General features: G+C 36.8%; 1 protein-coding gene and 1 non-coding gene across 4 annotated transcripts; both read left to right on the forward strand.

Moving 5' to 3' along the window:
• Positions 1–6,242: 6,242 nt before the first annotated feature.
• On the forward strand, positions 6,243–104,574 carry ATAD2 (ATPase family AAA domain containing 2). Of its 3 annotated transcripts, XM_036925522.2 has the most exons (29): positions 7,115–7,185; positions 13,206–13,285; positions 24,871–25,019; positions 34,085–34,134; positions 35,425–35,590; positions 35,908–36,010; positions 36,280–36,367; positions 43,475–43,615; positions 44,199–44,316; positions 49,116–49,220; positions 51,113–51,227; positions 51,480–51,595; positions 57,653–57,827; positions 58,661–58,749; positions 71,887–72,046; positions 72,777–72,867; positions 73,555–73,869; positions 74,215–74,347; positions 74,698–74,884; positions 75,555–75,740; positions 84,849–84,984; positions 86,005–86,201; positions 86,763–86,922; positions 88,942–89,064; positions 89,186–89,329; positions 90,855–91,241; positions 92,685–92,818; positions 93,657–93,785; positions 103,307–104,574. In XM_036925522.2, the coding sequence occupies exons 2-29, from the start codon at positions 13,241–13,243 to the stop codon at positions 103,349–103,351; spliced, it is 3,987 nt and encodes a 1,328-aa protein (XP_036781417.2). In that variant the 5' UTR covers positions 7,115–7,185; positions 13,206–13,240; the 3' UTR covers positions 103,352–104,574. The 3 variants fall into 3 exon arrangements, with proteins under 3 accessions (XP_036781419.2, XP_036781415.2, XP_036781417.2); XM_036925520.2 differs by lacking the exon at positions 13,206–13,285 and having other exon boundaries at positions 6,244–7,185; XM_036925524.2 differs by lacking the exons at positions 13,206–13,285; positions 73,555–73,869 and having other exon boundaries at positions 6,243–7,185.
• Positions 47,179–47,310, forward strand: LOC118932242 (small nucleolar RNA SNORA72). The gene has a single exon (XR_005032669.1). It is a non-coding gene; the product is annotated as a small nucleolar RNA SNORA72 (small nucleolar RNA).
• Positions 104,575–113,341: the final 8,767 nt, after the last annotated feature.

The following is a 113,341-nucleotide window of genomic DNA, read 5'->3' on the forward strand; positions in this document are numbered from 1 at the left end:
GTTCTGTGATTCTGCTGCTGTTTTGTTCCTTCAGTTTTTCCTTTGTTCTTATATTCCACAGATAAGTGAAATCATTTGGTATTTCTCTTTCTCCGCTTGGCTTGTTTCACTGAGCATAATACCCTCCAGCTCCATCCATGTTGCTGCAAATGATTGGATTTGCCCTTTTCTCATGGCTGAGTAGTATTCCATTGTGTATATGTACCACATCTTCTTTATCCATTCATCTATTGATGGACATTTAGGTTGCTTCCAATTCTTGGCTATTGTAAATAGTGCTGCAATAAACATAGGGGTGCATCTGTCTTTCTCAAACTTGATTGCTGCGTTCTTAGGGTAAATTCCTAGGAGTGCAATTCCTGGGTCAAATGGTAAGTCTGTTTTGAGCATTTTGATGTACCTCCATACTGCTTTCCACAATGGTTGAACTAGTTTACATTCCCACCAGCAGTGTAGGAGGGTTCCCCTTTCTCCACAGCCTCGCCAACATTTGTTGTTGTTTGTCTTTTGGATGGCAGCCATCCTTACTGGTGTGAGGTGATAACTCATTGTAGTTTTAATTTGCATTTCTCTGATAATTAGCGATGTGGAGCATCTTTTCATGTGTCTGTTGGCCATCTGTATTTCTTTTTTGGAGAACTGTCTGTTCAGTTCCTCTGCCCATTTTTTAATTGGGTTATTTGTTTTTTGTTTGTTGAGGCGTGTGAGCTCCTTATATATTCTGGACGTCAAGCCTTTATCGGATGTGTCATTTTCAAATATATTCTCCCATACTGTAGGGATCCTTCTTGTTCTATTGATGGTGTCTTTTGCTGTACAGAAGCTTTTCAGCTTAATATAGTCCCACTTACTCATTTTTGCTGTTGTTTTCCTTGCCTGGGGAGATATGTTCAAGAAGAGGTCACTCATGTTTATGTCCAAGAGGTTTTCGCCTATGTTTTCTTCCAAGAGTTTAATGGTTTCATGGCTTACATTCAGGTTTTTGATCCATTTTGAGTTTACTTTTGTATATGGGGTTAGACAGTGGTCCAGTTTCATTCTCCTACATGTAGCTGTCCAGTTTTGCCAGCACCACCTGTTGAAGAGACTGTCATTTCGCCATTGTATGTCCATGGCTCCTTTATCAAATATTAATTGACCATATATGTCTGGGTTAATGTCTGGATTCTCTAGTCTGTTCCATTGGTCTGTGGCTCTGCTCTTGTGCCAGTACCAAATTGTCTTGATTACTATGGCTTTATAGTAGAGCTTGAAGTTGGGGAGTGAGATCCCCCCTACTTTATTCTTCTTTCTCAGGATTGCTTTGGCTATTCGGGGTCTTTGGTGTTTCCATATGAATTTTTGAATTATTTGTTCCAGTTCATTGAAGAATGTTGCTGGTAGTTTCATAGGGATTGCATCAAATCTGTATATTGCTTTGGGCAGTATGGCCATTTTGACGATATTAATTCTTCCTAGCCACGAGCATGGGATGAGTTTCCATCTGTTAGTGTCCCCTTTAATTTCTCTTAAGAGTGACTTGTAGTTTTCAGAGTATAAGTCTTTCACTTCCTTGGTTAGGTTTATTCCTAGGTATTTTATTTTTTTTGATGCAATTGTGAATGGAGTTGTTTTCCTGATTTCTCTTTCTGTTGGTTCATTGTTAGTATATAGGAAAGCCACAGATTTCTGTGTGTTGATTTTGTATCCTGCAACTTTGCTGTATTCCGATATCAGTTCTAGTAGTTTTGGGGTGGAGTCTTTAGGGTTTTTTATGTACAGTGTCATGTCATCTGCAAATAGTGACAGTTTAACTTCTTCTTTACCAATCTGGATTCCTTGTATTTCTTTATTTTGTCTGATTGCCGTGGCTAGGACCTCCAGTACTATGTTAAATAACAGTGGTGAGAGTGGGCATCCCTGTCTAGTTCCCGATCTCAGCGGAAATGCTTTCAGCTTCTCGCTGTTCAATATAATGTTGGCTGTGGGTTTATCATAGATGGCCTTTATTATGTTGAGGTACTTGCCCTCTATTCCCATTTTGCTGAGAGTTTTTAACATGAATGGATGTTGAACTTTGTCAAATGCTTTTTCAGCATCTATGGAGATGATCATGTGGTTTTTGTCTTTCTTTTTGTTGATGTGGTGGATGATGTTGATGGACTTTCGAATGTTGTACCATCCTTGCATCCCTGGGATGAATCCCACTTGGTCATGGTGTATGATCCTTTTGATGTATTTTTGAATTCGGTTTGCTAATATTTTGTTGAGTATTTTTGCATCTACGTTCATCAGGGATATTGGTCTGTAGTTTTCTTTTTTGGTGGTGTCTTTGCCTGGTTTTGGTATTAGGGTGATGTTAGCTTCATAGAATGAGTTTGGGAGTATCCCCTCCTCCTCTATTTTTTGGAAAACTTTAAGGAGAATGGGTATTATGTCTTCCCTGTATGTCTGATAAAATTCCGAGGTAAATCCATCTGGCCCGGGGGTTTTGTTCTTTGGTAGTTTTTTTATTACCGCTTCAATTTCGTTGCTGGTAATTGGTCTGTTTAGATTTTCTGTTTCTTCCTGGGTCAATCTTGGAAGGTTATATTTTTCTAGGAAGTTGTCCATTTCTCCTAGGTTTCCCAGCTTGTTAGCATATAGGTTTTCATAGTATTCTCCAATAATTCTTTGCATTTCCGTGGGGTCCGTCGTGATTTTTCCTTTCTCGTTTCTGATACTGTTGATTTGTGTTGACTCTCTTTTCTTCTTAATAAGTCTGGCTAGAGGCTTATCTATTTTGTTTATTTTCTCGAAGAACCAGCTCTTGGTTTCATTGATTTTTGCTATTGTTTTATTCTTCTCAATTTTATTTATTTCTTCTCTGATCTTTATTATGTCCCTCCTTCTGCTGACCTTAGGCCTCATCTGTTCTTCTTTTTCCAATTTCGATAATTGTGACATTTGACCATTCATTTGGGATTGCTCTTCCTTTTTTAAATATGCTTGGATTGCTATATACTTTCCTCTTAAGACTGCTTTTGCTGTGTCCCACAGAAGTTGGGGCTTAGTGTTGTTGTTGTCATTTGTTTCCATATATTGCTGGATCTCCATTTTGATTTGGTCATTGATCCATTGATTATTTAGGAGCGTGTTGTTAAGCCTCCATGTGTTTGTGAGCCTCTTTGCTTTCTTTGTACAGTTTATTTCTAGTTTTATGCCTTTGTGGTCTGAAAAGTTGGTTGGTAGGATTTCAATCTTTTGGAATTTTCTGAGGCTCTTTTTGTGGCCTAGTATGTGGTCTATTCTGGAGAATGTTCCATGTGCACTTGAGAAGAATGTATATCCCGCTGCTTTTGGATGTATAGAGTTCTATAGATGTCTATTAGGTCCGTCTGCTCTACTGTGTTGTTCAGTGCTTCCGTGTCCTTACTTATTTTCTGCCCAGTGGATCTATCCTTTGGGGTGAGTGGTGTGTTGAAGTCTCCTAGAATGAATGCATTGCAGTCTATATCCCTCTTTAGTTCTGTTAGTATTTGTTTCACATATGCTGGTGCTCCTGTGTTGGGTGCATATATATTTAGAATGGTTATATCCTCTTGTTTGACTGAGCCCTTTATCATTATGTAGTGTCCTTCTTTATCTCTTGTTACTTTCTTTGTTTTGAAGTCTATTTTGTCTGATATTAGTACTGCAACCCCTGCTTTCTTCTCACTGTTGTTTGCTTGAAATATGTTTTTCCATCCCTTGACTTTTAGTCTGTACATGTCTTTGGGTTTGAGGTGAGTTTCTTGTAAGCAGCATATAGATGGGTCTTGCTTTTTTATCCATTCTGTTACTCTGTGTCTTTTGATTGGTGCATTCAACCCATTAACATTTAGGGTGACTATTGAAAGATATGTACTGATTGCCATTGCAGGCTTTAAATTCGTGGTTACCAAAGGTTCAAGGTTAGCCTCTTTAGTATCTTACTGCCTAACTTAGCTCGCTTATTGAGCTGTTATATACACTGTCTGGAGATTCTTTTCTTCTCTCCCTTCTTGTTCCTCCTCCTCGATTCTTCATATGTTGGGTGTTTTGTGCTGTGCTCTTTCTAGGAGTGCTCCCATCTAGAGCAGTCCCTGTAAGATGTTCTGTAGAGGTGGTTTGTGGAAAGCAAATTCCCTCAGCTTTTGTTTGTCCGGGAATTGTTTAATCCCACCGTCATATTTGAATGATAGTCGTGCTGGATACAGTATCCTTGGTTCAAGGCCCTTCTGTTTCATTGTATTAAATATATCATGCCATTCTCTTCTGGCCTGTAGGGTTTCTGTTGAGAAATCTGACGTTAGCCTGATGGGTTTCCCTTTAGAGGTGACCTTTTTCTCTCTAGCTGCCTTTAACACTCTTTCCTTGTCCTTGATCTTTGCCATTTTAATTATTATGTGTCTTGGTGTTGCCCTTCTTGGATCCTTTCTGTTGGGGGTTCTGTGTATTTCCGTGGTCTGTTCGATTACTTCCTCCCCCAGTGTGGGGAAGTTTTCAGCAATTATTTCTTCTAAGATACTTTCCATCTCTTTTCCTCTCTCTTCTTCTTCTGGGACCCCTATAATACGGATATTGTTCCTTTTGGATTGGTCACACAGTTCTCTTAATATTGTTTCATTCCTGGAGATCCTTTTGTCTCTCTCTATGTCAGCTTCTATGCGTTCCTGTTCTCTGATTTCAATTCCATCAATGGCCTCTTGCATTCTATCCATTCTGCTTATAAACCCTTCCAGAGTTTGTTTCATTTCTGCGATCTCCTTTCTGGCATCTGTGATCTCCTTCCGGACTTCATCCCATTTTTCTTGCGTGTTTCTCTGCATCTCTGTCAGCATGTTTATGATTCTTATTTTGAATTCTTTGTCAGGAAGACTGGTTAGGTCTGTCTCCTTCTCTGGTGTTGTCTCTGTGATCTTTGTCTGCCTGTAGCTTTGCCTTTTCATGGTGATAGGAATAGTCTGCAGAACTGGGACGAGTGACGGCTGGAAGGACTTCCTTTCTTGTTGGTTTGTGGCCCTCCTCTCCTGGGAGAACAGCGGCCTCTAGTGGCTTGTGCTGCGCAGCTGCGCGCATATAGGGTTTCTGCTTCCTGCCCGGCTGCTATGGAGTTAATCTCCGCTGTTGCTGTGGGCGTGGCCTGGCTCGGGCAGCTACTCCAAAATGGTGGAGTCGCGTTGGAGCAGGAGCTGCTGGGAGGCTATTTATCTCCGTAAGGGGCCTCCCTGCTCCCTGCAGCCCAGGGGTTAGGGTGCCCAGAGATCCCGGATTCCCTACCTCTGGATTAAGTGGCCCGCCCTGCCCCTTTAAGACTTCCAAAAAGCACCCGCCAAAACAAAACAACGACCACAAAAAAAAAGAAGAAAAAAAAATTTTTTTAATAAAAAAAAAAAAAATTTTTAATTAAAAAAAAAAAAGGTGGTCGTTCGTTTTTCTTTATTCTCCGGTGCCAGCCTCAGGCCTCTGCTCACCGGTCTTTCTGCCCTGTTTCTCTAATATTGGGGTCCCTGTCCCTTTAAGACTTCCAAAAAGCGCTCGCCAAAACAAAGCAGCAAAAAAGCAAAAAAAAAAATGGTCGCGCGCTTTTCTTATGTCCTCTGTCGCCCAGCCTCCAGTGCCTGCTCACTGTTCTTGCTGCCCTGTTTTCCCAGTATCGAGGGCCCTGCACTCTGGCCCGGATGGCGGGGGCTGGGTGTTCGGCAGCCCTGGGCTCCGTCTCCCTCCCGCTCTGCCTGCTCTTCTCCCGCCGGGAGCTGGGGGGAGGGGCGCTCGGCTCCCGCGGGGCCGGGGCTTGTATCTTACCCCCTTCGCGAGGCGCTGGGTTCTCTCAGGTCCGGATGTGGTCTGGATATTGTCCTGTGTCCTCTGGTCTTTATTCTAGGAAGGGTTGTCTTTGTTATATTTTCATAGATATATGTTGTTTTGGGAGGAGATTTCCGCTGCTCTACTCACGCCGCCATCTTCCGCCCCTTCCCAGAATTTAAGTTCTATGAGGGCATTTCTCGTTCTTTTCATTCACTGCTGTATCTCCAGTGCTTAAACAATTAATAGATGCTTGATAAATACTTACTAAATGTCGAATTAAGGAAATATAGTTAATAAATCAGTAATTGTTTCACTAGGACTCCTCATAATCTTATCATTCAGCATGTTATTTCAAAGTCATCAAATAATTGCTGTAATCTTAGAGAAGCCATTTTCTGTAATTCTGTAATAGCACCTTTTTTTTTTTGCATGAGTGTATATAGGTATTAATACTATAGTTAATTTACAGATGAGGATTTTAAGACAGGGAAAAGGTGAATAATTTGCTCATGATCGGACATGTGGGTTATGGCAGCGCTGGGGACAGAATCTGCGTGCATGATTATACTACTGTGACTGCCCGCTTTTAGATCCTTTTCTATTTTTGCTGTTGTTGTTGCTGTTAACTTGTTTTGGTTAAGCTATCAGTAAAAAGCTTTTAAAGATCCAAGTCAAAACCCATCAGAAGCCAAATGCTTTTGCCCCTCCGGTGAAGGACTGGGCATTTTGTATTTGAATCCTGCGTGGCGGGAAGCTGAAGGCAGGTGTCGCAAGGGGCGGGGAGGAGCGGCCAGGCCCCGCCAGCCAATCAGGGTGGGCGGGGGCCTCCCTTCCCCCCTCCGAAGACCACGCGCCAAAATTCCAAACAGACCTCTCTCCGCTACCCGCCGTCTCCCTCCGCCGAGTTTAGTGAGCCGGAACTATAAGAGAAAAAGAAGCCAGCGTTCTCCCACCACTGTCCGCTCGGGTCCTGAACATTGTGGGAGCGGGTTCTCCTCAACTGTGGCCCGACGTTCCTGCTTATAGACGGCAGGAAAGTTTCGAGCCCACAGTTGGAGGGTGCCGGCGTGCGCGGGACAGGTGCGGAGGGATTCTGGGCGCGCGCGCTGCGGTCGCTGGCTCTGAGATTGTGGCGCCAGAATTCGGAGCGCGGAAGAGCCGGGCGGTTGTTGCTGCGTGGACCTCGCTCTGGTCTCCCGCAGCGGACGCCCGGGGCAGGAGGCAGAGGAGATGGTAGTTCTCCGCAGCAGCCTGGAGCTGCACAGCCATTCCGCCGCCTTGACCACGGACTCCCTGGACCTGCCCAGCAAGTTCTTCAACCTGGCGCAGATCGGCCGGAGGAAGCTCCGCTCGGCCGGCCCAGCTGAGCGGTCTGCGGCTTCCGCGGGCGCCGCGGGCGTGAGTACCGTTCCAGGGCGGGCTCCTCGGGCCGGGCCTGTGGGGCTGCCCGCGGCGCCTGGGTGGGCGGCGCGGTCGGAGTGACAGTTGGTGGGGGTGGGGGAGGAGTGTTGCAGAGGACAAGTAAAATGGAAGGCTTCTCAAAACCGGAGCCCAAGGGGTGTGGGTCTGGTGAAGTGTTCGGGCTGCTGGGAGAGGACTAAGTTCGTTACCACCAGCCTTCATGCAAAAGAAAACCAAAGCCCTCCAGAACTGAATTGCAGTTGGAGGCCAAGCCTTGGGTTTGTTGGCTGCCCCACCCCCCATCTCCCTAACCAGTCGCCCAGACTCATGCGTTAGGTTCGCGTAAATAGAGTGCAGCCCAGTACTGATACGTTTACTGCATGCATAATAAATGTTTTAGGGGCTAGGAAGATTGTAACTCAGGTTCCCTGACCGTCATTTACGATCCAGAGAGGTTCGGTAATAAGCGCAGTGAATAATACCAGGTTGCATAATGTAATGTGGAAGGATGGAGATGAACATTTTATGTACATCTTTTTCACTTGAGCCTTGTAACACCTCCACGAGAATGGATACTTGTATGAGATGAAAAACGGACTCAAAAGGTAACCAACCAGTAAGTGGTAAATCTAAAATTGGCACTTTGATCCTCTGTCTCCAAAACGTTTTTCTAGTGTATGGTGCTGCAGTTATAAACGGTGTCCGTAGGGGAAGTTCCCAAAGCGGGTGGGGCAGTAAAGACACCTTGAAAGAAGTGGTTCTTCTAGGTCTGAAGTACAGATAGGATTTTTGCTTGGCCGATTTAAGACTGAGGGAGAGAGACCCTCCATCTCCCAGCTGCTGAAAAAGGGACAGGTGGGTTGGGGGTGGCATTAACAAAAGGTTGAAGAAGTTGGGGAAGCAACACTAGTAAAATTAAAGCCTCAGGAAGTAGCCTAGTTCTGTTGGAGGGAGGGTAGGCGTGGGGGTGGGAAAAACAGGACGAGGGGGGGCGGTTAGGAACTGAGGAAGTCAGAATAAGAGGCCAAGAGGAGGTATGTGTAGTGGGAAAAAGTGACAAAGCATAGTCAAGGGAATGATCACTATATGGACTAGTTGTCAGTATCTTTTGTAGATGGTCCATGCTAGTTGCTCCTTTACTGAGGAGAGTGAGTCTATTTCAGTTGTTTAAATTGTGATTCTGAATTGAAAAGAATTTCCTGACTTTAAGCATCCATTTCTCACTCTATGCAGAAGTTGGCAGAGGTCTGGGGAGGCCAGACACTTCTACCTGAACTAGATAGAGTCACTTGACTTAGTAGCCTATGTTCAGAAAAGCTAATTATTTCACTAAATAGTTATTTATTATCTTCAGGACAATTCTAGGTCCTGTGACTGTAATAATGTATTGAATACTGGTTAAGTAACAACTTAGTTTTGAATTTCAGCTTACCAATAATCAGGAGGTTCCTACACTTGTTATAGTGTAATTCCACACATGCGTAGAGAGGATTAAATTTGACTGTGCATGTAAGGAAATGACCTGAACACTTGGCATATCGTTAGGACTCAGTCATTGTCAGCTATTAAGACCACAGTCAATTTTAATGGCCACTCCATCTTTCCAGTTCTTCAGGCCAGAAATGTTAAGAGTCATTCTTGACGCCTTTCTCATTTCACATTAGCAAATTATGTTGGCTTTATTTTTAAAAATATTCAGAATCTAACCACTTCTCAGCTTCTCCATTGCTACCATGCTGGTTCAAGCTATAATCTTTTTCCTGGATTATTAAAATAGATTCTTGACTGACCTCCATGTTTTCTACCCTTATATATAATGCTCCTCTCCCCCAACAATCAGTTCTCACTATAGCTTACAGATCTTTCTAAAAATCAAAACAGCTGATCCCTCCTCCGCTCAAAAATCTGTATCTCAGGTGTAAAAGTTTAAAAGTTTAGGAGCATGCCTATACCCTCTTCCTTTACCGTGACATCTCATCCATTCTCCCTTTTGCAAAACCAATCTACTCCAGCCATATTGGCCTACCTGTTCCTTTAAAAGCAGGGCCATTGCACTTGCTCTACTCTCTATTGGGAACACTCTTCCCCCAGATACCTACATGACCCATTCCTTTACCTTTGGCTTTTTTAGAAATTAAAACAACCACACAAAAAAATCTCAGAACTCAGTGCTTAATATGTTCCAAGAATTTTACAAATGTTAACTCAGTCTTCATAACCTTATCAGGTAGGTATGATTACCTTTGTTTTGCAGGTGGGAGAACTGAGGCAGAGACACAAATAACTTGCTCAAATTCACCTTTACAATAAGACATAGAACTACAAGTACTACTTAGGAGAACCTAGGAATCTGTTCTGCTAAAATTTCACCTTGTCAATGATGCTTACCCTAACCACTGTATTTAAAACTACAAATCACTCTGCTCTACCTGCCTCTTTACTCTGCTTTATGTTCTCCTAGCACTTGTTACCTTTTAACATATTCTACTATAATTGACTATGTTTTTATATTTGTATGTCTTCCAAATCAGGATGTAATTCTATAAGGATTTGAGTTTTGACCTCTTGTTCAGTGGTGTATCCCTAGCACCTAGAACAGAACCTAGAGTGTAGTAGGTGCATAATATTTATTATTGATTGTCCTTGCTCTAAAGGAATTTAATCAAGCAGAGGAGATCTAATACAGCCATATACAGGAACTGTTTGCCATAAATGCCATCTCAGTGGTATGTTGTGGTTGAACAGTTAGGGCCCCCAGCTTGATGTTGTAGGGTGAGAAGGTTTTTTCCCTAAATCAGGGTTTTCAGTAGGGATTATATTTTTTTTGAAAGATGGTAACTCCTCTCTTCTATAAATCCTCCCAAGACTAAATTATAACCAGAGGAATATTTGTGAGCATGGGATTGGATCAAAAGAAATGGATAGTCCCAAGGGGTAATGTATTCATGTTGATGAAGCCCCCCAGGATTAAAAATGAAACATACCTTTGTGATTGATTATCTTCTAATTCAGGGACTTTCCATTCAGTACACTTGATTTGATTATAGCTTGCTTTTTTTTTACATCAATCATGCATTTCAGAAACTTCTTGGTCACTCTCATGGTAGTTGGGTATTTCTTAGTCTTGGCTCAGCCACGTGTTTTTTTGACAGAGCATTTCTTAGTCTAGGTTACTTTTAAAGATGGTTAAATTATTCATATTAATTCGTTAACTTGGATTTTTGTTTATTTAATCTCAGAAGCTGACGTTCAAGTTCTTTAGGTTCCTATAGTCATCTATTTATTCAACACATTCTACTTTTACATTTTAAATATGATCTCACATGGGGGCTTACAGATTTATTTTTTTTCTCTGACTTGTATGGGATACCTGAGTTTTTTTTTTGTTGCTTTAAATTATTGGTTTGTTTTTTAAACTTCTATTTTCATCCAATGGTTATGAGTTTGGATGCCCCTTTATGGTTTCTTTTTCCCCCAGAGTCAGACTAACCGTTGTCTATTTCTGTACTTTCAGAGGTCTGAGGTTCTTTGATTCATTAAATTCAGGGTTCTTATTCTGAAAAGGCACTTAAGGGGGGTAATAGCAGGGGTTTTTGGTGATGATTGTGTGTTACTTTTGGGTTGCATTTACATAGATTTTTCTGTATGTTGTTAAGTAAAATATCCTATAGTATGTAAAAAGCACTATTTTTGTTTTTTAAAATAGTTGTGTATTTATTATAAGTCTGGAAGGATACTCCAAACTTCACACTGATATGTGCAATATGTGGGAGAACTTTTAAAACCTGAAGCATAACACAACGTAGAAATATGAAAAAATATACAGCTCAATGAAGTATCACTAAGGATGGATAGGGAGGTTTTGATATGTAGCAGTAAATGTTGCTCTCTAGAGTTTGTAGACATGGCTGCTCTGCAGTTGAGAGTGTGGTTGTTTGCGGGCAGTAATAGGTAGTCCATTTTTGTCAGTTTGTGTTTAGACTGGTCCTTGATTTTAGGTTTAGGAGTTGCAAGTTTTAGAACAAGGATCTGATGAGAAAAACCCCTGCTTAAGATGTTTAGGATGGATTATAGTCAGATCTGGAATTTGGAAGACTAAAAGATTACAATATTAATAGCTACCATTTATGTAGCCCTTGCCCTATAAAGTAACCATTGTTATCCTCATTACAGATAAGAAAACTAAGGCATAGAGATCTTACATAACTTGTACAAGATTGTACAGCTCTAAGTGACATGCCAAGAATCGATCTTAGGCAGTCTATCTTTAAGGGTTTGGGCTCTTAAGTAGTTTGCTCTTACCACAATAGACCAGAGCAGAGAAAACTAGAGCATAAATTAAATTAAGGTAATAGTAGGTGAAATGCAGAGAACAATGCCAAATAATAATGCAAGGGGTCTGCAAGTTGTTCACATACAAGGAGGGGAAGGCAGTGTTGTTTTCACTGAAGAGGTGAGCAGTGATCATTGGGAATATGATGCCAGAGTTTGGTGAGACGTTAGGACTATGTATATTTGGGAGTCATCTTTATAGAAGTGACAGTTGAATCCTTAAAGGTGAACAGAAAACAAAGAAAAGCACAAAAATATTTTTAAAAACTGAATCAATGGCTGTATTTTAAGAGTAAGAGGATGAATTGGTTAACAAAAGAGTTATGTCAATAAAGGGATCAAAGCGTTTAAAGAAGGGAGTGATCAACTCCATAGAAGTCAGTTAGGTAGAGCAGAGGCCTTTTGACTTAGCTATTGAGAGATAGTTTTAGATCTCCTGAAAGAGCCATGCACGAAGAAAGCAAATTGGTAGAATAGTTTGGTGGTGAGGAATTGGCCCCACCTGTGTTTAAACATGAAGCTAAGGAGGGGCATCACAAATACACTGGGTATAATGTATACCATTGTTCTTGAAAATAAGCTGCTGCTCAAGATTTCACGGAGTCTTTAAGTCTGGATGAACATTTTATATTAGTACTATGACTTTTTAAAAATTCTGTTTAAACCTCATTTGTTGAATTGATACTTGAATTGACTCAACTGACCTCTGTATTGTTGGTTATGAATTTAAAGCTTTAAATCAGCTTGATCTTTTGTGGGAAAATAACATTAGAATGTTTCTATTAAGCAATTATGTTGCTAAGGGGAAGAACTTTGCTTATTCTATTGTTGCACACTCCCTATGTTAACTTGTAGATTCTGCAAAGTTAGAACAAACTTAAAATCTTAACAAATCTTTTTACTGCTTTTAAAACTTGACTTTTAAAGAATTGTCATTGCTCTCAATATTTAAGTAGATTTTAGCCAAAGAATAAATGAGGATACTACACATCTCCAGGTTTAGTTTTCAGATTAAGTGTGTTTTCTCTTTGCTTTTGCTTCATAGGAAAATTTTTTCTAGTAATATATGTGTTATAAAAATGTAAAAAATAGAAAGTGAAAGTCCTTATTTCTGTCATCCAGTGTTATTGTTAATAGTTGTCATTTAACTTATCTCTTGAATTATTTTGATTAGCTGTATTAAAGTGTGACTTTGATTTCATACATGTACTATTTTCATTAGGAAATAAGATGTACATATATTAATTCATGTGGAGGTATATTTATAAACAAAAAATTTCAGAAAGTCTAAATATAGTACATTAAGCAATTTGTTAAGTAGATTCATGTAGTGGCTGCAATATACTAATTCATTTTAAAATATTTTTTGGAATATTTCATGATATGGGAAAACGTTTGTACTACTAGAAAGAACTTATAAAATGTAAATAATATTATCCCAAATTAAAAATCATTTCAGTGTTTGCATAGGAAAAAATTGGTTTGTGCCAAAAGGTTATTAACAGTGGTTATCTGTGGATAGCTGAAATTAAGGATGATAGTTTTATCTTTGTGCATCAGTTTTCCAATTATAATAGGCATATACTGTTTTTATTTTTATATATATATATATATTTTTTTTTTTTAAGAAACATTTTTGAAAGTTGTTGATATTTTAAAATTCCTTGGTATGTACTTCTATATAGGTGATTCTCCCCAGTGTAAAGGAGAGCCTTTTTTGATGTCTACTGCTTATTTAGGGAGAATGAACAAAGCCACTCATTATGTGAGTTAATATAAGCCAAAATTCACTTATAACACTTATAAGATGTCAGGGAATTATTTTTTTCTATTATTTAGCATCCCCCTCCTTTTTTTCTTCCTATGGAAACAAATGGGACTTTGGTTTTCTTATTATCCCCAGGAATATTAACATTTACTGTATTTTATTATGATAAAATATAGATAACAAAATTTACCATTTTAGCCATTTTTAGGTGTACAGTTCTGCAGCAAAAAGTACATTCACATTGCTCTGCAACCATCACTGTCTCCAGAATTTTTTCGTCTTCTAAAACTGAAACTCTATATCCATTAAACACTAACTCCACATTCTTCCTTTCTCCTATCCCCTAGCAACCACCATTTTTTCTATGAATTTGACTATTCTGAGAGCTTCAAAAGGAGGAAATATACAATAAGAGGATATATGCAGTATTTGCCCTTTTAATCTGCCTTATTTTACTTTGCATAGTGTCTTCAGGTTCATCCATGTTGTATCAGTGTGTTAAAATTTCCTTCCTTTTTAAGGCTGACTAATACTGCATCGTATGTACCATATTTTTTAATCCATTCATCTGTCAGTGAACACTTGGACTGCTTCCAACTTTTGGCTATAGTGAATAATGCTGCTATGAGTAGGTATTTGTTCAGGTCCCTGCATTCACTTCTTCTGAGTTTATACTCAGAAATAGGATTGCTGGATTATATGGTAATTCTATGTTTAATTTTTTGAGAAATTGCCATATCACTTTCCACAGTGGCTGTACCATTTTACATTCCCACCAGCCGTGCACAAGGATTCCAATTTCTCAACATCCTTCCAACACCTATTTTTTCTTTCATATAACACCCATCTAATGAGGTGAAGTGGCATCTCGTTGGCTTGATTTGTATTTCCATGTAACTAGATACGTTGAACATCTTTTCATGTGTTTATCACCATTTGTATATATTCTTTGGAGAAACGTCTATCCATGTCTTTTGCCCATTTTAACTGTTTGCTTTTTGTTGCTAAAACATAGGAATTCTTTATATATTACGGATATCAATCCTTTGTAAGATACTTGATTTAGAAATAAGTTTTCCTATTCTATGGCTTTTCATTCCACTCTGTTGATCATGTCCTTTGCATGAAAGTTTCTAATTTGTACAGAGTCCAGCTTACCTATTTTTTTCCTGTTGTCTTGTGCTTTTGGTATTATTTCTAAGAAATCTTTGCCAAATCCAGTGTCATGAAAGTTTTCGCCTAAGAATTCCTAAACTTTTCAGCTCCATGTTCTCTTGTACATTTTTAGGCTGCCGTCTAAGGTTCCTTCACTCCCATTGGTTTACAAAGGAGATAATTTCTATCATGTTTTAATGATAATGATAAAAAATAAAACTATTACATCAGACTTTTATATCCACTGGAACCTAAAAGCCATAGTTATTTTATACCTGATTGGAACATTAAAAAATAGTATGCAAACAAGCTCTTTTAGCAGTCAAATTTTTCCTTGATTTTTTTTTTTCCCTGTAAGTGAGCTTCGAATCCACTTAACCCACAGCATTTTATCTTGATCTGTTTTTATGCTTGGAAGTCATTTACTAGTTATCCTTTCATACTTACAAATTTTTCCATTTTTCTGTGAACACAGGGCCCTAGGAAATGAAATATTTGTGTATTGAATTTCTGTAATTATTACTATTAATTGATCAAAACAACAAAAACATCTATCTTGATTAAAAGTGATTAAACAAGGAAAGTAAGGTTTCATCAGGATTTCATGTGGTTGAAGTCCATTTACCCACCCAGTTAGTTCATATTATCTGTGGATGAATCTTACTGCTGAAGACAATGTTCGACATAGTTCTATTGTTTTATAGCAGACACTGAGAAACATTCATGTAAGTAGATAGTAACAAGTTTTGTTTGACTGACACTTAGCTTTTCTGTCTTATATGCTGAAAAATCACTTGCCAAAAATTATTTTTCATGGTCTTTTAGATTGATTAAATCTCCTTTCAATTTTATTGAATGCAAAGAATTGGAAACCACCTAATAAAGATTTGTTGCCTAGCTTTGTCTTTCAATTTCTTTTTTTTTTTTTTTTTTTGTCCTGAAACCTCATTTATTTTCTTTTTAATACTTTTTTTTTTTTTTTAAATAATTGTTTTTTATTGAAGGGTAGTTGACGCACAGTATTACATTACATTAGTTTCAAGCGTACAACACAGTGGTAGAACATTTATATACATAATTCTAGGTTCCAGCTATCACCCTACCAAGCTGTTACAATATCTTGACTATATTCCTTATGCTATACATTACATCCCGGTTACTTATTTATTTTACCATTGGAAGTCTGTCCTTTTTTTTTTTTTTTTTTTTGTGAGGGCATCTCTCATATTTATTGATCAAATGGTTGTTAACGACAATAAAATTCTGTATAGGGGAGTCAATGATCAATGCACAATCAATCCACCTCAAGCCTAATTTTCGTCAGTCTCCAATCTTCTGAGGCATAACAAACAAGTTCTTACATGTAGAACAAATTCTTACATAATGAATAAGTTACATAGTGAACAGTACAAAGGCAGTCATCACAGAAACTTTCGGTTTTGCTCATGCATTATGAACTCTAAACAGTCAGTTCAAATATGAATACTCATTTGGTTTTTATACTTGATTTATATGTGGATACCACATTTCTCTCTTTATTATTATTATTTTTAATAAAATGCTGAACTGGTAGGTAGATACAAGATACATGTAGAAAACATAGTTTAGTGTTGTAAGAGAGCAAATGTAGATGATCAGGTGTGTGCCTGTAGACTATGTGTTAATCCAAGCTAGACCAGGGCAATAAAACATCCACGTATGCAGAAGATTTCTCTCAGAACAGGGGGGGTGAGGTTCTAAGCCTCACCTCTGTTGATCCCCAATTTCTCACCTGATGGCCCCCCTGCGACTGTGCCTGTCTTAGGTTGTTCCTCCCTTGAGGAATCTTACCCGTCTCTGGCTAACCAGTCATCTTCCGGGGCCATACAGGGAAATGTGAAGTTGGTAAGTGAGAGGGAAGCCTTATTGTTTGAAAAGGTTAGCTTTTTACTTCTTTGCATATTTATGCCCTGTGGCTTCTATGCCCAGCATTTGTCTTGAGGTATCTTTACCACTTGGAGGAGTTATGATACTCGGTAAATTTGATACGAGGCACGAATTCTATTTAAGGGTTGTAATTAGGAAGGAAGAAGAAAAGCTATAGAAGTAGCAGACGGAAGAAAACATGGGAAGATTGATTATTTCTTTGACATATCTTCTTGTAGAGTCACTTCAGCATATATAGGTTTTAAGCTACTACTTAAATTGCGCACACACATTAACATAATAGGAGTATAGTTACATAACCAAAGCATATCTGTAATTACCAGCCATCTCCAGTGAAACCAAGAAAACCATTAAGGCACCTTAGGCATTTGTGAAAACTTATCTATGATATGGTGGATATTGTCCAACTGAACTTGAACAGTCTGAGAGAAATCAGACAAATTAAAACAACCCATTCCTGGGGACTGTTCACATGCCATATGTTCTTTTAACAGTAAATAGTCTGTAGTTGTAAGAGTTTGGAGCGCTACAATTTGCACTTCTCCAAATTCTTGGTTGAGTTCCAACAGTATAGATCCAGTCCAATTTTTTGTTTTACTGTATGCACAGGCCAGCTTAGATATATCCTTCCTCATTCCCATGGCAAGTCCAGGAACTGGTGGGATGAGTGCATCTACAGCTGTAGCAGTGCGTGGATCTTTGTTGGGGTTTTTTGATGATCATCTTCTGGCATGAGTCTTCCAGAGAGTGCAGATGTTGGAAGTTCTTTTTCATATCGTATCTTAGTTCATTTTCGGGGTAGCCCAATTAGGCTTTGATCCTCTGTATAAACACAAACAGACCCTTTGCCTACACTTTTATATGCCCTTTATACCCTTGTGTAGAACTCGTTGGAGGTTACCACACAGGAACTGCCCTTTTTTTTTTTTTTTTGCTTTGTTTTTGGTATCACTAATCTACACTTACATGACGAATATTATGTTTACTAGGCTCTCCCCTATATCAGGTCTCCCCTATAAACCCCTTTACAGTCACTGTCCATCAGCATAGCAAAATGTTGTAGAATCACTACTTGCCTTCTCTGTGTTGTACAGCCCTCCCTTTTCTCCTACCCCCCCATGTATGTTAATCTTAATACCCCCCTACTTCTCCCCCCCTTATCCCTCCCTACCCACCCATCCTCCCCAGTCCCTTTCCCTTTGGTACCTGTTAGTCCATTCTTGAGTTCTGTGATTCTGCTGCTGTTTTGTTCCTTCAGTTTTTCCTTTGTTCTTATATTCCACAGATAAGTGAAATCATTTGGTATTTCTCTTTCTCCGCTTGGCTTGTTTCACTGAGCATAATACCCTCCAGCTCCATCCATGTTGCTGCAAATGATTGGATTTGCCCTTTTCTCATGGCTGAGTAGTATTCCATTGTGTATATGTACCACATCTTCTTTATCCATTCATCTATTGATGGACATTTAGGTTGCTTCCAATTCTTGGCTATTGTAAATAGTGCTGCAATAAACATAGGGGTGCATCTGTCTTTCTCAAACTTGATTGCTGCGTTCTTAGGGTAAATTCCTAGGAGTGCAATTCCTGGGTCAAATGGTAAGTCTGTTTTGAGCATTTTGATGTACCTCCATACTGCTTTCCACAATGGTTGAACTAGTTTACATTCCCACCAGCAGTGTAGGAGGGTTCCCCTTTCTCCACAGCCTCGCCAACATTTGTTGTTGTTTGTCTTTTGGATGGCAGCCATCCTTACTGGTGTGAGGTGATAACTCATTGTAGTTTTAATTTGCATTTCTCTGATAATTAGCGATGTGGAGCATCTTTTCATGTGTCTGTTGGCCATCTGTATTTCTTTTTTGGAGAACTGTCTGTTCAGTTCCTCTGCCCATTTTTTAATTGGGTTATTTGTTTTTTGTTTGTTGAGGCGTGTGAGCTCCTTATATATTCTGGACGTCAAGCCTTTATCGGATGTGTCATTTTCAAATATATTCTCCCATACTGTAGGGATCCTTCTTGTTCTATTGATGGTGTCTTTTGCTGTACAGAAGCTTTTCAGCTTAATATAGTCCCACTTACTCATTTTTGCTGTTGTTTTCCTTGCCTGGGGAGATATGTTCAAGAAGAGGTCACTCATGTTTATGTCCAAGAGGTTTTCGCCTATGTTTTCTTCCAAGAGTTTAATGGTTTCATGGCTTACATTCAGGTTTTTGATCCATTTTGAGTTTACTTTTGTATATGGGGTTAGACAGTGGTCCAGTTTCATTCTCCTACATGTAGCTGTCCAGTTTTGCCAGCACCACCTGTTGAAGAGACTGTCATTTCGCCATTGTATGTCCATGGCTCCTTTATCAAATATTAATTGACCATATATGTCTGGGTTAATGTCTGGATTCTCTAGTCTGTTCCATTGGTCTGTGGCTCTGCTCTTGTGCCAGTACCAAATTGTCTTGATTACTATGGCTTTATAGTAGAGCTTGAAGTTGGGGAGTGAGATCCCCCCTACTTTATTCTTCTTTCTCAGGATTGCTTTGGCTATTCGGGGTCTTTGGTGTTTCCATATGAATTTTTGAATTATTTGTTCCAGTTCATTGAAGAATGTTGCTGGTAGTTTCATAGGGATTGCATCAAATCTGTATATTGCTTTGGGCAGTATGGCCATTTTGACGATATTAATTCTTCCTAGCCACGAGCATGGGATGAGTTTCCATCTGTTAGTGTCCCATTTAATTTCTCTTAAGAGTGACTTGTAGTTTTCAGAGTATAAGTCTTTCACTTCCTTGGTTAGGTTTATTCCTAGGTATTTTATTTTTTTTGATGCAATTGTGAATGGAGTTGTTTTCCTGATTTCTCTTTCTGTTGGTTCATTGTTAGTATATAGGAAAGCCACAGATTTCTGTGTGTTGATTTTGTATCCTGCAACTTTGCTGTATTCCGATATCAGTTCTAGTAGTTTTGGGGTGGAGTCTTTAGGGTTTTTTATGTACAGTGTCATGTCATCTGCAAATAGTGACAGTTTAACTTCTTCTTTACCAATCTGGATTCCTTGTATTTCTTTATTTTGTCTGATTGCCGTGGCTAGGACCTCCAGTACTATGTTAAATAACAGTGGTGAGAGTGGGCATCCCTGTCTAGTTCCCGATCTCAGCGGAAATGCTTTCAGCTTCTCGCTGTTCAATATAATGTTGGCTGTGGGTTTATCATAGATGGCCTTTATTATGTTGAGGTACTTGCCCTCTATTCCCATTTTGCTGAGAGTTTTTAACATGAATGGATGTTGAACTTTGTCAAATGCTTTTTCAGCATCTATGGAGATGATCATGTGGTTTTTGTCTTTCTTTTTGTTGATGTGGTGGATGATGTTGATGGACTTTCGAATGTTGTACCATCCTTGCATCCCTGGGATGAATCCCACTTGGTCATGGTGTATGATCCTTTTGATGTATTTTTGAATTCGGTTTGCTAATATTTTGTTGAGTATTTTTGCATCTACGTTCATCAGGGATATTGGTCTGTAGTTTTCTTTTTTGGTGGTGTCTTTGCCTGGTTTTGGTATTAGGGTGATGTTAGCTTCATAGAATGAGTTTGGGAGTATCCCCTCCTCCTCTATTTTTTGGAAAACTTTAAGGAGAATGGGTATTATGTCTTCCCTGTATGTCTGATAAAATTCCGAGGTAAATCCATCTGGCCCGGGGGTTTTGTTCTTTGGTAGTTTTTTTATTACCGCTTCAATTTCGTTGCTGGTAATTGGTCTGTTTAGATTTTCTGTTTCTTCCTGGGTCAATCTTGGAAGGTTATATTTTTCTAGGAAGTTGTCCATTTCTCCTAGGTTTCCCAGCTTGTTAGCATATAGGTTTTCATAGTATTCTCCAATAATTCTTTGCATTTCTGTGGGGTCCGTCGTGATTTTTCCTTTCTCGTTTCTGATACTGTTGATTTGTGTTGACTCTCTTTTCTTCTTAATAAGTCTGGCTAGAGGCTTATCTATTTTGTTTATTTTCTCGAAGAACCAGCTCTTGGTTTCATTGATTTTTGCTATTGTTTTATTCTTCTCAATTTTATTTATTTCTTCTCTGATCTTTATTATGTCCCTCCTTCTGCTGACCTTAGGCCTCATCTGTTCTTCTTTTTCCAATTTCGATAATTGTGACATTTGACCATTCATTTGGGATTGCTCTTCCTTTTTTAAATATGCTTGGATTGCTATATACTTTCCTCTTAAGACTGCTTTTGCTGTGTCCCACAGAAGTTGGGGCTTAGTGTTGTTGTTGTCATTTGTTTCCATATATTGCTGGATCTCCATTTTGATTTGGTCATTGATCCATTGATTATTTAGGAGCGTGTTGTTAAGCCTCCATGTGTTTGTGAGCCTCTTTGCTTTCTTTGTACAGTTTATTTCTAGTTTTATGCCTTTGTGGTCTGAAAAGTTGGTTGGTAGGATTTCAATCTTTTGGAATTTTCTGAGGCTCTTTTTGTGGCCTAGTATGTGGTCTATTCTGGAGAATGTTCCATGTGCACTTGAGAAGAATGTATATCCCGCTGCTTTTGGATGTATAGAGTTCTATAGATGTCTATTAGGTCCGTCTGCTCTACTGTGTTGTTCAGTGCTTCCGTGTCCTTACTTATTTTCTGCCCAGTGGATCTATCCTTTGGGGTGAGTGGTGTGTTGAAGTCTCCTAGAATGAATGCATTGCAGTCTATATCCCTCTTTAGTTCTGTTAGTATTTGTTTCACATATGCTGGTGCTCCTGTGTTGGGTGCATATATATTTAGAATGGTTATATCCTCTTGTTTGACTGAGCCCTTTATCATTATGTAGTGTCCTTCTTTATCTCTTGTTACTTTCTTTGTTTTGAAGTCTATTTTGTCTGATATTAGTACTGCAACCCCTGCTTTCTTCTCACTGTTGTTTGCTTGAAATATGTTTTTCCATCCCTTGACTTTTAGTCTGTACATGTCTTTGGGTTTGAGGTGAGTTTCTTGTAAGCAGCATATAGATGGGTCTTGCTTTTTTATCCATTCTGTTACTCTGTGTCTTTTGATTGGTGCATTCAACCCATTAACATTTAGGGTGACTATTGAAAGATATGTACTGATTGCCATTGCAGGCTTTAAATTCGTGGTTACCAAAGGTTCAAGGTTAGCCTCTTTAGTATCTTACTGCCTAACTTAGCTCGCTTATTGAGCTGTTATATACACTGTCTGGAGATTCTTTTCTTCTCTCCCTTCTTGTTCCTCCTCCTCGATTCTTCATATGTTGGGTGTTTTGTGCTGTGCTCTTTCTAGGAGTGCTCCCATCTAGAGCAGTCCCTGTAAGATGTTCTGTAGAGGTGGTTTGTGGAAAGCAAATTCCCTCAGCTTTTGTTTGTCCGGGAATTGTTTAATCCCACCGTCATATTTGAATGATAGTCGTGCTGGATACAGTATCCTTGGTTCAAGGCCCTTCTGTTTCATTGTATTAAATATATCATGCCATTCTCTTCTGGCCTGTAGGGTTTCTGTTGAGAAATCTGACGTTAGCCTGATGGGTTTCCCTTTAGAGGTGACCTTTTTCTCTCTAGCTGCCTTTAACACTCTTTCCTTGTCCTTGATCTTTGCCATTTTAATTATTATGTGTCTTGGTGTTGCCCTTCTTGGATCCTTTCTGTTGGGGGTTCTGTGTATTTCCGTGGTCTGTTCGATTACTTCCTCCCCCAGTGTGGGGAAGTTTTCAGCAATTATTTCTTCTAAGATACTTTCCATCTCTTTTCCTCTCTCTTCTTCTTCTGGGACCCCTATAATACGGATATTGTTCCTTTTGGATTGGTCACACAGTTCTCTTAATATTGTTTCATTCCTGGAGATCCTTTTGTCTCTCTCTATGTCAGCTTCTATGCGTTCCTGTTCTCTGATTTCAATTCCATCAATGGCCTCTTGCATTCTATCCATTCTGCTTATAAACCCTTCCAGAGTTTGTTTCATTTCTGCGATCTCCTTTCTGGCATCTGTGATCTCCTTCCGGACTTCATCCCATTTCTCTTGCGTATTTCTCTGCATCTCTGTCAGCATGTTTATGATTCTTATTTTGAATTCTTTTTCAGGGAGACTGGTTAGGTCTGTCTCCTTCTCTGGTGTTGTCTCTGTGATCTTTGTCTGCCTGTAGCTTTGCCTTTTCATGGTGATAGGAATAGTCTGCAGAACTGGGACGAGTGACGGCTGGAAGGACTTCCTTTCTTGTTGGTTTGTGGCCCTCCTCTCCTGGGAGAACAGCGACCTCTAGTGGCTTGTGCTGCGCAGCTGCGCGCAGACAGGGTTTCTGCTTCCTGCCCGGCTGCTATGGAGTTAATCTCCACTGTTGCTGTGGGTGTGGCCTGGCTCGGGCAGCTGCTCCAAAGTGGTGGAGTCGCATTGGAGCAGGAGCTGCTGGGAGGCTATTTATCTCCGTAAGGGGCCTCCCTGCTCCCTGCAGCCCAGGGGTTAGGGTGCCCAGAGATCCCGGATTCCCTACCTCTGGATTAAGTGACCCCCCCTGCCCCTTTAAGACTTCCAAAAAGCACCCGCCAAAACAAAACAACGCCCACCAAAAAAAAAAAGAAAAAAAAATTTTTTAATTAAAAAAAGAAAAAAAAAAAAAGGTGGTCGTTCGTTTTTCTTTATTCTGCGGTGCCAGCCTCAGGCCTCTGCTCACCGGTTTTTCTGCCCTGTTTCCCTAGTATTGGGGTCCCTATCCCTTTAAGACTTCCAAAAAGCGCTCGCCAAAACAAAACAGCAGAAAAGCAAAAAAAATGGTCGCGCGCTTTTCTTATGCCCTCTGTCGCCCAGCCTCCAGTGCCTGCTCACTGTTCTTGCTGCCCTGTTTCCTAGTATCGAGCGCCCTGCACTCTGGCCCGGATGGCCGGGGCTGGGTGTTCGGCAGCCCTGGGCTCCGTCTCCCTCCCGCTCTGCCTGCTCTTCTCCCGCCGGGAGCTGGGGGGAGGGGCGCTCGGCTCCCGCGGGGCCGGGGCTTGTATCTTACCCCCTTCGCGAGGCGCTGGGTTCTCTCAGGTGCGGATGTGGTCTGGATATTGTCCTGTGTCCTCTGGTCTTTATTCTAGGAAGGGTTGTCTTTGTTATATTTTCATAGATATATGTTGTTTTGGGAGGAGATTTCCGCTGCTCTACTCACGCCGCCATCTTCTGCCCCTCCTTTTGTCTTTCAATTTCTTAACACCTACACTAATGTTTTTCTTTCTTTGACTTTAGGAAGGTTTTTAATGCCATGAGGCGGTCCATTCAAAAATAAGAATCAGAGAGAGAGAGATAACTTTTCCTTTATAAAATGGGAAAAGAGGATGCCTTGTAAGATGTCTCCTCAGATTAGTTTTAAGAAAAAGTACATATGAAAAATTGAGAATATGGAAATAGATACCCTTAAAATTCTCCTTGCAAAGTTTTATGTCATACTGCACCCATCTAAGATGTAGGTGTTCATTTAAAAAATAATATACCTACCTAAAGTGGAGGTATTCTTTTTCAAACATTCTTAAATATAGGTACACTTATAAAAGTAGTAACAAATCATACATACCACTTAATATTTTATGAAGTACTTGTCTAATTTTTACACAAATCCTTGGTATAAATATCCTTATTTTACTTGTGAACTAGTCAAATAGTCTGCCTAGAACAAAATTAAATGATAAAATGTCCTAATAAAATGAAGTGACCCAGTAATACCAGTCTGCAAGGCAGAGGGAAACTCTTGCTTGGTGTTTTTAAAACACTGCCTATTTTTCTATAATTATCAACTTTCAGAGTAGTAAGGAATAGAATTACAGAGTTGCTAGGTACTTTTGCCTTCTCTTCTAATGTATAAGTAGCCTTTATCCAATTTCAGGGAGGTGTGTATGAACTTTTGAATACTTTATGAGGGAAACTCTGTAGCTCACGAAGCAGCGCACTAACTGAGAGAACCTCTAGCTGTTGAACAAAAATTAAATTACAGAGAATTGTGGTTTTTATAACCGATTAACATACCTAAACAGTTTTAATTCAATTGTGGGATTTTCTGGGTGAAACTATGTGAAATAGATGGTAGTGATTCCTTTTTGTCATCCAAGCCAAAATTACAATTTTGATATAGTTGAGTTATTTTAAGGTTACTGCTAGTAGTTACATGGCAGACAATGATGTATGTATCTTTCTAATTTCTGTAGCTTTAAAATAAAGGGGTATTTAATACGAGGAACTATTACAGCTTTTTATCAGTGTGGAAAACTTTACTATGTAGTTTACTTGTTATGGATTAGAACTACAAACCATCAATGAATCTTATATTAGCCATTTCATAGACATTGCTGATATTTGTTTATCAAAATTATTATTATTCTAGATATTAACACTTGTTGTTTCTTAGGGAGATGCAAAATGATTCTGCCCAAAAAAGCAGTTTTTAACAAACATGTAGTGAGAGAAAACTCTTAAGAGTTTAACTTCAGGATTTTGACTAGAGAAAAACTTAGATGGCTCTCTTAATTTTTCTTAAAGGCTGGGTCTTCAGTTAAGGAATCCAAAACCTACCACCAGACACGTGCTTCAAGATCTTTGAGAAAAAATGCACAGAATTCTTCAGATTCTAGTTTTGATAAAAATATGGAAATAACGGAGAAACATGCTAATGGCAGGCATTTTACAAGGTAATGCAAGAAGGTTGAATGCTAATTCAAAATAGTTTTTAAAGTAATAATTTAGGGTTTGGATTTAACCTTTAAGTGTATTCTCAACTGGTCTTCAAGATTCCAGGGTTATAAAATGTAATTTATTTGAAATGAAATTGCCACAAATGAATATTGAATTAAAATTTTAATATGAACACGGTCAGGTTTGTTTTTATTTTCTTGTTCAAAGATGGAATTTGTGGTACGTGTGAGTGCATCTGAAATCAATTCTCTGAAGTACTTGAGTAAAGAGATTTTTGTGACTCACTTGCTTATGATATGTGGTTCTGCTTTATAGTCGATACAAATCCATTACTCAAAATAGTAGTTATATTTCTTATTGCTTGCTATCAAGTTTTTCATCAGTTCTGAGTCATATGTGAGTTTCTTTGTGTTGGTGTGCTTCTAAAGCAGTCTTTACATAGGCAGAACATGATTTCTTAAAATGTTTTTTGACTTGTTCAATGTACATATTTAAATTTCGTTTCTCAAGAACTCTGAGATAAGTGGCATGAATCTCATTATAATACTCAAGGAATTAGTTTCAGTGAATTAGGTAATTGGGTAGTTTCTGAAACTTGGATTTGTTTGTTCTGGGCAGATTTAAATCCATCTTTAACTCAAAACCTTCATGTTCCCTCCACTTTGGTGGGCCTAACATAAATGGGGAAAAGTGCCAATTCAAGTAAAATTTGATGAAATAATTATTTTATAAATTAATTCCTCTCATAAAGAAATTACTCATAATTATGACTTAGAAGACTAGAACTATTCTAAAATAGAATTCTGATTCTTATTTGTGTAGTAGATTTTCCAGGTAAGTGAAGTTGCACCCTTTTTAAGTTTGTCTTTTGCTACTGTTACTTTTTTTGTTATTTAATAAGTCTGTTTTATATATTTTTTAATTTTCATCTTATTTAATCCATTCTTTATGGAGTATTTAATACTGTATTCCGTGTAATCCAAGATAGCAGCAATTGAAACATACATATTTTATGAGAGTAAAAAAGAAAAACAAGCTTAAAGTTAAACTATGACATGCCATCAATTTTAAGAACATCCTTATTTCAGAGCTATTAAAATGGGGGGAAATGTACGACTTTTAGAATCAATGAATACAATTCTAGCTACCACAGTATTTCTGAAACTTTAATTTTCTTTGGGGCTTGTGAAGTGACCCATGAGTTCTCTATGAGAATTGTAATATTTATTTAATGACCTGAAACAAAAATAAACATTTTGAGTCATCCAAATTGCCTCCTTATATAGAATAGTCACAAAATTTCAGTCCCTAGATTTATGTTTACGTTTAAATTGCTTTAGCTATTTGGATTCATAAGAACTGAGTCTGCCCTTAATACATAAACTATGGTCTGCTTCCAAGAGAAAGCCATGTGATGTGATGTCCTGACGTGCTGCTCACATGCAGGTTTGGAGCACTTCAAATAAAGAGAAGTGGATAAATTGAGTCATCATGATACACAACAAACATGATACATAACATGCCAAACTCAGGAGAGACCCATAGTAGTCTATACTACATTCAAACAGCAGATGACTATTTTTTTATCAGCAAACCTCCTATTATGTTGATGTTTTTGTTGGTGGGTGGTTCTGTAGTTTTATTTGTATAAAATGTAAATGAATTTACACCTAGTTTGGCTTGTACATAATTTATAAAAAAAAATGTTGGAAGTCCTTCAAGTCTTTACCTTTAAAAGAATCTGTATATTCATGTGTTTGAAACATGTGCTGGGCCTTAAGCTCAAGAAGTATTAAAGGTGTATATTAAATAAGTGTTGTTTTTTTTTAACATGGATTTAAAGATGTGTGACTTGGTATTTTTAAACTTGAATCCTTCTAAAATATATTGAATTCCTATCTTTTTTGTTAAAAGTATTTTAAATAACTTCATTGAGATATAATTGACATACTGTAAATAATATATTTAAAGTATATAATTCATTGGTTTTAGAAAATCCACAACATTGTGCAACCATCGCTACTATCTAATTTCAGAACATTTCCATTACCCCAAAAAGAAACCCTGTGCCCATTATCTCTGCCCCCTATTCTAGCCCCTTGGGAACTATTAATCTTTCTGTAAGTGAAATCATATCATATATGACCTTTTGTATCTGACTTCTTTCACCTGGTATAATGTTTTGAAGGTTCATCTGTACTGTAATTTTCTGTCAGCACTTCATTCTTTGCCAAGTAAGAATCCAGCTTATAGATATATCACATTTTGCTTCTCCGGTCATCAGTTGATGGACATTTGATTGGTTCTACTTTTTGGCTATTATGAATAATGCTGTGAATATTGGTGCACAGCTCTTTGTGTGAACAGTAGAGTTTTTCTTTTGGGTATGTATCTAGGAGTGAATTGCTGGGTCAGTTGGTAACTCGGTTTTAATGTTGAAGAACTGCCAAACTATTGCCCAAAGCAGCTGTATGGCTTTGCATTCCCACCAGCAGTGTATCACAATTGAATTTGTTCTACATCCTGTCAACACTTGTCATAGTCTGTCTTTTTTATTTTAGCAATTTAGTGGGTGTGAAGTATACATTATAGTTCTCATTTGCGTTTCCTTGATGGTTAGTAGCGTTGGATATCTTTTCTTGGGTTTATTAGCCCTTAGTCTGTCTTCTTTGAAGAACAATTCCTGTCTTAAAAAGAAAAATCTGTATTCAGATCATTATTACAAAGACTATTATACACAGCCATGACATCAGGATCTGTTTGTGTAAGACTACATAAAGGTCTACAGTATTTTTAAATTCTGCTGTATGTAATTTTCCTGGTCCTTATCAGGGTGACCCTTTTGGTGTTGCCCGTTTACCTGACTGTACTAATCTCTTTATTTCCTTTCTGTGTTTCCTCCCCTTTGTTTTCAATCTGTTTAGGACTCAAAGACCAGGGGACCAAGATTGTTAGAATAATACAGAAAGATTTGAGTAACTGTGCCTTCAGGTCAGGATCTATATTTCTTAGGTCCTTTGGTTTTCAGGGGCACATGAAACCTCTGAAATAATGCTTAAACTTGTATGTGTGTATGCAGTTTTCTAGGGAGAAAAGGGGTAGAAAGTGTCCTTGAAGAAATAGTTGCTGAAAACTTCCCCAGTCTGGGGAAGGAAATAGTCTCCCAGGCCATGGAAGCACACAGATCTCCCAATACAAGGGACCGAAGGAGGACAACACGAAGACATATAATAATTAAAATGGCAAAGATCAAGGACAAGAAGAGAGTATTAAAGGCAGCCAGAGAGAGATAAAAGATCACCTACAATGGAAAACACACCAGGCTGTCATCAGACTTCTCAGCAAAAACATTACAGGCAAGAAGGGAGTGGAATGATATATTCAATGCAATGAAACAGAAGGGACTCGAACTAAGAATACTCTACCCACCAAGATTATCATTTAAATTTGAAGGAGGATTAAACAATTCCCAGATAAGCAAACATGAGGGAATTTACCTCCTACAAACCATCTCTACAGTGTATTTTAAAGGGACTGCTCTAGATGGAAGTGTGCCTAAGACAAAAAAGGTGTCACTAGAGAAAATAAAACCTCAGCAAAGGAAGTAGACCAACTAAATACTAACCAAATGCAAAATTAAATCAGCTACCCACAAAGTCAAGGGATACACAAAGAGTACAGAATATGAAACCTAACATATAAAGAGTTGAGGAGGAAGAAAAAGGAGATAAAAAGAATAATCAGACTGTCTTTATAATAGCATAATAAGTGAGTTAAGGTAGACTGCTAGATAATAAAGAAGCTGCCCTTGAACCTTTGGTAACCACGAATCCAAAGCCTGCAATGTCAATAAGTACATATCTATCAATAATCACCCCAAATGTGAATGGACTGAATGCACCAATCAAAAGACACAAGAGTTACAGACTAGATAAAAAAGCAAGACCCATCTATATGCTGCCGACAAGAGATTCACTTCAAACCCAAAGACATATAGACTAAAAGTGAAGGGGTGGAAAAAAATACGTCATGCAAACAATAGGGAGAAAAAAAGAAGGTGTTGCAGTACCTGTATCAGACAAAATAGACTTCAAAACAAAGTACAAGAGACAAAGAAGGACATTATGTAATGATAAAGGGGTCAGTCCAACAAGAGGATATAACTATTATAAATATCTATGCACCCAACACAGGAGCACCTACATATGTGAAACAAATACTAACAGAATTAAAGGGGGAAATAGAATGAAACGCATTCATTTTAGGAGACTTCAACACACCACTCCAAGGGACAGATCCACCAGACAGAAAATAAGTAAGGAGACAGAGGTACTGAACAACATATTAGAACAGATGGCCCTAACAGACATCTACAGAACACTGCACCCCAAAGCAGCAGGATACACATTCTTTCCAAGTGCACATGAAAACATTTTCCAGAATAGACCACATACTAGGTCACAAAAAGAGCCTCAGCAAATTTAAAAAGATTGCAATTGTACCAATGAACTTCTCAGATCACAAAGGTATAAAACTAGAAATAAATTGTACAAAGAAAACAAAAAGGCTCCGAAACACATGGAGGCTTAACAACATGCTCCTAAATAATCAATGGATCAATGACCAAATTAAAACAGATCAAGCAGTATATGGAGACAAATGAAAACAGCGCAACGCACCAACTTCTGTGGGATGCAGCAAAGGCAGTTCTAAGAGGAAAGTATATAGCAATCAAGACCTATTTAAAGAAGGAAGAACAATCCCAAATGAACAGTCTAAATTCGGTTGTTGAATCTGGAAAGAGAAGAAACAAATGAGTCCCAAAGTCAGTAGAAGTAGGGACATAATAAAGATCAGAGAAGAAATAAATAAAATTGAGAAGTATAAAACAATAGAAAACAATGAAACCAGGAACTGGTTCTTTGAGAAAATAAACTAGATAAACCACTAGCCAGACTTACCAAGAAAAAAAGAGAATCTACACACACAAACAGAATCAGAAATAAGAAAGGAAAAATCACTACAGACACCACAGAAATACAATGATTTGTTAGAGAAATCTGTGAAAAATTATATGCTAACAATCTGGATAACCTAGAAGAAATGGACAACTTTCTAAGAAAATACAACCTTCCAAGGCTGACGCAGGAAGAAACAGAAAATCTAAACAGACGAATTACCAGCAATGAAATTGAATCGGTAATCAAATAACTACCCAAGAACAAAACGCCCAGACCAAATGGCTTTACTGCTGAATTTTATCAGATATTTAGAGAAGACATAATACCCATTCTCCTTAAAGTTTTCCAAAAATAGAAGAGGAGGGAATACTTCCAAACTCGTTCTATGAAGCCAGCATCACTCTAATAGCAAAACCAGGCAAAGACACCACAAAAAAACACTACAGACCTATATCCCTGATGAACATAGATGCAGAAATACTCAACAGAATATTAGCAAACCAAATTCAAAAATACAAGAGGATCATACACCATGATCAAGTGGGATTCATCCCAGGAATGGAAGAATGGTACTACATTAGAAAATCCATGAACATCATCCACAATATCAATAAAAAGGACAAAAATCACATAATCATCTCTATAGATGCTGGAAAAGCATTTGACAAAATTCAGCACCCATTCATGACAAAAACTCTTAACATAATAAAGGCCATATATGACAAACCCACAGCCAACATCATACTTAATAATGAAAAGCTGAAAGCTTTTCCTTTAAGATCAGGAACAAGACAAGTATGCCCTTTCTCCCTGCTTTTATTCATCGTAGTACTGGAGGTCCTAGCCATGGCAATCAGACAACACAAAGAAATAAAACACAGCCAGATTGGTAAGGAAGAAGTTAAACTGTCTCTGTTTGCATATGGCATGATATTGTACATAAAAAACCCTAAAGAATCCGCTCTAAAACTACTAGATCTAATACGTGAATTAAGCAGCGTTGCCGGATACAAAATAAATACACAGAAGTCTGTTGCATTCCTATACACGAATGATGAACTAGCAGAAAGAGAAATCAGGAAAATAATTCCATTCACAATTCTATAAAAAAAAAATACTTAGGAATAAACCTAACCAAGGAAGTGAAAGATCCATATTCTGAAAACTTCAAGACACTCTTGAGAGAAATTAAAGAGGACACTAATAAATGGAAATTCATTCCATGCTCTTGGGTAGGAAGAATTAATATTATCAAAATGACCATCCTGCCTAAAGCAATCTACAGATTCAGTGCAATCCCTATCAAAATACTGACAGCATTCTTCCACAAACTGGAACAAATAGTTCTAAAATTCATATGGAACCACAAAAGACCCTGAATAGCCAAAGTAATCCTGAGAAGGAAGAATTAGGTAGGGGGGATTATTCTCCCCAACCTTAAGCTCTACTACAAAGCCACAGTAATCAAGACAGTTTTGGTCCTGGCACAAGAACAGACCCAAAGACCAATGGAACAGAATAGAGTCCAGATATTAACCCAAGCTTATATAGTCAATTAATATACGATAAAGGAGCCTTGGATATACAATGGGGAAATGACAGCATCTTCAACAGCTGATATTGGCAAAACTGGACAGCTACATGTAAGAGAATGAAACTGGATTACTGTCTAACTCCATACACAAAAGTAAACTCAAAACAGATCAAAGACCTGAATGTAAATGATGAAACCATAAAACTCTTTGAAGAAAATACAGGCAAAATTCCCTTGAATGTAATCATGAGCAACTTTTTCATGAACATACCTGCATGGGCAAGGGAAACAAAAGAAAAGTGAACAAGTGGGACTATATAAAACTAAAACGCTATACAGCAAAGGGCACCATCAGTAGAACAAAAAGGCACCCTACACTATGGGAGAATATATTCATAAATGACATATCTGATAAGGAGTTGACATCCAAAATATATGAAGAGCTCTCACATGCCTCAACAACCAAAAAGCAAATAACCTGATTAAAAAATAGGCAGAGGATCTGAACAGACATTTCACCAAAAAAGAAATTCAAATGTCCAACAGGCACATGAAAAGATGCTACACATCACTAATCATCAGAGAATTGCAAATTAAAATCACAATGAGATATCACCTCACACCAGTTAGGACGACCAGCATCCAAAAGACAAACAACAAATGCTGGCGAGTATACCGAGAAAGGGAAACCCTCCTACACTGCTGGTGGGAATGTAAATTAGTTCAATCATTGTGGAAAGCAGTATGGAGGTTCCTCAAAAAACTAAAAATAAAAATACCATTGGACCCATGAGTTCCACTCCTAGGAATTTACTCTAAGAATGCAGGATCCTAATTCAAAAAGACATATGCTCCCCTATGTTTATTGCAGCACTATTTACAATAGTCAAGAAATGGAAGCAAGCTAAGTGTCCATCAGTAGATGAATGGATAAAGAAGATGTGGTACATATACACAAGGGAATATTATTCAGCCATAAGAAGAAAACAAATCCTACCATTTGCAACACCATGGATGGAGCTAGAGGGTATTACGCTTAGTGAAATAAGCCAGGGAGAAAAAGACAAGTACCAAATGATTTCACTCATCTGGAGTACAAGAACAAAAACTGAAGGAACAAAAAACAGCAACAGACTTACAGAACCCAAGAATGGACTAACAGTTACGAAACGGAAAGAGACTGAAGACAGTGGCAGTCGGGGGGGGGCAGGGGGTGAGGAAGGGATAAGGGGATTAAGGGGCATTATAATTAGCACACATCATGTAGAGGGGGCAGTGTAGCACAGAGAAGACAAGTAGTGACTATAGCGTCTTACTTTGCTGATGGATAGTGACTGTAATGGGGTTATGTGGTGGGGACTTGATAATGGGGGGGATCTAGTAACCACAGTGTTGCTCATGTAATTGTGTATCAATAATACCTTAATACAAAACAAAACAAAAAAAACATTGCTTTAATCTTTGTGTCCCTAGCATCTAATAGGGGCATAGTTTATAAAAGCGTAGATCTACATGGTTTGGAGAGATGGTTTCCTGTATGTGAAAAGTCTGTGAGCCTGTGAACAAACTAGGCATTTACCTGCAGGTGGATTGCTCAAGGTTTTTATTTTCTTGGTTCTCACCTGTGTTCCAGAAGAAGTAAGAGATTAATGATGACTCACATTGTTATAAGGCTACATAAGTTAACTCTTAGGGTTCTGGGAAAGATGGTTTCATTTGATTTTAAAGTGTCACATTTGAAATTCCATGTGTATAACCAGCCCACTTTCAAATAGGTTTGATACATAGGTTGGGTCCCTTAAAATAAGTTAATGAGACATACTGTTTTGTTTGTTCAGCAGATTCTGGAAAAAAGATGAGGGGAGAGTACTCAGTCCCTTCCTTCCTCCCTTCCTCCCTTCACCTTCTTTGCTTCCTTCACCTTCTTCCCTTCCTTCACCTTCTTCCCTTCCTTTCTTGCTTTCTTGCTCTCTCTCTCTCTTTTTTCTTTTTTTTTAAAGCCTTGCAAAGTGTTCTTTCCAATTCAGTAGTTTCTGTGTGCCAGTTTACAGGTGATGGGGTACCTGTTTCACAAGTAAAGCTGTCTCTACATGTGAATGATAATGCAAGTTTTGTAAAGATTGTAGCCATCAAATGTTCTTAGAAGAAAATTTAACATGTCAAGTAGGGGATATTAGTTCTGTCTTTAGTTATAAATTCTTCATGGGTGTGGTACTACTATATCCATGGGTATAAAACATTGTCTTGTTATTGCTCAGAGCTTAGTTCAGTTATACCTAAGTATTTAAGGCTAAGGATTTCATTTCTTGTTTTAAGTAAAATATTTTAATTTGATTAATTCTGTTTAGCTCAGAGTTAATGAATATAACATTGAATTTCACAGCAGTATTCTCAGAGTTTGGTAGACATTCTCAAGCTATTTTATTCCATGATTTTTACATACCTTTGAGTATTTGCTCTCCAAGCTGATTTAACTTTTTTGTTTTAGTTTGTAGTATAATGAAATAATATGATTTAAAACTATGTGTATTATTTTGAATTATTCAGTATTTTTTTTTCCATATAGGCAGTTGGCTAGACAGCAGGCTAATACAAAAAAAGAAGAGTGCAAAGATGGTAAGTAATATTAAAGGCATTTCAAATTTTTAAAACATGTAATTCATATTTTATGTAGAAGTATATTGAAGTACATACAATAAACTGTCCAAATTTAAAGTGTACAATTTTATTTGGTTTTGACATAAGTATATGCTCTGAAACCATCACCAAAGATAGTGAAGATAATCATACCCTGCAAAATTTCTTCAGGCCCCTTTATGATCCCCCCTGGCTCCTTCAGCTTCTTTCCATGTCCTCCACTCTCTCCAAGATTCTTGAGTAACCACTGATCTGCTTTCTGTCACTATAGATGAATGCATATTCTAGTTTTAACATAAATGGAATTACACATATACACTCTTTTTTGTGTGGCTTCTCTTAGCATGATTACTTTGAATATCATCTATATTGTTGCCTTTTGTTGCCAAGTAGTATTCTGTTGTATGGATATACTATAATTTTCCCTCCCAAGCTTTACTGTGATGTAACTGTCATATAACATTGTGTGAGAATGTTGATTTGGTACACTTTAATATTGCAGGATGATTACTACCATAGCATTAGCTAACACCTGCATCATGTTACATAAAAACCATTTATTTTGGTGACAGCATTTAAGATCTACTCTTGGCAACTTTCAAGTATATAATACAGTATTATTAATTATAATTGCTGTGCTGTACATTAAATCCCCATAACCTACTTATCTTATAGTTAGAAATTTGTGTCCTTTGACCAACATCTCCACCTTTCTGTCACCCCCCAGTCCTTGGTAACTACTATTCTAACCTCTGTTTCTATGATTTCAGCTTTTTTAGAATCCACATATAAGTGACATCAACAGTTTTTGTCTTTCTCTGTCTGATTTATTTCACTTAGCATAATGCCCTCAAGATCCATCTGTGTTATTGCAAAGAGCAGGATTCCTTTCTCATGGCTGAAAAGTATCCTGTTCTGTGTATCTTCCACATTTTCTTTATCCATTCATCTATTGATGGATGCTTAGGTTGGTTCCCACAGTTTATATTTTTTGATGGACATCTGGGTGTACAGTTTAAAGTATCAAAAAACGGCTTTGAACGTGTGTACAAGTGTATTGTATATCTTTCCTTGAGAGTAAAATGGCTGGATCATATGGCAGGTGTATTTTGTATATGTTTTTGTTTTCTAACATTTTTAAAAAAGGTAAGTTCAAGTTACTAAAATTTTGTTATATAAAAGTATAGCTATTGTTCATTTTAGAGTTGTTTTATAAATGCTATTATTTCAAATCTTCCCATTTACTTTTGAATGTATACATCTATGAAGACAAAGTGATTCCAGTTACTCGATCACTGAGGACTAGAGACATTGTTCAAACTACAGAACACTTGCACGAAGAGAATGGTGATGTTGAAGTTCGCCGAAGTTGTAGGATTAGAAGTCGTTATGGCAGTGTGAACCAGTCTGTGCTATTTGACAAACTTATAACAAAGTAAGTACGAATTATTTTATATGTCGATGATTTAACTACCAAAAATTTTTGTAGGGGAGGAATCATTTTGACTAGTCTAAATATTTAATGCATTCAGTTTGTGTAAAGTGAAGGAGAATGATTATTAGAGGACTTTGTAATATTACATGTATTTAAATTCTTGGAATGAAATGTTCAAATGCTTTTATACATGTAAATCAATGCCTCTTATTTAAAATATTTGAAATCCCAGCACTCAGCAACCACATTGGAAGAAAAGTTTTTAAACATGTACTACTCTTACGACTTCAGCTTATATTTATATCATTTCTTTTAAGCACTGCTGAAGCTGTACTTCAAAAAATGGATGACATGAAGAAGATGCGTAGACAGCGAATGAGAAAACTTGAAGACTTGGGAGTGTTTAATGAAACAGAGGAAGTAAACATATTCTTTTGTTAATAAGCTGATTTAATAATTTCCAGTTTAACCTTTTATCTATAATACCTATCCATTTTTTGGTTAAATTAGTTATCATTTTCAAAATTTTTGAATTGCTTGGCATTTGTTTGATCAGTCACTAGTTATTCCTGGAGTTGTAAGAGTTTATAGCTGTAAAAATCTTCATTTTAAGCAAGATTGGAAGGTTCTACTGCGTTTAAAAAAATTAATATACTGAAAGTTAATGGCTTTTATTTAAACATTTTTAGGGGAATCTTAATATGTACACAAAGGGAAAACAAAAAGGTATTCAAAGACCTGATGAAGAAACAACTGATAACCAAGAAGGCAGTGCAGGTTAGTCTTTTCTCTTGTTCTGTCCTCTGGGCTTAAATTTTAGAACTTTTAATCTAGTAGGACGTAGACTTTTTATTTAGAAGCTGTGACATTTATGGTAGGTTGTGAGAGATCACAGGATCGGTCATATTTAAAAGAAAGTGAAGGGAGGGGGGAGAGCTTCAACCGATTGTATGTTTTGTCTGAGGAAGTGTTTGAAATCAAGAGTTCTAAAGCAAGTGGAACTGATGTGCTTGTGTAGTGCATCTACAGACAACACATACTCCACCTATTTTAGTTAAGAGGTGATTGAACTTAAGTTATGCCATTCTGTTTAGGACTTATTGCTGTAATTTATTGGAAATTTTCTTGAGTGAAAACAAGATTTCTGAAATGTATTTTAAATATTTAGTTAGGTATTTCATATCATTATTTAAAATTATTTTACAAATAATTTTACATTATTATTAATCTACGAAGCAGATTATTTGTACTGCTTCTAACTCAATGACAACCAGGTCTGGATGGAATGTCAAACTTAAGTTTTTTAAAAAGGCAGAAGTTCAATGAGGAGATACTCAGGTATGATGATGTTACATTAACTTGGAAATCTAAGTAGTCATTTAATAGTAATGAACTTTGCAGCAATTCCATAAACACTAATTTGGTACTTACTGACAATAGCCTTTAAACTTATTTCTTTACCTTCTTTTTTCCTTTCTCTAGTTTTCATTTATCTATCTATCTATCTATCTATTTTGGTATCATTAATGTACAATTACTTGAACACCATTAGGGTTACTAGACGCCCCCTCTTATCAAGTCCCCACCATATACCCCATTATAGTCACTGTCCATCAGCATAGTTAGATGCTATAGAATCATTACTTGTCTTCTCTATGTTATACTGCCTTTCCCGTGTCCCCACCACCACTACTTTATGTGTCCTAATCATAATGCCCCTTTTTCCCCCTTATCTGTCTCTTCCCACCCATCCTCCCCAGTCCTTTTCCCTTTGGTAACTGTTAGTCCATTCTTGGGTTCTGTGAGTCTGCTGCTGTTTTGTTCCTTCAGTTTTTGCTTTGTTCTTATACTCCACAGATGAGTGAAATCATTTGATACTTGTCTTTCTCCACCTGGCTTATTTCACTGAGTGTAATACCCTCTAGCTCCATCCATGTTGTTGCAAATGGTAGGATTTGTTTTCTTCTTATGGCTGAATAATATTCCATGTGTATATGTACCACATCTTCTTTATCCATTCATCTACTGATGGACACTTAGGTGGCTTCCATATTTTGGCTATTGTAAATAGTGTTGTGATAAACATAGGGGTGCATATGTCTTTTTGGATCTGGGTTCCTGCATTCTTTGGGTAAATTACTAGGAGTGGAATTCCTGGGTCAAATGGTATTTCTATTTTTAGTTTTTTGAGGAACCTCCATACTGCTTTCCACAATGGTTGAACTAATTTACATTCCCACCAGCAGTGTAGGAGGGTTCCCCTTTCTCCGCAACCTTGCCAACATTTGTTCTTGTTTGTCTTTTGGATGGTGGCGATCCTTACTGGTGTGAGGTGATATCTCATTGTGGTTTTAATTTGCATTTCTCTGATGAACAGCGATGTGGAGCATCTTTTCATGTGCCTGTTGGCCATCTGAATTTCTTCTTTGGAGAAGTGTCTGTTCAGCTCCTCTGCGCATTTTTTAGTTGGCTTATTTGCTCTTTGTTTGTTGAGGTGCGTGAGCTCTTTACATGTTTTGGATGTCAACCCCTTATCGGATATGTCATTTATGAATATATTCTCCCATAGTGTAGGATGCCTTTTTGTTCTACTGATGGTGTCCTTTGCTGTGCAGAAGCTTTTCAGCTTAATATAGTCCCACTTGTTCATTTTTGCTTTTGTTTCCCTTGCCCAGGAGATATGTTCATGAAGAAGTTGCTCATATTTATGGCCAAGAGATTTTTGCCTATGTTTTTTTCCAAGAGTTTTATGGTTTCATGACTTACGTACAGGTCTTTGATCCATTTTGAGTTTACAGTCGTGTATGGGGTTTGACAATAATCCAGTTTCATTCTCTTATATGTAGCTGTCCAGTTTTGCCAACACCAGTTGTTGAAGAGGCTGTCATTTCCTCATTGTATATCCATGGCTCCTTTATTATATATTAATTTACCATATGTGCTTGGGTTGATATCTGGGCTCTCTAGTCTGTTCCATTGGTCTATGGGTCTGTTCTTGTGCCAGTACCAAATTGTCTTGATTACTGTGGCTTTGTAGTAGAGCTTGAAGTCAGGGAGTGTAATTCCCTCCACTTTATTCTCCCCTCTCAGGATTGTTTTGGCTATTCAGGGTCTTTTGTGATTCCACATGAATTTTAGAACTATTTGCTCTAGTTCATTGAAGAATGCTGTTGGTATTTTGATAGGGGTTGCACTGAATCTCTAGATTGTTTTAGTCAGGATGACCATTTTGACAATATTAATTCTTCCTATCAATGAGCATGGGATGTGTTTCCATTTATTGGTTTCTAATTTCATTTCTCTCATAAGTGTCTTGTAGTTTTCAGGGTATATGTGTTTCACTTCCTTGGTTAGGTTTATTCCTAGGTATTTTATTCTTTTTGATGCAATTGTGAATGGAATTGTTTTCCTTATTTCTCTTTCTGCTAGTTCATCATTAGTGTTTAGGCATGTAACAGATTTCTGTGTATTAATTTTGTATCCTGCAACTTTGCTGAATTCAGATATTAGATCTAGTAGTTTTGGAGTAGATTATTCAGATTTTTTTATGCACAATATCATGTCATCTGCAAACAGGGACAGTTGGACTTCTTCCTTGCCAATCTTGATGCCTTTTATTTCTTTGTGCTATCTGATTGCCATGGCTAAGACCTCCAGAACTACGTTGAATAAAAGTGGGGAGAGTGGGCATCCTTGTGTTGTTCCCAATCTTAAAGGAAAAGCTTTCAGCTTCTCACTGTTAAGTATAATGTTGGCTGTGGGCTTGTCATATATGGCCTTTATTATGTTGAGGTACTTGCCCTCTATACCCATTTTGTTGAGAGTTTTTATCATGAATGGATGTTGAATTTTGTCAAATGCTTTTTCAGCATCTATGGAGATGATCGTGTGGCTTTTGTTCTTCTTTTTGTTGATGCAGTGGATGATGTTGATGGATTTTCGAATGTTGTACCATCCTTGCATCTCTGGGATAAATCCCTTTTGATCATGATGGATGATCTTTTTGATGTATTTTTGAATTCAGTTTGCTAATATTTTGTTGAGTATTATTGCATCTATGTTCATCAGGGGTATTGTTCTATAATTTTCTTTTTTTGTGGTGTCTTTGCCTGGTTTTGGTATTAGAGTGGTGATGTTGGCCTCGTAGAATGAGTTTGGGAGTGTTCCCTCCTCTTCTTCTTTTTGGAAAACTTTAAGGAGGATGGGTATTAGGTCTTCACTAAATGTTTGATAAAATTCAGCAGTGAAACCATCTGGTCCAGGAGTTTTGTTCTTAGGTGGTTTTTTGATTACCGATTAAATTTCTTTGCTGGTAATTGGTCTATTCAGATTTTCTGTTTCTTCTTGGGTTGGCCTTGGAAGGTTGTATTTTTCTAGAAAGTTGTCCATTTCTTCTAGGTCATCTAGTTTGTTAGCATATAATTTTTCATAGTATTGTCTCATGATTCTTTGTATTTCTGTGGTGTCTGTAGTGATTTTTCCTTTCTCATTTCTGATTCTGTTTGTGTGGACTCTCTTTTTTTCTTGATAAGTCTGGTTAAGGGTTTATCTGTTTTGTTTATTTTCTCAAAGAACCAGCTCCTGCTTTCACTGATTCTTTCTATTGTTTTATTCTTCTCAATGTTATTTATTTCTGCTTTAATCTTTATTATGTCCCTCCTACTACTGACTTTGGTCCTCATTTGTTCTTCCTTTTCTAGTTTAATTAATTGTGAATTTACACTGTTCATTTGGGATTGTTCTTCTTTCCTGAGGTAGGACTGTATTGCATTATATTTCCCTCTTAGCCCGGCCTTTGCTGCGTCCCACAGATTTTGCGGTGTTGCATTATTGTTGTCATTTGTCTCCATTTATTCCTTGATCTCTGTTTTTGTTTGGTCATTGATCCATTGATTATTTAGGAGCATGTTATTAAACCTCCATGTGTTTGTGGGCTTTTTCGTTTTCTTTGTGTAATTTATTTCTAGTTTCATACGTTTGTGATCTGAGAAGGTGGCTGGTACAATTTCAGTCTTTTTGAATTTACTGAGGTTCTTTTTGTGGCCTAGTATATGATCTGTTCTTGAAAATGTTCCATGTGCACTTGAGAAGAATGTGTATCATGTTGCTTTTGGATGGAGTGTTCTGTAGATGTCTGTTAGGTCCATCTGTTCTAATATGTTGTTCAGTGCCTCTGTCTCTTTATTTTCTGTCTGGTTGATCTCCTTTGGAGTGAGTGGTGTGTTGAAGTCTCGTAAAATGAGTGCATTGCATTCTGTTTCCCACTTTAATTCTATTAATATTTGTTTCCCATATGTAGGTGATCTTGTGTTGGGTGTACATATATTTATAATAGTTATATCCTCTTGTTGGTCTGACTCCTTTATCATTATGTAATGTCCTTTGTCTTTTGTTACTTTCTTTGTTTTGAAGTCTATTTTGTCTGATACAAGTAATGCAACTCTTGTTTTTTTCTCCCTATTACTTGCATGAAATATCTTTTTCCATCCCTTCACCTTCTGTCTGTCTTTTGGTTTGAAGTGAGTCTCTTGTGGGCAGCATATAGATTGGTCTTGTTTTTTTATGCATTCAGTGATTCTGTGTCTTTTGATTGGTGCCTTCAGACCATTTACATTAAGGGTGATTATCAATAGGTATGTAGTTATTGCCATTGCAGGCTTTAGATTTGTGGTTACCAAAAGTTCAAGGGTACTTCCCTTACTATCTAACAGTCTAATTTAACTCACTTTATGTGGTATTACAAACACAACCTTAAGGTTCTTTTTTTTGTTTTTTGTTTTTATCCTCCTTTTTCTTCCTCCACCATTCTTTGTGTGTTATAAATCATGTTCTTTACTCTTTGTTTATCGCTTGGGTGACATCTATTTAGCCTTAAGAATACTTCATCTGTAGGATTCCTACCAAAATGCACTGTGGTGGTGGTTTGTGGGAGGTAAATTCTCTCAGCTTTTGCTTACCTTAAAATTGTTTAATTCCTCCTTCAAATTTAAATGATAACCTTGCCAGGTAGGGTATTCTTGGTTCGAGGCCCTTCTGCTTCATTGCATTAAATATATCATGCCACTCCCTTCTGGCCTATAAGGTTTCTGTTAAGAAATCTGATGATAGCTTGATGGGTTTTCCTTTGCATGTTATCTTTTTTCTCTCTCTAGCTGCTTTTAAAAGTTTCTCTTTATCCTTGATCTTTCCCACTTTAATTATTATGTCTTGGTGTTGTCTTCCTTGGGTCCCTTGTGTTGGGAGATCTGTGCACCTCCATGGTCTGAGAGACTATCTCCTTCCCAAATTGGGGAAGTTTTCAGCAATTACCTCCTCAAAGACACTTTGTATCCCCTTTTCTCTCTTCTTCTTCTGGTACCCCTATAATGCGAATATTATTCTGTTTGGATTGGTCACACGGTTCTCTCAATATTCTTTCATTCTTAGAAATTCTTTTTTCTCTCTGTGCCTCAGCATCTTTGTATTCCTCTTCTCTAATTTCTATTCTATTTACTGTCTCTTCTGCTACATCTAATCTGCTTTTAAATCCCTCCATTGTATGTTTCATTTCATATATGGAATTTCTTAATGATTGAATCTCCATCTTAAATACGTTCCTGATTTCTTGAATATTTTTCTGTACCTCTATAAGCTTGTTTATGATTTTTATTTTGAACTCTCTTTCAGGAAGATTAGTGAGTTTGATTTCATTTGGCCCTTTTTCTGGGGTTTGTGAAATTTTGGTCTGATGCGAGTTCTGTGTGGTGCCCTCTAGTACCTAGAAACTCCAGTCTCTGCAGCTGCTCAGCCTTTAGAGTGAGGTTGGGTGTCATAGGGGAGTGGAGTTGGTGCCAGGGGGGAAGAAAAATCTGTTTCCTGATTCTTGTCTGCGGTGCCTGTCTCCAGTATCAGAGCCAGTGGGCTGAACATACTAGTGTAAGTCTCTGTGCTTTGTGTCTCTAGCTGTTGTAGGCGGGGCGTCTCTCTGGCTGGCCTGGTGCCAGTGTAGTGATTGCTGATTTGCAAGCTGGTGCTGTCAGGCCAGGAAGAAGGCTTAGCTGGCTCCATGCCACAGTGGAGGGCCTCGGAGCTGAGGAGCCATCCAGGAGGATGGAGCGCCTGAAGCTCCTCAAAGTTCCCAACCTGCTGGGCTGAGCACGCCCTGATAATCTTGTCCAGCTCTCCCTTCTCCTGTGCAGCAAGCTCTGTGCAAACCCCGCTCTTTCAGCAGCCCTCTCACTGCTAGGAAGCCTCTCAGACCACCTGCCTTTCCTTTGTCCCAGAGAGGCCAGATGTGGATCCCATCTTCCACAAACGGCCAGAATCTCAGTCTCTCAAGCACTCTGGCCCGTTCCAGCTCCCCAACCTCCAGAGCACCACACAATATAGGTTTCTGCTCGCCAAGCAGATCTCCAGGGCCAGGTGTTCAGCCATCTCAGGCTTCCACCCCTCCCCACTCTGTTTCTCTTCCTCCCACTGGTGAGCTGGGGGTGGGGGAAGGGCCTGGGTCCCGCCGGAATAAGGCTTTGGTACGTTATACATTACCCTGTTTTGTGAGGCCTGCTCTGTTCGTGCGGTCTGTATGCAGTCTGGTGCAGCCTTCTTTCCTGCTGCTGTTTTAGGGTTAGTTGTATTAAGTATATTTTCATACTATTTGTGGTTTTGGGGGGAGTTCTCTGTCTCACCTCTCAGGCTGCCATCTTGAATCCTATTCTTTAGTTATTTTTAAGTCTACAATTTTTTACTTCATTTTTTTGATATTTTCATTCAGTGTTGGAAGAGAAGTACAAATTATATGAGCAACCTAGACATTTTTAAAGGAGGCCTCTTCTCTCTCAATTACTCTGTATTAAAAATCCTAACATTTTGCTGAGGATCCTGAAAGTAAATGTCTCTTAACTGTAGAGTCATCTGAAGAGGGTGAAGACCAAGAAGATGAAGAAGATGACGATGATGACGATGAAGAAGATGGAGAAGAAGATAATCAGAAACGATATTATCTTAGACAAAGAAAAGCTACTGTTTACTACCAGGCTCCATTGGAAAGTAAGCACTATATATTTCTTTCCCAAGAAAAGATGTAATTATATTACCTTCCTTTACTGTCCTCCCTCTGTTATTCTATTTTTCATGTTTTCATTTTGTGGAAATGGCTATTGACATTCATATCCTAAATGTTCAAGAAGTCATTTCTTCCTAAGAAAGTTAAATGTTAGACTTGACCAAAGCAAATAATTGGGCTATTTTGAAATTCCATGTGTGTCTTTGTTTTAGATTTCACAGTTTTCTACTTAATTTATTTTGTCAGGTTGTATAAATAGGACAACTTTTGGCTCATGCTTAATTGTGCCTCACTACTTATGAGCGTATACATGAGAGCTGATAATCAACTGTTATACATCAATATAATCATAATGGTTCATGGCCAGTGTATGTTAGTGTCTATGCTGTACATATTTTCAATAGCAACTCTGGACATAAATGATTCAATATTAAATAGTAAGATAATCTATAGTAGATATGTACTAGTATTTTCATGGAAGACAGCACCTTTGTAAGTATTCAGATAGAGAGCAAATTATCTTCATGTATATTTATAAATCATAAATATATAATTTTTTTCTTAAAGAACCTCGTCACCAGAGAAAACCCAATATATTTTATAGCAGCCCAGCTTCTCCAACAAGACCAAGATATCGATTATCTTCTGCGGGACCAAGAAGTCCTTACTGTAAACGAATGAACAGGTTTGGTTCTTAAATAGTGATTGATTGATGACAACATAGTTGTAGCTATATTAGGGTAGGATTCTAGAATCTTAGGATTGAGTATATCAAAAATAAAATTCTAGAAGTGAAAATTTGGGAGAGTTATCTCTATGTGTTTAGTGCTCTAATCCCCACTACCACTGAATAGTTTTTACTTTTGCTTTCATTAGTAAAATAAATAACTACCATGGTAAGATAGTTTATTTCACTGTTCCCCACTTTAATACTAGAGAGCTTTTGCTTCAGTGTTTACTGTATTTCTTGCTTGGTGTTAAGCATTTTACATAGACTGTTTCATTTAATCTTCACACCAAGTATAGATTTAGTTTTGTCTTCACATACTATTACAGACATGTTCTACCATTATGTGCATAAGTTACATAGTTCCTAGAATTGTTATGATTCTGACCATTCTTTATTTATTTATTTATTTTTTATTTCTCTTACATAGTATGAAACAGTTTTCTGTGTTCAAATTATTTGTGGGTTTCTTGTCTTTCTACATTCTAACACTTGTTGCTTGTCTGTTATACTTAAGTCAAAACAGGTAAATTTTTGTTTTATCTCCTTATTCTCCCAACTAATAAAGGTTTTCTGATCCATTGGAACTTTCCAGGTACTGGTAGCATTGTAGTAGTTCGAAATGAGAGAGCTTATTCATAAAGCCTAAAAAAGGCAGGAGAAAATATAACATGGTGTGGGAAATCGTTAATTTCTCAGAGTAAGAATGAAGTCCTGTGTGACTTCAACTATTTGAACAGTTTTTGGAAGAATTCTGAGAAGACTATCTGACTGTTTTGATTATGGAAAGTAACACCTTTGTAGGTGTTGAAAAATTCCTCTCCTAAGAAAAATAGGAAATTCTACTTGTGTCCCTGGGTCTTAAATTTATTTTCAGAGTGTCAGAATCACAAGTGTTCATTCTAGATTTCTTGTTTCATCATCTCTTTTCACACAACCAGAGCCCAGAAGGATAGAGGATCAGGAAAGTAACTTGTCAGGGCTGCCCAAGATAAATTGCATTTGAAAGGAGGCCACAGTATCATCAATTTTCATAGGCCCCTTAGAATATTGTTGAAGACTAATATTTTGGTAGTGAAATTTAATGATCTGCAGAATAGGAGAGTAAGGTATAATGCTCCCAGGAAACCACACCAAACATAGGTAGGGCATAAGGCCAGCCATCTGGGTAATCTGGTAAATTAAGGGACAGACCATTACTTTGAGAGTTAATTTCTTCTCCCATCTTTAATGGGTTTCTGTTTCTGGAAGTAGAATTTTTGTTGAATGACTACCTTTCAATTACTATCTACATTGTGTCTTGTAGCAGGTAGAAATTTTTTTTGCCACTTTGGTGCTCAAGTTGCCATATTTGTTTCACAGAGTCTCCTCTTTCCCTGTGAAAAGTGTCTCACATTGTTGCATAGTTCCTTGGGTACAGGACATTTTTCCCCTCCAATTATGCCACAAATGTTTGAATACTACCTTGTCCCAAGCACTATGGATATAAAACCAAGCCAGGATTCCTGCCCTTGGGACTAGTGAAGAATTCTGACACATTTAAAGTATGAACTAAGAGATTTAAACTGTATTCAGTGTCACATTTATTTTTAATTGAAGTATCATTGATACACGATCTTATTTTGGTTTCAAATATATACAACACACTGGTTCAACAATTACCCATACTATTAAATCCTCACCCCCTCTACTGTGGTCCATCCTTCCTTTTTATTGCCAAAAAAGATTCTGTTGTATAATTATACCTTATTTTGTTTATCCATTTATCAGTTGATGAACACTTGGGTTTTTTACACTTTTTTGGCTATTATGAAAAAATGCTACTATGACTATTAGTGTATAACCTTTTGTGTGGACATGTGTTTTCATTTCTCTTGGATATATACCTCAAAGTAGAATTGCTAAGTCAAATGCTGATTGTATTAAACATTTCAAGGAATTGCCAGATTATTTTCAAAGTGGCTGCTCCATTTTACATTACCACAAGCAATGTGTATGAGAGTTCCAATTTCTCTACATCTTTGCTAACACTTGCTGTTATCTAATCTTTTCCATGTATGTAGCCCTTTATATTTTTGTTTGTTTGTTTTATATTTTTACCAAGGTGGTGTGAATATCTCATCCCTACTCACAACCTTAATGATAATCATTTTGCTTAGCCTTTTTACTTTTTCTTGAGAAGACCAGCGCCTGTTAATAGTTCAGGTCCCACTTCAGCTAGGCATGGAAAGAAAGCACACATCCAGAGAAATCATTTTAACTTTGCTCTTAGTATCCATGGCAAGTGGTCAAGAAACCTTGCAACCAGAGTACAGGATCTTCCAAGGATCTTTTGGCATACTTAACCATAGTGAAGTTTCAGGAATACTGCCTTTAAGCAGGATTTTCTTTAGTCCTTATGATTGCCTTCCTCTACTCATCTAAGGTTTATTCTTTAGCTTCAGTCTGTCATTTCTGGAATAAGCCTAGCCCTTTTGAACAAGAAAGTAACATAATAGCATAATTGCTTTACCAGTATTCCAAAGTATTCCTTACCTGTTGTTAGGAAACTGGAACTGGCAACTCTAGACACTATTTAGGTTCAAAGAGCTTGTCCATGCTAATTTTTTCAAAGTTTTTAGTAAAATGGGTGGGGGGGGAGAGTGAATGTGGGTATGTGTGTGTTTTTTTGATCTGTAGTATGGGGATAATAGCACCTGTCTCAGTATTGTGAGAACTAGATGAGTTATTGCATATAAAGCATTTAAAATAGTATCTGGTACATACTAAATGTTATATGTGTTTATTATTGTAACTATAATGTTTAAAAATAATTCCTACTTTCTAATACTCTCACTGTTCTGATTTTGTAATAATAAGGGCAGACTAAACATTCATTATATTAGGAACATGCATGTGTCCCCAGACTTAGTTCTTTACCTAGGTCTTGTTTTATGAATGCTGGTGATAAACTAAGTCTGATTTATATAATGCATCTTACATGGGAAGTATCTGTGACTAGGTATCTGATCAAAGTAGAGAAATGAATAGTATAGCTAGTAATCACTTTTGAAGATAACCATTGCTTATTTGATAATAACCAGTTGTCATTAAATGAATTGTAAAACTTGTGTTTTATTTTATAGAGGAAAAAATATCCCTACCTTGTAAATCCAGAGTTGGGAAACTTACCAGTCTACAATGTTTTGCTATCTGCTTATAATTTCATTTTTTTGTGAAATAACTGGAAATCATTAGTGTAGTAGTGTGTTTAGAACGTAGATTTTTGGAATAGACAAAGGGTTGAATTTCTGACACCATCATTAACTATTTCCAACATTTTGAGCAAGTTAAACTATGGGCCCCAAATAGGGTGAAATGAGCCTACTAATAGGTACTTGTCCAAAGTTTTAAATAAGATCAAATGAAATAACATATCAACCAGCTGCTATAAGAAGCACTTAGTAAATGTCAGTCCTTCCCTTTTATTAATTATGAAGTTAGTCTTAATTATTTGAATACTTACTGAATTAACATACAGTTATATGAATTATGTGACTATAAGTTAGAATTTCCTTGCAATATTAGTGGTAATATAAAATAAGTTAGCTTTTCATATAATTGCAGACATCTAGGTAGTTTTAGTTTCAGGCTGATCACAAAAACAGTCTTGGGCATGTTTGTGTAGGTTGATGGTTGAAGATTATTTTGTCACTTAAGTCTGTGTTTCCACAACCCTTAACCAAAACGCTTGGGGCCATTTGTGTTTCCAGATTCAGGTGGTTTTGTGGGGGGATTTGCAAAGGTTACCTGGAACAAGTAAATAATGGAAAAGCTTATTTTCAGGTTTTTTAGGTATAAGATTCTGTACCTACATTTTACAGATAATCTAGATTGTGAAATCTTTTATATTTTTTGAAATAACTACCTAGCATAATTTCACTGATTCAGGAAAAGCTCTAGACCCTGTGCCAATAGAATGATTAAAGGTGTTCCCAAGTTGAATCTGCTTTTTGTGTAGTTCTTTTGCAACTGTCCAAAGGTAGAAGTGATTAAAGTTTTTTTTGAATATTTGTAGCACTTGGAATCTTGTTTAATACTAACAACCAGCCTAAGAATTTAATTATATTTTTATATTGTTTTGTGAGAAAATTGAGGCTATTATGGGTTGGGTAACTCATCCACATTTACATAGCTGTTAAGTGACAGTAAATTACAGATGATGATACTGTGGATAAAAGCCCATCTTACTCCTTGCTATTCCCTAGCATTTTTTTTTTTTTAGCCATTCGTGTTCCCCTTTGGTTTACATACAAATTCTCATGTTTTCCTTTTAGGGTTTTTGACATTTCAAAATCAGGGACTCCCTTCCAAATGTGATATTATATATAGTTGTCATTATATATCTATATATATATATAGATATATAATTTTGAAAATAATTTCTCTAATTATAGTCCCAAAGAGTATATCCTCTGTATCCCACCTTTCTCTTTGAGGATAACTGATTTATATAAAGATTAAGAAGTCATTCTGTCTGGACCGTATGTTAATGAACATTTTATGGTCAGTCTGCCTCAGCCTTCTATCTTTTTTTCCCTTCCCATTTGTTATTTGAGTCTTTTATACCCTTCAAAAGATTCAGTCAGTAAAGTTTACTTCATTCAGCAAATGTATTCTATGATAAAACTTTTTGGATCATTAGGTATTTGTGGTGTTTACATTTTATGCCTCTTTTTCCTTCCCTCTTTCATCATAATTTCATTTTTCCTCTTTAGGCGAAGGCATGCAATCCATAGTAGTGACTCTACTTCATCTTCGTCTTCTGAAGATGAACACTTTGAGAGACGACGAAAAAGGAGCCGTAATAGAGCTATCAGCAGGTAAATGCCATATTGATACCTTTTAAAACTTCCAACCTTTTTTTTTTTTATTGGTGAGAAAGCTGAATAATTTGGGATTTTGTGCAGGTTCACTGAATTAAAAAATTATACAACAGGTTAATGTATAAATCAGAATGCTGTCTTGTTTGAAGTATCTACAGTACTAACAGGTTAGAATATATGTTTTCTTGTTATTTTTCCTCATTATATTTCCTCGTCAGTGTTTACCAACTTGTTTCATTTCAAATATTTTTTTTTCTGTTTATAATAATAATACATTCTTATTATAGAACTCTTCAGGAAAATTTAAGGGTTTACCCATTTCATAACTCATTGTAGTACAGGTCTACCCATGCTAATCAACTCACTTGATTTTCACAATAGTTATAGGAAGTAGAAAGAGCAAAGATTATTACCATTTTACAGATGTAGGTGGGTGAATGAAAAAATGCAGTGCTTATATTCTAATATAATAATATTAGAACAGAAAACAATGTTCAGTGAAGCAATTGGAACATAATAATTAAAAGAGGTATCCAAACCAATCTTTGTATCCTAAATTCTAATCTCTTACATCAGATTTGCCTTGTCCAATCAATATAGTAGCCACTAGCTACATGTGGCTCTTGAGCACTTAAAATGTAGCTAGTCTGATTTGAGGTAAACTCTAAAGTTTTTTGTAAAAAAATGCACTCTTAGCTTTCAAAGGCAATACAAAGAAAGAGAATGTAAAATATCTTGATTTTTAAAATAATGATTTTGCATGTTGAATTGATAATATTTTGGATATTTGGGGTAAATAAAATTATTCATAAATTTTACTTTCATTCTTTGTTTAGCATGGGTAATAGAAAAATTTGAAATTACATTTTTGACTTGCATTTTATTTATTTTGGACAGCAATGAGTTAGATCATCCAAAAGCTACATGCTTAGACTACTTGGATATTTCTTCATGTTCATTCATAGAAATGTGCATCTAAATCCCATGGGTTTTATTATACAGTTATATTTCTATTAAGAATTATTTAAGAAATAGCTTTTATAAGGCCACAGATGAAAACTTGTTCATCTTAGATTTCACAGTGTAAATTCCTCATAGAGTTTGGAGCCAGCAAGAATTGTTGCTTGGAGTGAGCATGATGGGCTTGTTGTGTTCAGTTGCCACAGTTATTTGCTTAGGCATTCTGGTACAAGTGTCTTAATATCTAATAAGCAGTTTTCATTCTTCCATCTGTAAAACAAGCAGGTTCTTCTAGGTATATTTTTTGTAACCTACCATAACTGTTTTTGAAAGTAGTTAGGAAAGTAGTGATTCATTCTTGCTTGAGACGATTGATGTGGGTACAAGTACTGGTGGACTATGAGTATTTTGCTGAGAGGTATTGTAACAGAGCTGTTGCAGGTCTTGGGTACACACTGGGTATGAACACTTGGGTTTGATTCTTGGATCTGTCTCTTACTAGTTGTGTGACCTTGGACATTTTAGTTAGCCTTTCTGTACCTGCCTTCTTTTAAAATAGGGGAAATAATACCTACTGCATAAGACTTCAGAGTATTTAATGAAGTAACACGTGTAAAACACCTTAAACAAAACCACTGTCTGGCAAATGGTGAACACTCCGGATATGTTGGATATAATCATTATAATATATATTAATAACTGCCTGAATTCTCAACCATGAAGTACTTTGATTGTATACCTCTACTAATAAAGCTTCAGATATAAATATTTCTAACACTTAAAGTCTCGACCTATAAAGAAAGTGAGGAATTTGCTACACATAAACTCAAGTGTTTTTTTTTAGTTCTTAAGAAAAATGTCCATATTCTAACATGCAACTTGGGGGAGGAAGGTGAGCTGATGGGTGTTTTATTTTTTTAATCTTTTAGAAACAGATGCCTCCCACTAAATTTTCGGAAAGATGAATTAAAAGGAATTTATAAAGACAGAATGAAAATTGGAGTGAGCCTTGCTGATGTTGATCCAATGCAGCTAGATTCTTCAGTGAGTACTGTCTTGAAATGTATACTTGGACTATAATATTGTTCGTTGTTTTAGCTAAGTTTTAAAGTTAAAGAGAGACTCCAATTTTTCTAATTAGGAACTTTAATCTTTATAGACTTTTTTTCTTTAAAATCTTCAGGCAACAACTAAGATACTGTTGACTTGTGTTGGTTGGGTGTAATGTGGGGCTTGAGTAACATTTTAATTTTGACTCCAAATCTAAGCATGTCCATGTTGCCCTTCCATTATCAGGTACGATTTGATAGTATTGGTGGCCTGTCTAATCATATTGCAGCTCTAAAAGAGATGGTGGTGTTTCCATTACTTTATCCAGAAGTCTTTGAAAAATTCAAAATTCAACCTCCAAGGTAACTTAACTATACATTTTATTTTAGCCATAATCTGTGCTATGCTACTGCTGTCCAGAAAAATAATGTTTCTCTGTTGAAATTTTTCAGGTCTATAGTAGCTTGTTACACTTTCCTTGCAAGGTCCTGGATGTTATGAATATTTTTTACTCTCTTAATGTTTAACATGAAAAGGGTTTCAAAATGGAATCTCCATGAAAAAAAAAATCATTCCCTATGGCTTTCATACATTAGTAAAATTGTTTCCATACATACTCTATTTTATTTTTATGATGTATCAAAATATATTTATATAATTTTAAAAGTCAAACAGTGCTATAAGTCGTACAAAGAAAAAAATGGCGGTAGTCCCTCCTCTACTCCTCCCTATCTCAATTCTCACGTCCCAGAGCCAACTATTTTCAATTCCGTTAGCTGTTAGATATTTACCTGTACATATCTAAACAATATGCTTATAGTATAATTTTTGACTATTTAGACACAATCTATATAGACTTCTAACTATGAACAGTAATAACTCTTTGACTATTTTACTTTAACCACCCTACACATAGACACATTTTTTTCCCATCATCATATGCTACCAGTGATTTATTTATACATATATAAAGTTACCAAATCAATTTTCAGTGTTTGCTTTATGGTTGTGCAAATAGTTCTTATAGCTGAGCAATGTATAGTATGTTATGACTACATTTCCTCTTTTTTTTTTACCACCCTTCTCTTCCCCTCAGCTTTAATGTATGCCTGAGGGGAGTGTTGTACTTAGTTTTATATATTTATCAATTCATCTATTAAAGTGTTCACTAGAGCTATAAAACTCTGTATGATACAGTAAAGCATATCAGGTAATCTGTTGGCTCCTCATTTTTAGACACATATTCCTGGAGCTTTTGTTCTCCTGTTTCCATCTGTACTAGTTGCTTTTACTCTTATAACACAACTAAGCCTTGGGACTTAACATCACCATCATTATGAGATTTCCTTTATGTGTCTTTCAGTACTGGGTTCATTGCTTTATTTTAATGGAGCACATTCCAGGAATGTCCTGAGAAAAAAGAGAGCATGGGGATATTTTTATTTATTTTCTTTTTGAGAATGGTCATTGTAACCACACTCAAATGATCTTTTTCCCTTCCCCCTTCCTTGTGCTGAATATCTTTACAATTTGGAAACATGTCCGTGATTTCTGGGGTTTTTTTTTATATCACTTCTTTGGTAATTTTTCCACTCCATTTTTTTCTCTTCCCTCAATTCATTCAGTCTTTTGACTACTGAGCCTTCTGGATTAATCTTTTTATACCTTTTCTCTCTTGTTTTCATCTCTTGATATTAGAGGCTTTCCTTAAGTGTCTAGTGATCCTTGCCCTCTGTTAATATTTAAGAATGAAGCATGTTTTTAGGATCTTGCTAATAGGGCTTGTTAACTTTTAATCCTCACCTTACAGTGATTGATGGGGTTGATTCTTTCACCAGAAGCCTTCAAAGTCTAGGAGTATTTTTTCCCAGAGACTAATCTTCCAGTCTTCTGAGCCTGGCTGCCAGTGTTAGTGGTAGGCCTGAGCCAGGGGTTGGTAGCATCCACCATTAAGTATGGAATTTTTAACTGAATCCCTGCAACATCTCATCTTGTCTTCTGCTACAAACTAAACATCCAAGCAAGCTGCCTACACAGGGTAGGGAAAGGGGATTAGGGTGGTGTCACTGTCTTTAACAATATCTTATTCTGTCCTCCTACTTTCAACTCCACCCTTCACTCCTGCCTTGAGATCTGTTGCTTCTAAATTCTGAGAGGGGCTTTACAAGTTAGCTTTCTTACTGGGGGCTTCTCTGTTTTAGCTTTCCAAGGTCTGCTAAGGTCATCTGCATTCTAACTTGGCAAAATTTTATTGGGCTTTTTTCAAATTGAGTGCTATCATCTTTTTTTCTTGTCTGCTTTGTTTTATGCGTTTGGTGGAATTAAGGGGAGAGCACAGATAAAACCGTGTATTCAGTCTGTTGTGTCTAATTCCCGAACTTTCTATACCACCATGCTTTTTTATCCTCTTATTTTTTTCTCTAGTTTGTGTATATTACTTACTGACTTTTTTTTTTCTTTTTTTCTGCTGTTTTGTTCCTTCAGTTTTTCCCTTGTTCTTATACTCCACAGATGAGTGAAATCATTTGGTATTTGTTTTTCTCCACTTGGCTTATTTCACTGAGCATAATACCCTCTAGCTCCAGCCATGTTGTTGCAAATGGTAGGATTTGTTTTCTTCTTATGGCTGAATAATATTCCATTGTGCATATGTACCACATCTTCTTTATTGAGTCATCTACTGATGGACACTTAGGTTGCTTCCAATTTTTGGCTATTGTAAATAGTGCTGCAATAAACATAGGGGTGCATCTGTCTTTTTCAAACTGGAGTGCTGCATTCTTAGGGTAAATTCCTAGGAGTGGAATTCCTGGGTCAAATGGTAAGTCTATTTTGAGCATTTTGAGGAACCTCCATACTGCTTTCCACAATGGTTGAACTAATTTACATTCCCACCAGCAGTGTAGGAGAGTTCCCCTTTCTCCACAACCTCGCCAACATTTGTTGTTTGTCTTTTGGATGGTAGCCATCCTTACTGGTGTGAGATGATACCTCATTGAGGTTTTAATTTGCATTTCTCTGATAACTAGCGATGTGAAGCATCTTTTCATGTGTCTATTGGCCATCTGAATTTCTTTTTTGGAGAACTGTCTGTTCAGTTCTTCTGCCCGTTTTTTAATTGGATTATTTGTTTTTTGTTTGTTAAGGTGTGTGAGCTCTTTATATATTTTGGATGTCAAGCCTTTATCAGATCTGTCATTTACAAATATATTCTCCCATACTGTAGGGTACCTTTTTGTTCTATTGATGGTGTCTTTTGCTGTACAGAAGCTTTTCAGCTTAATATAGTCCCACTTGTTCATTTTTGCTTTTGTTTTTTTGCCTGGGGAGATGTGTTCAAGAAAAGGTCACTCGTGTTTATGTCCAAGAGAATTTTGCCTATATTTTTTTCTAAGAGTTTTATGGTTTCATGACTTAACATTCAGGACTTTGATCCATTTCGAATTTACTTTTGTGTATGGGGTTAGACAATCGTCAAGTTTCATTGTCTTACATGTAGCTGTCCAGTTCTGCCAGCACCATCTGTTGAAGAGACTGTCATTTCCCCATTGTATGTCCATGGCTCCTTTATCAAATATTAATTGACCATATATGTTTGGGTTAATGTCTGGAGTCTCTAATCTGTTCCACTGGTCTGTGGCTCTGTTCTTGTTCCAGTACCAAATTGTCTTGATTACTATGGCTTTGTAGTAGAGCTTGAAGTTGGGGAGTGAGATCCCCCCCACTTTATTCTTCTTTCTCAGGATTGCTTTGGCTATTCTGGGTCTTTGGTGTTTCCATATGAATTTTTGAACTATTTGTTCCAGTTCATTGAAGAATGCTGTTTGTAATTTGATAGGGATTGCATCAAATCTGTATATTGCTTTGGGAAGGATGGCCATTTTTATGATATTAATTCTTCCTAGCCAAGAGCATGGGATGAGTTTCCATTTGTTAGTGTCCCCTTTAATTTCTCTTGAGTGTCTTGTAGTTTTCAGGGTATAGGTCTTTCATTACTGACTTTTTATTCCACTTTTCCTTATACAACTTTCTCCCTCAGTTACCTTCTATAAAAGTAAACTTTTTAAAACGAATAAGCTTTTATTCCTTTTCCATTATAGAAGTTATGTACCAAAAATCACTTAGTCGAATGTTGGTGAATTAAAACATTTTTTAAAACCATAAAGGTATTAATATTAAATAGCATTTACTGCTTACAGGAAATGGTGAAATTAACTAGTTAAAATAATTTACTGAATTTAAAAAGAAACAATAAACTCATTTTTTCCTCATTTTTCCTTCATTATAGCATGCATTTCCCCTCATAAAAAAATCAAATATATAGTTGTGTTAAGCTGCTGAGTTTTCATATGGTATGTTCTTTTTCCATTTTAATGATGGAATAATAGTCCATTGTGTAAGTGTGTAACATTTTATTTGATTCTTCTGTTGCTGACTAGTTTTCTCCTAACTTCATTATCACAGTTGTCAGTATCATGAAATATCATTGCATCCTCTTTCTGTGAATCCTTAGTTCCTTCTTTCAGATGCAGTCTCACAAATAAGTTTCTTGGCTCAATAGATTTTTTTTTTTTTGGTTGAGGCACATACAATAAAATACATCAATCTTAGTGTACAGCTTGATGGATTTTGGCATATGTATACACTCTTGTAACCATCATCCAACTCGAGGTAGCAAGCATCCTCACTAATTTATCCGTCTTCCCTTTTTTCATCCATTCCCCCATACTCCCTTAATGGCAACCACTAGTCTGTTCTCTCTGTTTAGGAATTTATTTCTGTTTTGTTTGTTCATTTTTGTTTTGTAGAGTCTATAAGTGAAATCACATGTTAGTCTTTCTCTGTTTGACTTAGCATTATACTCTCTAAGTCCATCCATGTTGTTGCCAATGGCAAGATTTCATTCTTTTTATTGCTGGGCAGTATTCCATTGTATATTTGTACAACATCTTTATCCATTCATCTATCAATGGACACTTAGATTCATTCTGTATTTTAGCTGTTGTCATAGGGTTGTATTTATCTTTTCAGATAAGTAATTTTGTTTTCTCCAGGTCAATTCCCAGTAGAGTTTTACTGTGTCCTTTAGTATTTCTATTTTTAGTTTCTTGAGAATCCGCTATACTGCTTTCCACAGTGGCTGCACCATTTTACATTCCCACTAACCCTGTACAAGGGTTCCCTTTTCTCCACATCCTCACCAGCACTTGTTACTTCTTGTCTTTTGGGTAGTAGCCATTCTGACTGGCATGAGATAATATCGTACTGTGGTTTTTTATTTACGCTTCCCTGATGACTAGTGATTTTGAGCATCTTTCATGTGCCTGTTGGCCATCTGTATGTCTTCTTTGGGAAAACATTCAAGTCCTCAGCCCATTTTTTAATCAGGTTTTTTTGATATTGAGTTGTATGAGTCCTTTATATATTTTTATATTAGCCCCTTATCAGATATGTCATTTGCAAAAATAGATATATTTTAAAAATCTGTAACTGCCTTGGCTTTTGTACATTGAAATCACTGTGGTTTATTTAATTTGATTGTTTTCTTAACAGTTGCTTTTTTTCTCATCTGCATTTGATTATGTCCATTTCTTAACTATTTTTCTTTAATACTTTATTCTTATTTTTTAATAGATTTAATCCATCACTTAGGATTTTTTTCCCCACTATTCTTATTTTGTTAATTGTCTTTCTGAGATCTTCCTTAAGTTTCTTTTCAAGAACAGTTATTTGGTGGTCTGAAATTGATTATTTCTTGTTACTTTGGTAGAACTTAATCCCTGACATGTTCTATTTCTAAATTCTTTGGCATTTCAAATGAGAATTATGAGGATAACCCATTTTCTCAGAGTTCTATCCTAAGAGCTATGAATAACTTTGGAAATACATGAAAAAGTTGTTGGCTACATGATGTTATCAAAAATTATTTTAAATTATTTTGTGTTATTCTAGTCCCTCCTACCCAGCCACCATTATTTCTTAAAGTTCTCTCTCTCTTTTTGTTTTTTTTCTTACTTTCTCGCCTATTCACTCCCAGCACTGTTTTCTCACAAAACTTTTGGTATTATGTTCCTGACACTGAGACCAAAAATTATAGCTGAAATTTTTTGTTCTTCCCTCTGTTACATTACAAAAGTAAACTGTCGAGTCACATTAAGCATGAGACTTCTCTGCAAAGTAGGTAATATGATGAGCATGATGAATGAATAAAGGGAAACATGTTTCAAATAAAAGGGTTTTATATAGTTTCAATATTTATTTAGTGGTAGCAATATTAATTCCCAGGTTTTGTATTTTGTGGACTGAAATGATATTTCAGTTGTTTGATTTACTAATAAGTTACATGCATGAAATTGGTTTCTAATTTTAAGTAGTCTACTTTTAAATTTAGTACTAAAATAATACTTGTTATTTTATAGAGGTTGTTTGTTTTATGGTCCACCTGGAACTGGAAAAACTCTGGTTGCTAGAGCACTTGCCAATGAGTGCAGTCAAGGGGATAAGAGAGTAGCATTTTTCATGAGGAAAGGTGCCGATTGTCTGAGTAAATGGGTAGGAGAGTCTGAAAGACAGCTACGATTGCTATTTGATCAGGTATGATATTAAAGTTTACCTATATAGATCTATAATCAATGTAGATATTAAATATGTAAGGATTAGATAAGTCTTGCATTTTAATCACTTTTCAGAATTAGACCAAATATATAATCTTTCTAGATTATTTTCCTTTGTATGTCAAGATAACACTGATTTATGATGACAATTTTATACTAAGAAGAGGAACTAATAATTGAGTTTAGTCTATGGAGTCTTAGGTCTCATACTTAGAGAGTAGCAGTTTCCTAACAGTAGTGCGTTGTGTCAATATGCAAGTTGAAGATTAGTTTGTCCTAGAGTGGCTTTCAGTTTCATATACTAGATTATTTTAATAGCATGTTGTAAGATTAATACATTCTGATCTACTGAGGCATATTATTGCAAATGCTTTTAATTATCTTTATAGAACTTACTGAGGTTCTTTGAAATAGATTTTTTCTTAAACTCTGGTATCTTGTTAACTGTCTTCCCATCCTGACAGGGAGGAATGCTATGTCACCATCTTTAATACTTTGTCTTATTTTGACAGTTGATCTTTAATAGATATCTGTTGTTTCCCAATAACTAGTTATATAAACTCTAAGGTATATAACCTGTGGAGTATGTATTTTGAATATTTCCAGTGGAAAAATCAAATAAAATTAAATTGTGTTATTCTAATTTAGTCTGAATCCTTAAAACATAGCTTTTAAGTCTACATTTAGGCTTGTAAGTTTTAAGTAAATTCTTATAAGCGAGTTGGAGTGTAAGTGAATTAAAATTGTTTAAGTTAAGACTGCATATTTATAGTTTTTCCATGATAACATGCAACCACTGGACCTGCCTTCTAGGCTTATCAGATGCGCCCATCAATTATTTTCTTTGATGAAATCGATGGTTTGGCTCCAGTACGATCAAGCAGGCAAGACCAAATTCACAGGTAAAACTTGATTGATGGCATCTTTCTTCCTACATTCTGAGCTGTACTGATTTGCATGAGAGATAGAATGTTAAGTGGTGAAAGACACTTTACAAACCAGTAGTTTCCTCTTTTTGGTACTAGAACAGAAGAAAAAGTAAACCAGTGGTTCTGGATGGCAGGATGTTCTCCAGCATGATATTAAAATATTGGTTACAATTTAACGCATGATATAAACATAAATGCCCACTGGCCAGTGAGGTAAATGGAGTGAGGCAAGCCAATTGAAGGGGGTTATGGTGGGGGATGTGGCTAAGTTTCCAATTAGAAGAGCACAGCCAGTTGTTTTTTAGCTCTACCTTATTAGTGAGGTGCAGAAGCTGATTCAAACTTGAAAAATAAATTTGCTCTTTCTTAAATTTTATATTCAAATTTTTGTGTTAAATATCTTTTAAATGTTGAAAACAAATTCTGATGCTTTTATGATACTACCTGGGACAAACAAAATATGTCTTAGCGTGTACACATGACTGTTGGTTTGATATTCTAGTACTAGCCCAACTTCCTCGTTTTCAGGATAGGAAAATTGCATCTCCTTATGATAAACTGATTACCCAAGGGAACGCTTTACCTTAGTGTGAGTGACTGCCTCAGCTTGAGTCTAAATTTCTTTTAGTCTCAGTTTATCTTCAGTTTTTCAGAGCTTCTTTGTGTATCGTCCCATGAATTACCTTTAATTGCATAATTTGGGATACCCTAAAGCAAATGTTTGCATGCCTCCATATACGCCAGTATTATTTTTTCCTTTCAATAATAAAAAAGAGGAACAAGACATGATAATGTGAGTGATAAGTAGGCTTTTGACTTCTCTAAACCTGACAGTATGTACTGTAGTCCAGTGGCCTTCTTTGACTTGATGCTGTACAATTTCATTTGTTTCTGAGTAAATTAAAATGCTAAGTGCTATGATTAAAATAGTTGTGTCTGTACATACCGTACAAGTACTCATACAGACTTTTTATATGTGACGCATTTCATCATCAGCTGTACTGTATTCATTGTGTAAATAGGGAGAAACATATTTAAGAATGCTACCATTACTTTGCAATCAAGTAATTGAGTATTTACTATTCTAATAGTTCTAACTTTTGAGACATTTCAGTAATAAAAATTACAGAATAATTTTAGCAAGTCCATGTCATCTCATTCATACATATTTTTTTTACTTATTTTTTTAGAAATTTAGTATGTAAGTTTTGTGATTTCTTTTATAACCAAAAACATTAAAAATCTGAGTAAACATTTTTGTTAAATTTTTTAGAAGTTACACATTGAACATGATTGAACTGTATTCTTCAGCTTATTGTTAGTAATAATTTTATAGGACAATGTGTAAGTAATTATATGAATGCAATAGAAAATAAGATTTTTAGCCTAGGAAAAATACACAAATTAAATTTTTAAAAATGGAAGATAAATTAAAACCCTAAAATATTTACTTTGAATTCGAAAGACAAGTATGAACTCATGTTGATTTTTTTTTTTTCTTTTCTTTTAAGAAAATATAATTCCTAGCCCTGGACACTAAAAAGGCTAGAAGCAATCACAATGCAGTAACAGTTTGTACCCCCTAGCAGCCAGACTGTGGTCTCTAAATACTGGACTCTTAGGAGAGATGGCAGATAAGAGAACTGAGGCAAGAAATAAGACAAGCATGAAATATCTTGTAATGCCTGGAAGCAAATGAAGCAATCACAGACTACTGGGGTCATATCAGAATGACATAGTCAATTCTAAACGAGTTTCCATTGGCTAAAGATGGGACAATTTGCATACCGAAAATGACTGCAGTAAATTTAAGTGCATCAAATACATGAAAACTGTCAACTTTTACTGATGATTTTTTTTTTTAACCTAATTGGTCATTCTAAAAGTTGCTAAGACAGTGACTTATTACTCTGAAAATTGATAGACTGAAACAAGCATTTCTTTTTCCTGTCTTACAACCATGATTCAGAGTAATTTAATAGTTGATGAAGTAACATTGTTCTTTATAGGGAAATCACACTTAATAAGTGTAAAAGAAATTATTGAGTTAAAAAACTCAACATTTTGCAACCTCTTATGAAATAATGGATCTAGACCAACTGAGAGTGATTTTGCTCCCCAGGGGATGAACATCTGGAGATATTTTTGATTCTCACAACTTGGGGGTGGGAGGTACACGCTGGCATCTAGTGTGAAGACAAGGGATGCTGTTAAATGTCCTGCAGTGCACAGGACTGTTCCCAGAGCAAAGATTATCTGGCCCCAACTGTCCATTTTGCCAAGACTGAGAAACCCTGATCTGAGCAGTAATTATCAATGGCTGATAAAATAGTAAGGGAAATGATGATTGTGAAGTTTTGATGGAGTAAGCTAATAACACCGCACCTAAACCCATCCCAATGATCTTAAGTGAGAAACTGGTATACTCCTGAAGTATACAATAAGAAGCACAAGGTATCTTCTATAAAATAATGCTATCCCAAATAGTTTAACCTGCACCTATTAAGCTTCTAGATTTAACTTCCAGTTTATAGGAAATATGAAAGATAGAGGACAAGTTAAATGACCCAATCAGATGCAATCAGCCCGATCCAGATGTGGGAAGGAACCCTCCTATACACTATGGAAAGCAGTATGGAAACTCCTCAAAAAACTAAAAATAGAAGTACCATACGACCCAGTAACTCCACTTCTAGGAATTTACCCAAGGAAAAAAATCTCTGATTCAAAAAGATATATGCACCCCTATGTTTATTGCCTCACTATTTGCAATTACCAAGATATGGAAGTAACCTAAGTGTCCATCAATAGATGAATGGATGAAGAGGATGTGGTACATAGACACAATGGAATATTATTCAGCCATAAAGAAGAAAATCCTGCTATTTGTGGGTATGGACCTACAGGGTATTATGCTCAGTGAAATAAGCCAGGTGAAGAAAGACAAATATCATATGATTTCACTTATTTGTGGAATATAAAAACAAAGCAAAATAAGCAAAACAGCAGTAGACTCAGACACTGAGAAGTGGCTGGTGGTTATCATGGGGGAAGGGCTGGAGTGGGTAGTGAAATAGCTGAAGGATAAAGAGGCACAAAATTTCATTCATAGTATTAATTAGTCATGGGATGAAAGTACAGCATAGAGAATATAGTCAATAATTCTTTAACTATTTTGTAACTGTTCTGTAACATCTTCCTATGTTGACAGATAGTAACTAAAGTAGCTGGGATGAGCATTTAATAATGTATGTAACTAAAAATAATAATAATGTATGTAAGTGTCAAATCACTATGTTGAAACTAATATAATATTGTATATCAGCTATAAAAAAAAAGTGGGAAGCAAGTTCTACAAGACAAATGATCCAGTTTCTTCAACACATAAATGGCATGGAAAAAGAAAAAAGCTGGTGTAGTGGGAAATATCATGGATTTGAGGGACATTTAACCAAGTACAGTATGGATCTTGGCTTGAACAAATCAAATGTATGGTTATTTTGAGATAATAAGGGAAAATTGAACATTAGGTGATACTAAGGAATTATTGTCATGTATATTGGTTTAATAGTATTGTAGGAGTTTTTTAAGATTCTTATGTCAGAAATACATACATGAAGTAATTAACATGAAATGTTTACAGATTATATGATCTCTTGGGTTTTTTGTTTAAAGCTGTTGGATAAAGACATAAAGGAGTACTGGTCATTAACAAAACTGGTGATGAAGATGTAGAGATCATTTTATTATTCTTTCTCCATAATAAAAACTTTAAACTGTAATTAAAACCCTATGTTTTTATGCTTTTTTTTTTTTTTAATAATTATTTTTTATTGAAGGGCAGTTGACACACAGTATTACATTACATTAGTTTCAAGCGTACAACACAGTGGTAGAACATTTATATACATAATTCTAGGTTCCAGCTATCACCCTACCAAGCTGTTACAATATCTTGACTATATTCCTTATGCTATACATTACATCCTGGTTACTTATTTATTTTACCATTGGAAGTCTATCCTTTTTTTTTTTTTTTTTGTGAGGGCATCTCTCATATTTATTGATCGAATGGTTGTTAACAACAATAAAATTCTGTATAGGGGAGTCAATGCTCAATGCACAATCATTAATCCACCCCAAGCCTAATTTTCGTCAGTCTCCATTCTTCTGAGGCATAATAACCAAGTTCTTACATGGAGAACAAATTCTTACATAGTGAATAAGTTACATAGTGAACAGTACAAGGGCAGTCATCGCAGAAACTTTCGGTTTTGCTCATGCATTATGAACTCTAAACAGTCAGTTCAAATATGAATACTCATTTGGTTTTTATACTTGATTTATATGTGGATACCACATTTCTCTCTTTATTATTATTATTTTTAATAAAATGCTGAAGTGGTAGGTAGATACAAGATAAAGGTAGAAAACATAGTTTAGTGTTGTAAGAGAGCAAATGTAGATGATCAGGTGTGTGCCTGTAGACTATGTGTTAATCCAAGCTAGACCAGGGCAATAAAACATCCACGTATGCAGAAGATTTCTCTCAGAACAGGGGGGGTGAGGTTCTAAGCCTCACCTCTGTTGATCCCCAATTTCTCACCTGATGGCCCCCCTGCGACTGTGCCTGTCTTAGGTTGTTCCTCCCTTGAGAAATCTTACCCGTCTCTGGCTAACCAGTCATCTTCCGGGGCCATACAGGGAAATGTGAAGTTGGTAAGTGAGAGGGAAGCCTTATTGTTTGAAAAGGTTAGCTTTTTACTTCTTTGCATATTTATGCCCTGTGGCTTCTATGCCCAGCATTTGTCTTGAGGTATCTTTACCACTTGGAAGAATTATGATACTCGGTAAATTTGATATGAGGCACGAATTCTATTTAAGGGTTGTAATTAGGAAGGAAGAAGAAAAGCTATAGAAGTAGCAGACGGAAGAAAACATGGGAAGATTGATTATTTCTTTGACAAATCTTCTTGTAGAGTAACTTCAGCATATATAGGTTTTAAGCTACTACTTAAATTGCGCACACACATTAACATAATAGGAGTATAGTTACATAACCAAAGCATATCTGTAATTACCAGCCATCTCCAGTGAAACCAAGAAAACCATTAAGGCACCTTAGGCATTTGTGAAAACTTATCTATGATATGGTGGATATTGTCCAACTGAACTTGAACAGTCTGAGAGAAATCAGACAAATTAAAACAACCCATTCCTGGGGACTGTTCACATGCCATATGTTCTTTTAACAGTAAATAGTCTGTAGTTGTAAGACTTTGGAGCGCTACAATTTGCACTTCTCCAAATTCTTGGTTGAGTTCCAACAGTATAGATCCAGTCAAATTAGTTGTTTTACTGTATGCACAGGCCAGCTTAGATATCTCCTTCCTCATTCCCATGGCAAGTCCAGGAACCGGTGGGATGAGTGCATCTACAGCTGTAGCAGTGCGTGGATCTTTGTTGGGGTTTTTTGATGATCATCTTCTGGCATGAGTCTTCCAGAGAGTGCAGATGTTGGAAGTTCTTTTTCATATCGTATCTTAGTTCATTTTCGGGGTAGCCCAATTAGGCTTTGATCCTCTGTATAAACACAAACAGACCCTTTGCCTACACTTTTATATGCCCTTTATACCCTTGTGTAGAACTCGTTGGAGGTTACCACACAGGAACTGCCCTTTTTTTTTTTTTTTTTTTGCTTTGTTTTTGGTATCACTAATCTACACTTACATGACGAATATTATGTTTACCAGGCTCTCCCCTATACCAGGTCCCCCTATAAACCCCTCTACAGTCACTGTCCATCAGCACAGCAAAATGTTGTAGAATCACTATTTGCCTTCTCTGTGTTGTGCAGCCCTCCCCTTTCTCCCACCCCCCCATGTATGTTAATCTTAATACCCCCCTACTTCTCCCCCCCTTATCCCTCCCTACCCACCCATCCTCCCCAGTCCCTTTCCCTTTGGTACCTGTTAGTCCATTCTTGAGTTCTGTGATTCTGCTGCTGTTTTGTTCCTTCAGTTTTTCCTTTGTTCTTATATTCCACAGATAAGTGAAATCATTTGGTATTTCTCTTTCTCCGCTTGGCTTGTTTCACTGAGCATAATACCCTCCAGCTCCATCCATGTTGCTGCAAATGATTGGATTTGCCCTTTTCTCATGGCTGAGTAGTATTCCATTGTGTATATGTACCACATCTTCTTTATCCATTCATCTATTGATGGACATTTAGGTTGCTTCCAATTCTTGGCTATTGTAAATAGTGCTGCAATAAACATAGGGGTGCATCTGTCTTTCTCAAACTTGATTGCTGCGTTCTTAGGGTAAATTCCCAGGAGTGCAATTCCTGGGTCAAATGGTAAGTGTTTTGAGCATTTTGATGTACCTCCATACTGCTTTCCACAATGGTTGAACAAGTTTACATTCCCACCAGCAGTGTAGGAGGGTTCCCCTTTCTCCACAGCCTCGCCAACATTTGTTGTTGTTTGTCTTTTGGATGGCAGCCATCCTTACTGGTGTGAGGTGATACCTCATTGTAGTTTTAATTTGCATTTCTCTGATAATTAGCGATGTGGAGCATCTTTTCATGTGTCTGTTGGCCATCTGTATTTCTTTTTTGGAGAACTGTCTGTTCAGTTCCTCTGCCCATTTTTTAATTGAGTTATTTGTTTTTTGTTTGTTGAGGCGTGTGAGCTCCTTATATATTCTGGACGTCAAGCCTTTATCGGATGTGTCATTTTCAAATATATTTTCCCATACTGTAGGGATCCTTCTTGTTCTATTGATGGTGTCTTTTGCTGTACAGAAGCTTTTCAGCTTAATATAGTCCCACTTGTTCATTTTTGCTGTTGTTTTCCTTGCCCGGGGAGATATGTTCAAGAAGAGGTCACTCATGTTTATGTCTAAGAGGTTTTCGCCTATGTTTTCTTCCAAGAGTTTAATGGTTTCATGGCTTACATTCAGGTCTTTGATCCATTTTGAGTTTACTTTTGTATATGGGGTTAGACAGTGGTCCAGTTTCATTCTCCTACATGTAGCTGTCCAGTTTTGCCAGCACCACCTGTTGAAGAGACTGTCATTTCGCCATTGTATGTCCATGGCTCCTTTATCAAATATTAATTGACCATATATGTCTGGGTTAATGTCTGGATTCTCTAGTCTGTTCCATTGGTCTGTGGCTCTGCTCTTGTGCCAGTACCAAATTGTCTTGATTACTATGGCTTTATAGTAGAGCTTGAAGTTGGGGAGTGAGATCCCCCCTACTTTATTCTTCTTTCTCAGGATTGCTTTGGCTATTCGGGGTCTTTGGTGTTTCCATATGAATTTTTGAATTATTTGTTCCAGTTCATTGAAGAATGTTGCTGGTAGTTTCATAGGGATTGCATCAAATCTGTATATTGCTTTGGGCAGTATGGCCATTTTGACGATATTAATTCTTCCTAGCCACGAGCATGGGATGAGTTTCCATCTGTTAGTGTCCCCTTTAATTTCTCTTAAGAGTGACTTGTAGTTTTCAGAGTATAAGTCTTTCACTTCCTTGGTTAGGTTTATTCCTAGGTATTTTATTTTTTTTGATGCAATTGTGAATGGAGTTGTTTTCCTGATTTCTCTTTCTGTTGGTTCATTGTTAGTATATAGGAAAGCCACAGATTTCTGTGTGTTGATTTTGTATCCTGCAACTTTGCTGTATTCCGATATCAGTTCTAGTAGTTTTGGGGTGGAGTCTTTAGGGTTTTTTATGTACAGTGTCATGTCATCTGCAAATAGTGACAGTTTAACTTCTTCTTTACCAATCTGGATTCCTTGTATTTCTTTATTTTGTCTGATTGCCGTGGCTAGGACCTCCAGTACTATGTTAAATAACAGTGGTGAGAGTGGGCATCCCTGTCTAGTTCCCGATCTCAGCGGAAATGCTTTCAGCTTCTCGCTGTTCAATATAATGTTGGCTGTGGGTTTATCATAGATGGCCTTTATTATGTTGAGGTACTTGCCCTCTATTCCCATTTTGCTGAGAGTTTTTAACATGAATGGATGTTGAACTTTGTCAAATGCTTTTTCAGCATCTATGGAGATGATCATGTGGTTTTTGTCTTTCTTTTTGTTGATGTGGTGGATGATGTTGATGGACTTTCGAATGTTGTACCATCCTTGCATCCCTGGGATGAATCCCACTTGGTCATGGTGTATGATCCTTTTGATGTATTTTTGAATTCGGTTTGCTAATATTTTGTTGAGTATTTTTGCATCTACGTTCATCAGGGATATTGGTCTGTAGTTTTCTTTTTTGGTGGTGTCTTTGCCTGGTTTTGGTATTAGGGTGATGTTAGCTTCATAGAATGAGTTTGGGAGTATCCCCTCCTCCTCTATTTTTTGGAAAACTTTAAGGAGAATGGGTATTATGTCTTCCCTGTATGTCTGATAAAATTCCGAGGTAAATCCATCTGGCCCGGGGGTTTTGTTCTTTGGTAGTTTTTTTATTACCGCTTCAATTTCGTTGCTGGTAATTGGTCTGTTTAGATTTTCTGTTTCTTCCTGGGTCAATCTTGGAAGGTTATATTTTTCTAGGAAGTTGTCCATTTCTCCTAGGTTTCCCAGCTTGTTAGCATATAGGTTTTCATAGTATTCTCCAATAATTCTTTGCATTTCTGTGGGGTCCGTCGTGATTTTTCCTTTCTCGTTTCTGATACTGTTGATTTGTGTTGACTCTCTTTTCTTCTTAATAAGTCTGGCTAGAGGCTTATCTATTTTGTTTATTTTCTCGAAGAACCAGCTCTTGGTTTCATTGATTTTTGCTATTGTTTTATTCTTCTCAATTTTATTTATTTCTTCTCTGATCTTTATTATGTCCCTCCTTCTGCTGACCTTAGGCCTCATCTGTTCTTCTTTTTCCAATTTCGATAATTGTGACATTTGACCATTCATTTGGGATTGCTCTTCCTTTTTTAAATATGCTTGGATTGCTATATACTTTCCTCTTAAGACTGCTTTTGCTGTGTCCCACAGAAGTTGGGGCTTAGTGTTGTTGTTGTCATTTGTTTCCATATATTGCTGGATCTCCATTTTGATTTGGTCATTGATCCATTGATTATTTAGGAGCGTGTTGTTAAGCCTCCATGTGTTTGTGAGCCTCTTTGCTTTCTTTGTACAGTTTATTTCTAGTTTTATGCCTTTGTGGTCTGAAAAGTTGGTTGGTAGGATTTCAATCTTTTGGAATTTTCTGAGGCTCTTTTTGTGGCCTAGTATGTGGTCTATTCTGGAGAATGTTCCATGTGCACTTGAGAAGAATGTATATCCCGCTGCTTTTGGATGTATAGAGTTCTATAGATGTCTATTAGGTCCGTCTGCTCTACTGTGTTGTTCAGTGCTTCCGTGTCCTTACTTATTTTCTGCCCAGTGGATCTATCCTTTGGGGTGAGTGGTGTGTTGAAGTCTCCTAGAATGAATGCATTGCAGTCTATATCCCTCTTTAGTTCTGTTAGTATTTGTTTCACATATGCTGGTGCTCCTGTGTTGGGTGCATATATATTTAGAATGGTTATATCCTCTTGTTTGACTGAGCCCTTTATCATTATGTAGTGTCCTTCTTTATCTCTTGTTACTTTCTTTGTTTTGAAGTCTATTTTGTCTGATATTAGTACTGCAACCCCTGCTTTCTTCTCACTGTTGTTTGCTTGAAATATGTTTTTCCATCCCTTGACTTTTAGTCTGTACATGTCTTTGGGTTTGAGGTGAGTTTCTTGTAAGCAGCATATAGATGGGTCTTGCTTTTTTATCCATTCTGTTACTCTGTGTCTTTTGATTGGTGCATTCAACCCATTAACATTTAGGGTGACTATTGAAAGATATGTACTGATTGCCATTGCAGGCTTTAAATTCGTGGTTACCAAAGGTTCAAGGTTAGCCTCTTTAGTATCTTACTGCCTAACTTAGCTCGCTTATTGAGCTGTTATATACACTGTCTGGAGATTCTTTTCTTCTCTCCCTTCTTGTTCCTCCTCCTCGATTCTTCATATGTTGGGTGTTTTGTGCTGTGCTCTTTCTAGGAGTGCTCCCATCTAGAGCAGTCCCTGTAAGATGTTCTGTAGAGGTGGTTTGTGGAAAGCAAATTCCCTCAGCTTTTGTTTGTCCGGGAATTGTTTAATCCCACCGTCATATTTGAATGATAGTCGTGCTGGATACAGTATCCTTGGTTCAAGGCCCTTCTGTTTCATTGTATTAAATATATCATGCCATTCTCTTCTGGCCTGTAGGGTTTCTGTTGAGAAATCTGACGTTAGCCTGATGGGTTTCCCTTTAGAGGTGACCTTTTTCTCTCTAGCTGCCTTTAACACTCTTTCCTTGTCCTTGATCTTTGCCATTTTAATTATTATGTGTCTTGGTGTTGCCCTTCTTGGATCCTTTCTGTTGGGGGTTCTGTGTATTTCTGTGGTCTGTTTGATTACTTCCTCCCCCAGTGTGGGGAAGTTTTCAGCAATTATTTCTTCTAAGATACTTTCCATCTCTTTGCCTCTCTCTTCTTCTTCTGGGACCCCTATAATACGGATATTGCTCCTTTTAGATTGGTCACACAGTTCTCTTAATATTGTTTCATTCCTGGAGATCCTTTTGTCTCTCTCTATGTCAGCTTCTATGCGTTCCTGTTCTCTGATTTCAATTCCATCAATGGCCTCTTGCATTCTATCCATTCTGCTTATAAACCCTTCCAGAGTTTGTTTCATTTCTGCGATCTCCTTTCTGGCATCTGTGATCTCTTTCCGGACTTCATCCCATTTTTCTTGCGTATTTCTCTGCATCTCTGTCAGCATGTTTATGATTCTTATTTTGAATTCTTTGTCGGGAAGACTGGTTAGGTCTGTCTCCTTCTCTGGTGTTGTCTCTGTGATCTTTGTCTGCCTGTAGCTTTGCCTTTTCATGGTGATAGGAATAGTCTGCAGAACTGGGACGAGTGACGGCTGGAAGGACTTCCTTTCTTGTTGGTTTGTGGCCCTCCTCTCCTGGGAGAACAGCGACCTCTAGTGGCTTGTGCTGCGCAGCTGCGCGCAGACAGGGTTTCTGCTTCCTGCCCGGCTGCTATGGAGTTAATCTCCGCTGTTGCTGTGGGCGTGGCCTGGCTCGGGCAGCTACTCCAAAATGGTGGAGTCGCGTTGGAGCAGGAGCTGCTGGGAGGCTATTTATCTCCGTAAGGGGCCTCCCTGCTCCCTGCAGCCCAGGGGTTAGGGTGCCCAGAGATCCCGGATTCCCTACCTCTGGATTAAGTGACCCCCCCTGCCCCTTTAAGACTTCCAAAAAGCACCCGCCAAAACAAAACAACGCCCACCAAAAAAAAAAAGAAAAAAAATTTTTTTTAATTAAAAAAAGAAAAAAAAAAAAAAGGTGGTCGTTCGTTTTTCTTTATTCTGCGGTGCCAGCCTCAGGCCTCTGCTCACCGGTTTTTCTGCCCTGTTTCCCTAGTATTGGGGTCCCTATCCCTTTAAGACTTCCAAAAAGCGCTCGCCAAAACAAAACAGCAGAAAAGCAAAAAAAATGGTCGCGCGCTTTTCTTATGCCCTCTGTCGCCCAGCCTCCAGTGCCTGCTCACTGTTCTTGCTGCCCTGTTTTCCTAGTATCGAGCGCCCTGCACTCTGGCCCGGATGGCTGGGGCTGGGTGCTCGGCAGTCCTGGGCTCCGTCTCCCTCCCGCTCTGCCTGCTCTTCTCCCGCCGGGAGCTGGGGGGAGGGGCGCTCGGCTCCCGCGGGGCCGGGGCTTGTATCTTACCCCCTTCGCGAGGCGCTGGGTTCTCTCAGGTGCGGATGTGGTCTGGATATTTTCCTGTGTCCTCTGGTCTTTATTCTAGGAAGGGTTGTCTTTGTTATATTTTCATAGATATATGTTGTTTTGGGAGGAGATTTCCGCTGCTCTACTCACGCCGCCATCTTCTGCCCCTCCTCCTGTTTTTATGCTTTATATTCTATTTTGGGGTCCTTTGTTAAGATAAACACAATGGGATAGCAAGTGCTGGTGACGATGCCGAGAAAGGGGAACCCTCCTACACTGTTGGTGGGAATGTAAACTAGTTCAATCATTGTGGAAAACAATATGGAGGTTCCTCAAAAAGCTCAAAATAGAAATGCCATTTGACCCGGGAATTCCACTTCTAGGAATTTACCCCAAGAATACAACTTCTCAGATTCAAAAAGACATATGCACCCCTATGTTTATCGCAGTACTATTTACAATAGCCAAGATATGGAAGCAACCTAAGTGTCCATCAGTAGATGAATGGATAAAGAAGAGGTGGTACATATACACAATGGAATATTATTCAGCCATAAGAAAGAAACAAATCCTACCATTTGCAGCAACAGGGATGGAGCTAGAGGGTATTATGCTCAGTGAAATAAGTGAGGCAGAGAAAGACAAATACCAAATGGTTTCCCTCATTTGTGAAGTATTAACAACGAAGCAGAACTGAAGGAACAAAATAGCAACAAACTCACAGACTCCAAGAAGGGACTAGTGGTTACCAAAGGGGAGGGCAGGTGGGGAGGGAGGGAGAAGGTGACTGTGGGGTATCATGATTGGTGCACATGGTGTGTGGGAGATCATGGGGAAGACAGTGTAGCTCAGAGAAGACAAATAGGGACTCTGTGGCATCTTACTACACTGATGGATGGTGACTGCAGTGACTCAATAATAGTGAATGTAATAACCACATTGGTTTTTTTTTGTGAAACCTTCATAAGAGTGTTTATCAATGATAGCTTAATAAAAAGAAAAAGATATACACAGTGAAACACTGTGTATCTTGCAGATACTATTTACCTGGTACTTCTATTTTTTTGATGTTGTATCCTTCGTTGGGAACTCTGAAGTTCCTATGTGAAATTATATTTTATGAAATGGCTCCCAGTATTCTCTTGTGGTATTGTTAAGACCATCTCTGTTCTTCATTGGTTTTATTCTCTTCATGCCATGTAGTTTATTTTTCCGATTTTTTTTTTTAATCCATTGGAAGTAGTGGGGTGCTCTGAGGTAATTTGTTCACATGTTCAATGTATTAAATTTTACTAAAAGAAGAAATGATAACAACATCCATATGATTAATCTGTTCTCTCTTATTTTTAAATTTAGTTCTATTGTTTCCACCCTGCTAGCTATTATGGATGGATTGGACAGCAGAGGAGAAATCGTGGTCATTGGTGCTACCAACAGACTGGATTCTATTGATCCTGCTTTACGAAGGCCTGGTCGCTTTGACAGAGAATTCCTTTTCAGCCTACCTGATAAAGATGTAAGAATTTAACAACACTCAGACTATGACAAAATACTTGCCTTTATCATGAATAAGTTTTGTTTCAGTGAAAATTTGAAGATTGATGTTTGTATGTTCTGAAGCAGTCATATGATTAACATCCAAACATGTATGTATGTATGCATTTTTAGGGAGGCATTATTTTATTTAAAAAAAAAAACTAACGTAATTTTTTAGTCTTTTCCTTAAATAAAATAATGCCTCCCTAAAAATACTCTTAAAATTCTTTTGAGTACAGCCTTTCAATATTAATCATACAACTTTGCTTCCAAAAATGTGGCCTAATGAATAATCAGTCTTTAGCCAATTAGCTAGCCTTGGGTTTTTCATGGATACCACCATATACTCCTACCCAGTGGCTTTATCTTTTTTGAGAACCAAGCAAGAAAATATAGGTAGAGCTGTCAGTACTCTCAAAAACAGTTCTTAAATATGTACCAGAGTGAACAATAGTCAGTAGGTACTTCATTTCTCTCATTCACATTTATGATGAATAGAATTTGAGCACTATAAATGAAAATCTGTTTAACAAATTCCTTAAACTCTTAAAATACATCTTTTCATTTTTACTGTTTCATATTTCTGCTTTTAATTAGATACTGATCTCTTTAAAATTTTAGATAATCAAAAGTATTTTAAATGGAAAGTGTTCTAATCTGGATAATACTTTTATTATAGATGTAAAAAATGAAATTGTTTTTATTTGTAGGCTAGAAAAGAAATTCTAAAGATTCACACAAGGGATTGGAATCCTAAACCACTGGACATATTTCTAGAAGAACTAGCAGAAAACTCTGTTGGTAAACATTGCTTTAAGTGTTAAAAGAAATAATACATGCATTTCAAAGACGGAACAAGTTATAGTCTTGCAAGGTTATGTTTAAAGAAATACAGGGTTATATTGGTTTCTCATCTCATATATGGCATGTTTTCTTTTCACAAAGTCTGGATATTAGAGATATTTGATAAATTAACTGTCGGAATTGATAGCAAAGTAAGGTAGTAAAAATAATAAAGTTACCATTTGCTGACTGTTACATTATCCAGTCATCCTGTTAAGCATTCTACGTATATTTGGATAATTTTCACATCAACCCTGTGAAGTAGGTAGCGTTTTCCCATTTTACAGATGTAGAAATGGCTGACAGAACATAAATAATTCTCCAGAGATTACACATCTAGTTAATAACAAACTGGAATTTGTTTTGTCTGATTTTAAAACTCTTTTGTCTGATTTTAAAACTCTTGCTCTTGATCCCTGTGCTATACTTAGTGCTTGCATATTTCACTTACGAAAGTTGATTGATTTGTTGATAGTTACTACTATCATGTAAGTTTACTGGTTGGATGAGAGACTTTAGCTTAGCCTTATTACTCCTAAATATTCTGCTACTATATTGTTAGACTGATTTTTGATATTCTTTTAATCATGGCCATGCTAATAGGTGGTGGTTTACTTTTTTTATTTTTTTGGTTGCCTTGGATAGGATACTGTGGTGCAGATATTAAGTCAATATGCTCTGAGGCTGTTTTATGTGCTCTACGTCGACGCTACCCACAAATCTATACCACTAGTGAGAAACTACAGTTGGATCTCTCTTCAATTAATATCTCAGCTAAGGATTTTGAGATAGCTATGCAAAAGATGATACCAGCATCCCAAAGAGCTGTGACATCTCCTGGGCAGGCGCTGTCCACTGTTGTGAAACCACTCCTGCAAAGCACTGTTCAGAAGATCTTAGAAGCCCTGCAGAGAGTATTTCCACATGCAGAAATTAGAACAAATAAAGCATTTGACTCAGGTATGAAGCTTGATTGGCCAATTAAAGTTAGTTTTCATTATATGGAAAATTAAATACTTCATACATTTTAGAAGTGTTTCTTTATAAAAGAGTACCTTGAAAGGAATTTGGCCATTCTTTGCCTGGATATTTGAGGGGAAAAAAACTTCACAGATTGCCCTAAACTTAATCTATTTTAAGTTTGGAATGCATTTTTATACTAATTAATTTATATCTACACAAATATTTTTCATTCTTAAAAAATTTTCATTGAGGTACATTGATTTTCTAGTAACTGAAGTGTTACATGAAGATTTGCTTTGCCATGCAGAAAAGTTACTAATGTTGTTTTTTTTTTTTTTGTAGATATTTCATGTCCCCTACTAGAAAGTGATTTGGCATACAGTGATGATGATATTCCATCAGTATATGAAAATGGGCTTTCTCAGAAATCCTTTAATAAGGCAAAAGAAAATTTTAATTTTCTTCATTTGAATAGGTACATTGCCCTTACAAATGATTTTTTGTTGTTGTGTAAATTCCCTAAAACTAAATGAGATGTTGGTTTAAAAGACAAAAGATGCCAACTAATATGCTTTTTTATTTTAAAGTTAAAATACCAAAAATTTTGTTTTATAGTTGTCCACTGTAGTAGAAATCACACTATACAAAATATTCCTGAAAATCTGGAGGTTTACTGTTTCCAAAAACCATGTGAACCGTACTGTTAGGATTAACTGGCCATGTAGTCAAAACTTTGATTTATGAAAATTTATAATCGTTAATTTGAGAGAAAAATTTAAACTTTCATTTTTTTCTAAAATATACCTTACTACTTGCGTCTTTCAGAAATGCTTGTTATCAACCTATGTCTTTTCGACCAAGAATACTGATAGTGGGAGAACCAGGATTTGGGCAAGGTTCTCATTTGGCACCAGCTGTCATCCATGCTTTGGAAAAATTTGCAGTGTATACATTAGACATTCCTGTTCTTTTTGGAGTCAGTGCTACATCTCCTGAAGAAACATGTGCCCAGGTAATTCATTGTTACCCAGACAAATAAACTAAGATCAAACAGTCTTGCAGAGGCAAAATCTACACAAAATTGCCTAATTCTTTCTGTAATGTGTTTTGTTTTGTCTTTCTGATTTCTTAATTTATGAAATAGAACTGTGCGTAATTGCTTTGTCATTGAATTTGAAATCCCATTATTACTGCTTAATTATCTGTGTGACCTTAGGATAGTTAAATATCTGCCTCATTTCACCATTTGCAATATATGCACCATTGCATAATAGTACATACCTCATAATTGTTGTGAGAATTAAATGAGTAAAGTACTTAAAACTGTTACCTAGTAAGTACAGTACTCAGATACACAGCTGCTTCTGGTTTTGTTGTTTTTTTAAAACAAACTTGGAATGTGAAAGTGTTTTATATTTAACCTTGGTTACATACCAGAAAGTCCTTCTAAATTTCTTGAGCTGTTTTCTAATTGCTTGAAGTAATTATACTTTCCCAAAAATGAGACTTAGAAAGCATTTAGAAACAACATTGTGGGGTTGGGAAAGCATTTTAAAAATGTAGGGGTTTTATAAGATAATTCCCCTTATTTATTTATTAGTAAGCTATTTATTAGTAAGCTAATAAAGCTAGCTTACTAATGTGCTGACTTTCTAATTGATTGTAATTTTTTTTTCTATTAGATGATTCGTGAAGCTAAGAGAACAGCACCAAGTATACTGTATGTTCCTCATATCCACTTGTGGTGGGAAATAGTTGGACCAACACTCAAAGCAACATTTACCACATTGTTACAGAATATTCCTTCATTTGCTCCAGTTTTACTACTTGCAACTTCTGACAAACCCCATCCTGCTCTACCAGAAGAGGTAATTTGTGGGTAAAAGATAATTATACTTTTAAAAGAGAGTTATTCGTACCAAAGTAATACAAATTTATTGTAAAAATTGCAGATGCTACAGAAATGAATAAAATGATAAAGGATTCTTATCAAAGATACCATGTTAACATGTATATGTGATTGTTGGACAATGTGGTATATATATGTGTTTAGATGTGCAATAAGGCTATAGTATAAATTTTTTCTCTTATAAAAATGCGATTATATGATGCACACTATTCAGCAATTTGCTTTATGTATCTTCTGTATTTTTCAATAATAAGTCTCGTTCTTTAGTATGACGTTTTCCTTTTTTTTATTTTTGGAGTATAGTTGATGTACAATATTATATTGGTTTCAAGTATATCCAACACAGTGGTTTAACAGTTACACCCATTATTAAATCCTCTCATCCCCTATAGTGCAGCTACTATCTGTCAGCATTGAAGGATGTTACAGAACCATTGGCTATATTCTCCATGCTGTACTACTGTCCCTGTGACCAACTTGTATTAAAATTGAGACTTTTGTGCCCTGTTATCCCCCCCTCACCCTCCTACCCACCAACCCCAACCCCTCCCCCAGAGTAACCACCAGTCACTTCTCAGTGTCAGTCAGTCTGCTGCTGTTTTGTTCACTGTGTTTTGCTTTGCTTTTATATTTCACAAATAAGTGAAATCATGTAGTATTTGTCTTTTCTTCTTGGCTTAATTCACTGAGCATAATACCCTAATGGCAGGAATTCTTTTATGGCTGAACAGTATTCCACTGCATATGTACCACATCTTCTTTACCCATTCATCTATGGGTGGACACTTAGGTTGCTTCCATATCTTGGCTACTGCAAACAATGCGGTGATAAATATAGGGGTGCATATATCTTTTTTTCTTTTTACATGAAGAACATTATGTTTACTAGACTCCCCCCTACACCAAGTCCGCCCCACAAACCCCATTACAGTCACTGTCCATTGGCATAGTAAGATGCCATAGAATCAGTATTTGTCTTCTCTGTGTTGCACATCCCTCCCTGTGCCCCCACCACCACATTATACATGCTAATCATAAGGCCCTGTTTCTTTTTCTCCGCACTTATCCCTCCCTTGCCACCAATCCTCCCCAGTACCTTTCCCTTTGGTAACTGTTAGTACATTCTTGGATTCTGTGATTCTGCTGCTGTTTTGTTCCTTCAGTTTTTCTTTGTTCTTATACTCCACATATGAGTGAAATCATTGGGTATTTGACTTTCTCCACCTGGCTTATTTCACTGAGCATAATACCCTCTAGCTCCATCCATGTTGTTGCAAATGGTAGGATTTGTTTTCTTCTTATGGCTGAATAATATTCCATTGTGTATATGTACCACATCTTCTTTATCCATTCATCTGCTGATGGATACTTAGGTTGCTTCCATTTCTTGGCTATTGTAAATAGTGCTGCAATTAACATAGGGGTGCATCTGTCTTTTCCAAATTGGGCTGCTGCATTCTTAGGGTAAATTCCTACAAGTGGAATTCCTGCGTCAACTGGTATTTCTATTTTGAGCTTTTTGAGGAACCTCCACACTGCTTTCCACAATGGTTGAACTAATTTACATTCCCACCAACAGTGTAGGAGGGTTCCCCTTTCTCCACAACCTCGTCAACATGTGTTGTTGTTTCTCTTTTGGATGATGGCGATCCTTATTGGGGTTAGGTGATATCTCGTTGTGGTTTTAATTTGTGTTTCTCTGATAACTAGTGATGTGGAGTGCCTGTTGGCCATCTGGATTTCTTCTTTGGAGAACTGTCTGTTTAGCTCCTCTGCCCATCTTTTAATTGGATTATTTGCTTTTTGTTTATTGAGGTGCGTGAGCTCTTTATATATTTTGGATGTCAGCCCTTTATCAGATCTGTCATTTATGAATATATTCTCCCATACTGTAGGATGCCTTTTTGTTCTATTGATTGTGTCCTTTGCCCTACAGAAGCTTTTCAGTTTAATATAGTCCCACTTGTTCATTTTTGCTTTTCTTTCCCTTGCCCGGGGAGATATGTTCATGAAGAAGTTGCTCATGTTTATGTCCAAGAGATTTTTCCCTGTTTTTTCCTAGGGGTTTTATGATTTCATGACTTACATTCAGGTCTTTGATCCATTTTGAATTTACTTTTGTGTATGGGGTTAGAGAGTGATCCAGTTTCGTTCTCTTACATGTAGCTGTCCAGTTTTGCCAGCACCATCTGTTGAAGAGACTGTCATTTCCCCATTGTATGTCCATGGCTCCTTTATCAAATATTAATTGACCATATATGTTTGGGTTAATGTCTGGAATCTCTATTCTGTTCCACTGGTCTGTCGCTCTGTTCTTGTGCCAGTACCAAATTGTCTTGATTACTATGGCTTTATAGTAGAGCTTGAAGTTGGGGAGTGAGATCCCCCCCACTTTATTCTTCCTTGTCAGGATTGCTTTGGCTATTCGGGGTCTTTGGTGTTTCCTATGAATTTTTGAACTATTTGCTCCAGTTCGTTGAAGAATGTTGTTGGTAATTTGATAGGGATTGCATCAAATCTGTATATTGCTTTAAGGAGGGTGGCCATTTTGACGATATTAATTCTTCCTAGCCAAGAGCATGGGATGAGTTTCCATTTGTTAGTGTCCTCTTTAATTTCTCTTAAGAGTGTCTTACTGTTTTCAGGGTATAGGTCTTTCACTTCTTTTGGTTAGGTTTATTCCTAGGTATTTTATTCTTTTTGATGCAATTGTGAATGGAGTTGTTTTCCTGATTTCTCTTTCTATTGGTTCATTGTTAGTGTATAGGAAAGCCACAGATTTCTGTCTGTTAATTTTGTATCCTGCAACTTTGCTGTATTCCGATATCAGTTCTGGTAGTCTTGGAGTGGAGTCTTTAGGGTTTTTTGTGTACAATATCATGTCATCTGCAGATGGTGACAGTTTAACTTCTTCTTTACCAATCTGGATTCCTTGTATTTCTTTGTTTTGTCTAATGCCATGGCTGGGACCTGCAGTACTATGTTGATTAACAGTGGGGAGAGTGGGCATCCCTGTCTTGTTCCCGATCTCAGAGGAAAAGCTTTCAGCTTCTCACTGTTCAGTATGATGTTGGCTGTGGGTTTATCATATATGGCCTTTATTATGTTGAGGTACTTGCTCTCTGTACCCATTTTGTTGAGAGTTTTTATCATGAATGGGTGTTGAATTTTGTTGAATGCTTTTTCAGCATCTATGGGGATGATCATGTGGGTTTTGTCCTTTTTGTTGATGTGGTGGATGATGTTGATGGATGTTCGAATGTTGTACCATCCTTGCATCCCTGGGATGAATCCCACTTGATCATGATGGATGATCTTTTTGATGTATTTTTGAATTCGGTCTGCTAATATTTTGTTGAGTATTTTTGCATCTACATTCATCAGGGATATTGGTCTGTAATTTTCTTTTTTGTTGGATCTTTGCCTGGTTTTTTGGTATTAGGGTGATGTTGGCTTCATAGAATGAGTTTGGGAGTATTCCCTCCTCTTCTATTTTTTGGAAAACCTTAAGGAGAATGGGTATTGTACCTTCTCTGTATGTCTGATATAATTCTGAGGTAAATCCATCTGGCCCGGGGGTTTTTGTTCTTGGGTAGTTTTTTGAGTACCACTTCGATTTCTTTGCTGATAATTGGTTGTTCAGATTTTGTGTTTCTTATTTGGTCAGTCTTGGAAGGTTGTATTTTTCTAGGAAGTTGTCCATTTCTCCTAGGTTTTCCAGCTTTGTAGCATATAGCTTTTCATAGTAGTCCCTAATAATTTGTTGTATTTCAGTGGGGTCCGTCGCGATGTTTCCTTTCCTGTTTCTGATTCTGTTGATGTGTGTTGATTCTCTTTTTCTCTTAATAAGTCTGGCTAGAGGCTTATCTATTTTGTTTATTTTCTTGAAGAACCAGCTCTTGGTTTCATTGGTTTTTTTCTATTGTTTTATTCTTCTCAATTTTATTTATTTCTTCTCTCATCTTTATTATGTCCCTCCTGCTGACTTTAGGCCTCATTTGTTCATCTTTTTCCAATTTCAATAATTGTGACATTAGAGTATTCATTTGGGATTTGTTCTTCCTTCTTAATGCCTGGATTGCTATATACTTTCTTCTTAAGACTGCTTTTGCTGCATCCCACAGAAGTTGAGTCTTTGTGTTGTTGTTGTTGTCATTTGTTTCCATATATTGCTTGATCTCTATTTTAATTTGTTCGTTGATCCATCAATAATAAGGAGCATGTTGTCAAGCCTGCATGTGTTTGTGGACCTTTTTGCTTTCTTTGTACAATTTATTTCTAGTTTTATTCCTTTTTGGTCTGAAAAGTTGGTAGAATTTCAATCTTTTTGAATTTACTGAGGCTCTTTTTGTGGCCTAGTATATGGTCTATTTTGGAGAATGTTCCATGTGTACTTGAGAAGAATGTGTATCCTGTTGCTTTTGAATGTAGAGTTCTATAGATGTCTGTTAGGTCCAACTGTTCTAGTGTGTTGTTCAGTGCGTCTGTGTCCTTACTTATTTTCTGTCTGGTGGATCTGTCCTTTGGAGTGAATGGTGTGTTGAAGTCTCCTAAAATGAATGCATTGCATTCTATTTCCTCCTTTATTTCTGTTAGTATTTGTTTCACATATGCTGGTGCTCCTTTGTTGGGTGCATATATATTTATAATGGTTATATCCTCTTGTTGGACTGAGCCCTTTGTCATTATGTAATGTCCTTCTTTATCTCTTGTGACTTTGTTTGTTTTGAAGTGTATTTTGTCTGATACTAGTACTGCAACACCTGCTTTTTTCTCCCTGTTGTTTGCATGAAATATCTTTTTCCATCCCTTGACTTGTAGTCTGTGCATGTCTTTGGGTTTGAGGTGAGTCTCTTGTAAGCAGCATATAGATGGGTGTTGTTTTTTTATCCATTCAGTGACTCTATGTCTTTTGATTGGTGCATTTAGTCCATTTACATTTAGGGTGATTATCGATAGGTATGTACTTATTGCCATTTTAGGCTTTAGATTTGTGGTTACCAAAGGTTCAAGGTTAATTTCCTTACTATCTAAGAGTCTAACTTAACTCACTTAGTATGCTATTACAAACACAGTCTAAAGGTTCTTTTCTATTTCTCCTCCTTTTTCTTCCTCCTTCATTCTTTATATATTAGGTATCAAATTCTGTACTTTTTGTCTATCCCTCTGTTGATTTTGAGGATAGTTAATTTAATTTTGCATTTGCTTCATAATGAGCTGCTCTACTTTCTTTACTGTGGTTTTATTACCTCTGGTGACAGCTATTCAACCTTAGGAACACTTCCATCTATAGCAGTCCCTCCAAAGTAGACTGCAGAGATGGTTTGTTCGAGGTACATTCTCTCAGCTTTTGCTTATCTGAAAATTGTTTAATCCCTCCTTCAAATTTAAATGATAATCTTGCTGGATAAAGTAATCTTGGTTCCAGGCCCTTCTGCTTCATGGCATTAAATACATCATGCCACTCCCTTCTGGTCTGTAAGGTTTCTGCTGAGAAGTCTGATGTTAGCCTGATGGGCTCTCCTTTGTTTGTGATCTTATTTCTCTCTCTGTCTGCTTTTAGCAGTCTGTCCTTACCCTTGATCTTTCCCATTGTAATTACTATGTGTCTTGGTGTTGTCTTCCTTGGGTCCCTTGTGTTGGGAGATCTGTAGATCTCCATGGCCTGAGAGACTATCTCCTTCCCCAGACTGGGGAAGTTATCAGCAACTACATCCTCAAAGACACTTTCTATACTATTCTCTCTCTCTCTCTTCTTCTTCTGGTAGGCCTATAATGCAAATATTGTTCCATTTGGATTGTTCACACAGTTCTCTCCATATTCTTTCATTCTTAGGGATCCTTTTTTCTCTCTGTGCCTCAGCTTCTTTGTATTCCTCTTCTCTAGTTTCTGTTTCATTTATCGTCTCCTCCACTGTATCCATCCTGCTTTTAATACCCTCCATTGTGCTCTTCAACAATTGGATCTCTGACCTGAATTCATTCCTGAGTTCTTGGGTATCTTTCCATACTGTCATTAGCATGTTGATGATTTTTATTTTGAACTCCCTTTCAGGAAGAGTCAGAAGGTCCATGTCGTTTAAATCTTTCTCCGGAATTATATTAATTTTACTCTGGACAAGGTTCCTTTGGCTCTTCATATTTGTATATGGCGCCCTCTAGTGTCCAGAAGCTCTACTCTGGAGCTGCTCAGCCCCTGAAGCAATGTCAGGGGTGGCAGGGAACAGTATTGGTGCCTGGGGGGAGGAAAGAGGTGTTTCTTGCTGCCTGTCTCCACTGCCTGAACCAGTGGGCCGAGCACACAGATATAAGCTTTTGTCCCAGAGCAGCCAGATATGGATCCCTGCTTTCCACAAGCGGCTGGAATCTCAGTCTCTCCAGGAATTCTGCCTGTGTTAGCTTTCCACCCTGTAATCACACAAGTATCATGAAAGCACCATGAAATGTAGGTTTGTACTCCCAGAGCAGATCTACGGAGGTAGCTATTCAGCAGTCCCAGGCCTTCTACTCCCTCCCTCCTCCATTTCTCTTCCTCCCACCAGTGAGCTGGGGTGGGGGAACGGCTTGGGTACCACTGGGCCACAGCTATGGTACATTACTCTGTTTCATGAGGTCTGCTCTTTTCTCCAGGTGTCTGCAGTCTGGCGCCATCCTCTTTCCTGTTGCTCTCTCAGGATTAGTTGCACCAACTATATTTTGTAATTGTATAGGGTTTTAGGAGGAAGCCTCTGTCTCTCATCTCACGCTGCTATCTTTAATCTTACGTGCCTGATCTCAACATGATGTGTATCATTTCCTCTCACATTCTATTGTCTTAATCTCACAAAGCTCTACCTAACTGCAAGGGAGACTAGGAAATAAGATATAGCACTATGCCCAAAAACAAGAGAACATGTACTGTGATAATAACAGGTTCTACCACATATCACACATATTTTTAGTTTCTTCAAAATTCTAGTCACTATCCTGAATGTCTCTCTCTGTATATTGTGTTGAAAGGCTGCACCTGAATGAAATAAGTACTCCTGTTCTGATTAGGAATAAGGAAGAATTGCTATGTAGTAGCCACATTATACTTTTGGCTTGTTGTACTCACTGTCAATTAAAACTTTGTTCATCATTTTGAAGTTTGAAACACATAAGTTTATGTTCTTGGTAACAAGTAAGGCAAACTAGCTGAACTTTATATGGATGAGGGAGGTTGAAAACTGTAATCAGTTTAATCTGGAATAACTTCATTAAGAATATGGGAATTCCTTATTAAAAATTTTTTTTTTTAATGGAGAGTATCCTTGTTTTCTTAGGGTAATATTTCCTAAGCATACAATTGTTAACTAGGTAAAGTATCCCAGTGCCACACTGCACAGTACGGTGGAATGGTCATGGGACCAAGAATTGCTTATTTTAAAAAATGAATATCTATTTGTATCGATGTGAGTCCATTTTGAGTCTTATATAATATTTAATGATTCAGCAATATTGTCTATGTACATATGACTATAATATATGAGAAATACTGTATGTATCATTATTAGCTTCATTGAAGTTTGTCCATCTCAAAACTGCACTCAGAGTACCAGTATGCACGAGCACTAGCAGACCTTTAATACAGCAACATGGCAAAACAAGAAAGAATGTCATTAGTAGGTTAGAAACTTCATGAATCCATGAAAGACAAAGCAGTAGGATTAGATTGATGAAGGTAACCATAGTTGAAGCATGTGCATGAAAGGATTGCTTTGAAAGATGGAAGTGGTTTCTTGCTCTGGGTCAGTGCTAAGAAGGAACTGAAAGAGCCCTTGGACAACTTTGGGGTAATTGGCTTTCTTCACTTCTGGCCATGCCAAACAGCAGTCAACAGAGTTGTTTGTCCTCAGCTAGAACTGGCTGTGGGCCAAGGACTAGTGTGGCAGAGCAGTGACTTATGTATGGCTGCTGATACCAGGAGGAATGGAGACCCTGTGCTCAGAGGACAAGTTATAGGTACATTCTGTTTCTTATATACGCTAGCTTCCATAATACTGGCAACAGAAGCTAGATTAAACAGAAAAAGCATCTATAGACAGATTTCAAAGGCATAAACATTTGAGAAAGAACAGCTCCAGAGGTAATCTTATCCATTCACAACCAACAGACTGTTGTGGAAAATTGAAGACGTGAATGAAATAACTTCTCCCAAATTAAAAAACTCTGTAGGGTTGCAAAGGAGCAGACACAAAATAGCAAGATGGAATATCATGAGACCAGTAATTCTTACAATATATAATACAAAGGAACAAATGTATATACCACATTTTGTTTGTTTACTCATTTAGTGATGAACATGGGATTTTCTCTACCTCTTGCCCGCTGTGACTAATCGTGTATGATTGTTGGTGTACAACTATCAATTTGAGTGTTTTTCAGTTCTTTTGGATCTGTTTACTGGATTGTATGGTAATTGTGTTTTAACTTGTTGAGGAGCCACCATAGTGGTATCCACCATGGCCGTACCATTTTAACAGCACAGAGGTTCTGATTTCTCCAAATCCTCACCAACACTTGTTATTTCCAGCCTTTATTCTTATTGAACCATTGATTTTCATATCTCACTTTCAGTTGTAAAAGTGAATTAATTGATATCAACACAATCCCTTAAGTAAAATACAACTGTCAGTTACCATACGATACAGCTAAAGAAGACTACATATGTAAAAAATCTGTTTAAAAAATCATTTCTTTATTGTTCAAGTAATTGTACATTAACCATATCAAAATAAAAATAAATATATTTTCATATTAAATAAATAAAAAAAGAGTTAGCAACTTATTTTCTCTCTGAAATATTACTTGACAGACCCACGGCTGAACATTCAGGGGAAAAAATAGTTGTATGGGGGAGAAAAAACAGCAACCATTATTTAATAAAGTAAATTACACTGTCTGAGACACCAAAAAAAAATCATTTCTTTATTATACAATTTACATTGTCACTGAAAATATGTATATAATCTACTGGTGCACTGAATGATTGCTATATACGTAGTATGTGTGTGTATACATATATAATACATTTTTCTTTTTTAAGGTGCAAGAATTATTTATTCATGATTATGGAGAAATTTTTAATGTCCAGTTACCTGGTAAAGAAGAAAGGACAAAATTTTTTGAAGATTTAATTCTTAAGCAAGCTGCTAAGCCTCCTATATCAAAAAAGAAAGCAGGTTAGTTCCTCTGTCAAAGTTAATATATAATAATTTTGAAAAAATGGGAAGAAAATAACAGTTAAATGGCATTAACATCTTGTAATAACACAGCTCAAAATCTCAGTCATGAGATTCATACCTCTACTGTTTAAAAATCTTCCCATTTTGCTTCCTATTAAATAAAGTTCTTAAAGTATACAAGGCCTTTCATAGTACAGCCCCAGTCTGTGTGGAATTTGGGCTAGAATTCATGGTATAGCTCTAGTCTGTCTTTCCAAGCCCATTTTTGGCACTTTTGTTCTCCCTCCTTCCCCCACATCTTTTCTTACAAAGCACCCTACCTTTAAACCATATGCAACATATTCCTTCCTCTTCATTATTTTGTTTGTGCTTTGCTCTGTTAGTAATGTTTCTATACCCACCCACTATCTCTGCTAAGGAACTACTTATCCCTCTAGTATAACTCATTTTTTTTCTTCCTTAACATATTTAGGCAAAATTAATTTTCTACTTTTATGACCCACTGTACTTTTTTCATACTGTTAACATGACATTATGGTGATACTACAATTATATCTCTTACTCCCTTAATGATTTCCAGCTTAATGGGACAGCACTCTCATATTCCTTTTTTTATCCTGAGTACTCAGTGTATATCTTTTTAAACAAAATTAAACCTTTGTTATATTGGAAACATGCCCCAATCTTTCATTAGTTCGAAAATTAACTAGTAAGATATTTTCAATAGTTAGAATATTTTTGCCTGGAAAAAATGCATTTTCAAAGTTTTAGTAATCATTTAAGCCTCTTAATGATCTTAAAATAGACCAGAAATAATGACTTAGGAGTTAGCATTCTAGATTACAAGTTACCAATTATTGCTGAAGGGGTAGAGAGCACTTTAGTATCCAGACTGTCTGATTCCTGGCAGATATAAGGAGGATAACTCCTGAAAGCCTGGCTACTGTGTGCACTGAATCAGTTATTACCCTTGATATAATGGAAGAATATTAACTAAACTCTTCTGTTCATGTGAAGTTTTGCAGGCCTTGGAGGTACTCCCTGTAGCACCACCACCTGAGCCAAGACAGTTGACAGCAGAAGAATTGAAACGACTGGAAGAGCAAGAAGAAGATACATTTAGAGAACTGAGGATTTTCTTAAGAAGTGTTACACATAGGCTTGCTATTGACAAGCGATTCAGAGTATTTACTAAACCTGTTGACCTTGATGAGGTATTAATCTTTGGATCAAGTGTGTTACAAACTATAATGCTTCAAAATTAGTATTTGAATAGTTCATGTGGTTCCCTCTGTACACTCTGAACTTTTTTCTCTATATGGGAATATACCAAGTAGTGTCCCAAGCGCATGGAGACTTCAGGATCGATGTAACACATAATCTCTGAAGAGAACAAACAACTAGTTTTCTCTGTTTTAATGTTTATAATCCAAACATTCTAGAAGCAATTTGAGAATGCCTTAATGCTACATGATATATTGTGAACCTACATGGTTAGAATGAATTGGAGAACAAAGTCTTAAATTGACACTGAAGGATGGATAGCATTTGGATGAGGAAAGATGTATATAGTATGTTACCAGAGATACAGGAGCCCAAGAATAAGAAAATAGAAAACAAACCTAGCCGTAAATAGAGTCAGAGATTTCTTACTAATATAATATTATCTCATGTATTTATTCTCTTCTCCCCTATATTGCCTGGCAGAGAAACTTGACTCAAATATTTTTTATGTTCAGTTAATTTAGTGATTTGGTCATTTGCTTGAATTTTAGGTTCCTGATTATGTCACTGTAATAAAGCAACCAATGGACCTTTCATCTGTAATAAGTAAAATTGATCTCCACAAGTATCTGACTGTAAAAGACTATTTGAGTGATATTGATCTAATCTGCAGTAATGCTTTAGAGTACAATCCAGATAGAGATCCTGGAGGTGAGCATTAGTGTCCTTTTTTTTTAAGGGAATAGTGGGCTCCTAACACTTAATGAGGGTTGATTTTATGCCAGTTACTGTATATTACGTTTTACATTCACAGTTCCATTTAATCCTCACAGCATTACCCTTATTTTGCAGTTGAGAAAAATGAAGTTGAGAGGTTAAAAATAAGATCATACTGCTAGAAAGTTGCAGAGGCAGAATTTGGATGCAGGTTTCTTTCACTTCAAAATCCCTGTGTTTATTAACAATTACATGATATATCTAATGAGATACAAAATTGCATAACAACTTGCCTTATTTTGAAACAACTTTGTTATTGCTCTTTCCTGAAAGTAGAAAAATTATACTCTGTAATAAAATAGGTTTGAAAAGATAATCTTAGTTAACAACCATTACAGTCTTTATTATAAACATAGTATACATTGTAATGCTTCCTAAAATATTTTAAAAACCAAGCCCTCTAGATTTATCGTGGTGATTATTTTGTAATGTATATAAATGTTAAATAATATGTTGTACACCTGGGACTAATATAAGTCAACTACATTTCAATAAATAAGTAAAAATTCAAAAAACAAAAATATAAAACTAAGCCTGTTAGGTTTGGAGCTTTCTTTCCAGACCTTTTCTCTGCATATCCCCATTCCACCCTCACCTACCCAGTCTATTTATAAATAAAATTTATAAAGGAAGGTATTTCTAAATTATATAATCATATATAAAATGATATCTTCAGATACCTACATATTTAGTTTAAACTTATCCATCTCCCAAAAAAGAAAGCTTTTTTCCCTAGCTTCCTATTCCTGTTTTATGGATGCAACATCCTTAACTGTCAATGGATAATTTTTTAAAATTAGTAATTCTGTTTCCTGCATTAATTCTTCCCTTCAGTAAATTGGCTTTCTGTTTTTAAATTGTAGTACCTATAAATTAGATTGATTAGCATAGAGACCTATTGAGAGTTTCCTTAACAGTTGAAAAGCTCAGTTTTTCCCTTTCCACTTCTGTACCCCCCACCTTCCCTAGGCTTTTCTTTATAGTTCATAGTTCTGGATGTGAGCAGTGGGAAACAGTCTTCAAAGCTGAAAACATCTCTTAATTGTAGAAAGAAGGAAGCATTTACTTTGGAGGCTGAGAGATTTTTTTTTATTTCATTGCAGTCATGCTGCTGTTGCTTTTTCTGTCCAATCTAAAATTACTTCAGACCAGTGGTATTCAAACTAGAAGTCATTAGCATCTTCTAAAGGACTTGTTAAGATGCAGCTTGTTGGACCCTATCTCCATGGTTGATGGTTGTATAGATGCAGGGTCGGACTTCAGAATTTGCATTTCCAACAAGTTCCCGGATAATGCTGATGCTCCCACACTTCAGGAACCAGTGCTTAGATTTTGCCCTGCTTTTTCTTCAGGTCCAAATACCATGTTAGAAGCCCCCTTTGGATACTATAGCTATTGCAGCCCTCTGCCCTTTGAGAATGAATGTAAGCTAATCTTACATTCACTTATTACCTGCCTTCTGCTTCAAAGCATATTTCAGTTCATTGGACTCTGAGTTTAGTGTTTTTTCTAGTGTTTCTTGTGTAGGGTTGCTGTTTCATTGTCTTTGTTTAGTTTCTCTGTCAATGCAGTAACATCCTGTATATCTCTTCCAAAATTATTTTACATCCTTGGTTCACTAATAACACTGATAGCCTTCTTTGCTGTTTTTGTGGTTATTACGTTGTTGTTTAGTCTTGCTATTGATTGATTTTTTTTTTTTCCCAATATTTCAAAGGTGTCTGGGTAGGATAGCACCAGAAAATTATTTGGGTTTAGTCTGCCATATTGAATCAGATGTCTAGAACATTGGCTTGACAGCAAAAACAGAGTAACACAATTCCAGTAACTTTTACTATTCATGGTAAAAGTAAAAAAGGAATTGCAATGGCTGGCAATCTTAGCCCAACATGTTGAATTTATTTTTGGTAAATTATTTTTTTTTATGTTTTAATTATATTCTTTATTTCTCAGATCGTCTGATTAGGCATAGAGCCTGTGCTTTAAGAGATACTGCCTATGCAATAATTAAAGAAGAACTTGATGAAGACTTTGAACAGCTTTGTGAACAAATTCAGGAATCCAGGAAGAAGAGAGGTAGGATAATGATGAGGCATCAGGAAAGGTGTTTCTAATGTGGTGTACTGAGCATTTTTAATTAATCCTTCATATAATTTTGAAATTTTGAAATTTGATATCCCACACGTCTATTTATAAGGTTGTAGTTCCTCCAAATATGCCCCATCTTACTACCATGTGATGTCAAAGCAAAATTCCACTCCTACTGGTGATAAAAGATCAGATCCAGAGCAGAATGAAAAAGTAAAGACTCCAAGTACTCCTGTGGCTTGTAGCACTCCTGGTAAGAATGCTTGGGTCATTTTTACTTAAGAAATTATAACCTTTATTCTCTTCTAAATGCCATTTACTCTTTCAGTATCCTTAATTTATATTTATGTAGTGAATTACTTTGATTTTAATATTTTTTGCCTTAATATTAAGGCAACAGCATTCTTGAAATAAATGCAGGTTTGTACCACTCAATCCCAGTTCACCTTTATCTAATTCTGGATTGACCTGATTTGAAGCTGATTTTCATTTTCTATAAATCCTAGTCTATTTCCTACTAGTTCTTCCCTATTCTTAGGGTGTAACTCCAAGGGGTACCAACCCATAACGTGGGTTTTCCTGAGACTTCCTCTGTTGGGATTCCCTTAATTTCAATTTTTGCTCTTAAATCCCAATGAATGTCACATTTTCCCCAGCTTCTTAGCCTCTCAACTGTTATTTGTTTTTCCAGATTTTGGTCATAATTCCTCAGTGCCTTGTTAGATCTCCAACATTTTAAACAAAAATTTTTTAAAAAGTGTGTGTGTGTGTGTGTGTGTGTGTGTGTGTGTGCAGCTGGGTGGAACCTTCCCCTATTGTAGTGCTTGCTTGTCCATCCTAGGGTAACTGATCTAAGATAGAGTAAGCCCTTTTGTCAGAATGAGAGGAGGCAGCTGGGAAAGGGAGGATAAGAAAGGCAAACCAGCAGGAGACTTCCACTACCAGAATGTTCCAGTTCAAAGCAACCTTAAGTATATATGTGGAAATTGAGAATGTGGAAAATGACTCCCTTACAACAATCCATTATAGCTGTATACCCAACAGGATTTCATGCATTATGGTCACCAAAAAATTTACACAAGAATGTTCATAGAGCCCATAACCATGATAGCATATCACTGGGAGCAACCCAGATGTCCGTCAACATCAGAATGGGAAAATAAAGATTATTATACAATAGTGAGAATGATTAAACTTCAAGTACATACAACAGTGTGGATGACTTTCCCAAATATAGTGCTATAGTGTGGTTAATACTGCATCTAGTCTAGACTGAATGTTTAATCTCTGTATACCTGAGTTTCTTCATCTATAACAATGATATTGATAATGGGAACAAACCTGATCAGGTTGAAGTGAAATTTCAATGAGCTAGTTCACATAAAGAATTTAGAAGAGTTCCTATTTATATAGTAAGTTCCTATAGTAATTGTAGGCCATGTTTAGTCTTGCTCTTCCTCCATTTCATTCCTATGCTGCTGTCAAAGTGGTCTTTGTAATATGTGCATCAGACAGTCTATGTCATTGTCCTTAATATTACTCAGGGTTTTTAAAAATGCTCAAGATAAAATTCAAGCTCCTTAGAATGACAGGTTATTGTCCACTTCCTACCTTCTCATAGTACTCTCTACTTTTGTTTGTATATTCCAACCATACAAAACTATGATAGTTTCTCAAACTCGATCCTCATATCTCAGAAAGTATTTTTATCCGCACTTACTTAGACTTTAGAAAACTGTTGAATGTTCTTTTATACTTTCTCTCTAATTTCTTTAAAGCTCAGTTAAAGAGAAAAATCCGCAAAAAGTCAAAGTGGTACATAGGTACCTTAATGAAACGAAGGAGGATTTCACAGGCAAAAGATGATAGCCAAAATGTAGCTTATGACAAACTTGAGAGTGATACAGAGGAGAACCAAGACACAAGTGTAGACCACAATGAGACCAGAAATACAGGAGAGTCTTCAGTGGAAGAAAATGAGAAGCAGCAAAATACCTCTGAAAGCCAAACAGAATTGGGAAATAATAATTCAAGTGTTGAGAATAAACTTGAAGAATCCAGAAAGACTACAGCATGTACAGAATTGAGGAAAGATAAGATTGCTTGCAATGGAGATGCTTCTAGCTCCCAGATAATAGATACTTCTGATGAAAATGAAGCAAAAGGTAAGTCTTTTTCAATTGAGCAATTTAAAAGAGGTTTCACTCAAAGTTCTTAAGTAACTATTTACCATCTCAGTTTATTTCTTTTTTCCTTGTCTTTCAGAGTGCAGATGTTAGTTATGAAAAATAGCAGTATCTTTACTTAATAACTACTAAGCTAGTAAATCACCATTGTTAAAAGCACACAGTAGCATCAAATACACCTGGATTCGAGCCCCTAGTCTAGTACTTAGTACCTTGTAACTTTGGACAAGTTTTTTGACTTATCCAGCCTGTTTTTTCATTGCAAAATTGGGGCTGGGAAATGAGACATTCTGAGTATTGAATAAAATAATCCATCTAAAGCAAGTAGCAGGGTGCTTGACTATATAGTTTTTAAAAGCTGGCAGGGTGCCCTCTCCTCATTCCTTAACCCAATTGTAGGTTAAGTCAGATTATTTAATTTCGTCTAATGATCCTGCTCCCTAAGTTTTAAATACAGAATTGTCTTCTCTGTGTATTTTCTTGGACCTTTAGCAGTAGATTTGTTTGGTTTTTGGAAAAGCAAAAAGAGGGGTAATAACAAAATTTCATTTTGGTTGAAAATAAGTACTGACTAAGGTAATGACTGGTTTTCTTCAAAAAGATTATAAGTGGATTATAAGCTATAGACAAATCTTTTTCAAGGACTACCTTGAAATGAGTTCTAGTGTGATTGAGTAATCATAGCACAATAGACTAGTATATAGCCTTTCCATTGTGACTGTTTTAAATGTTAACCATCTGGCTGTTTAGTGTATTTTGTTCGGGTTCAGAGTTTTTGTTTTTTCTTTTTTAATCTTTTTTAAAAGGACGCTAGTGGGACAGGTACTTGTTTACTAATCAGGAGATTTGGCTTCTTGTCCTCATTCTTATAACCATTAAGTACACTGACTGTAGAGACGTCTCTTTATCCCTCTCAGCCTCATTATTATCATCTGTTTGTGAGTAAATTGTTCTAGATCAGCGACAGGCAAAATTTTTATGTAAAGGGCCTGATGGTAAATATTTAGCCATGCAGTTTCTGTCACAACTCTTCTCAAAAACCACATTGATACATGTATGTAAAATGGCTGTGGTTGTGTTCTAATAAAACTTTATAGCTGTAGGCCAGATGTGGCCTATGGGTAGTAATTTGCAACTCCTAGATTACTGAAGTCCCTTCAAGCTCTTAAATTCTCTGATTCTTAATGCCTATGTAGAAGACATTCTGATCTGCTGAGGATCCCCTGAAATACTCAGTTTGAGAAATATATTTCCAGTGTCCTTAATTTTTGAGTGTGTAAGTCACAGCATCTTAGTCTCAAAGCAGCCTATAAACCAGAATTAGTGTTTGGTCTTAGTGAAGATATCCTGTTAGTTAATCTGTTTATTTTGGGCATTATAATGTCTGTGAACCAAATAATAGTTACTGAATTTTCATTCTAGAAATGTGTGTTCTGCGACTGACCCGAGCACGACGTTCCCAAGTAGAGCAGCAGCAGCTCATCAGTGTTGAAAAGGCTCTGGCAGTTCTTTCTCAGCCTGTGCCCTCACTTACTGTGGACCATGAGCGGTTAGATGTGTGTACACTGAAGTCTTACTACTTTCCCTGTGCAGATCAGTAACAACCCACCAAAAGAGGGGCCTCTGTCTCTCTTATGATGCACTGTGCCAGTTTGACATACAGTGAATGATGATCTTTATGAAGAAATAAAGTTGGTATACAGTAACTTTCATAAGACAAGTGATTGGAGATGGCTAGTGTGTTGATAGTTTTTAACATACCTGCCTACATTGCTGATCCTATACATTGTTTTTATGATCATTACTGTGGGCATTTTAGTTGGTTTTTACTTAACCACAATGGCATGTCTTTGTTGACCAATGGCAGTGGAATATCCTGGCAGCATCAGACTTGAAGAATCAAGGAAACCCAGTGAGTCCATTTCAGTCATGAGAAAGAACACTGAGCAGATGGAAAATCCCTTTTATAAGAAAAAGAGCAGTGAAGTGGTGAGGTAGTCCACCATTCATGTACTATTACTTTTTGTTTCACTTGAAGAATTCATTACAATGTACTTATAGTGCCATAAAATGCCATGCAAAAATACTGCCTTTTTCCTGTTAATCTAGGAATTAATTAAAGGGATTATTTTAAACTCGTATGTAGAGACTTATGGCCAGAATTAAAATTGGCAACTTCCTTAGCTATAGTTTTCAGGACAGGAGTTTAGGGCACATCCCAGGATCGTAGAATAAGGGCAAGGTCAGCAATGGCTGCATGTCAGAGCCGCTGTCAGGCTGTCATGTCTCATCGAGTGACTGGGTCTGCCCTCCTTCTGGTTTATATGCTAAAAATCTCCAAAATCTTCAAAATTAAAATATCTCAGGGAATTTATCTCTCATGTTTCCTTTTAGAATCTTTTGAAGACTGTTGTTAAAAAAAGTCAAGAATACAATATTTTTCAGTTGGAGAATTTGTATGCAATAATCAGCCAGTGTATTTATCAGCATCGCAAGGACTATGACAAAACAACACTTATTCAGGTAAACATTTATATGAGACATTAACTGATAATAAAAATTTTTGAGAGCATTTTTTAATTGTGGATCATTGATTATTTCTGGAAATAATTGAGTTCTGTAATTTTTTTAATCCAACATTTCACTTTTTATGTTTCTTTAATAAACAAACTATAATCACTAAACTATGAAAAATCTTTCAGTTTGTATTAGTGAAGATATGTAGCTCTTTTTTTAATTGAATTATCACTGATATACAATTTTATGTTGGTTTCAAATATTCAACACAGTGGTTTAACAGTTACCCATATTATGAAATCCTCACCCCGTCTAGTGCAATCACTGTCAGCATAGTAAGTTGTTACAGAACCATTAACTGTATTCTCTGTGCTGTTCTACCATCCATGTGACCAACTTATATTGTGATTGTGAATCACTGTGCCCCTTCATCCCCCCTTCCCTCTCCCTGCCTACTCCTTCCCCTTGGTAACCACTAGTCCCTTCTCAGTGTGTATGAGTCTACTGCTGTTTTGTTCCTTCTGTTGTGTTTTGTTTTATACTCCACAAATAAGTGAGGTCATTTGGTATTTGTCTTTTTCTGCCTGACTTATTTCACTGAGCACAGTACCCTCTAGCTCCGTCCATATTGCAGCAAATGTCAGGATTTCTTTTTATGGCTGAATAATATTCCATTGTGTATATGTACCACATCTTATCCATTCATCTGTTGATGGACACTTAGGTTGCTTCCATATCTTGGCTATTTCAAATAGTGCAGCGATAAACAGGGGTGCATATGTCTTTTTGAATCAGGAATGTTGTTTTCTTTGGGTAAATTGCTAGTAGTAGAATTCCTGGGTCAAATGGTATTTCTATTTTTGTTTTTTGAGGAGCCTCCATATCCACAGTGGTTGTACCAATTTACATTCCCACCAACAGTGTGGGAGGGTTCCCATTTCTCTGCATACTTGCCAATAAATTTGTTATTTCTTGTCTTCTGGGTAGTGACCATCCTAACTGATATGAGGTAATATCTCATTGTGGTTTTAATTTGCATTTCTTTGATAATTAGTGATGTCTGGAGCATCTTTTCATGTGCCTGTTGGCCATCAGAATTTCTTTTTTGGAGTAGTATCTATTAGGTTGTCCGCCCATTTTTATTCAGGTTGTTTGTTTTTGGGTGTTGAGGCATGTGAGCTCTTTATATATTTTGGATGTTAACCCCTTGTCAGATATGTTGTTTACAAATATATTCTCCCATACTATAGGATGCCTTTTTGTTCTGCTGATGGTGTCCTTTGCTGTACAAAGCTTTTTAGTTTGATGTAGTCCCACTTGTTCATTTTTATCTTGTTTCCCTTGCCTGAAGAGATAGATGTATGTGCTCATTTTTATATTCAAAGATTTTTGCCTATATTTTCTTCTATGAGTTCTATGGTTTCATGACTTACATACAAGTCTTTGATCCATTTCAAGTTTACTTTTGTGTATGGAGTTAGACAGTTATCTAGTTACATTCTCTTGCATGTAGCTGTCCACTTTTGCCAACACCAGTTGTTGAAGAGGCTGTCTTTTCCCCATTGTGTATTTATGGCTCTTTTATCTATTAATTGACCATATAAGCATGGGTTTATATCTGGGCCCTGTATTCGGTTCCATTGATCTATCTGTGGGTCTGTTCTTGTGCCAGTAAAAAATTGTTTTGATATTTAGCTCCTTTTTAAGATAGAATTGAAGACAGACCTGTTTGGTCTTCTTTTAATTTTGCTTTGTAAGTGGGCATTAGGTACTAATTTTTAAAAATAAACATTGGATGCATAAAACTCATAGCAGAAAACAGGCAAAAATCTCTTCAATATAAACATGAGCAACTTTTTCCTGAACACATCTCCTCAGACAAGGGAAACAAAAGCAAAAATGAACAGATGGAACTACATCAAACTAAAAAGCTTCTGTACAGGAAAGGACATGACCAGCACAACAAAAAGACATCCTACAGTATGGGAGAATATATTCATAAATGACATACCTGACAAGGGGTTAACATCCAAAATATATAAAGAGCTCACATGCCTCAACACCCAAAAAGCAAATAACCTGATTAAAAAATAGGCAGAGGTGGGATTTTAGTGACTGACCTGCTACTGTGAGAATAAAGTTGGGTATAACCCTTTCACCCCCCAAAAAAAGAGAAAGAAATAGGCAGAGGATCTGGACACTTCTCCAAAAAAGAAATTCAGATGGCCAACAGGCACATGAAAAGATGTTCCACATCGCTAATTATCACGGAAATGCAAATTAAAACAACAACGAGTTACCACACCAGTTAAAAGCCAACATCCAAAAGACAAGGAACAACAAATGCTGGTGAGGATGTGGAGAAAGGGGAACCCTCCTACACTGCTGGTGGGAATGTAAAGTAGTTCAGCCATTGTGGAAAGCAGTATGGAGGTTCCTCAAAAAACTAAAAATAGAAATACCATTTGACCCAGGAATTTTTCTCTTAGGAATTTACCTTAAGAAAACAAGGTCCTTCATTTAAAAAGACATATGCACCCCTATGTTTATTTTACTTATTTTTAAAATTCATTTTATTATCATTAATCTACAATTACATGAAGAACATTATGGTTACTACACTCCCCCCTCACCAAGTCCCTCCCAACAAACCCCATTGCAGTCACTGTCCATCAGCATAGTAAGATGCTGTAAAATCACTACTTGTCCTCTCTGTGTTGCACATCCCTCCCTATGCTCCCCCCCCACATTATACATGCTAATCGTAAGGCCCCCTTTCTTTTTCCCTGCCCTTATCCCTCCGTTCCCACCCCTCCTGCCAAGTCCCTTTCCCTTTGGTAACCGTAAGTCCATTCTTGGGTTCTGTGATTCTGCTGCTGTTTTGTTCCTTCAGTTTTTCTTTGTTCTTATACTAAAGATATGAGTAAAATTATTTGGTACTTGTCTTTCTCCACCTGGCTTATTTCATTGAGCATAATACCCTCTAGCTCCATCCATGTTGTTGCAAATGGTAGGATTTGTTTTCTTCTTATGGCTGAATAATATTCCCTTGTGTATATGTACCACATCTTCTTTATCCATTCATCTACTGATGGACGCTTAGGTTGCTTCCATTTCTTGGCTATTGTAAATAAGGCTGCGATAAACATAGGGGTGCATATGTCTTTTTCAAACTGGAGTGCTGCATTCTTAGGGTAAATTCCTAGAAGTGGAATTCCTGGGTCAAATGGTATTTCTATTTTAAGCATTTTGAGGAACCTCCATACTGCTTTCCACAATCGTTGAACTAATTTACATTCCCACCAGCAGCGTAGGAGGGATCCCCTTTCTCCACAACCTCGCCAACATTTGTGGTTGTTTGTCTTTTGGATGGTGGTGATCGTTACTGATGTGAGGTGATATCTCATTGTGGTTTTAATTTGCATTTATCTGATGACAAGCGATTTGGAACATCTTTTCATGTGTCTGTTGGCCATCTGAATTTCTTCTTTGGAGAACTGTCTGGTTAGCTCCTCTGCCCATATTTTAATTAGATTGTTCACTTCTTGTTTGTTGAGGTGTGTGAGCTCTTTATATATTTTGGTTGTCAACCCTTTATTGAATCTGTCATTTATGAATATATTCTCCCATACTGTAGGGTACCTTTTTGTTTTATTGATGGTGTCCTTTGCTGTACAGAAGCTTTTCAGCTTGGTATAGTCCCACTTGTTCATTTTTGCTTTTGTTTCCCTTGCCCGGGGAGACATGTTCATGAAGAAGTCACTCATGTTTATGTCCAAGAGATTTTTGCCTATGTGTTTTTCTTAGAGTTTTATGGTTTCATGACTTATATTCAGGTCTTTGATCCATTTTGAATTTACTTTTGTGTATGGGGTTAGACAGTGATCCAGTTTCATTCTCTTACATGTAGCTGTCCAGTTTTGCCAGCACCATCTGTTGAAGAGACTGTCATATCCCCATTGTATGTCCAGGGCTCCTTTATCGTATATTAATTGACCATATATGTTTGGGTTAATGTTTGGAGTCTCTATTCTGTTCCACTGGTCTGTGGCTCTGTTCTTGTGCCAGTACCAAATTGTCTTGATTACTGTGGCTTTGTAGTAGAGCTTGAAGTTGGGGAGCGAGATCCCCCCCACTTGATTCATCCTTCTCAGAATTGCTTTGGCCATTCGGGGTCTTTGGTGGTTCCATATGAATTTTTGAACTATTTGTTCCAGTTCATTGAAGAATGCTGTTGGTAATTTGATAGGGATTGCATCAAATCTGTATATTGATTTGGGCAGGATGGCCATTTTGACGATATTAATTCTTCCTAGCCAGGAGCATGGGATGAGTTTCCATTTGTTAGTGTCCTCTTTAATTTCTCTTAAGAGTGTCTTATAGTTTTCAGGGTATAGGTCTTTCACTTCCTTGGTAAGGTTTATTCCTAAGTATTTTATTCTTTTTGATGCAATTGTGAATGGAATTGTTTTCCTGATTTCTCTTTCTATTAGTTCATTGTTAGTGTATAGGAAAGCCACAGATTTCTGTCTGTTAATTTTGTATCCTGCAACTTTGCTGTATTTCAATATCAGTTCTGGTAGTTTTAGAGTGGAGTCTTTAGGGTTTTTTATGTACAATATCATGTCATCTGCAAATAGTGACAATTTAACTTCTTTGCCAATCTGGATTCCTTGTATTTCTTTGTTTTGTCTAATTGCTGTGGCTAGGACCTTCAGTAGTGTGTTGAATAACAGTGGGGAGAGTGGGCATCCCTGTCCTTCTCCCTATCTCACAGGAAAAGCCTTCAGCTTTTCACTGTTTGGTATAATGTTGACTGTGGGTTTATCATATATGGCCTTTATTATGTTGAGGTACCTGCCCTCTATACCCATTTTTTTGAGAGTTTTTATCATGAATGGATGTTGAATTTTGTCGAATGCTTTTTCAGCATCTATGGAGATGATCATGTGGTTTTTGTCCTTTTTGTTGATGTGGTGGATGATGTTGATGGATTTTCAGATGTTGTAACATCCTTGCATCCCTGGGATGAATCCCATTCGGTCATGGTGTATGATCCTTTTGAAGTGTTTTTGAATTCGGTTTGCTAATATTTTGTTGAGTATTTTTGCATCTATGTTCATCAGGGATATTGGTCTGTAATTTTCTTTTTTGGTGGGGTCTTTGCCTGGCTTTGGTATTAGTGTGATGTTGGCTTCATAGAATGAGTTTGGGAGTATTCCCTCCTCTTCTATTTTTTGGAAAACTTTAAGGAGAATGGGTATTATATCTTTTCTGTATGTCTGATAAAATTCTGAGGTAAATCAATCTGGCCCGGGGGTTTTGTTCTTGGGTAGTTTTTTGATTACCGCTTCAATTTCTTTGCTTTTAATTGGTTTGTTTAGATTTTGTGTTTCTTCCTTGGTCAGTCTTGGAACGTTGTATTTTTCTAGGAAATTGTCCATTTCTTCTAGGTTTTCCAGCTTGTTAGCATATAGGTTCTCATAGTAGTCTCTAATAATTCTTTGTATTTCTGTGGGGTCCGTCGTGGTATTTCCTTTCTCGTTTCTGATTCTGTTGATGTGTGTTGATTCTCTTTTTCTCTTAATAATTCTGGCTAGAGGCTTATTTATTTTGTTTATTTTCTCAAAGAACCAGCTCTTGGTTTCATTGATTTTTTTCTATTGTTTTATTCTTCTCAATTTTGTTTATTTCTTCTCTGATCTTTATTAAGTCTCTCCGTATCTTGACTTTAGGCCTCATTTGTTCTTTTTCCAATTTCGATAATTGTCATTAGAGTATTCAGTTGGGATTGTTCTTCCTTCTTTAAATATGCCTGGATTGCTATATACTTTCCTGTTAAGACCACTTTCGCTGCGTTCAACAGAAGTTGGGGCTTTGTGTTGTTGTTGTCATTTGTTTCCATAGATTGCTTGAGCTCTATTTTAATTTTGTTGTTGATCCATTGATTATTTAGGAGCATGTTGTTAATCCTCCATGTGTTTGTGGGCCTTTTTGCTTTCTTTGTACAATTTATTTCTAGTTTTATACCTTTGTGGTCTGAAAAGTTGGTTGGTAGAATTTCAATCTTTTTGAATTTACTGAGGCTCTTTTTGTGGCCTAGTATGTGGTCTATTTTGGAGAATGTTCCATGTGCACTTGAGAAGAATGTGTATCCTGTTGCTTTTGGGTGTAGAGGTCTATAGATGTCTATTAGGTCCATCTGTTCTAGTGTGTTGTTCAGTGCCTCTGTGTCCTTACTTATTTTCTGTCTGGTGGATCTGTCCTTTGGAGTGAATGGTGTGTTGAAGTCTCCTAAAATGAATGCATTGCATTCTATTTCCTCCTTTAGTTCTGTTAGTATTTGTTTCACATATGCTGGTGCTCCTGTGTTGGGTGCACATATATTTATAATGGTTATATCCTCTTGTTGGACTGAGCCCTTTATCATTATGTAATGTCCTTCTTTATCTCTTGTGACTTTGTTTGTTTTGAAGTGTATTTTGTCTGATACTAGTACTGCAACACCTGCTTTTTTCTCCCTGTTGTTTGCATGAAATATCTTTTTCCATCCCTTGACTTGTAGTCTGTGCATGTCTTTGGGTTTGAGGTGAGTCTCTTGTAAGCAGCATCTAGATGGGTCTTGTTTTTTTATCCATTCAATGACTCTTTGTCTTGTGATTGGTGCATTTAGTCCATTTTCATTCAGGGTGATTATCGATAGGTATGTACCTATTGCCATTGCAGGCTTTAGATTCATGGTTACCAAAGGTTCAAGGTTAATTTCCTTACTATCTAAGTGTCTAACTTAACTCACTTAGTATGCTGTTATAAACACAATCTAAAGGTTCTTTTCTATTTCTCCTCCTTTTTCTTCCTCCTTCATTCTTTATATATTAGGTATAAAATTCTGTACTTTTTGTCTATTCCTTGATTGACTTTGGGGATAGTCACTTTAATTTTGCATTTGCCTCGCAATCAGTTGCTCCATCCTCCCTACTGTGGTTTTATTACCTCTGGTGACAGCTATCCAACCCTAGGAACACTTCCATCTATAGCAGTCCCTCCAAAATAGACTGCAGAGATGGTTTGTGGGACGTAAACTCTCTCAGCTTTTGCTGATCTGGAAATTGTTTAATCCCTCCTTTAAATTTAAATGATAATCTTGCCGGATAAAGTAATCTTGGTTCCAGGTCCTTCTGCTTCATGGCATTAAATACATCATGCCACTCCCTTCTGGTTTGTAAGGTTTCTGCTGAGAAGTCTGATGTTTGCCTGATGGGCTTTCCTTTGTATGGGATCTTATTTCTGTCTCTGGCTGCTTTTAACAGTCTGTCCTTATCCTTGATCTTTCCCATTGTAATTACTATGTTTCTTGGTGTTGTCTTCCTTGAGTCCATTGTATTTGGAGATCTGTGGATCTCCATGGCCTGAGACACTAACTCCTTCCCCCCATTGGGGAAGTTTTCAGCAACTACCTCCTCAAAGACACTTTCTATCCCTTTCTCTCTTCTTCTTCTTCTGGTATCCGTATAATGCGAATATTGTTCTGCTTGGATTGGTCACACAGTTCTCCCAATATTCTTTCATTTTTACAGATCCTTTTTTCTCTCTGTGCCTCAGCTTCTTTGTATTCCTCTTCTCTAGTTTCTGTTTCATTCATTGTCTCCTCCACTGTATCCAACTTGCTTTTAATACCCTCCATTGTGCTCTTCAACGATTGGATCTCTGACCTGAATTCATTCCTGAGTTCTTGGATGTCTTTTCATACCTCCATTAGGATGTTCATGATTTTTATTTTGAACTCCCATTCAGGAAGAGTCACGAGGTCCATATCATTTAAATCTTTCTCGGGGGTTGTTTTAATAATTTTACTCTGGACAAGGCTCCTTTGGTGTTTCATGTTTGTATATGTCGCCCTCTAGTGTCTAGAAGCTCTATTCTGGAGCTGCTCAGACCCTGAAGCAATGTCGGGTGTCACAGGGAGCGGTATTGGTGCCTTTGGGGAGGAAAGAGCTGTTCCCCGCTTCCCGGCTCCTGTGCCTGTCTGCACTGCCTGAGCCTGTGGGCCGAGCACACAGATATAAGCTTTTGTCCCAGAGCAGCCGGATATAGATCCCTGCTTTCCACAAGCGGCCAGAATTCAAGTCTCCCCAGGAACTCTGCCTATATTAACTTTCCAACCCAGTAGTCATGCGAGTCTCATGAAAGCACCATGAAATGTAGGTTTGTGCTCCCAGAGCAGATCTCCGGAGCTAGGTATTCAGCATTCCCAAGCCTTCCACTCCCTCCCTGCTCCATTTCTCTTCTTCCCGCTGGTGAGCTGGGGTGGGGGAGGGGCTCGGGTCCCGCGGATCCCCAGCTCTGGTACGTTTCCCCGTTTGGTGAGGTCTTCTCTTTTCTCCAGGTGTGTACAGTCTGACACCGTCCTCTTTCGTGTTGCTCTCTCAGGATTAGTTGCGCCAATTAAATTTTCTAATTGTATCCAGTTTTAGGAGGAAGCCTCTGTCTCTCCTCACATGCTACCATCTTTCATTCCCTCGCACCTCTATGTTTATTACAGTAGCCAAGGTATAGAAGCCACCTAAGTGTCCATCAATAGATAAATGGATAAAGAAGACATACATACACAAAATGGAATATTATCTAGCCATAAAAACAAGAAAAATCCTCTTATTTGCAACAATATGGATGGAGCCAGAGGGTATTATGCTCAGTGAAATAAGCCAGGCAGAGAAAGACAAGTACAAATGATTTCACTCATTTGTGGAGTATAACAACAAAGCAAAACTGAAGGAACAAAACAGGAGCAGACTTAGATATGCCAAGAAGGGACTAGCTGTTTCCAAAAGGGAGGGTTTGGGGAAGGTGGGAGCAGAGAGGAAGAAGGGGATTTAGGGACATTATGATGAGCATACATAATGTAGGGGGGCACAGGGAAGGCAGTATAGCACAGGGAAGACAAGTGGTGTCTCTATAGCTTCTTACTATGCTGATGGTCAGTGTTTGCAATGGGGTGTTGGTGGGGGAACCTGATATGGGTGAATGTTGTAACCACAGTGTTCCTCATCTGAAACCTTCATAAGGTATCAATGATACCTTAAAAAAATTTGATGATAACTGTATAGTATATGTATATATTACTGGTACCTACTATATCGTTACTAGTATATATATATTATTTAGTGTGCCTACTAAATGTACTATGCTACCTATATAGTGTAATAATATGATACATTAAATATTAATATCTGTAAGTATACCACTGCCTTGGTTATAACTATTAGAATTTAATGTAAGATGAAATGAACACATCTCAGGCTTGTTTCAAAGGGATTTAAATAATAAAGTCCCATCAGTGTTAATCAGTTTACGTGATAGTCATAATATTGAACTAAAATTTCCATTTCTATGTCATATCAGATATAAACATAGGTAATAATATCCTTAAGGTTGTTTACTGAATAAATTAAAGCAATAGCATAATGTTTCTTTAGCTTTTTCCATATTGAAACTTACTGCTTTTTTTCCTTCCTGTCCTTATCTAGAAAATCGAGCAAGAGGTAGAAAACTTCAGTTGTTCCAGATCATGATGTCATGGTATCAAACATTCTTTATATTCAGTTCTTATTTAATTAACCTTTGTCATGACTTCACATAACAGATGCAGGATTAAATCCTGCATTTTTAAGGAAAAGATTAAAATAGTAAATAAAAATATTTAAACTTTCCAGTATTTATATACATGTGTAAGGTAGTTACAGAGGTAACTGATAAATATTGGAAGTTTGATTGAATAAGACATTTTAGTAACAGTAGTTCTGTGTATACATATCAATAGTTGAAGTGTGGCCAACTCTTATTAAAGTTATTTTGATAACATTTTTGGCACTTAAGAGTAATCAGTGACTTTGAAATTTTTTATTTTAAGCACTTTTAATTTTTTTCCTTCTTAAAATAGTTTATTGTATCAGGCTAGAAACTTAATCATAGTGTCTTTGCCATACTCTATTTGTCTTTGTTTTCTTCAATGCCTTTTGCCTGTCCATTCACTTAAAAAACCAGTGTTTAAGTCATGATTTGCAAGGACACTTGAACAACTTCTGTCTGCATAATTCTGTACTTTCATGTCAAAATGAATGCATTTTAGGTAAACATTTTTTATAATTCTAATTAAGGTTAATAAGTTTTAAAATATTTTTTGTTTACTTTTATGATTATAACAGTATATTAAGAACTACCTTGTTAAGCATTTTTAATAGCACAAAGTTCATATTTGAAAACTATCCAAAATTTATGTTTTGGTTATATTCTATATTTTTATATACAATTATGTAAATACAAATATTATAAACTTTATATTAGTGATACCAAAAATACATTTATTTCTTAAAGCAATAAAGCACCACTCACTGCCATGCATTAATTTTTTTCTTAAGAAGACATTCTAATATTAGTTTGTAAAAAAAACTTCTCTTGGAAACTTCTTTCAAGAGGAATGGGGGATAATCTCATATGAGAGATTCTGTATTCTAATATACTTTCAAAATGGAGCTGCCTTTTGTTGTTGATTTATCTGGATATTGTGTTTAAAGCCTTCTAAAGCCTTGTAATTCAGATACTTTAATTAGTAGATACTGTTCTATGTAGTGCATAAAGCAATGCCAGTCACTGAAAACATTTAAGTCACTTACATACACACATATGAACTCATTCTTATTGAAGTGTATTATAACTTATTCCAGATGCATCTTTTATAATTAGGATTTCATTTTGTATGTATAGCTTTGGTAATAAATTTTAAAGGTAAAAATTCTTTCTCAGATTTGTTTCTATTTTCTCATTATTTTGAAATGTCTTAAAGATGCTTCAGTACAAAACAAGTGCAAAAATCTGTGTTATAATTGTGCAAAATTTAAAATGCTGTTGACTTTGGAATGTTTATAATATGTTATATGCTCTTTAGCTGCAAAGGCTAATGTGCTTCCTTTCCTATTCATGACACATACAGATGTGGAAAGAAATATAGAATGCCTACATTTCTATGTAGATTCTCAAGATCATGCTGAAATTACAAGCCTAGAATGTTTCCTTATCGTTTTTTGCTTACAAGTTCAATCAGTCTGTAGTAATTAGGGAAGAAATAAAGCTCTTGTCACAGATGACATGATCTTTTATGTATAAGATTCTATAGAATCCATGAAATATGTTAGAGCTAATAAATACAGCAAAGATTCAGGATAGAAGATTAGCATAAAAATCAGTTATGGTTCTGTATTTTAGCAATGAAGAAAAGATAATTAAGAAAGTAATTCCAGTAACAACAGTATCTAAGAGAATAAAATACCTATGAAATAATGCAACCAAAGAGATGAAAGTTTTGTACACTAACTACAAAATGTGCTAAAAAAATTAAGTAAGGCCTAAATAAATGGAAAAACATCCTGTTTTCATGTATTGGAAGAGTTAATGTTAAAATGACAATATTCTCTAAAGCAGTCAACAGATTCAGTGCATACCTATCAAAATCCCAATGGTCTTTTTTTGAAGAAGTGGGACAGTCAATCCTAAATTTAAGTTCATAATGGAATTGCAGGGGACCCTGACTGGCCAAAATGTTGAAAAAGAACAAATTGTAAGATTCACAATTTCCTACTCCAAAACTTACACAAGTTACATTTAAAAACCAGTGTGGTTCTGGGAGAAAGGATTGGCAGTCAAATCAAAGGAATAGAATTAGAAGTCCAGAAATCCTTATATCCGTGGTCAATTCATTTTTGACAGTGACCCAAGATCAATTCAATGGAGAATGAATTGTCTCTTCAACAAATGTTGCTGGGAAAACTGGATTATCTACATATTAAAAAATGAGGTTAACATCTACCTCACCATGTACAATAATTAACATAATGGATCAAAGACCTCAATTTAAGAGCAAAATGATAAAATTCTTAGAAGAAAATAAAGATAAATCTTTATGACCTTGAATTTGGCAATGATTTCTTAAATATGGCACCAAAAAAACACTAGCAACAAAAGGAAAAGTAGATGAATTAGAACCTCATTAAAATTAAAAACCTTTATGTTTCTTCTACAGATACTATCATAAAGGACTATTAAAACTCAACAGCAAAAAGATAATCCAGTAATAGGTGTGGTTGTTCTGATGACTTAGCAGTTTTAAAGAGTACTGGTCAGGTATTTGGGATGATGCCCTTTTGCCAGAATTTTAATCTTTTTGTCATGGTCAGACTGGGATCATGAGTTTGGGGAAAGAAGATCACAAAAATAAAAAGTAATTATATCAAAGTTACATACTTTCAGTGTGATTCATGACTGTTGATTAACCTTGATCACCTGGCAGGAGTAGTGTGTCTCAAGTTTCTCCATTGTAAAATTATTCTTTCCCTTCCCTTTCTGTATTGTACTCTGGAAAATAATTGGGCACAGCCCACTCTTAAGGTATGGGGAATTCTGCTCTCCCGTTGACTATAATTTAGCTGATTCTATAAGGGAGTCCTGTAAGTATGCACTGTGGAATTAGCTGAGGTCATTTTAGACTCGTCTGTCCACTTCCTTCCCACCTCGGTACATTTTTGCTCAAAATAATGCAATTGAGGGATTGTTCCATCCATCAGAAGAGGAACTTTGTTAGGACTTGGGTAAAGGTAATTAATTTCTGCTGAGGGGTTTTGTGAGGGTAAAAACTCACTTAAGGGCATAGAGGAAAGGATTGCCAGTTTGCCTCCTAATATCCATTCTTGCATTCTTGTAACAAAGCCCTGCATAATGTATCATGCTGAAAATTAGGTTTTCTTCTATTGCACTACAGTGTGTTCATTTGACTAAGTTCTGGCCAATGAAAAACAAAAGGAAGTGTGCACAATTTTTAGAAAGATCTTTGGAAGAGAAGAGGTGAGAGCACTTTCTGCCCTTCTGTGCTTCCTTTTAACCTGCTCCCCAGAAAAATGTATAATATGACTGGAACTTCAGAAGGAATCTTGGACTATGAGGTTACCTTAAAGATGGAAAGAACCTTGCTCATGTTAACTTTAAAGGGTTGCTATTCAGACCGTTAATTACCTCTGGATTTCTTACTTGAAAGAGAAATAAACTTCCTTATTTAAACTGCTGTTGGGTAGATCTCTGTATTGATAATAAAATGTAGTTCTTAACCAGCAAATGTAGGATTCATAGAGAATCAGGGACATTAGTATTTTTGATGCTTATGGTCTTGAAAGGTCTTATTCAGGACTTGGTGCTTATAGGAAGTAAAAGCTGAAAAAATAATGTCACAGTCCTTGAGCACACAGGTGGCATCATCAAATGGACTTTAAAGCTTTTCTTGGATGGTGTGGAAAAGTGGCAAGCTAGAGGCAGGAGAGTAGAAAGGAAGCCCTCACAGGCATTTTTGTAAAGGAAGGTTTAGTAAGACCTTACTTGGTAATACAGTACACAATAAAGATAATTCCCTAGTGTCAAAATCAACTCCCAGGGTATTGGTGGGAATATTGACAGTATATACAATAAAGTTGCCAATTTCGGGGATGAGTTAAATACAATTGGAAACATCTGGATTTTCAGGTAATTCAAAGATGCTGAGAAGCAAAAGAGTCTTCATAACCTTATATTGCACCTAACTTTTGTTGTAGACTGAAAAATGGCCACCCAAAGGATATCTTCATCCTAATCCCTGGAACCTGTGAATGTTTCTTTCTGTGAACAAAAGGAGAGGGTTCTTTAAATGTAATTAAGGATCTTGAGATAGGGAGATTATCCTGGATTATTTGTGCCAACCCCAAATGTAATTATGTTTCTTATGAGAGGGAAATGGAGATTTTAGAGGACAAGCAATGTGACCATCAAGTCAGAGATTGGTATCATGTGGCCACAAACCAAGGAAGTGCTGGCAGCCAGCCACCAGGAGCTGGAAAAAGCAAGGAACAGATTCCCCCCTAATTCCTCCAGAGTATGGCCCTGCTAGCACTTTTGACTTTGGCCTTATGATACTGATTTTGGACTCCTGGCCCCAGAACTGGAGGAATTAGGTTTTTAAGTAATGATTGTGGTAAAGAACATCCCTCCCTTTGAGGTGAGTCTTCTTCAGAAGATGAGGAGGTTGTCATGTAAGGAAGGAAATAAGAGGTTCTGAATCTACTTGGAGGAATTTCTTACCTTGGAGTATACAAGTTTCCAAGCAATAGTTAGGAAAATGGTTTTTGCTTGCTTTTGGGTTTTGGTCACGGAGAAGGGCATGTCTGGAATAAGACACAGATTGCAAAAATAATTCAAACTACTCTTACTAAGGGGATCAGTGACTATGGCTTGGCTGAATCAAATTTGTACTTCTTAGTTTCTATCATAACTCTACCATTTAGCATCATCCCATGCAGTAGAATACTGGTCTTTATTGAAACAATTTTTTTCTCCTATCTGCTGTGACACACTACACTCATACATTCACAAGGTTTTCCTCCCAGATTCCAGGATTGCTCCCCCGCCCCCTTCGGGAGGCTTCCATCCTCTACCCTTATTCTTCATGTTGTTCCCCAGAACTTGGTTGGTTGGTCCTGGGCTCTCTCCTCTCTCTACACTCTCTCCAGGTGGTATGCCCTGCTCTCATGACTTTAAATACCTTTGTATTACCAACTCCTCCCAAATTTTTATCTCCAGTCCATGTATCTCTTTTCTGAACTACAGAGCAGAATATGGATCTTTTCCTGAAGCCTGCTGCTTCTCCAGAGTTCCTCTTACCAATAAATGCCACTACCATCCATCCAAATGCTAAAGCCAGAAACTTAAAACTTCCCTATCCCTCAGCTTCTAGTCCATCACCTGATTTTCTACCTTTCAAAAACCTCAATTCTCTCCATTTCCTCCCCTAGCTCTCTCAACCTACTGTAATCACAGGTGTATAATATTTCAAAAGCCTCCTGATTGGTCTTGCTTCTACTCTTGCCCCCTGGCACTCATTCTCCATGCAATAGCTGGAGTATTTTTTTTATGAAACTCAGATCTGGTATCATTTGCTTTTACTAATGCTTTCCATTGCAGACCCTTATGGCTCCTGCCCACCTTTCAGCTTCATGTCCTCACTCTTCTGGCCCACAGTAGTCCAACCACCCTTAGCCTTTTTTTTTTTCACTTCTTTTTTCCTACCTCTGGGCTTTTTTTCATGCTGTTCCCTTTGTCTAGAATGCTCTTCCCTCTACCAACGCATGTCTGTTTCCTACCATCTTTCATTTCTCAGCATAAAAGTGGTGACACTTTCCATAATTTGTACCTATTTTATAACGTTTGTTTAATATTTGACCACAAGATCATGGGCTTTTTAAGATAAAAAACTAAGTTTGTTTTATGATTATATATCCAGCACTTACATAATAGGTCCATAGTTAGGACTAAATAAATATCAGTTGACTTGACTGGGTGAGGGATAAGGAGAGCAGATTAAGGAGCAGAATAGGAAGACAAGGTGAAGGGAAGCCCGTATTTTGGAAAAGGAGTGTGAGATAGCTTCTAATTTTAAAAAAGGTACAGTCCAACATATTGGTTAAGATTCTTTTGAATGCAAACAAAAGAAATTCTGGCTAAATTTAGCAAAAAGGCATATTTTTGAAAGGATGTAAGTTACTTTATGTGATGGTCAGAACCATCAAAAATCAATGGGGAGAGAGAACCAGGGTTGCTCCAAGCCTTTGTGGAAGTTCTTAAAATAGTTGCTATTAATGTGACTCAGCAAGGACAAAGGATCAGGCTCAGTGATTCTCTGTTGTAGCTTTCAAAGTTCCCCCTAACAAAGAATTGAATTGGTCTTGATGTGCCCCCTAGCTATGGCCAGAGGCCAGGGTCACATAATTTAGACATTACTATAGAAGAATCCCATTATGAAGTGTGAACCTGGATCCACCCCCAAGAACTGTCTGTCTTAAAGGTGAAAAAAGCCACAATTTACTGACATAATTTCTAATGTTCATGTGAGCCAGTTTTTTGATGCATAAGGTGTGCAGTTTACACACAGTATTTTATTTAATTTTTACAAAGACTCTAGCATGTGAATTGTAGTGTTATTTTCATTTTACAAATAAACAGGCTTAAATGAGATACTTTATTCAATTTAACACATGGCAAAAGCAGGACTTCACTAGGTCTGTGTAATCAAAACCCATGTTCTTTCTTAAACTGATTTTTTTATTGAAGTATCATTGATAGACAATTTCATATTGGTTTCAAATATACAACACAGTGGTTCAGCAATTACCCATATTATTAAATCCTCACCCTCTCTGCTGCGGTCACTATCCGTCAACATAGACTTTGCAGAATCATTGACTATATTCTCCATGCTGTACTACTATCTCCATGACCAACTTATATTATGATTGAGAATTTTTGTGCATCTTTATCGCCCTCACCCATGGTAACCACTAGTCACTTCTCAGTGTCTGTGAGTCCACTGCAGTTTTGTTCATTCTGTTTTGCTTTTTTTTATATCTCACTGAGCATAATACCCTCTATTTCTATCCATGTTTTTGCATATGGGTGGATTTCTTTTTATGGCTGAATAATATTCCATTGTGTATATGTACCTGTACCAGATCTTCTTTATCCACTCTTCTGTTGATGGACACATAGTTTGCTTACTTATCTTGGCTATTATAAATAATGCTGCAGTAAACATAGGGGTTTGTATATTTTTTTCAATTAGGGATTTTGTTTTCTTGAGGTAAATTCCTAGAAGTGGACTGAAACCCATGTTCTTAACTATCTTCCCTGAACAGACACTGTAGGTGCCCTACTCATATGCACTTGGCATTCAACATTCTGGTATGTGCCTTTGGCAACCTCCTGCAAACATCTGTAATCCCACCTGAGGGTGTTTTCTTCATGATCCATGCTGATGTAGGCTGGAAATGACAGGAAGTTAATATCTCTGGCAATGGCTGCCAACCGGAGAGGTGGGAGCTGGTGAATACCCTGGTCCCTTGCCCCTTGGGTGGGACACCTCTGTGGTGTGTTGTACATTTTGTCTCTAGGTTCTCTGCTGGGGTAGAGCCCTAGATCATAGCAGTAACTGAAACTGCGCTCTGTATTAGCTTCCTTCCCTGCCCTGTGTCTCACTTCACTCCCACCTGCTCCTAGTGGCATCACTTCCCAAACAACCACTTGCTCTCATGTCCTATACTCAGGGTCTGCTTTAGGGAGAACCCAGCCTAAGACACTCCTTTATAAATTTATAATAAAAGTAAGAAAATATGAAATCCCCCTACAATAACTAACTTACTAGTTTAGGTTTTTCAGCTATTACTGAACCTCACAAACCAGCATTAATTTCTTTAGTATTGTGACAGTATTGACATGTTATTTTCAAATTTCTTTCCATTTCAGATTGTCTTATTTTGCAATGTTAAGTTATGTATTTATTTTGTTTTTAAGAGGAAAACTCGGAGCTTCATGTTTAGACTGTAATTTTAGTATGCAAAGGTTGGAAATGAGATCACTACATTTGAGCAATCAACCCTGCCAACATCCGAGCTCTGGCTGGGAGTCAGAGAACAGCACTTAACATGCAGTGAGAGGGCTCTTGGAATACTGCTACCTTCAGAGCACATGCCAATTCAACATGATTTAAACATCTAAAGGGTATGGAACTACAAAATATTTAATGGATCAAAGAGTGCCAAACACAGGCACCCTGAATACACAGACACTGTGAGCTGCAAGTATTGATTTAAAGGACCATTGTAAAACTTCAACTGGCTTAAAGATTGACTTGGGGGAAAGAAGGGGGAATCATTGCACTAATGTATTCATGAAATAATTTGGAAACTGATTATGTGTGATGAATCTTAATTATAGCTATTTACTGTGGTGAATATTTAGGAAAATCGGGATCTTAAAAAAAGACAGGCTTTTGCTTTAATTACTTAGGGAGAAAAATAAGTTTACCTCAATCTTATGTTCTGTAATTATTTTTTCCATGTTTTATATTTAGGACCACAGCATATATCTTTTTTCTGTTTCTTCCTTAAATTTTTCTTAAATCTCCTTCCCCATACCACTAGGGTGAAAATGTAAATTACCATCATCACTCAAATGAATTCTCTGGTTTCTTCTGAACCTTCACGTCACAGCTGTTTCCTGAAATGTAATCACTACAATACTAGCTAAGTGAAAATGTCTATCCAAAGTGACAGTTTTCTAATATTCTTATACCAAATAACCTTGTAGGAGAAGAAATGGACATTATTAAATGATTTTCTTCCATCTAAAATAGCTAATCTGGAAATATGCCAGAATGCTAATAGTGGTTAGGACTGGAGAACTATAGATGGATTCTTTTTGCGGGAGGGAGTGATAGAAAATATATTGGAGGACAAACAATATCTATCAAAATTTTATACATATATAACTTTGACATGGTAGTTCCTATTCTGGGAATTTATCCTTTAGTAATACTGACATGTTCATAACATATATATTTGAGGAGGTTTTTTTGTAGCATTAGTTGGAGCTAAAAAATGCATATAATTCTATCAGTGAGGAGTCTGACAAATTTTGCCACATCCTTAGAATATACATAGATGGATTCTTATCTCTTTTTTTTTTAAGTTTTTACAAAGTGATTATATTCCTTTGATAGTGAAAATAACAAAAATTTTAAAGTTTCTTATAAGTTATAATTCTTATTTTAATTATGAAATCGGAAGTATCGATGAAAAAAGACCAGGAAAAAAAAAAAAAACCTTGTGGATCTAAACTGAAAAATTATGTATTTCTTCATTTTTATATTGTCCCTCAGCTCTCATTGAGCAAGTATTTCTTAAAAAATAATGTTAAAAGTCTACAAATCTATGTGCATGATCAGAAAGGAGGTGTTTAACCTTTGAGTACTTGCAAAATATAAGCAAAATCTTTTATCACCTTGCTGACTGTAAACTGTATACCTCATCCAGCTTTGAAACAAAAGGGAAAGAAACCTGTAAGGAAGAGACAGATTACAAAATATCTGAGAAATTAACTCAATGAGAAGTCCAAGCTAATTGGTCTATATATTCAATTTATAACACTCATAATTAAAATGCAATAATAGTAGTTAAACTACATTACAAGTGACAAGGCACAAAACTAATATGTTATTATTAAGGTATTTTCTTGCACTCAGGGCAGGGACTTGGTCTTGTTCAATAAGTATTTTCTGAATTTATGTGGATATGTACTATTATTGAGAACTTATTGTGTACAAGGCATTAGGAGAGATAAGAATGAGATATGGGCCCTGCTCCTTAAGAAACACATAATACAATAAAATTACATGTCAAACACCTAAACTATTTCATACCTCAGTAGTGAGTTTACATTTGCCTTTATCATCTGTGGCACACAGTGGACTGTAGGCTTCACTGTGTGGTGGAAAAGGAGGGCCTGTGAAGTCAAACATGGGTTTTAATCTTCATGTTCTCCAAAAAATGATGCCTTTTGTTAAAGCCATGTGCATTTGTGGGCTCGCCCAAATGTCCTTGTGATTGTGCACATTTCCTGTGACTAGGGCTGATCAAAGAGCTCTAAGCAGAAGTGCCTTG

This window comes from Manis pentadactyla, chromosome 3, assembly GCF_030020395.1.
Source record: "Manis pentadactyla isolate mManPen7 chromosome 3, mManPen7.hap1, whole genome shotgun sequence".
NCBI classification, from domain to species: domain Eukaryota; kingdom Metazoa; phylum Chordata; class Mammalia; order Pholidota; family Manidae; genus Manis; species Manis pentadactyla.

Excerpts from the sequence above, each read along its gene's own strand:
- ATAD2 (XM_036925520.2), top strand. The coding sequence starts at position 7,018 with ATGGTAGTTCTCCGCAGCAGCCTGGAGCTGCACAGCCATTCCGCCGCC. Across the intron at positions 36,368-43,474 it reads TAACCAAGAAGGCAGTGCAG|AGTCATCTGAAGAGGGTGAA; the intron begins GTTAGTCTTTTC and ends TCTTAACTGTAG. Across the intron at positions 73,870-74,214 it reads AAATAAAGCATTTGACTCAG|ATATTTCATGTCCCCTACTA; the intron begins GTATGAAGCTTG and ends TTTTTTTTGTAG.